We start from the raw sequence: 101,496 nt of genomic DNA, 5'->3' as shown, positions 1-101,496 counted from the left end.
TAATTTGTTCATAAGCGACATGAGGACTCCCCTAATAGAGGCTCAAGAAAGGATTCATGCACCCCGCCTAGCACTTTATCGCTGCCCTTTGTTACTATATGCGGATGACGCAGTCATCCTTTCTTTTTCTAGAGTAGGTCTTATGAGGGCCTTAAAAATTTTTGGATCATATTGTAACGCAAATTCCCTTACAATTAATTATGAGAAATCTAAAATTCTAATTTTCTCAAAGAGCCGGAAACTCCATAATTGGAGAATTGATGGGAGAGTCATCGAACAAGTCTATAGATTCCAATACTTGGGAGTTTGGTTACAGCATAACCTTAGATGGAAGGCCCATGTAGCCTATGTTACAAACAGAGCCAAAGCTATCTCCTTGGCGATCTTGCGATTTTTCTTCACCGATGGGGCCCTTCATATCCCATCGGCGTTGAAAGTCTTCAAGGCCAAGGTGATCCCGACAATTGCTTATGCCATCTCAATTTGGGGGACTTTTGTCAACTTATCCCACCTAGAGGTTATTCAAAATCAGTTTTTAAGAGGGATAATGAAACTGCCCAACTGTGTAAGTAATACAGCGCTACGCATGGAACTTAATATTGTATCCCTGGAAAACGCTCTGTGGAAGCACATACTTTGTCACTGGTTATCTCTGTGGCACAATCTCCCAAACTTGTACTTGATACAATGCATGTGGAGAGACGATTTCCAGAGCCCATGGGTAAAAAATTTACAACTGAAAATTACGGCAATGGGAATCTCCCCATCCAAATTACTAGAGCAGGATATAGTTCCAGCTAAAAGAACAGTAACCTGTAAACTAGAGGAGATGGACTTGCAGCAGAAAATGGTCTTGGGCAATGGTACCTGCTCACCTCTAAATCTTGGTTTATTACCCCTCTTAAGGCTCCCAAACTATTTGAGTTCCTTAACTTCTTCGGCTCATAGATATGCCTTTATAAAGGCAAGATTCAACACCTTCCCATCGAACGTGCTGAGAAATAGATTCTCCAATGGACAGATATCGCTCTTATGTGATTGTAATTGTGGGGCACCGGAATCGTTGCATCACATAATTTTTGATTGTGCATTTCACTCATCGGCCAGGAGCAGGTTTCTTGCTCAATATCTAAAGGGAATTGCCGATGATACGAATGAAGCCAAACTGAGATATCTATTAAATGATGATGACCCCCTAAGATCACTCATGGTTGCCAGATTCTTGATCAGCGTTCTATCCCTAAAGAAGAGAAACGGACTCCTGTGCGGCTCGGATAATCCCTCTAAACTATGATCCATGTTTTAGGATGTAATTAGGTGATATCACCATTGATGTCTTCTACTAATTTACGAGTAGAGGGCGATGTTTATGTTACAGATTTATTGTAATGTATGATGTTGGTCTGTTGTTTTTGTTTTGCTTTGGTTCTTGTCTGTTTTTTGTAAGTTTTAGCGGTTTTAAATTTGGAGCTTTAAGTACATTATGTTGGTATGGGAAACTGTCGTGTGATGGGCCAATGGCCGTAATAAAGTTCAATACAAAATACATAGTCATCATGCTTAGTAGCCTTAGTAGTCTTATTCTCCATCAATTTATCTAATCCTCTTTAAAAGTCATTGAAATTGGGGGCATTCAGTGCCTCTTGTAGAAAATGTCATAGTTTAATTGTGCTCAGATCTAAGCTTGTGACAAAACAGTGGGAATAAAATGTATTTAAGTGAGAGTCTGGATGGGAGGAAAAGTTGGCTGTGGGAAAGGGAGAGTACACCTCTCCACTTCTTGGAAATAATTCACCCAGCGTTCTGAACAACAGCTACAAGAGTTTTAATTAATGAGTGTTTTACTCATTTCATTTCATTCTCTTCTATTAAAATGCTTATTAAATTGAACACTTTTTAATTTAAAAGATTTAATTCATGATCACCTCTTCCTCTGTGTCTCATTAAGCAAACAGCAAAACGAAATAATGATGATGATGATGATGATGATGATTCATGAATCTTTTCCTCCTGTCCTCAGCGGTATTTCTGGAGTGCAAATATAAGTTTAATGGGACTGGAATAACATCTAAAGGCAGTGCAGAAACATCTTGTAATAATAATGTTATATATACCTGTTCTGCCAGTGTTCTGAGTACAAATATAGGTAAGATTTGCCTGTCTTTTTGTCTTTTCTGTTGGATTTGACCCAGGTTAAGATATAGGTGAACTTTAAGGGTTCTACTAGCATATAGAAGTCTATGCTGGAACAACTCACCTATGAAAAAAGTGAGGTGAGGAAGCTGTGACACTTCAGCTGTAGATGAATTAGAACTCCCATCAGCCTCAGCTAGCCACCCACCAGTCAGGGATGATGGGAGATGTAGTCCAGCAACATCGGAAGTAAGGAATGAATGGCTTGCATATGAAAGTGGGGAATCTAACATCACCTGATCACAAGCAGTGGCTGAATTTGGGTGTTGATCGCCAAGCTTGGAGAACTTGATTTGCATCAACCAGAAATCCCTATTGAGCCAAACCAATGAACTCCAGTTTAGTTTTGGTTATCAAACTAGGACAAGAAGCCTGCAAAATAAGCTGAATATCCCCCTTGCCGTAAATGACATTACAATTGAGAATCTTTTCACAGATGTATAAAAACTAGTCAAAAGCTGAGCAGCCAGAATGGGAGATGAAGATGCTTCACAAATTCATGGCTCCTTATCCCCCCTCAAGTAATTTTGAAAGAATTCTCAGTGATGAAATGATGAGGAAGCAACCAGCATGAAGGAAGTAATCCTGTAGTTCACCTCTTATAAAGGGTTTTAGTTACCCAGCTTGATTCAAAGTGGGTCCCTCCACCTGGATGGTCTTTGGTTCCTACTTCAACCATTGGTTCAGGTTGATTTGATCCCTTTGCTTGTTCCTGATTCACCCACCCCTTCTACCCAGGAGGGAGTGGGTGCCATTTTGTGGTTCATCTCAGTGCCAAAATGTCTTAGGGCAATCCTGGGTGGGATGCTGCTTACTTGACCATCTGTTCCAACATCACTGCTACATTCTTGGAGGGAGAGGGGCAAGGGGGTAGTAAGGTTGGTGTAATGCAAGTGTCTTGCCAAGTGTCTTGTGTTGGGCAACAGGAGCTTAGGGAAGCATGCCCCGAACCTGCAAACTGTTCGGACTGACTAGAAGAGAGAGTGCAGTGTCTGGCAGATGTATTGTCAGATGTATAGAAAAAGGCATGATTCTTCATGCAACAAATTTGACCTAAAATAAAATTCTGAATAAATTTCAAATTTAATGCATTTTGCAAATTAATTGTTAACATAAAAAGAGAGGCTGGTTCTATGGATTATGGAGGCAAGAGACTACTACTTGTGGTTGAGAGCTGAACTCTTAAGTGCCTGCAGAAAACCTTTCTTTTCCACCAGACCATTAAGAATACACTAGTTTATTGAAATCTATCTATTTACTTTTAATATTGTATCTTTTATGTATTACAACTGAAAAACATTTGCTATCTCTTTCCTTTTACGATATAGGAGTGGGGACAAATTTAAATAAATAAACAGAACCTAAATAAATAAACAGATTGCCAAATTGAATAATACTTTCCATATTGTTACTTTGAAAAGGTCCTGATTCCGACCACACAGAAAATTGGAAGCATTATAATGAACGTGCTTTAGGAGCGATAGACCGCATTCCCCCCAGATCCTGATAGTTCTTTAAAATTCTTTTTCACAGTTAAACCTGAAGTGCAAATTGAGAATACTTGTTTGTCATCCAGATATTGTTTCTCAGGTGATTACAACTTCACTGCAGCGGATGGTAAATTCTTTGAGATGAAGATGCAATGCTGCAACACTGACCTGTGTAACAATGAAACTCTCAGCCGTAAGTTTCTGCATCATTGTAGAATCATTAACATGTTAGGGCTTGGATCCTTAGTCAATCAACAGTACTCAGAGGGACCTTCTAGGCAGCTTTGTCTCTGCCTGAGAAGGGATGGGTTACCTTTCCAGCCAGGCCTCTCCTTCTTCCTGTCCCTTGAAGCAGCACCATGAAGGATCAGATATAAAATTGGATACCTAAGCTCCTGAACAGCTCATAAATAGCTTATGGTCCCTTCAAGTTCACTTTCAATTGGATGTTTCAAATATGGACCTTACAACCAACCTATCTTATCCAAGTGTCCTCCTGAATCACCCTTGAGCTAGTTCTTCTCTGTCCTTTAATTGACAAGTACTACTTAACACAGAAGGGACGGGGGTGGCGCTGTGTGTTAAACCACAGAGCCTAGGACTTGCCAATCAGGAGGTCGGTGGTTCGAATCCCCACAATGGGGTGAGCTCCTGTTGCTTGGTCCCTGCTCCTGCCAACCTAGCAATTTGAAAGCACATCAAAGTGCAAGTAGATAAATAGATACTGCTCTGGCGGGAAGGTAAACAGCTTTTCCGTCCGCTGCTCTGGTTCTCCAGAAGCAGCTTAGTCATGCTGCCCACATGACCCGGAAGCTGTATGCCGGCTCCCTCAACAAATAAAGCGAGATGGCCCTAGTGGTCAGGGGTCCCTTTACCTTTTTATCTAACCCATCAGTTATAATTGTGCAAATATAAGCCCCTACCTTACAGCATTCTCAGACATTTATTTATTGAATTTAGGAACCACCCTGTACCTGGGTGTCTCAGAGCGGTTCACAGAAACTCTCGGATAGCTCATTGCTGAAGAGCAGAAGAAAGACAGAATCTCTGTACAAAAATGGAGGACTAAGAGCTTATATTTTCAGAGAGGCTACAGCATAATCGATGACATGAATACATTCCGAGAGATTAAAAGGAAAATAAAGTTCACACTATCCCACCCCACTTTGGGTAAAGGTCATTCATCTCAGAGACCAATGGTGACTTTGTCCCATGCTCAGCTCTGAACCCAGATTGTTTCTAGATCATGTTTTCATCCAAGAACACTTGCAGCTGCCCCAGCAAAACTAAGTTCCTAGGCTAGATTCCATTTACATAACACAGAAATACAAAAACAGACAAAGACATTAACATGCTCACTTTACATTTGATCTTGAAAGTTCCTGATCGCAACATGCTGGCTGAAAATGGTCTGCAGTGCCCATCCTGCTTCTCCAAAGGAAAGAAAAAGTGTAAAAGTGAGAAGACCGTCAACTGCCTTGAGAATGAGACCCAGTGTGTTGATTTTAGAGGAGCTCTTCATAAAGGTAACATTGCTATTCCGTCAGTGGAAAAGGCCTAGTCATCGCCTGGGTCACACAGACTCTGTCCAGATCTCATTCTGTCCCTTCCTTCCTCTCTTTTTCCATTACACGTTGCTGGAAAAGTGTGTGGGGTCATATCTCTTAGTGGCTGCACTGCACTCTTCTTTAGTGTTTTGCCTGCCTGGACTTTGCCCTTTAACTTTCATAATGCCACTTGCTTGTCTAGAAGCAGGATTCAGATTCTGATGTTTATATTAAATACGCTTCTGGACAAATGGGGAAAGTGCATTCATTGTTCCACCCCAGTTGCTCTTGATCTTTCTACCACTGGGATGCAGTTCAGGACAAAATGTGTGCCTCTTTCTCAAAAAGCATATTTATTGGGTAAAGAAATGTAACTAAATTTCCTTAAATACTGTGACAATGAGCAGTATCTAGCTAGGTGCTCTGTATCCTCCTAAAAGCTGCTCCCGATCAACAGTGTTTTTGAGGAATAATGCTCTTTGGAAAGGGACCAAATTTACCACACCCTTCCTTCCTGAAAAGTAGAGGGGATCGGGAATTTCCCCCCCTCATCCTTATCCTGCACATTACAGCCTGGGCTTTGCTCGTTTCACTTTTGAGGGCGGAGTAAGAATTCGGACAGGAGTTCCTGATCGGCTTTTGGAAACCCCCTTTTCCGCCAGTTCATGTTAGATATGTTTAAACACATATATGGGAAAACAAAAGGAGGATTCTCTGGATGCTTAGGTCACAGTTTGGGACAATGAGGCAGCCTCAGTTGGCATCCAACCATCCTGAGAGACAATGGAATGCAACTCCAGCTTTTTATGTGGCTACATCACACTGTTGACTCATGCCAGGATCACACACTCAAGGCTCACAAACAAGTGAGGGAGTGTTGTTTTCCAATACTGTTGTGTGGCCACGGCATGTGCCTTTTAACAGGGCCAGGAGATGGCAGGGATAGAATTCCTTGTATTTTAATGCAAATCACCTGACCACAAGAATTTGATTTTGTTAACATATTAATTAGGGCAGTTTATAAAACCTCTAATTTCATAATATATTATAAATAGAACCTGTTTATTAATAAACTTCATGTCTTGAGACTCCTTTGGGTATGATGCCAATCTGAGTAATTTTTTTACCTTAACTCCTAATGTTGAAAATTTTGTACATTCATGTTATGATGGAATTATGTTATTTCTCAGATTTCTTAAATATAGACTTTTTAAAACTAACGTGTTAAAATTCTCATTCACCATCACAGGCACCATCTCCTATTCCCTGGGAAAAGGACTAAAGTCAACACTTCTTTTCTTTTTTCCAGATACCTTCTTTATCACCTTTTTCACTTTCAAAGGTTGTTCAACAACAAATCTTTGTACCATCCGCAAAAATGGAAGATTTCTTATTGCAACTGGGAGATTTATTCTTACAGTTACCGAAGAAAGCTGTTATAGTGCTTCATGAATCTCACACCAGCCTGAACAGGAAGGGTAAATGGGACAGTGTAGATCTCCTCCTTGTGTATTCCAAAATCTATGGCAATGAAGGAAAATTGGAGGCCTGGTGGTGAAATCCAGGACTTGGGATCTCTGTTTCTTTCTTCCTAGCTTTGGTAAATGAAAACAAAAGGGGGTCAGAATGTGGGGATTGTGGATTCCAAATACAAAGAACTCTGTAGTGTATGATTAAAAAAAATTCATTATGATCATTGTAATGCAAAATAAATGGTTAAGAAAAATAAAATGCTGTTTCTTGGAACTGTTTCTTTCAGATACAAATGCAATTATTATTTATTGATTTGGCCAAGGACATTACTAAATCTAAAATACATAAAACGAGATGAAAACAAAATAATATACATTGCACAGGGGAAAAAAATCATTATTCAATTCAGAGGTTTTGTTAGATAAGAGTTTTCTCCTGAAGAATTTAACTTTCGGGTAGGTGCTATTCACGGTGAGCTCTGGCATTTGTAAATCTAGAAAAACAGCACTGATCCCTACAACCCCCCCCCCCAATCATCCTGTCTTTTTATAATTACGGTAAGTTTTAGTTTTTCTTGCATTACCAAGTCTTCTTTCAGATGAATATTTCAGAATGGGGAAGCATATATAGCAGACAGGAAGCTTAAAAGTTACCAAACCCTTGTGGCAGTCATGGTGGAGCATCAGTATCAGGATTCAAGTTCAGTTTTGCAGTCCATGGTTTATCTTTCCTGGACTCAGCCATCTCATCTCTCTCCTGACACTGAGCTACAGGCCATGGGTATGACAACTGGTCTGTATGTCTCTCCTCGTTGCCTTCAGACAGGGTGCCATAAAAAGTGCCCTCCACCCCCGCAAAAAAAATCCACTGACTGAGCGTCATGCAAACAATAGGTATCGGTAGTATAAAGCTATTAGGGGTCTTTACTCCCCCACCACCAATAAAATGTCTAAGGGACATTTTAAAACCACTTTCTGAACCTCAAAGAGATGTGGCAGCCATCAGTGTGTGCACATCCCTTGTGGGTCACATCTTCTACTCTGATCTGCAACAACTGGTATTAAGAGGCTTAATGGCTCTCATGCTGGAGGGAAGATAGCTATCATGACTACATTTAAAAAGAAAAATACTGAAAAGCTACAAAACTGACAGTGCAAACTTGAATATTCCTATGGTTGTGAGCAGGTTCCAGGTTCACCTGATTTCTGGGAAGAGCATGTGTGTGACATACTAATTGTTGATTACTTTGTGCCTCATTAGAATTAGGTTCTTTCAATCTCAGTTTTATCATAAAGCCTGAGGGAGTAACACATTTATTTAAAGTACCTGTTTACTGAAAGTGTAGGTGTGGTTAGACTGGAAGAGGCATCTGGCTGCTTCCCACAGAGTTCCTTAAAAAGACTGTATCCAAAGAAAAAAAGAGCTTTATGTTACAATATAAAAAGTATAGGAATTCTGGGAAAGCATGCATTCTCCATTTCCATAATTTCCTGCTCCTCACTGGACCAGTCCTTCCCAGCTGGAATTCTTGGGCAACCTATCCTTGGCCCATAATTCCCTCAAGTCAGCTTCTTCTTCCATAGGTTACCTGCTTGGCTTTTGATCCCTCTGGCATTATGATGGCCTCCCTGGGGATATGCCTTTTTTCACAGTTGGTTTCGACTAGTGCCCAGGCTGAACAATACAGAGGTGTGGGAGCAGTGCAATGGTTGGGAAAGCCCCTTCTTTCTGGTATGAATGAAGCAGCAGAAGGAGGCGCTTGTGCGGCTTCTGGAAGGAGGACTCTGACATTGTCCTACAGTCCAACAGTATTCTTCCCAAAGCCTGGTAAACAGTAACTAGGCTTTGAGAAGGAGCCCTCATTCCCCAGGAGCTGCTTTCATGGCCCTTCTCTGCTGGCAGGGAGAAATCAGGACACCCTGGAATCAAGGCACAGCCAATGACAGCTTACTGAATTCTGTGGCCATCCTGCCCAAATCGGGACTGTTGAGGGGTATGCATTCAAATCAGCTTGAAAATCACTTTGCCTCCAAGGTGAATGTACTCTTCAGCTGTAGGGAGAATATTAGAACATTTACAACTCAAAATGGTCATAGTTGGAGGCCATAGGATTGGCGAAAAAGTCCATTGCCTTTTAAATATGACTTTTTGTATGTTGTTGTTTTAAAAAGGCTAAGATACGTGAACATACAAAAATTGTTAGGCCCAGCCTGTCTCTTCTACCACCTGTTCTAACTCTTTTATCATTTCACTTGGTTGAGAGATGTGTCCTCTTATATTGGGGTTAGACGATATAACCATGCATTCAAAAACTGTCAAACCTCTGCTTGCCTTCTGTTTTACATTAAAAACAAAACTCTGATGCTTTATATCAGGAAATACCATACTTCCCCATTCCAAACTATTGATTTGAAAGATACACATTTTAGAACCAACTTTTTATTTCACACAACCCTTTATATTTATCATAATAAGCATAATGACACACTATAATACAGCCCTCTTTTCTCTGTGTCCTGCATCCCATTTCCCTCCATCAACAGCAAAAAAGGAAGAGACACGGATCCTGAGGCCTGACTCTCACCACTAGGCTTCCAACTCCCTGTGCACCCCAATGCTGTGAATTCTTGAATTCACAAGGAGGAGATTTATGCTGAACGATAATTACCCATCAATGTGAGGTTGGTGTGAGATATGTAAAGCATTATAATATTTATTTCAATTGGAAAAGAGTTTGAGGCAGGGGAGATAAAGGGAAGTGCCAGGTAAACCAAAACTCCAAAATATACTTTGAAGAAGTTGCAATACAAAACCAGACAGACTTATCTGGGAGTAAGACCCATTGAAATCAGTGACACTTACATCAAGGAAGAGAGATATAGAATTGCATTGTAATCCCTTTGAAATAAATGGTTACAACTTCCACCAATAGGGCATAGGAGTTTGCTGAAATCCCTATGCCGCCTCCAATCCTTCCAGCCAAATATATGTATTGGTGAGGGATGGAGTGGAAACTTGAGAAGCACATTTGGCTATCAAGGAAGGAGTTGCATTGCTCAGAAGGCCTAACATAAATAATGAAGCAAAGAGAAGGATACCCCAAGATAGACAGCTTAGTGATGAATGTCCTCTGTGCCTTCTGTGCTGTGTATGGTTAAAAATACCGTATTTTTCGCTCTATAAGACGCACCAGACCACAAGACGCACCTAGTTTTTGGAGGAGTAAACAAGAAAAAAAGTATTCTGAATCTCAGAAGCCAGAACAGCAAGAGGGATCGCTGTGCAGTGAAAGCAGCAATGCCTCTTGCTGTTCTGGCTTCTGGGATAGCTGCACAGCCTGCATTCGCTCCATAAGACACACACACATTTCCCCTTACTTTTTAGGAGGGAAAAAGTGAGTCTTATAGAGCAAAAAATACGGTGCCTTGGTTGGCGGTATAGCGGGAAATGAGGATATTGCTCTGTGTCCAAGAGCAGTGGAAAGAGAAGAAGGAAATAGGCAAAAAGCTGTCCCTCACCCCTTTAAACACAAGGTGAACATGCTGGATCAGGACAATCACCCATCTAGTCCAGCATCCCAACTGATCCCTGTGGAAAGCCTGCAAGCTGGACAAGACTGCAACAATATTCTGTCCATCAAAAATCCCCAGCACCAATTATTCAGAAGCAGAACTTCTTTTGACAGGGGAAGTAGAACGTAGCCATTGTGGGAAAACATGCCCTCTCTGAATTAAACTAATCCTTTTTTTAAGTCATCTGAGTTGCTGGCCACACTGCAGTCTATTAGAGTTGCCATATTTTGGCATATCTCTCTTGCCATATCTCTCAGTTACTGGCACATTCAACTCTTGAGGTCTCACTTTGTCCCTTTTATGCTTTGGAAACCATAGCTGAGACAGCAGGATCGTTATACTGGTTAAAACCTCCATTGCATCCACATGTACCCATAGCCCATTTCATTCTTTCGAGCATGCTTGAATGGATCTAATATCCTGTGTTTTACTGAAGTAGCATCTCCACCCCCATCATTCAGTCCAGACACTGAGATCTAGCTCTAAGGGAATCCTCACTTCTCTGAGAAGTGAGGTTAGAGGGAGCTAGGCAGAGGGCCTTCTTGGTACTGGTGCCCACATTGTGCAATGACCTCCCCTCAGATGTCATGAAGATAAGTAACTATCAGACCTTTAGAAAACGTCTGAAGGCAGCCCTGTATAGGGAGGTTTCTAATGTTTGATGTTTTATTATGTTTCTGTATATGCTTGAAGGTGCTCAGAGTGGCTAGGGTGACCCAGTCAGATGGGTGGGGTAAAAATAATAAAAATATTATTACTAGTAGGATCTCATTTTGTAGCTGGCTTCTGGGCTTTGCCTTTGCCTATTTGGCTCTCAATTGCTTTCTTGAGTGTCTTCACTATTTAAATTGTAAATGATCTATATTGAAAAACAAATCTGAGAAATGTCTATCAACAACTAATAAAATCATAGACAATTCCAACAGTGAGTTTTGAATTTCAGTATTTCCTTCCTTATCTTTGTGGTGAACAAACAACACCCATTCCCGGACCTCACTGAACCATTTGTTCCCACGTGTTGCCTGCGACATGAGTTGATGGCCTATAAATTCCTCCAGGTAAGCCTCTACCTGCATCAATTCCCTTGTTGATCCACCTCTGCTCTGAGTCTCCTAATCTTTCTAGAATGATGGAGGCACTCCTGAGCGCATGTCTCCTCTTGGCCATGATTTCTCCAGGTAAGTTGGGAAACATTTAATGATCTTTAGTGGACAGTGAGGAGAATTTGCTGCTTGGGAGGGGAGGGAAGTTAGGGGTACAGATCAACACCATAGAAAGCAAGGACTGATGGGTTACCAAGAGAAAGTAGGGGAGAATTAAGTCAAGAGTATTTCTTGTGATGTCATACATATAAATGATGCCATACAGATATAGAATGAAATATCCCACTCTAACATGGAAGCTGCATTTCAACAATACACACAAAATAGTGGATCTCTCTCTCTGTGTGTGTGTGTTTATAGATATGTGTGTGTATGTCCACACAGACACACAGTTTGGCAATTAAAAAAGAGGCAGAAACAACGTACTATTACAAATATTGTATCTGATGGAAAATCTGTGAAAAACCCTGCAGATATAAGAAAATGTTTTCAGAAATATTTCAAACAGCTGTATAAAAAAGTAAGGAAGATAAAGATAAAATTGAGCAATTTCTTAAAGCAAATGAAATGCAAAAAATACCCAAGCATAAAAGGTTCCTACTTAATGCTATGATTACAAGACAGGAGGTTGAGATAGCAATAAATGAGATAGCTAGGTAAAGCCCCAGGACCATATGGTCTTTCTGCAAAATATTATAAAATTTGGAAAGATTGGTTAATTCAGCCATTAGTAGATGTGTGCAATAAAATTTTAAGAGGGGACAAAGCACCCAAAACCTGGAAAGATGCTTTTATAACCCTGATTCCAAAACCAGATCAAGATAGATCCGATGTAAAAAATTACAGACCGATCTCATTACTTAATGTGGGCAATAATTTTTTTGCAAATATATTGGCTAACAGATTGAAAAAGGTTCTAACAGGTTATATTCATAAGGACAAGGCAGGCTTCTTGCCAGGGAGACATATGAAAGATAATATTAGGAATATAATTGATGTATTAGAAAGGTTGGAAGTGAAAAGAAATTGTAAAGAAATGTTAATGTTTATAGATGCTGAAAAGGCCTTTGACAATGTTTCCTGGTTATTTATGGGGAAAAAAATCTGGAAAGAATAGAGGTTGGACAGGAATTTTTAAACGGTATTAATGCGATCTATTTTGAACAAAAAGCAAAAATTATAGTTAATAATGTGGTATCAGAAGAAATAAGAATTGAGAAAGGAACCAGGCAAGGGTGCCCACTTTCCCCTCTGCTATTTATTTCAGTTCTGGAGGTTCTGCTAAATATGTTAAGGAAAGAGGAGGAGATATAAGGCATTGTAGTAGGTGTCGGGATCTCCACTCAGCCAAGCAGATAAAGCTCATCTTCCTCTGAGTCCTTCGGAATCGCCCTCCCGACAAATAATTAATGACCTGAGCCTTTGATGAGGCTTCCAGGCACTTTCCATTCAGCAGAGAATCCAGCACAGGGAAGTGATGAGATTTATGGCTATACGCTATGCTTTATTTCTAAGCTACGCAGACAGCAAAAAAATCCTCTCTCTATGAGAGCAGAGAGCAACAGAACAAAGGAACAAAGGAAACAGGAAACCACTAACATCACATCCTGTCTCCCATGAGACTTCCAATAGCCTGGACTGTCTCTGGAATGTAAACAGAGCCCTGTGACTCCAAGCAGCTGCTCAGTAGCAAACAGAAACTAATGGTAGGATCCAAGCAATATAAATTAAAAGCCTTTGCTGATGACTTGGTGTTAACTTTACAGGACCCAGAAACCAGTGCAATAAAAAACACTGGAATTGATACAGGAGTTCGGGCAGGTAGCAGGATTCAAACTAAATAAGAGCAAAACCAAAGTTTTGGAGGGGAAATTATATAATGAGGAAATAAAAATTCTCTTAGAAAAGATAGGCCTTTCTTACTGATATTCTTCGTCAGTAATTAAAATGAATGTCCTACCCAGAATGTTATTCTTGTTCCAATCAATCCCAGTGATGAGAGGATTAAAACTATTTAAGGATTGGCAGAAGACACTAGCAAGATTTGTCTGGCAGGGCAAGAGGCCAAGAATAAAAATGAAGATTCCTGGTTGATAAAAAAGAAAGAGGGGGCTTTGCTCTCCCAGACATGAAGATATACTATGAAGCATCATGCTTAACATGGATAAGGGACTGGATAAAATTGGAAAACACAGATCTCCTGGATTTAGAAGGATATGACAACAGGTACGGGTGGCACTCGTACCTGTGGTATGATAAAGTGAGAGTCCACAGGGGTTTTTTGAATCATATAATCAGGGGACCTTTATATGAAGTATGGGAGAGAAATAAGAGTTTGCTAGAAAGGAAAACCCCTTGGTGGATATCTCCAACAGAAGTATTAAACATAAAAAAACCCAATATGGAAGGGAGGAGAGCCACATATGAAGAGTTTCTTAGAAAAATGGACCAGGGTCTAAAATTAAAGAAGTATGAAGAAATGGAGAATCTACTGACTGGGTGGCTGCAATATCATCAAGTTAATGAGATACTGAAGGAAGACAAAAAGAGGTTGGGATTTGAGGACAAGAAATCAAAATTCCATATAGATATTATAGATGGGAAAGACAAATTACTGTCAAAAACATATGACCTATTCCTGAATTGGTACACTAAGGATGAGGAGGTAAAGGAAGCCATGATCAAATGGGCCATAGATTTTGGTTACAATATTGAATTGGAAGCGTGGCAGGAATTATGGAGTGAGAATTTAAAATTTACGGCGTGCACGACACTACAAGAGAATTTATGGGAAATGATTTTTAGGTGGCATCTTACGCCGGTAAAACTGGCAAAGATGTACAGAATGAAAAATAAGAAATGTTGGAAATGTGGAAAGGTAGATGGAGATCTCTACCACATGTGGTGAAAATGTGGAAAGGTGAAGGGCTTTTGGGATTTAATTTACAATGACCTTAAAAAAATCTTTAAGTATACCTTTAAAAAAAACCCTGAAGCCTTTCTTTTGGGATTAGTGGGAAAGGAGGTTAAAAAGAAGGATAAGAATTTATTTTTGTATGCCACGACGGCAGCAAGGAGTGTGTGTGTGTGTGTGTGTGTGTGTGTGTGTGTGTGTGTTTATAGATATGTGTGTGTATGTCCACACAGACACACACACACACACACACGGGTAGGTTTTGGAAACGGGGAGGGAGGGATGATTGCAAAGGCAAGAGTTTGCCAGATGAAGATGTTGGGCATGATTTCAAAGTGCAGGGAAAGTGCCAAGAAGGTGAACAATCTTTTCTTTAGTGGGGGAGGGGGAGAAAATATGACAGAATAGTAATTCCATTGGAATGGAGAGTAAAAGTTGCTTAGGAAAGGAAGGGGAAGAAAATAAAGCATGGCCATCGCAGGAAGAAATTAAATACATGTTACAAAGAAAGACACCATCCCCTTGGAACAAATCACATAAACCCAATGGTAAGGATCCAGATTCCCTACTACTACTTGTTGGTTGTGGAAATCTGGGGAGCTGAATTTCAGAGAGCGAGTGTGCTGTTGTGATTTGATTGTCAGACAAGGATCCAGGAGACCAGGGTTTGAATCCCCACGCAGTCACGAAGCTCACCGGGAGATCCTAGACCAGGCACTATCCCTCGGCTTAACCTATCTAACAGGAGCTATTCTGGTTGGTCACCCATTATGGCGGACAGGAGCTCTTTCGATTGAAAGAGCACCGGTGCACTGAAGGCTCGCGAGACTGCCAGAGCATCGCGGTACCCCCCAAAAAACCTCAGATTGAGCATTCTGAGGACCTGACGTTCCTGCAGGTGCCTGGAACGACTCCCCTGCTCCCCAGTAGACTCTTTAAAAGAGCCCCGAGAGCGAGCGGGGTTGGAGATGGAGGCATTTGGGAATAGACTCGCTTTCTTCACTGCACGAAGCTCTGAGTCCGGCGATTGTGAGTGACCAATTCCTCCAAAAATTAATTGGAAAATTGTGAGTAGAAAGGACATAAATTTGGATATTTAATTTGAAAGGAACGGGATTTAAAAATGGAGGTCGATCCCTTCCCTCTGAATAAAAGAGAAAACAGCTATTGTAACCGAAGCCGCGATTTAAAGCACGTCTTTTTAAAAGACTTTCAAGTTGAACTTTTTGATCCCCCTTCTAGTAGGGGGAAGGGGGAGGAGAATTCCTTTACTTAATTAATCCCTACAGAAAAATAGACTGAAAAAGAGTTATCTTTTTTTTCCGGAAGCGCACCACCCGGTGGGGAAGTCTAGGCTCCATTGTGATGTAACAAAGCAACAGGATACTTTCAACTTTCGCTTTCCTCTTTGGGGAAAACAAAGTAACTGCAGCTGCCTGAGCTGTAGAAATATCATTAACAGTATCTTTACCCTCAGAAACAAATTTTAACTGAGACAGTACTATTTGGGGAGCACCATTTGAGAGTAAAAGGGAGGTAAAAAGAAATTTGGGAAAGGAGACATTGCTGACTTTCACACTGAGGCTTGTGGAGGGAATCTGGCTGCCTCCTTATCTCCCCCTTGTGACTGTGACTGACCTTGGACAAAAAATAAAAAGCTATGGATGGGGGAGAGAAAGGAGAAAAGGCAGAGAACAAAGATAAGGAGGGGCTCCAAGTCACCAACTTTTGAAGAGTCTGTGATGGATCCTAAGAAGATGAAAACTGCTCATGTCTGGCTGGGTGGATTGCATCCAACAAAGGGTGCGATCACGGCCATATTTCTAACCGTGAATGTAGATGTCATTTCTCAAAAAACGGGCAACTCAATGGGGTAGCACTGTCTCCTCCTCTTTCCCTGCAGCAATGGCATATGAGGAATGTTTTGACAATTCTTTGGGTGAAGATGCATGGGATCCACTTTGCGCTATTGAGGATGGCCTTTGTTTTGCCCATTTACTCAGAAACGGGTTACGTGAGTACAAAACTTTTCTGTCTTATTAAAACTGAGTCTGTGGGCCTACCATCCCTAGAGTATCTAGGGATGACTTGCATATGTACATTCACGAGAAATGTACGTGTGAATCTTGATCTCATCCTATGTTGAGAAGCAGAAACCATTTTTTTTTAAAAAAAGTGGAGAGATATTTCATGTATTCAGTTGAGTCATTAAGTGCTGAACCATCAAAGAACTAGAAAAGATACAAGGTGTATATGTGAGTTTATATGTGAACCAAGTGTGTGATTCTGCCTAAAACACTCTGTTGACATATAATGGGCTTGCTGTCTAAGGTGCATCCAGAAGATTTCTCTTGCTGAGGTCCAAGAGATGCTGCCTGGGCACATTCATTGAAGAAAGGGCTCAAACTTCCCACCATTTCTCTTAATCAAATGATCTCACCTCTCCTGTCAAGCCTCTTCTTTGCAAAGAGAATATTTAAAGGACCTATTGGAGGGACCAGAGAAACTTGACCAGAAGAAGCCAAGGCTTCTACGCTCCCATGAGAAGGGAATGAGCCTTCTAAAAACTGAGCTGCTTTTTACAGCTTGTTCCCCTCCCAACGCCTTTCCATCACTGGGGCTGCAAGATGGGATCTTCTAAGAAAGAACCTTAGGATGAACTGTTACATGCCTGAAATGTGTCCCAATATAGGACTGTGATTGATTAATCTCTCTCCGCACTCCCCAAATGTCAAAGTGAGGCTTTAAAAAGTGCCTGGTCTTGTACCACAGTGACAGGCCATAACAATAAACAAGAATGTAAAATTGCTGGGGCATCATCAGTTAAGTGAATTAACTGACCTGCCATAGTTTGGAAATTTGGGCAAAGAGGCAGTAGCCACAGGTTCTGTGCCAAAGGGATGCTGAGTTTGGGAGCTCTGCAGAAGTGTTCCCCAAACTCCCCCCCCCCTCAAAAAAAAGACCACTTGCCTGTTGTAGTAATTATAATGTGATGTGCTAAATGCTATGTGGTTTTTAATTCTAACTTTTCTTATATTCCTTTATTTCTTCTTTTGTATTTTACTATTTCCTATGAACTTGACCTGTGAAGTCAACACTCACCACCGCCTTATTAGCCTTATCTTTTTCAGGGTTGCCAGTTCTTCTTACTGTCGTATTCATTCATTTCTTAGATTTCTATAACACCCTTCATCAGAGGATCACAGGGTGCTTTACAATATAAAAACACAAAAATGTAAAACATAGTAACATCTTCTGTCTCTCAAAAATATAGTTTGAGGCAGCTTCTTGAATTTGGCCTCTCAAACAACTCTGCCTTCTCCCATTTATGTGCAAATTTTACTGGAAATATCCTAGAATATTTACATGGTTTTGTTGATTCTTAAAGAAACAACTTGAAGAAATAGCCTGCTAAATTCAGTTGTTGAAATCCCCCCCTTATATCACCCATTTAGCCCCCCAAAATCAGTAAGCAGCATACTGTCCCCAAACTTTGCCCCCAAAGACCACTTGCCTGTTGTAGTAATTATAATGTGAGGTGCAAAAAGCTCTTGGGTTTTTAATTCTTCCTTTATTAATTCCTTTATTTATTTTACTGTATTTTATTACTTCATATGAACTTGCTCTGTGAAGTGAACATTCATGACCCCCATACTAGCCTTATCTTTTTCCAGGGTTGCCAGTTCTTCTTACCATCTCCTTCATTCATTTCTTTAATTTCTACACCACCCTTGCCTCTTAAAAATATAGTACAAGGCAGATTCTTGAGTTGTGCCACTGAATCAACTCAGTGAATATCAGGTATAGATGGATGAACTAACTTTGAGTGCTTACCAGTTTTTGTGTGTAGAAAAACAAGTCTGTCTTCTCCAATTTATGTCCAAATTTCAACAGAAACATCCTCAACTATTTACATGGTTTTGTTAATTCTCAAAGAAACTAAATTCAGTGCTTCCATTCTTTTTCTTAAATCACCCATTAAGCCCCAAAATATGTTAGAAAGCATTATATAGATCTCAATAAGAATCATCTTGATTTTTGTGTGTGGAGATGTAGTTATTTCTTTCCAATTCTCTCTCACAGGTGGCTCTAAAAAAGACAAATTTGTAGTGGGGTGTACTCCAAATTGTACCAAAGAGAATTACAGTTTCACTACAGTAGACGGTTACTTACAGACTATCCGTGAGTGCTGTGCCGATTTTCTCTGCAATGATGAAATACATGATACTGGTAAGTAGCTGCATGCTTTTAGAATTATATATCTGTATATATTCCTAAACATGAATAGCATTGAGGTTTCAAATTTCTTCCTTGGTTGGTTATATAGAAATGACACTGTTCTAGTCCTTGATTCATTTCCCTAGTTTACATGGGAGAGTGTTAGAATCAGCATCACAACCTGTGTTTCAAAGAGAAAGCATGTGTACTGCCCAAAAGCATTTATTGGCATCATTTACTGACGATACTTGGGTGTGTGGATCACTCTGGATGCATTTTGGGTACTAGAGAGGGGGAAGGAGAGAATAATACATTTCCTCCATGCTCCTTGCTATTCCACTTAGCTCTGGGAGTTGTCCTGCTGGGAAGAACTGGGGAGGAAGTGAGTGGAGCCCTCAGTTGCTGCTGATGGCCCCCCCAGCCAGAGAACTACAAAAGCAGCACTGCTGAGAAAAAGGGTGTTGGGATTGTGATGATGGTTTCCTCAGTCAAAGTTTTAAAATGGCCTCCTGCATGGGTTGGATTGTCTGAGTGTACTGCTTGGTGAAAGGAAGGAGTATTAGGGAAGTGGAGTGTACACATGTTTGTACACAAACAAAAGAAAATATGATTATGAAAACCTTTGGTCCATGCATACATCCATCTTCTCCAGTTTCTGTTTAACAATGTCTTTTCAGTCTGGGTGTATCAGAATCATTCATTTCTTTTTCTTACAAAAAGTCCAAGAAAGTTTCCCTAATTGTTCATATTATTAATAAACGTTAACCTTTTTCTTTTATTTTTCTTTTATCTGTATTAATTACCACTACCATTACTCTGTATTGAATAATACTAAATTCCATAAAATGTCCATATTAAAGTCTCTCAGTTGTGATCACACATTGGGTCAGTATTCAATTTTTGTTTCTCATTATAATTTGTCGGTTCATTTTCCAGCTCTGTATATTGTGTTCCATTTCTTTTTGTGTTTATGATAGCATCCCAAATTTCTCTTCTTGGACCTTCCATTTTCATTTTTTTCTTCAGCCTTTTCCCATAAAAAGTACCATAACTTTATTGGCTCCGGATTGTATGCAGAATACTTTTTCTCTGCTAGAACTAAAGAAAAGCCAGGACTGAAGTCCCAAAGCTTTGTCCCTTCTTGACTCCATCAGTGTCAAAAGCAGATTATTCTCCCAATCACCATTTGTCATTTTATCTTCTACTTCTCCAAATTCTTGTATGGAAGTCATTTCCATTTCCGCATGACGATCTGCTTCCTTCAATTGAATTATTTCCTGATCCAGTCCTGCCAACTTTTCATCAATTTGGTATGAAGCCTCTGCACATTCCCCATTTCCATTTCCCATATTAGAGTCCTCTGGCTCATTCTTTTCATCATCCTCTGACTCGTTTTCTTCTTCATCAAATATTGTTCTGATCATTTTTAATTGTTCAGCCATCAACGGTTGAACAATACCAACAGTCACTGGATGATCCAAATGTGCCTTTGGCATAAGAGATACTTTTAATGTTCTAAAACTTATTAGCCACTTAATCCATTTTAATGTTTCCTCACAGAATTGGAGTTCCATAACCACAGAATTGAACTTCCATAAGTGTGACTGTGTTATCTTAAAGCAGATTCCTTTCTGCAGATTCCTTTCTCATAGCTAATTATGGCAGTGTCACTTTCATTTTCTCCAGTTCTTTAGTGGCAGAGACCAAAGAAAGACACAAACAAAAAGTATTATGGATTATGGATTTTTTACATACCGGAGTTCCTATCATATGTTTTAATCTTTCTTGTCCACCATAAATCAAGCTTTCTGCTCTACTTTAGACACTTTAAGAATTAGTTTCCTTTCTGTTTTCTCAACAACAGAAAGTGGTACCCACAGATTTTCAATTGTAGATTCACCCCAGCAAATGGAGGGGTGTCTCTCATTACAATGTCATTGTCCAAGAGATGCTTTTAAAAGAGAGGGTGTGATTCTTATAAGGCAATTTTGTGGCATTTGGGCATGATGACCAGCTCATTCTAAACCCTGTCCAAATTGCAAGGCCTAGGCTGTAGAAAAATGACATTGATCCCAACATCTTGGAGCTAACTCCCAGATCATCCTTATGTCCAGAGTGATTTAATAGCCAGTCTATTTGTTTGACTATTATCAATCACCATGTAATTATCTTCTGTCAGGCAGAGCTAGCAGAGAAATAACCACCGTGCCTCTCTCCAGGAAGTCCTACACTGTTACCTGGTGTTTATGTGTTTGTTTGTGTGTGTGCGTGTGCGTGTGTGTACACATGCAGAGACCTGGGGCCTCTTTTAAGTATTAAGTGTATATAAATGTATTACATACAAAATAATAATAGTAATAAATAAAATGCACAAAAACACATTTACACACAAACATACACATATATATTCTTCAATAGGTGACAGTACAGTTTAGAACAACGTAACAAAGAAACAACATAATGTACGTACATAACATTATATACATAAATATATTTAATAGTAATAAGAAATACATGTCACAATGCATAATGGAAGATAAGCAATGCAGAAAAAGCAGCAGTGGCAAATTAGCTACAATGGCAACCCAGCACTATACTTTACAAGTCATCCACTACAATGTACAACTCTTTTTTGCCCATTTCAGTTGCGACTTTAAAATATAACACATATTTTAAAACAGTACCAGTATGAATATTAAGAGAAGAAATGAGAGAAAAACTATCAGCAGCATATTTCTCTCTCTTGAAAGCTAGCTCTTAATCCCTTCTCCTGCCAAGGACAGATAGCACCCAAAGCAGAAAACACCAAGCAGAAAGAAACTGCTGTTAAAGTTGCCCTTTCAGGGTCAACCTACCAGGGCTGGCTAATCACAGGACGGTCTTCCACCTGAAACCTATCTGTTCTCTCTCTTCCCATCCCAAAACACACCATAAGACAGGCGAAGTCCAGCACCCCAGTTGCTCGCACCTCTGTCTAGTTTTTCAAGGTAGTAACCAAATCTGCTTGTTTAATGCCAGAAGCAGAGTACAGTGGAGAATACTGCAACCACCTGTGAGAATTATAGAACTGTAATGTATGATTTTTTATGGAGATATATGGGTTGGATCTAGGTGTTAACTGTAGTCATTGCTTTTGATAGACACAGAGCGTGTTCGCAATCAGCGAAAGTGTGAGGCCTGTCGTGCATCTGGTTCAGAAGGTTGTCCGGACTTGGAAACTATCAGTTGTTATGGGAATGAGACTCAATGCATTTGATTCGTCCTTGTTCATAGTAAGTAGCATTGCCAGCCAAGGAGTGGGAGAGGAGAAACACAGCCTGCCAAGGTGCATGGGTTGCTGTCATTCTGTTTGTGGCTTTATGCCAGAAAATAGTTTGCATGTGTGTTGCGGGGGCAGGTTTATTTTTCTTGAAAATATTACAGTGTTAAACTCACTTTTGCTTCATATTTATATAGAGGAGTCTGTATATTTCAGTGGTGTAGTAAAGTTAGTGTTTGTTTAGAAGCTGTTCTTTGGTCAAGCAATGAGAGTGAGGCCTTGTGGGAAACCAGCAAGCCACAAGGATCATGGGAAATAAGTTTTGTCCCTTTAACCCCAGACCAGCAGGCTCCCAAGGTGTGAAAGGTTTATTATGGGAAAGGAAACCCCTGATTTAATGGAAGGTTTGACACCTGGGTCCGAAGTTATGTGCATTCCCTCAGTGATGTTATCTGGCCTTGATTGCCTGGGAATGTGCATCTGCATAGGCTCCACGGAAAGGGAGGAAACCCCTTCGATTTAGGCTCTGGGTCCTTAATTGGTCCAGCTGCCAGAAGTTAGATTGATTAGCCCGCAAGCCGGTCATTGGAGAATTTAAAAATATTCAAGAGTTATGATTGGTTTTGGGGGTTCCGACGCCACGGGCAAATTGGGGATAAAAGATCTTGGGAATGGTGGGGAAAGCGTGCTCTGCAATCCGCAAATCGCCTGGCTGCTGATGTTCCACCTAAGTAGCCGTCCTTTCGTCCTTTGTGATGGAGAATTGCGAAAACGTCTGACTGCAGACCATTGAAAGGACTCTAACTATTCTATCTGTCATTTAGTCGTGAGTATGTAAGTTAGTTAGACTTCACAATGTTCTTGTTTTCTTGCCTGTAAGTTTCAAAAGAAGTGCCTGCTTTTTAGCATGTTTCCTTATGTTCTTTTAAAATAAATTTTAAAGAAAGAATCTATTTTGGTTTGTGTGCCTTTCTGGGGGAAAAGCTAATTCCTAGCCTTATGCTTGGTTGTGCTCTACTGTAGAATTTCTGTCTGCAAGTCTGTGGATACAACTTGTGGAGTGGGGGTAACCAGCAATAACGGGACACAGCCTTCTCCCTGGGTTGTGGCTCTGGGTTCCCCGGGACAAAGGGAGTGGTGGCAGCCTTACCGGTGTTATTTTGTCCTGTTTCTGTAAAATGTAAACGGGTCTGCCAACCCTGTCCTAGAGGACCTGGTCTGGCCGGAGAGCAAAGACAGGTGTGGGAGGGGCGAGCGGTTGGAGGCAAGTTTACCACAGGTGGGGGGGGGGGTGAGAAAGAGAGAAATAATCTGTTTGTTAATTTACATGCGAGACTGTTTTTTAAAAGAGGGTTTTTGTTAGCCTTTTTTGAAAAGTAAAAGCAGCCATGGAGCTCTGATCTGGAATGCAATTTCAGTGTGGATTGGGCCCCTCTCCCATAATAACTAAAAGAGAATTTAGTTAATTGTTTTCTATATTTTAAACATATGTGTGATATTCAGCTATACAACTTTTAGAAGACATCTGACAGCAGCTGGGGCAACCCATTCAGGAGGGCAGGGTAATAAGAATAAGAATAAGAATAAGAATTCATCTCATGTGATTCTGACATGCTTTCTATACTTGTGCAATACCATTAACAATAACAACAAAGTTCCTATTCTGTCTCTTCTGCACAAACCCACATCCATTACTATCCATTACTCCTGTGACCATACCCCTTTCTCTTTACCAGATAACAGTTTGGTTCCTGATGTATCTTATAAAGGCTGTGCGACCCCGTCTTTTTGTGAGTTGGCGAGGACATCACCGTATAATGGATACTTTTTGGGCACTATAACCCAGGCAAGATGCTGTGACACTCTGCCTTCCCCACAGCCGCTTAACTTTGAAGGGTAATTAGGAGAGAAGAATACCTTCTTCCTTTTGGAGTCCACCACTTAATGAAGGTGAAGGTTGCTTGTCTATGTTGGGGTTGCAGAGTGACTGGGATTCACAGGACCCTTGATTTTGAGTCCTCTATTTTGGAAATGTGATGCAGGGGTTAGAGAAGCTAAAGTAGAAATATGGGTCTTGGGGGCTTTGCCTCATGATATATGGGTTAAATTTTCCTTTGTTCACAATCAAAATAAATTGTTGTTGCTGTAACATCTGTCTTGTGTTTCAGTATTTATCTAATTAAGGATATTTGGTCATGGTGTTGGGGAAGGGCAATGTTCTTAGAAGGATCAAATTGGTAATTGTTATTTTATAGATTGATCAGTATATGTAAGAATAGAAACATATAACAGAGACACTGTCAAAACAAACAAACAAACAAATTTCTTTCCAGTAGCACCTTAAAGACCAACTAAGTTAGTTCTTGGTATGAGCTTTCGTGTGCATGCACACTTCTTCAGATACACTTGAAACAGAAGTTGCCAGATCCCTCTATATAGTGAGAAGGTGGGGAGGGGTATTACTCAGAAGGGTGGTGGGAATGGGTGATTGGCAGATAGCTGTGATGAGCCTGTTGACGACTCTTAACGACTGCAATAGGTCTTACAGGAAAAAGCAAGGGGTGAGGTGAGAAGGTGAAAAATAGCTTTGTCATTTATAATGAGATAAGAATCCAATGTCTTTGTTCAGACCAGGTCTCTCCATGGTTTTAAGTTTGGTAATGAGTTGCAATTCAGCAGCTTCTCTTTCCAGTCTATTTCTGAAATTCCTTTGTAGTAAAACAGCTACTTTGAGATCTTGTATAGAATGTCCTGGGAGATTGAAGTGTTCTCCTACTGGTTTCTCTGTCTTGTGATTCTTGATGTCCGATTTATGTCCGTTTATTCTTTGGCGTAAGGTTTGGCCTGTTTGTCCAATATAGAGAGCTGAAGGACACTGTTGGCATTTGATGGCATATACAATGTTAGACGATGAGCAATTAAATAGTCCCGAGATGGTATGTGTGATGTTGTTGGGGCCAGTAATGGTGTTGTCCGGGTGTATGTGGCAGCAAAGTTGGCATCTGGGTTTATTGCAGGCTCTGGTGCCAGTGTCCGTGTTACGTCTGGTTGTAGTATTATTGTGGGTTAAGATTGGGTGGCTGTCTGTAGGCAATGAAAGGTCTTCCTCCCAGAGCTTGAGAAAGAGAACTATCATTGTCCAGGAGAGGTTGTAGATCTCTGATGATGCGTTGTACTGTTTTAACTTGGGAGCTGTATGTGATGACTAGAGGTGTTCTGTTATTTTCTTTTTTGGGTCTGTCTTGCAGCAAGTTCTCTCTGGGTATCTGTCTGGCTCTGTTGATCTGTTGTCTAACTTCATCTGCTGGGTATTTTAGTTCTAAAAAGGTTTGCTGTAGATCTCTTAGGTGAGAGTCTCTGTCTGTAGAATTGGAACAGATACGGCTGTAACGTAGTGCCTGGCTATATACAATGGACTGTTTGGTATGTTTGGGATGGTAGCTAGAGGCATGTAGATATGTTTGTCGGTCAGTTGGTTTACGGTATAAGGTGGTGTCTATGCGTCCATCCTGTATTTTTATAGTAGTGTCCAAAAAATGTATTTCTTGCATAGATTGATTCATTGTTAGGTTGATTGTGGGGTGAAAATCATTGAATTTCTGGTGGAAGGTGTCTAGGGTCTGTTGACCATGTGTCCAGATGATAAAAATATCGTCAATGTATCGCAGGCACAAGAGAGGTTTGAGTGGGTAGGAGTTTAGGAAACGTTGTTCTAAATCTGCCATGAAGATGTTGGCATACTGTGGGGCCATGCGGGTGCCCATTGCTGTGCCGCTGATCTGAAGGAACAGGTCATCACCGAATTTGAAGTTGTTGTGGGTAAGGACAAATTGGCAGAGTTTGGTGGCAAAGTCCGCTGTGGTTTTATCTGAAATGGTGTTCCTTATAGCTTGTAAACCATCGTTGTGTGGGATGTTGGTATACAGAGATTCCACATCCATAGTAGCTAGTATAGTATTGTTGGGAAGATTATTTAAAGATTATATTTTCCTCAGAAAATCTGTGGTGTCACGTACATAGCTGGGAGCACTGATGGCATATGGTTTCAGAACAGAGTCCATATAACCGGAGACACCTACTGTAATAGTGCCAATACCTGAAATGATGGGGCGTCCTGGATTTCCTGGTTTGTGTATTTTAGGTAGAAGATAGAAAGTTCCTGGTCGAGGTTCTGTTGGTGTGTTGGTGAGGATCTGTTCTTGGATGTGTGGGGGTAGCTCCTTAACAATCTTGTTCAGTTCTTTTTTGTATTCTTGTGTGGGGTCTGAGTTCAATTTTATGTAAAAGGCGGTATTGGAAAGTTGTCTGTGAGCCTCCTGAATGTAGTCAGTTTTGTTCATGATGACGACAGCTCCACCTTTGTCTGCTTCTTTAATTATAATGTTTGGGTTGTTTCTGAGGTTTTCTATGGCTCTCCTTTCAGCATGGTTTAGATTTTGTTGTAAGCGATGGTGTTTTCTGGTCACATCTGTTTGGATTCTGTATCAGAGACACTGTATCAGTTATTGCTTTTGTAACTTTTAAAACCAGTTTCTGCAAGTAAAGCTTTAAAACTTACTTTTGTGGGATGTGAATTTATTTCTACACAACGGTCAGATCAGAAAGAAAATTTCCACTAGCTCCTCATTTCTTCAGCTGACACTCCTCTAGCCCAGGGGATCGTTTGATGAGAGGGAGAAGCAACTTGGTCACTTCAGCCCATTGGGTACCCTCTTCTCATGCTCAAGCACTGTAAAGCAATCATTACCCCACCCCATCTGTTGTAGCTAATCAAGGTACACTCAATGTACTTCTTTTGTAGCTGACAACCACATCTCTCTGTTATGTGAGGGGTGGAAACTGTGCACTCCCTTCAAAAATCTCCCAGTTGGGAAATTGGATCTAGCCCTCTAGTTTTCAGCACCCTCATAGCAATTTTTACAACTTGGGCATTTGATAGGTTTAGTCTTAATCTGAGCACTGATTGCAGTCTCTGCCAGCCCCCTCCCCCAAATGGGGTATCCAGAGGAGAAGCTTCTGTTTGTATGCCCATGTGGGGGCAACGGGCCACAATACTCCCCACGTGCAATCCAGTGGGGGTATTACCCCATTATGTATGTCAGGACCTCCTCAGCCCAGACACTGAGATCCAGCACCAAGGTCCTTCTGGGATTTCCCACACTGCGAGAATTAAAGTGCAGGGAACCAGGCAAGGGGCCTTCTCAGTAGTGGCGCCCACCCTGTGGAAAGCCCTCCTATCAGATGTAAAGGAGATGAGTAATTCTATATATTTTAGGAGACATCTGAAGGCAGCCCTGATTAGTGAAGCTTTTTAAAGTTTAAGGTTTACTTTGTTTTTATATGTGCTAGAAGCTGCTCATAGTGGTGGGGCAACCCAGGCAGATGGACAGGGTACAAAGAACAAGAACAAGAACAAGAACAAGAACAAGAACAAGAACAAGAACAAGAACAAGAACAAGAACAAGAACAAGAATAATTCCTCATTTCCAGTTTACCCCAAACTGTGAGTTCTTCTGGCAGGAGGGTTGGAAGGGGTGGGGTCTACCCAATTCCTATGTCAAACCACTTACATCTGTAATCAATAATGTTGTGGTCTGATTTCACCCAAATATCTGTTGTCGTGCCTCCTCTTCTTGGTATTGGTGATGCCTGAAAGGAAAGTGGGGACGCATTGCCACCCAAGTAAATACTGATAGGGTTGCATGGCTGGCATGTTTCCCTCACTTACTTTGGATTTAATTCTCCCCAAAAGCCAAGAGAGAGAGAACCCATAGACTGTTTCAGATAAGCAGAGTGGAGGATGAGGCTCATTCTGAAGGATGATGCTGGGTGATGAGGCCCAGGTTGACGTGGCCTCAGGTAAGCATTGACAAAAATAGATCAGATGACACAGTTAAGGTACAACCCATTCTACTCTTGCTGGTAATGTGATGCAAAATGGGAACATCTGAACAAAGTTCCTGCAAGGGATTTCAACATAGGTATATAAAACCTTTTTAAACCATACCAATGATTACAATATAAACAGCACAGCTGCAGCTCTTCATTAAAACCAGAAAGTTCCCCAAAACCTGTTGGGACAAGAAAGTATCCACCTGCTATGAAACAGGCTGTACACTGTCATGGTGCCTTCTGACCCAGGTACACACTGCTGGGGTCATGCCAAGTTTTGTCACCTGAGCAGTATCTCCTGAGTTCTGCAATTCAGGATCCAACTCAAGTCCCCAATCACAGCAATGGATAGCACCAAACCTGGTGGTTGAACCCAACCTCACACCCCATCCCAGGTCTAGATTAGTGATTGCAGATTCCTGGTGAGTGCACTAGAAATAAGATGGGTGCTAAAAATATACTCCTCACATGTCAAAAGGCAGCATAAAGAGGTGCCAGATGCACTTCCATGGGGAAGGAATCCCCAAATTTAGGGCCCTCTAAAGTCCTGATATCGTCACAACAACTGATGACAATCCCAGGTACATCTTCCTTCCCCAGCAGAATATTTTTAAATAATATCAAGCCCTGGCAGATATTTAGAATCTCCGCGGAATGGTAGAAGCAGAATTGCCAATACAGTGGACGCTTGGGTTGTGAATGTGATCCATGCGGGAGGCACGTTCGCAGCGATTCAGTGCTTTTGCGCATGTGCAAAGCACAATTTAGTGGTTCTGCGCATGCGTGAGCACTGAAGCCCAAAAGTAACCCATTCCGGTACTTCCTGGTTTGGTGCGGTGCAGTGCGCAACCCAAAAACACACAACCTGAAGCATCTGTACAGCAAAGAAGAAGAAGAGATAACTGCTTTGCCAGTGTTTAATGCCTTCATCCTAGGCTGCAAACTTTTGCCATGTACAGATCCTCCTGGTAAGTATTGGGAAGGATTGCATTCACTCTGGATTTGGAGGCAAACATCTGATATGCCCTTCCCAGCCCAGTGTTTAGAAGGATCAGAGAACGGTAAGCTTGCCTAAAGCCAATATCACATATAGTCAAAGCATATTGGGTGCAGTGGTGGGTAGGATAGCCAAAACTTTCCCCTCTGGATGCCCACTCCCTTGAAGTGGTAACTTCAAGACCTGGTTACTGCAGCATGCAGTGGGGCTGCCCTTTCATCAGACTTGGAAGCTGCAGCTAGTTAATGCGCTCTACGTGGGGCTACCTTTGAAGGTGAGTCGGAAACTACAACTAATCCAGAATGCGGCAGCTAGACTGGTGACTGGGGGCGGCCTCCGAGACCATATAACACCAGTCTTGAAAGGCCTACATTGGCTCCCAGTACATTTCCGACCACAATTCAAAGTGTTGGTGCTGACCTTTAAAGCCCTAAACGGCCTTGGTCCAGTATACCTGAAGGAGCGTCTCCACCCCCATTGTTCTGCCCGGACGCTGAGGTCCAGCGCCGAGGGCCTTCTGGCGGTTCCCTCATTGCGAGAAGCAAAGCTACAGGGAACCAGGCAGAGGGCCTTCTCGGTAGTGGCGCCCGCCCTGTGGAACGCCCTTCCAGCAGATGTCAAAGCGATAAACAACTACCTGACATTCAGAAGACATCTTAAGGCAGCCCTGTTCAGGGAAGTTTTTAACGTGTGATATTTTACTGTATTTTTGGTTTCTATGGAAGCCGCCCAGAGTGGCTGGGGAGGCCCAGCCAGATGGGCGGGGTATAAATAATAAATTATTATTATTATTATTACTAGTTAACTCTCAACACCCCCACCAAAGGGCTCTGACACAATCTCTGAGGACACGTCCAAGGCCTTGCAAGGCCCATCTGAGCCCCTGCGAAGCCTCGGAAGTGATGTTTGAGGCCCTAACAGGCCTCCAAATGAGGTTTCGGGTATAAACCTGAGGTTGCATCGGAGGTCTCGTGAGGCCCCAGAAGCAGCTCTGCGGTGGCACCAATGTCATGTGACATGATGTCACAATGTCATGACATCACGTTATGTTGCAGGTGCCATGGGACATCCATAATCTGGGGCCCACCTTGACATCCTGGGCCAGAGTGCTCATAAGCAGCAGGCTGCTGGCATCGTGTGGCACTGTGGATGAGCCAGTTGCACTGGTTGCCAAGTTGCTGCCAGACCACATTCAGGGTACTTGTGCTTATTTTTACAGATTCCTGAGCAATGTGAGCCCAAAGTACATTGAGGACAGCACAATCCCTTATGCTCCACCTTAAGCAGTGAGATCCTCTGGTGGAACAATTCTCCCTACACCCCTGAGGATTAGCCTCCAAGTCAGATCAAGCCTTTCGTGTGACAGGCCCTGCCAGGTGGAACGCCCTGCCAGTAGATTTTGACAGGAATCTATAGCAGCGAATGGCCTTGGTGGAGGCCTTGTGCCATCTCCATGGAGCCATGGGAACCCACGCTCCAATGCCTCAGCCCTGCCACTGTGGAAGTGGGCTCCAACAGAGGCCCAGTTGATGCTAGGGCACCTGAGAGCAGTGGCAGGCCTAGCAGCACGCACATGATGTGGTGTGATGTCATGATGCACATGCATGCCACTGGGCACCCACAATCTGGGAGTAAAACTTAGCCATTGTGACTAGTATGCCTAGACAAAGCCACCTCACCTGGTAGCCATCACTACATCTTGCGGGAATGAAACTCATAGCTTAACTACACACTTTTTGAAAAAGGACTTCCTTTGTCCTGAATTATTCTTTATTTAGCTTCATTGGGTGTCCCTGAGTTATATATTATGAGAGAGGGAGAAAAACATCTATCACTGCAATAGTGTGAATTCTGATTCTTATTTGTAGATATATTTTCTACCTTTGAATAAAACTTCCAATACCATGATGCTACTATACAAGTCTGTGGTGTGACACTATCAGGAATATTGTGTACAGCCGTCTCACCTCATAAAGGATATTGTGGAGTGTAAAAGTGAGAAGACCGTCAACTGCCTTGAGAATGAGACCCAATGTGTTGATTTTAGAGGAGCTTTTTTCAGAGGTAACATTGCTATTCAGTCAGGGGGAAAGGCCTAGACATGGGCTGGGTCACGCAGACTCTGTCCTGATCTCCTTCTCTCCCTTCCTTCCTCTCTTTTTCCATTGCACATTGTTGGAAAAGTGATAGGGATCATATCTCTTACTGGCTGCACTCTGCACTCTTCCTTAGTGTTTTGCCTGCCTGGACTTTGCCCTTTAACTTTCATAATGCACTTGCTTGTCTAGAAGCAGGATTCAGATCAGGATGTTTATATTAAATACTCTTCTGAACCAAAGAGGAAAATGCATTCATTGCTCCACCCCAGTTGCATCTGGATCTTTCCACCACTGGGATGCAGTGCAGGACAAAATGTGTGCCTCTTTCTCAAAAAGCATATTTCTTACGTAAAAGAAATGTAATTAAATTTCCTTAAATTTTGTGACAATGAGCAGTATCTGGCTAACTCAGACCATTAGTGCAAGGATTTATAGTTGTGCAACAGAATTTCCACTCTCTTCTGCCTGTAGGTGCTCTGTATCCTCCTAAAAGCTGCTCCAAAGATTTAGCTGTCATAATTTAACTAAATTCGTAAAAAGATACCGTATTTTTCGCCCTATAGGACGCACTTTTTCCCCTCCAAAAGTGAAGGGGAAATGTGTGTGCGTCCTATGGGGCGAATGCAGGCTTTCACTGAAGCCTGGAGAGCGAGAGGGGTTGGTGTGCACTGCCGGGCTCCCACGGCTTGCGGAGAGCTGCCTGCACCCTGAAGCCCGGGCGCGCTGAGCAGTCGCGCCCGGGCTTCGGGTAGCTCTCCGCAAGCCGTGGGAGGGCTCCCACGACTTGCGGAGAGCAGCCTGTTCTGAGGGCTGGGGTCGGGGGAAGCTCAGGCTGGGGGAGAAATAAAAATTGTTTTCTTTATTCCCCCCCCAAAAAAAACTAGGTGCGCACTATGGGCCGGTGTGCCCTATGGGGCGAAAAATACGGTAAATTGCTTTATATGCATTATAATACTGTGGTACCAGACGGCGATGTGGAGTCCTATCTTTCTGCATTGGGATTTCACGACACATTGAACCGAATCATTTAACTGTATCACTGTATTCATGTGCCTGGATCCAGCCTTACATGCACCCCCCACCCCTTTCAACAGCGTTTTTGAGGAACAATACTCTTTGGAGAGGGATCAATTTTACCACACCCTTCCTTCCTGAAAAGAAGAGGGAATTGGAAATGAATAGGGGAGGGGTATATGGGCTGATTTGCCCCAGGAAGGAAGAGGCAGAGTCCAGGCCATTTGAGCTGCCTCTGCCCTACATCCCCCCCCCCCATCCTTCTCCTGCCCTTTACAGCCTGGGCTTTGCTAGTTTCACTTTTGAGAGCTGATTAAGAATTCGGATAAGAGTTCCTGATTGGCTTTTGGGACCCCCTTTTCTCCCACTTCATGTTCGATGTGGTTAGATGTGTTTAACATGAAAATAGATATGGCAAAATAAAAGGAGGATTCTCTGGATGGCTAGGTCACAGTTTTTGACAGTGCGGGAGCCTCAGTTGGCATCCAACCATCCTGAGAGACAATGGAGTGTAACTCCAGCTTCTTATGCGGCTGGATCACCTTGTTGACTTGTGTGGCCACAGCATGTGCCTTTTTAACAGGCCCAGGAGATACTGGGATTGAATTCCTGTCATTTTAATGCAAATCACCAGACCACAAGAATTTGATTTTGTTAACATGGTTAATAAGGGCAGTTTTCAGAACCTCTAATTTCATTATATTTTATAAATATAACCTGTTTATTAATAAACTTCATGTCTTGAGACTCCTTTGGGTGCCAATTTTGATTATATCTGAGTAATTTTTTTACCTGAATTCCTAATGCTGAAAATTTTGTACATTCATGTTCTGATGAAATTATATTTTTCAGATTTCTTAAATATACCCTTTTTAAAACTAACGTGTTAAAATTCTCATTCACCATCACAGGCACCATCTCCTATTCCCTGGGAAGAGGACTAAAGTCAACACTTCTTTTTGTTTTCCAGATACCTTCTTTGTCACCTTTTTCACTTTCAAAGGTTGTGCAACAACAAAATTTTGTGCCATCCGGAAAAATGGAGGAGTTACTATTGGAGCTGGGAGATTTGTTATTTCAGTTTATGAAGAAAGCCGGAGCCCCGTTCGCATCTAGAGGTAAACATATCTAGCGATGGCACGTCTGCGCACGCGCACATCACTTTTTGCCGCTTCTGTGCATGCGTGCGATGTCATTTTGAGCGTCTGCGCATGCACAAGCAGCTAAACCGGGAAGTAACGTGCTCCGTTACTTCCGGGTTGCCGAGGAGCACAACTCGAACGCGCTCAATTCGAAGCATATTTAACCCAAGGTATTACTGTACACAGTTATCTGGGTGTAGAACCCATTGAAATCAGTGACACTTTCATCTAGGAAGACAGGTATAGAATTGTATTGTAATCCCTTTGAAATAAATGGTTACTACTTCCACCAACAGTGCATAGGAGTGTGCTGAAATACCTAAATTGCCTCCAATCTTTCCAGCCAAATTTATTCATTGGTGAGCGATGGGTTGGAAACATGAGAAGCATATTTCGCTTTCAAGGAAGGAACCAAACTTCCTTTGAAAGTGGAGGTAGAACATAGACATTGTGGGTTATTTTGCCCTGCCTGAATTTGTCAAATCCTCTTTTCAAGTCGTCTAAGCTGCTGGCCATCACTGCCTCCTGTGGAAGTGAGTGCCATGATTGAACTATGAACTGCATAAAATATTATACAGCACATAGCTTCTGAACTGCACTAAGCATAGTTTTCCACCTCCTTTCAACTATCTTAGGTAAAATATTTATGAAATTATGGAGTAATTCATTAAATAGAATACTTTTCTGTCTTCTTTAACTTTATTAAACACATGCAAAATGAATGTCATGGTCCAGTTTACAGGCGGTTGATGTCCCGGCTGGGGACGTCGGGACCAGGGGCAAGATGGCTGGGTGGGCGCAGAAATGAGAGTGCGGAAGCTAGGAGTCTGGCAGCCAAGAGTCCAAGGGTCAGAGAACCAGGAGTCATGAAGCCAAGGGTCCAGGGGTCCGGAAGCCAGTAGTCAAGAAGCCAAATGCAGCAAGGCAGGAAGTGTGTTGCTGTGGCAAAGGGGCAAAGGGAAATTCTGACCTAATATCCCTTCCTGGCTCTTGCCACCAGGTGCTGTGAGTTACCAATTGGCCTCACCTGTGCGGCGGCACCTTGCCTCTTCAGAAAAAACTTAGGAAAGCCCGAGTCCTGAGAAGCCCTACCGGTCACAGGCCCTGGCTCCTGAACACACTCCTGCCAATAAATAAGATCAATTAGATTATCTTCTCCAGGACAATCCTTCCAGCCAAATATATTTATTGGGACGGTTGGGAGGGGACACTTGAGAAGCACCTTTGGCTATCAAGGAAGGAGTTGCATTGCTAAGTAGGTCTAACATGAAGTAAAGAAAAGCACCCCAAGATAGACAGCTTAGTGCAGAATGTCCTCTGTGACTTCTGTACTGTGTGGCTAAAAAATGCCTTGAGTGGTGGTATGAGCAGGAAATTGCTCTGCATCCAAAGCAATGGAAAAAGAAGAAGACAGGCAAAAAGAGAGCACAGCCAGAGCAGTTTCTAGTGTGTCAACTGGGGACAGAGGCATGAGGCTACAATGGCAGTGAGCTACTGCCCTTCTCTCATGATAGTCCTGTACCCTTGCACATCTGATCAGCTGCTCCAAGAAGGATGCTGTAGTATTTCACAGTTCTTCTCATCTTTTGAAAATGCAAGATGGGATTTGAAGCAGGTATAAACAACTAGCTGGGTTCAATTCAAGACAATGTGGCTAAGGACAGTCATCACTAAACAGATCAGATGAGTCAAAGTATCATTCCCTGTCCCAACAATCAGACACAATTAGAATAAGGAGGGACAAAGTTCCATAAATTGATTTAATTAGCTCTCAGTGATCATCTTGGAGCCATTGTATTCTATTCAGTGTGTACCGGTGCGTCCCTGGCACCTTTCAACAGTCTTGAGCTATGTCTAGCTTTGCCAGTTGAGCAGTCACCTGAGCAGTACCTTGAGGCTCTCATTGCACTTTGATTAGTGGCCTGAAAGATCAGAAAAAGTATTTCGCTCCTTCCAACTCAGTAAAGACTTCACATCAAGCAAGAGGAAAGACAGAGGCACTGACTCACAAAAGACCTTTATCCATGAAGGACCCAGCAACTTCCCATAGACCTTGGATGTGATACTATTAACAGTTTGTGCACATGTCTGTAGCAAATGAGGGCTAGAGGTAGGCACTGAAGAATATGGTTGGCCGTCTTAGCCATTGCTGTTAGTTGTTCTGCTTTAATGATGGGCATAGTCAGATGACCTCAACTGACTTGGTAGCCTTCTTTGAACAAGTTGCTTATTTGGAGCTGTCCGTAGTCCTGCAGTATCCCTACCAGGGGGAGTTGACACCTTCCCTGCTGCCCTGCACCAATTCATGAGACAGCTGCCTCATCTGCTGACAGATAATCTTCTGTACTCTCACTATCCAAAACCTTTCAGGATTCTTTAAGAAGTTTCTGCTTTAGAATTACTATGTAGATACAACCTCATAAAATTGAATTGTATGCTTTTAAAATAATAAAAACTTAAAAATTAAGATTACTAAAGAAAAATTGAAGCCTGGCTGCATAAAACAACAAAGTCTCAGAGAAGCGCTGTATTAGATTCAATGTACTGCATCAGATTCAACTTTAGCCACTTTACTAATAATTACTGAAAAACTCTGACCACATGCGCACAGTATTCAAATAATCAGTTAGGTTTCCATGCTTTCTGGGAAGCCTACCCTGCAGGGAGGAAGGCTAAGTTAATCCTCTGGAGGAACTGAAAACCAAATTTTGGCAAATTCAGAAAATGTGGGCAGGACAGGATTTTGTCTAACTCTTGTATGGAAGCAGCCCTCCCCAAGACTGCCAGCTGTATACTATAGCCTCCAACTGTGACTTCCTGAGAAAAGACAGTGAGAAAAGGACTCACTACATGTTAGGTGAACTTTGGGTATCAGGTGAAGGTGATGGTAAAGGGAAAGTGCTAAGAAGGTGAATAAGCTTTTCTTTACTGGGAGAGGTAGAGAAAATATGTGTTAAAAATAGGATAGAATAATAATTCCATTGGAATGGAGAGAAAAAGTTGCTTAGGAAAGGGAAGGGAAGAAGACAATGTATGGCCATAGCAGGAAGAAATTAAATACATTTTACAAAGAAAGACACCTTCAAGTCTACTCCTTGGAACAGAGCACATCAACCCACTGGTAAGGATCCAGATCCACAACTACTACAGTGGTACCTCGGGATGCGAACAGGATCTGTTCTGGAGCCCCATTCGCATCCTGAAGTGAATGCAACACGTGTCCGCGCGTCTCTGCATACATACATAGGTCGTATTTTTCCACTTTCGTGTATGCGCGTATCGTCATTTTGACCCCCTGCGCCTGTGTGTGCGGCGAAACCCGGAAGTAACGCACACCGTTACTTCTAGGTCGCCACAGAGTGCAACCCGAAATACTTAACTTGAAGCACATTTATCCCAAGGTATGACTGTACTCATTGATTGTAGAAATGTGGGGCGCTGAATGTGATTTGAGTGCCAGACAAGGATCCAGAAGGCTAGGGTTTGAATCTTCACTCAGCCACAAAGCTCACTGGGGGATCCTAGACCAGGCACTTTCCCTCAGCTTAACCTACTTCACAGGAAACTTCTGAGGGTAAAATGGGGAGGGGAAAACCATGTACACTACCTTGAGCTTCTTAGAGGAAGTGGCTGCAGATAAATAAATGAATTCGAAAAATAAGAACTTGACAGCAAGTGAAATTGATAAATTGGTTCATCCCTAGTCTAGGATCCTGTCCTAACACTTGCCAACTCAATGACTATGGGAAGTACACAATCAGGACCACACCACAGCAACACCCTGGCTTACTGTGGGTTCCAGCAACTGTTATTTGAAATATGCTACTTTTGATATTGGAGGTAATACATAGTCATCATGCTTAGTAGCCTTAGTAGTCTTATTCTCCATCAATTTATTGAATCCTCTTTAAAAGTCATTGAAATTGGTGGCATTCAGTGCCTCTTGTAGAAAATTCCATAGTTCAATTGTGCTCAGATCTAAGCTTGTGACCAAATAGTGGGAATAAAATGTATTTAAGTGAGAGTCTGGATGGGAGGAAAAGTTGGCTGTGGGGAAGGGAGAGTACACCTCTCCACTTCTTGGAAATAATTCACCCAGCGTTCTGAACAACAGCTCCAAGAGTTTTAATTAATGAGTGTTTTACTCATTTCATTTCATTCTCTTCTATTAAAATGCTTATTAAATTGAACACTTTTTAATTTAAAAGTTTAATTCACAAACACCTCCTCCTCTGTACCTCATTAAGCAAACAGCAAAACAAAACAATGATGATGATGATGATGATAATTCATGAATCTTTTCCTCCTGTCCTCAGCCGGACGTCTGGAGTGCAAACATAAGTTTAACGGGACTGGAATAACATCTAAAGACAATGCAGATAGACCTTGTAATAATAATGTTATGTATACCTGTTCTGCCAGTGTTCTGCGTACAAATATAGGTAAGATTTGCCTGTCTTTTTGTCTTTTCTGTGGGATTTGACCCAGGTTAAGATATAGGTGAACTTTAAGGGTTCTACTAGCATATAGAAGTCTATGCTGGAACAACTCACCTATGAAAAAAGTGAGGTGAGGAAGCTGTGACACTTCAGCTGTAGATGAATTAGAACTCCCATCAGCCTTAGCTAGCCTGGCCACCAGTCAGGGATGATGGGAGATGCAGTCCAGCAACATCGGAAGTAAGGAATGAATGGCTTGCATATGAAAATGGGGAATCTAACATCACAAGCAGTGGCTGAATTTGGGTGTTGATCGCCAAGCTTGGAGAACTTGATTTGCATCAACCAGAAATCCCTATTGAGCCAAACCAATGAACTCCAGTTTGGTTTTGGTTATCAAACTAGGACAAGAAGCCTGCAAAATAAGCTGAATATCCCCCTTGCCGTAAATGACATTACAATTGAGAATCTTTTCACAGATGTATAAAAACTAGTCAAAAGCTGAGCAACCAGAATGGGAGATGAAGATGCTTCACAAACTCATGGCTCCTTATCCCCCCTCAAGTAATTTTGAAAGAATTCTCAGTGATGAAATGATGAGGAAGCAACCAGCATGAAGGAAGTATTCCTGTAGTTCACCTCTTATAAAGGGTTTTAGTTACCCAGCTTGATTCAGAGTGTGTCCCTCCACCTTGATGGTCTTTGGTTCCTACTTCAACCATTGGTTCAGGTTGATTTGATCCCTTTGCTTGTTCCTGGTTAACCCACTCCTTTTACCCAGGAGGGAGTGGGTGCCATTTTGTGGTTCATCTCAGTGCCAAAATGTCTTGGGGCAATCCTGGGTGGGATGCTGCTTACTTGACCATCTGTTCCAATATCACTGCTACATTCTTGTAGGGAGAGGGGCAAGGGGGTAGTAAGGTTGGTGTAATACAAGTGTCTTGCCAAGTGTCTTGTGTTGGGCAACAGGAGCTCAGGGAAGCATGCCCCGAACCTGAAAACTGTTCGGACTGGCTAGAAGAGAGAGTGCAGTGTATGGCAGATGTATTGTCAGATGTATAGAAAAAGGCATGATTCTTCATGCAACAAATCTGACCTAAAATGAAATTCTGAATAAATTTCAAATTTAATGCATTTTGCAAATTAATTGTAAACATAAAAAGAGAGGCGGGTTCTATGGATTATGGAGGCAAGAGACTTCTACTTGTGGTTGAGAGCTGAACTCTTAAGTGCCTGCAGAAAACCTTTCTTTTCCACCAGACCATTAAGAATACACTAGTTTATTGAAATCTATTTACTTTTAATATTGTATCTTTTATGTATTACAACTGAAAAACATTTGATATCTCTTTCCTTTTATGATATAGCAGTGTGCACAAATTTAAATAAATAAACAGAACCTTACTTTAGATTGCCAAATTGAATAATACTTTCCATATTGTTATTTTGAAAAGGTTCTCATTCCGACAACACAGAAAATTGGAAGCATTATAATGAATGTGCTTTAGGAGCAATGGACCGCATTTCCCCCCAGATCCTGATAGTTCTTTCAAATTCTTTTTCACAGTTAAACCTGAAGTGCAAATTGAGAATACTTGTTTGTCATCCAGATATTGTTTCTCAGGCGATTACAGCTTCACTGCAGCAGATGGTAAATTCTTTGAGATGAAGATGCAATGCTGCAACACTGACCTGTGTAACAATGAAACTCTCAGCCGTAAGTTTCTGCATCATTGTAGAATCATTAACATGTTAGGGCTTGGATCCTTAGTCAATCAACAGTACTCAGAGGGACCTTCTAGGCAGCTTTGTCTCTGCCTGAGAAGGGATGGGTTACCTTTCCAGCCAGGCCTCTCCTTCTTCCTGTCCCTTGAAGCAGCACCATGAAGGATCAGATATAAAATTGGATACCTAAGCTCCTGAACAGCTCATAAATAGCTTATGGTCCCTTCAAGTTCACTTTCATTTGGATGTTTCAAATATGGACCTTACAACCAACCTATCTTATCCAAGTGTCCTCCTGAATCACCCTTGAGCTAGTTCTTCTCTGTCCTTTAATTGACAAGTACTACTTAACACAGAAGGGACGAGGGTGGCGCTGTGGGTTAAACCACAGAGCCTAGGACTTGCCAATCAGGAGGTCGGTGGTTCGAATCCCCGCAATGGGGTGAGCTCCTGTTGCTTGGTCCCTGCTCCTGCCAACCTAGCAATTCGAAAGCACATCAAAGTGCAAGTAGATAAATAGATACTGCTCTGGCGGGAAGGTAAATGGCTTTTCCGTCCGCTGCTCTGGTTCTCCAGAAGCAGCTTAGTCATGCTGCCCACATGACCCGGAAGCTGTATGCCGGCTCCCTCAACAAATAAAGCGAGATGGCCCTAGTGGTCAGGGGTTCCTTTACCTTTTTATCTAACCCATCAGTTATAATTGTGCAAATATAAGCCCCTACCTTACAGCATTCTCAGACATTTATTTATTGAATTTATTGAATTTAGGAACCACCCTGTACCTGGGTGTTTCAGGGCGGTTCACAGAAACTCTCGGATAGCTCATTGCTGAAGAGCAGAAGAAAGACAGAATCTCTGTACAAAAATGGAGGACTAAGAGGTTATATTTTCAGAGAGGCTACAGCATAATCGATGACATGAATACATTCCGAGAGATTAAAAGGAAAATAAAGTTCACACTATCCCACCCCACTTTGGGTAAAGGTCATTCATCTCAGAGACCAATGGTGACTTTGTCCCATGCTCAGCTCTGAACCCAGATTGTTTCTAGATCATGTTTTCATCCAAGAACACTTGCAGCTGCCCCAGCAAAACTAAGTTCCTAGGCTAGATTCCATTTACATAACACAGAAAAGAAAAACAGACAAAGACATTAACACGCTCACTTTACATTTGATCTTGAAAGTTCCTGATCGCAACATGCTGGCTGAAAATGGTCTGCAGTGCCCATCCTGCTTCTCCAAAGGAAAGAAAAAGTGTAAAAGTGAGACGACCGTCAACTGCCTTGAGAATGAGACCCAGTGTGTTGATTTTAGAGGAGCTCTTCATAAAGGTAACATTGCTATTCCGTCAGTGGAAAAGGCCTAGTCATCGCCTGGGTCACACAGACTCTGTCCAGATCTCATTCTGTCCCTTCCTTCCTCTCTTTTTCCATTGCACGTTGCTGGAAAAGTGTGTGGGGTCATATCTCTTAGTGGCTGCACTGCACTCTTCCTTAGTGTTTTGCCTGCCTGGACTTTGCCCTTTAACTTTCATAATGCCACTTGCTTGTCTAGAAGCAGGATTCAGATTCTGATGTTTATATTAAATACGCTTCTGGACAAAAGGGGAAAGTGCATTCATTGTTCCACCCCAGTTGCTCTTGATCTTTCTACCACTGGGATGCAGTTCAGGACAAAATGTGTGCCTCTTTCTCAAAAAGCATATTTATTGGGTAAAGAAATGTAACTAAATTTCCTTAAATACTGTGACAATGAGCAGTATCTAGCTAGGTGCTCTGTATCCTCCTAAAAGCTACTCCCGATCAACAGTGTTTTTGAGGAATAATGCTCTTTGGAAAGGGACCAAATTTACCACACCCTTCCTTCCTGAAAAGTAGAGGGGATCGGGAATTCCCCCCCCCCTCATCCTTATCCTGCACATTACAGCCTGGGCTTTGCTCGTTTCACTTTTGAGGGCGGAGTAAGAATTCGGACAGGAGTTCCTGATCGGCTTTTGGAAACCCCCTTTTCCGCCAGTTCATGTTAGATGTGTTTAACATGAAAACAGATATGGGAAAACAAAAGGAGGATTCTCTGGATGCTTAGGTCACAGTTTGGGACAATGAGGCAGCCTCAGTTGGCATCCAACCATCCTGAGAGACAATGGAATGCAACTCCAGCTTTTTATGTGGCTACATCACACTGTTGACTCATGCCAGGATCACACACTCAAGGCTCACAAACAAGTGAGGGAGTGTTGTTTTCCAATACTGTTGTGTGGCCACGGCATGTGCCTTTTAACAGGGCCAGGAGATGGCAGGGATAGAATTCCTTGTATTTTAATGCAAATCACCTGACCACAAGAATTTGATATTGTTAATTAGGGCAGTTTATAAAACCTCTAATTTCACAATATATTATAAATAGAACCTGTTTATTAATAAACTTCATGTCTTGAGACTCCTTTGGGTATGATGCCAATCTGAGTAATTTTTTTACCTTAACTCCTAATGTTGAAAATTTTGTACATTCATGTTATGATGGAATTATGTTATTTCTCAGATTTCTTAAATATACACTTTTTAAAACTAACATATTAAAATTCTCATTCACCATCACAGTCACCATCTCCTATTCCCTGGGAAAAGGTCTAAAGTCAATATTTGTTTTCTTTTTTCCAGATACCTTCTTTATCACCTTTTTCACTTTCAAAGGTTGTTCAACAACAAATCTTTGTACCATCCGCAAAAATGGAAGATTTCTTATTGCAACTGGGAGATTTATTCTTACAGTTACCGAAGAAAGCTGTTATAGTGCTTCATGAATCTCACACCAGCCTGAACAGGAAGGGTAAATGGGACAGTGTAGACCTCCTCCTTGTGTATTCCAAAATCTATGGCAATGAAGGAAAATTGGAGGCCTGGTGGTGAAATCCAGGACTTGGGATCTCTCTTTCTTTCTTGCCTGCTTTGGTAAAGGAAAACAAGAGCAGAGAAAAGGGGGTCAGAATGTGGGGATTGTGGATCCCAAATACAAAGAACTCTGTAGTGTATGATTAAAAAAAATTCATTATGATCATTGTAATGCAAAATAAATGGTTAAGAAAAATAAAATGCTGTTTCTTGGAACTGTTTCTTTCAGATACAAATGCACTTATTATTTATTGATTTGGCCAAGGACATTACTAAATATAAAATACATAAAACGGGATGAAAACAAAATAATATACATTGCACAGGGAAAAAATCATATTAAATTCAGAGGTTTTGTTAGATAAGAGTTTTCTCCTGAAGAATTTAACTTTCGGGTAGGTGCTATTCATGGTGAGCTCTGGCATTTGTAAATCTCGAAAAACAACACTGATCCCTACAAGCCACCACCACCCCATCGTCCTGTCTTTTTATAATTACGGTAAGTTTTCATTTTTCTTGCATTACCAAGTCTTCTTTCAGATGAATATTTCAGAATGGGGAAGCATATATAGCAGACAGAAAGCTTAAAAGTTACCGAACTCTTGTGGCAGTCATGGTGGAGCGTCACTATCAGGATTCAAGTTCAGTTTTGCAGTCCATTGTTTATCTTTCCTGGACTCAGCCATCTCATCTCTCTCCTGACACTGAGCTACAGGCCATGGTTATGACAACTGGTCTGTATGTCTCTCCTCATTGCCTTCAGACAGGGTGCCATAAAAAGTGCCCTCCACCCCCGCAAAAAAATTCCACTGACTGAGCGTCATGCAAACAATAGGTATCAGTAGTATAAAGCTATTAGGGGTCTTTACTGCCCCACCCCCAATAAAATGTCTGAGGGAGCTGGTCCCTTCCAAACTTGATGGGCATGGCAACTGGTCTGTCTGTCTCTCCTAGTTGCCTTCAGACAGGGTGCCATAGACACTCCCTCCCCCTTAAATCCACTGACTGAGCAGCCTTGCAAGATACTTTGGTCATGCATACAACAGGCATCAGTAGTATTAGAATACTACCTCCTGTCAATTGGTTATGCCCCACCCCTCTAGAGTTTGATTGAAGATGTCATATGACACTCTACCTAAAAGGTCCCATTCCAGAAGTCCCACCTCCAAGGGCCACCATGAAATAACTTGGGGGGGGGGTCCACATAACCCTTCTATCTGTGTTGATGGCTCACCACTGCTGCCTTCAGGTAGGCAGGGACCACCCCCTCTTCTAAGGAGGCATTAATCACCTTCCTGACCCAGTCAGCTTTCCCCTTCCTGCTAATTTTCCTCAGACCAGAGGGGCAAGGGGCAATGTCCTTGATTCTTACCTACTGAAACTCATCCAACACAACAGGGTAGACCGTGCGCTGGACATCCCTTGAGATTCACCTGCTGTAACAGAGGAGTCAAGTTTCCAGTGGGTGCAAGCAATTTCATCCTCAAAATGCAAACAAGTCACTGCATTGACAAGTCACAAGCACCCTCCCTGACTCCCAATGACAGACCCTCCCCATTTTCACCTTGGAGCTTTCCTTTTCTCACCCAGCCTCTCACCCTGGGAGATGTCCACTTCTCCACCTCTCCACCTGGTAACTGGCAGCCGGTTGAGTCCCCCCCCCCCACTTGACAGCATATTAAGCCTTTTATTTTATTTTTTAAACTCAGACCAATGCTTTCATATCATGTGTTTGAGATATGTATCGTAGTAATGCCAAATTCCCAGAATAACAGAATGTCACCACTCTTGCTAACAATTCTTCCCTTATGGTCCAGGAAACCACTGGGTGATTCAAGAAAGCAAAAGCTTTTGCCTGATATCTCCAGCAGAACATAAAACCCAGGATTCCTAAAAGGCTCTGAGGTACTGGTTTGGATCAAGGCTGTATCCAAATATCTACAAAAAGTACAGAATACAAATTTATTTAAGATAAATAAGACAACAGTGCAGTAAGAATCCAGTTACCAAATAGGAATAAAAAAAGTTAGAAGAAGGTCACTTAAGAATTTGGGAACATTTGAGGACATATGTACACAGAAAACAACAAATCTGACATAGTCTAACCTAGTATATTTTAACACCACTTTCTGAACCCCAAAGAGATGTGGAAGCCATCAGTGAGTACACATCCCTTGTGGGTCACATCTTCTACTCTGATCTGCAACAACTGGTATTAAGAGGCTTAATGGCTCTCATGCTGGAGGGAAGATAGCTATCATGACTACATTAAAAAAGAAAAATACTGAAAAGCTACAAAACTGACAGTGCAAACTTGAATGGTCCTATGGTTGAGAGCAGGTTCCAGGTTCACCTGATTTCTGGGAAGAGCATGTGTGTGACATGCTAATTGTTGATTACTTTGTGCCTCATTAGAATTAGGTTGTTTCCATCTCAGTTTTATCATAAAGCCTGAGGGAGTAACACATTTATTTAAAGTACCTGTTTACTGAAAGTGTAGGTATGGTTAGACTGGAAGAGGCATCTTGCTGCTTCACACAGAGTTCCTTAAAAAGACTGTATCCAATATGAAAAAAGAGCTTTGTGTTACAATATAAAAAGTATAGGATTTCTGGGAAAGCATGCATTCTCCATTTCCATAAATTCCTGCTCCTCACTGGACCAGTCCTTCCCAGCTGGAATTCTTGGGCAACCTATCATTGGCCTATAATTCCCTCAAGTCAGCTTCTTCTTCCATAGGTTACCTGCTTGGCTTTTGATCCCTCTGGCATTATGATGGCCTCCCTGGGGATATGCCTTTTTTCACAATTGGTTTCGACTAGTGCCCAGGCAGAACAATACAGAGGTGTGGGAGCAGTGCAATGGTTGGGAAAGCCCCTTCTTTCCGGTATGAATGAAGCAGCAGAAGGAGGCACTTGTACGGCTTCTGGAAGGAGGACTCTGACATTGTCCTACAGTCCAACAGTATTCTTCCCAAAGCCTGGTAAACAGTAACTAGGCTTTGAGAAGGAGCCCTCATTCCCCAGGAGCTGCTTTCATGGCCCTTCTCTGCTGGCAGGGAGAAATCAGGACACCCTGGAATCAAGGCACAGCCAATGACAGCTTACTGAATTCTGTGGCCATCCTGCCCAAATCGGGACTGTTGAGGGGTATGCATTCAAATCAGCTTGAAAATCACTTTGCCTCCAAGGTGAATGTACTCTTCAGCTGTAGGGAGAATATTAGAACATTTACAACTCAAAATGGTCATAGTTGGAGGCCATAGGATTGGCGAAAAAGTCCATTGCCTTTTAAATATGACTTTTTGTATGTTGTTGTTTTAAAAAGGCTAAGATACGTGAACATACAAAAATTGTTAGGCCCAGCCTGTCTCTTCTACCACCTGTTCTAACTCTTTTATCATTTCACTTGGTTGAGAGATGTGTCCTCTTATATTGGGGTTAGACGATATAACCATGCATTCAAAAACTGTCAAACCTCTGCTTGCCTTCTGTTTTACATTAAAAACAAAACTCTGATGCTTTCTATCAGGATATACCATACTTCCCCATTCCAAACTATTGATTTGAAAGATGCACATTTTAGAACCAACTTTTTATTTAACACAATCCTTCATATTTATCATAATAAGCATAATGACACACTATAATACAGCCCTCTTTCTCTGTGTCCTGCATCCCATTTCCCTCCATCAACAGCAAAAAAGGAAGAGACGTGGATCCTGAGGCCTGACTCTCACCACTAGGCTTCCAACTCCCTGTGCACCCCGCTGCTGTGAATTCTTGAATTCACAAGAAGGAGATTTATGCTGAATCATAATTACCCATCAATGTGAGGTTGGTGTGAGATATGTGAAGCATTATAATACTTATTTCAATTGGAAAAGAGTTTGAGGCAGGGAAGATAAAGGGGAATCTGCCAGGTAAACCAAAACTCCAAAATATACTTTGAGGAAGTTGCAATACAAAACCAGACAGACTTATCTGAGAGTAAGACCCATTGAAATCAGTGACACTTACATCAAGGAAGACAGATATAGAATTGCATTGTAATCCCTTTGAAATAAATGGTTACTACTTCCATAAACAGTGCATAGGAGTGTGCTGAAATCCCTATGCCACCTCCAATCCTTCCAGCCAAGTATATGTATTGGTGAGGGATGGAGTGGAAACTTGAGAAGCACATTTGGCTATCAAGGAAGTTGTTCCATTGCTCAGTAGGCCTAATATAAACAATGAAGCAAAGAGAAGACACCCCAAGATAGACAGCTTAGTGATGAATGTCCTCTGTGCCTTCTGTGCTGTGTATGGTTAAAAATACCTTGGTTGGTGGTATAGCGGGAAATGAGGATCTTGTTCTGTGTCCAAGAGCAGTGGAAAGAGAAGAAGGAAATAGGCAAAAAGCTGTCTTTTAAACACAAGGTGAACATGCTGGATCAGGGCAATCACCCATCTAGTTCAGCATCCCAACTGATCCCTGTGGAAAGCCTGCAAGCTGGACAAGACTGCAACAATATTCTGTTCATCAGCAATTCCCAGCACCCATTATTTAGAAGCAGAACTTCTTTTGACAGTGGAAGTAGAACGTAGCCATTGTGGGAAAACATGCCCTCTCTGAATTCATCTAATCCTCTTTTTAAGTCATCTGAGTTGCTGGCCACACTGCAGTCTATTAGAGTTGCCATATCTTGGCATATCTCTCTTGCCATATCTCTGAGTCACTGGCACATTCAACTCTTGAGGTCTCACTTTGTCCCTTTTATGCTTTGGAAACCATGGCTGAGACAGCAGGATCGTTATACTGGTTAAAACCTCCATTGCAGCCACATGTACCCATAGCCCATTTCATTCTTTCGAGCATGCTTGAATGGATCTAGTATCCAGTGTTTTACTGAAGTAGCCTCTCCACCCCCATCATTCAGTCCAGACACTGAGATCTAGCTCTAAGGGAATCCTTACTTCTCTGAGAAGTGAGGTTAGAGGGAGCTAGGAGAGGGCCTTCTTGGTACTGGTGCCCACATTGTGGAATGACCTCCCCTCAGATGTCATGAAGATAAGTAACTATCAGACCTTTAGAAAACGTCTGAAGGCAGCCCTGTATAGGGAGGTTTCTAATGTTTGATGTTTTATTATGTTTCTGTATATGCTTGAAGGTGCTCAGAGTGGCTAGGGTGACCCAGTCAGATGGGTGGGGTAAAAATAATAAAAATATTATTACTATTAGGATCTCATTTTGTAGCTGGCTTCTGGGCTTTTGCCCTTGCATATTTGGCTCTCAATTGCTTTCTTGAGTGTCTTCACTATTTAAATTGTAAATGATCTATATTGAAAAACAAATCTGAGAAATGTCTATCAACAACTAATGAGATCATAGACAATTCCAACAGTGAGCTTTGAATTTCAGTATGTCCTTCCTTATCTTTGTGGTGAACAAACAACACCCATTCCCGGACCTCACTGAACCATTTGTTCCCACGTGTTGCCTGCGACATGAGTTGATGGCCTATAAATTCCTCCAGGTAAGCCTCTACCTGCATCAATTCCCTTGTTGATCCACCTCTGCTCTGAGTCTCCTAATCTTTCTAGAATGATGGAGGCACTCCTGAGCGCATGTCTCCTCTTGGCCATGATTTCTCCAGGTAAGTTGGGAAACATTTAATGATCTTTAGTGGACAGTGAGGAGAATTTGCTGCTTGGGAGGGGAGGGAAGTTAGGGGTACAGATCAACACCATAGAAAGCAAGGACTGATGGGTTACCAAGAGAAAGTAGGGGAGAATTGTCAAGAGTATTTCTTGTGATGTCATACATATAAATGATGCCATACAGATATAGAATGAAATATCCCACTCTAACATGGAAGCTGCATTTCAACAATACACACAAAATAGTGGATCTCTCTCACTCTCTCTCTCTCTCTCTCTCTCTCTCTCTCTCTCTCTCTCTCTCTGTGTGTGTGTGTGTGTGTGTTTATAGATATGTGTGTGTATGTCCACACAGACACACAGTTTGGCAATTAAAAAAGAGGCAGAAACAACGTACTATTACAAATATTGTATCTGATGGAAAATCTGTGAAAAACCCTGCAGATATAAGAAAATGTTTTCAGAAATATTTTAAACAGCTGTATAAAAAAGTAAGGAAGATAAATATAAAATTGAGCAATTTCTTAAAGCAAATGAAATGCAAAAAAATTCCCAAGGATAAAAGGTTCCTACTTAATGCTATGATTACAAGCCAGGAGGTTGATGTAATGATTATAGGGGTTGCTCGTGCGTAAGTTGCCGCCACACCTGGCTAGTGTGCCTGGTTAAGCCTTTTCTGTCTGGACAGCCCTTCACTTCGTGGCTGTTTCAGTCGCTAGCAGAATCCGTAGTGGGCGTTTCTTAAACCTTTTCCAGCATAAAAGCTGTTTGACGCCAAGTCTCCTTCTACTCTCTCTGCGCGGAAGTCTTCTGCACAGGGAGGGCGTGGGTAGCGGAGGACCCGTGCTCTCCCCGCTGGTCTCTGGCGAGGCGTCCTGGAGCCCCCTCGCCGATTCCCCCATCTGCCCCCCTTTATCCCTGGTGTTATGCTGATTTCCTTCCCCAGCTGATGAGCTGCCTCTCTCCCTGCTGGGCCCTTCTCCAGCATCGCTTGGGAGCCATGCCTCCGCCTCTGGCTCCGATGTCAGTTCCCTGACAGTTGAGATAGCAATAAATGAGATACAGCTAGGTAAAGCCCCAGGACCAGATGGTCTTTCTGCAAAATATTATAAAATTTTGAAAGATTGGCTAATTCAGCCATTAGCAGATGTGTGCAATAAAATTTTAAGAGGGGACAAAGCGCCCGAAACCTGGAAAGATGCTTTTATAACCCTGATTCCAAAACCATATCAAGATAGAGCCGATGTAAAAAATAACAGACCGATCTCATTACTTAATGTGGACAATAAAACTTTTGCAAATATATTGGCCAACAGATTGAAAAAGGTTCTAACAGGTTATATTCATAAGGGCCAGGCAGGTTTCTTGCCAGGGAGACATATGAAAGATAATATTAGGAATATAATTGATGTATTAGAAAGGTTGGAAGTGAAAAGAAATTGTAAAGCAATGTTAATGTTTATAGATGCTGAAAAGGCCTTTGACAATGTTTCCTGGTTATTTATGGGGGGGAAATCTGGAAAGAATAGAGGTCGGACGGGAATTTTTAAACGGTATTAATGCGATCTATTTTGAACAAAAAGCAAAAATTATAGTTAATAATGTGGTATCAGAAGAAATAAGAATTGAGAAAGGAACCAGGCAAGGGTGCCCACTTTCCCCTCTGCTATTTATTTCAGTTCTGGAGGTTCTGCTAAATATGTTAAGGAAATAGGAGGAGATATAAGGCATTGTAGTAGGTGTCGGGATCTCCGCTCAGCCAAGCTGATAAAGCTCATCTTCCTCCGAGTCCTTCGGAATCGCCCTCCTGACAAATAATTAATGACCTGAGCCCTTGATGAGGCTTCCAGGCACTTTTCATTCAGCAGAGAATCCAGCACAGGGAAGTGATGAGATTTATGGCTATATGCTATGCTTTATTTCTAAGATACACAGACTGCAAAAAAAATCCTCTCTCTATGAGAGCAGACAGCAACAGAACAAAGGAACAAAGGAAACAGGAAACCACTAACGTCACATCCTGTCTCCCGTGAGACTTCCAATAGCCTGGACTGTCTCTGGAATGTAAACAGAGTCCTGTGACTCCAAGCAGCTGCTCAGTAGCAAACAGAAACTAACGGTAGGATCCAAGCAATATAAATTAAAAGCCTTTGCTGATGACTTGGTGTTAACTTTACAGGACCCAGAAACCAGTGCAATTAAAGCACTGAAATTGATACAGGAGTTCGGGCAGGTAGCAGGATTCAAACTAAATAAAAGCAAAACCAAAGGGTTTTTTTGGGGGGGGATTAGATAATGAGGAAATAAAAATTCTCTTAGAAAAGATAGGCCTTTCTTACTGATATTCTTCATCAGTAATTAAAATGAATGTCCTACCCAGAATGTTATTCTTGTTCCAATCAATCCCAGTGATAAGAGGATTAAAACAATTTAAGGATTGGCAGAAGACATAAAAAAACCCAATATGGAAGGAAGGAGCCACATATGAAGAGTTTCTTAGAAAAACGGACCAAGGTCTAAAATTAAAGAAGTATGGAGAACTGGAGAATTTACTGACTGGGTGGCTGCAATATCATCAAGTTAATGAGATACTGAAGGAAGACAAAAAGAGGTTGGGATTTGAGGACAATAAATCAAAATTCCATATAGATATTATAGATGGGAAAGACAAATTGCTGTCAAAAACATATGACCTATTACTGAATTAGTACACTAAGGATGAGGAGGTAAAGGATGCCATGATCAAATGGGCCATAGATTTTGGTTACAATATTGAATTGGAAGCGTGGCAGGAATTATGGAGTGAGAATTTAAAATTTACGGCATGCACGGCACTACAAGAGAATTTTGGAAAATGATTTTTAAGTGGCATCTTACGCCGGTAAAACTGGCAAAGATGTACAGAATGAAAAATAAGAAATGTTGGAAATGTGGAAAGGTAGATGGAGATCTCTACCACATGTGGTGGAAATGTGGAAAGGTGAAGGGCTTTTGGGATTTAATTTACAATGAGCTTAAAAAAATCTTTAAGTATACCTTTAAAAAAACCCCTGAAGCCTTTCTTTTGGGATTAGTGGCAAAGGAGGTTAAAAAGAAGGATAAGAATTTATTTTTGTATGCCATGACGGCAGCAAGGATTATGTCGGCCCAGAATTGGAAGACAAATGTAATACCAACTATTTCGGACTGGCAGGTTAAATTGATAAATTATGCGGAACTGGCTAGATTATCAGGGAGAATACGAGATCAGAAAGATCAGAAGTTTTCTGAAAATTGGAGTAAATATTTGGTGTTTATAAGAGATAATTTTAAATCTTTAAAGACACTGGCAGGGTTTGATTAACTTCAACAGCATATGGTTAATTAGATAAACGAATAAAATACGAGATGTAATGAAACTATGAGATACTTACTGAAGGGGGGGAGGAAGTCTGAAGCTCGGCAGAGCTAAAGGTTGTATATGAGATCTATTTGTACAACAAATGTACATAATTGAATTCTGGTTGAAAATCAATAAAAAAATAATATAAAAAAAAGAAGAAAAGAAAAGATAGGCCTTGCTTTTGTGAAAAAAGTTAAGTATCTGTGTGTGAATTTATCAGTGAAAATTTTGATTTTATATAAAGATAATTATGAAAAATTATGGAATGAAATTAAGAGAGATCTTGAGATATGGTCAAATTTAAAACTTTCATTGATGGGCTGAATTTCGGTGGTTAAGATGAATGTATTGCCAAAGATGCTGTTTTTATTCCAAGCTTTACCAATCATTGATAATGTTAATTGTTTTAAAGAATGGCAGAAGGCACTGTCTAAATTTATCTGGCAGGGGGGGAAACCAAATGTATAATCTGTTGTTGGAGTGGCGTACAAAGGATGAACAAGTTAAATCAGTAATGATTGACTGGGCAAGAGATGTAGGACATAATATAATGTTGGAGGATTGGGAGAGGTTATGGAAGAAAGGGGTTAAGTTTACTGCATGTATGATGTTAAAAGAAAATATTATTAAAATCATGTATAGGTGGTACTTAACCCTAGTAAAACTAGCAAAGATTTATCATAACAGTGATAATCTCTGCTGGAAGTGTAAAGAAAAAGAAGGTATCTTTTTCTATATGTGGTGGACCTGCCTCAAGGTGAAAGACTTCTGGGAGAAGATTTTATAATGAATTGGAAAAAAACGTTGAGATATACATTTATTAAGAAACCAGAGGCCTTTCTTCTTGGGATAACAGGTCTGGAATTGCCCAAGAAAGGTGTTAAATTATTTTTATATGCCACGAGGGCTGCTCGAATTTTACTAGCTAAGAACTGGAAAATACAAGAATCACCAACTGTGGAAGATTGGCAGATGAAGATGATGGATTTCTTGGAGCTAGCTGACCTTACTGGAAGAATCCACGACCAAGAAGAAGAGGAATACCAAGAAGATTGGAAGAAATTTAAAGACTATTTGAATAAATATTGTAACATAAAAAATTAGAAATCACTTGAAGGTACCAAATAGGCCTAGGATTAAATTAGGATTTCTTAAATAAATGGGGTTCAGAAAGTAAGAAAAATGAATAAGTTAGATTAAAAATTGGAAATATTTTGGTTTAAGAATGATATTGGGAAGCTGTTACATATAGATACATGGAAATTCAGAAGGGAGGGAATGGAGGAAGTCAACCAATATGTAAATAAGTATGGACCTTTAAAGGATTAAGTTTGCTCTTATTGTTTATTTCTTTTATGGTGGTGGATAAGATGTCTATTGTATTGTTTTCTTTTTTTGATGCATTTTCTATTTCTTTTTTCTTTCTTTCTTTCTTTTTGTGCTATTTGTTCTGTTATGTGGCATAATTGCGGAAAACTTAATAAATTTTTTTAATAAAAAAATAAATAACCTACCTCACAGGAATCTTCTGGGGATAAAATTGGGAGGGGAGAACCATGTACACAGCCTTGAGCTTCCTGGAGAAAATGGCTGCAGATAAATAAATAAATTTTAAAAATTAGAAATTGAGAGCAAGAGAAATTGATAGATCTATTCATCTCTAGTCTAGGAACCTGTCCTCACACTGGCCAACCCACACTCTTGGAAATAAGTAAGACAGGTTAACCTCCCAACCTCTTGGAAATTATTAAAACAGTGTTCTGGATGATAGCTTCAAGAGTTTCAATATTACTCAGTGTTTTGTTTATTTTATTTCATTCAATTAAAATGCTGATTATATCAAACCCCTTATAATTTAAAAGTTTTAATTCACTCACAGATCCTCCTCTGTGTCTCCTTAAGCAAGACCAAATAATAATAATGTTAATAATAATAATAATCCATGAATTATTATTTTGCTCCTCTCATCAGCATTACCTCTGAAATGCATATATAGATTGAACAGGACGGGACTGACACATAATGGCTATGTTGAAACAACTTGTGAGTCTTTTCAAGATTCCTGTGTTGCCAGTGCTCTGCGAACAAATATAGGTATGATTTGCTTGACTTTTTGTCTTTTGCTGTTGGATTAGATCCAGGTTAAGATAGTTGAACTTTAAGGGCTCTACTGGCATATAGAAGTTTATGGTGGGGCAACTCACCTTTGAAGAAATTGAGGTGAGAAAGCTGTGGTACTTCAGCTGTAGATGAATTAGAACTCCCATCAGCCTCAGCTAGCCTGGCCACCAGTCAAGGATGATGGGAGATGTAGTCCAACAACATCTGGAGGATCACAGTTTCCCAATCCTGAAGTAAGCAATGGCTGACATAGGAAAATGGAGAATCTAACATTCCCTGATCACAACCAGTGGCTGAATTTGGGTACTGATCTCCAAGCTTGGAGAACTTGATTTGCATTAACCAGTAATCCCTGCTGATCCAAATCAATGAACTCCAGTTTAGTTTTGGTTATCAAACTAGAACAATAAACCTGGAATATAACCTGAATATCCCCTTTGCGATAAAGGACATTATAATTAAGATTGCTTTCACAGATTTATTTTAAAATAATCCAAAGCTGAGCAATCAGGATGGGAGATGAAGGTACTTCACACTTTCATGGCTCCCAATCCATCCTCAAGTAATTTTGAAATAATTATCAGTGATGAAATGATGAGGAAGGAACCACTATAAAGGAAGTATTCCTGTAGGTTACCTCTTAAAAAGGATTTCCATTACCCAGCTTGATTCAGAGTGGGCCCCATTTTGTAGTTCGCCTCAAGTACCAAAATGCCTTGGGGCAATCCTGGGTGGGATGGTGGTGCTCACTTGACCATATGTCCCAACATCACTGCTACATTTTTGGAGGGAGAGGAGCAAGGGGGCAGTGAGGTTGGTACAGTGCAACTTTCTTGTCAAGTGTATTGCGTTGGGCACACAGGAGTTCAGGGAAGCATTTGCCCCAACCTCCAAACTGTTATGATCGACCAGCAGAGAGAGTGCAGTGTTTGTCAGATGTCTTGTCAGATGCATAGAAGAAGGCATGAGCCTTTGTGCTACAAGTTTGACCTGAAATGCAGTTCTGCATACATTCCAAATTTAATGCAATTTACAAATTAATTGTAAACATTCAAGTTTAAAAAATGAAAAATCCAATTCCAGAGCTGATATTTAAAAGTATTAATTTACCCCTGCAGTCAATTTATATTTTGTCACTGCAGAACCATAAAAACAGAGGCTGGTCATTTGGATGAAGGAGGCAGGAGACCTCTGCTTGTGGAAAGGGGCAGAATTCTTAAATGCCTGCAGAAAACTTTTCTGTTCCACCAGGGCTATGCAGATCATTAAGAACAAATCTTTCCACATTGGTTAATTGGTATTTATTTATTTTAGAAGACATCTGAAGGCAGCCCCATTCATGGAAGTTTTTAATCTTTGAAGTTTTATTCTGTTTTTCATGTTCTTTTTTAATTAAATATTTATTAGCATTTTCAAAAAACAAACAAGAACAAAAAATAAACAGAACAAAAGAAAAATACAAAAATACATAACAAAATTAAACAACAAAAGAAAAATAGAAAAAACACATAAAGTTACTAATACTTATTGTTCTTAACCTTATTTCTCAGACTTCCTCACACCTCCCCTTCTTGTATTCCAATTTAAATTGTCAGTTCAGCAAGTCCTTAACTTATTTCTTTACCTTAACTTATACATTTATTCTAACATACCATTTTTTACTTTGCTTCTTTTTTCCATTTCCTCCATTTATTTTTAACAATCTTATTTTCAATTAGTTTAAAAAAGAAGAAACCAATTTTACCTTATTAAAAACACACATCAATACTTATACCTCATTAGCTATTCTTAAACCTTTTTCCTAAAGTCGACCAAAATTTCCCTTCCACGATTTACCCAATTTCCTTACCACTAATTAAAAATAAAAAAAGAAAGCAAATTATCCTTATGTGCCCTTTGGATTCCCAACCTCCACCCACCCTTTTCCCGGTTCCAGTCCCCAACCAATGTCCATCAGTCTTTATGTTATTTATTTAGCCTGGAGACCTCACATCTGAGGCCCTTTTATCTCTCTCAGTTCCTTTCTGCCGGTCTCTTTGATGGTCCTTAATGTTAAACCCCAAGTCTCGGAGGGGCTCCGGACCAGCAGAATCCTTGTTGCTTCCAGCCAGTCTTCCATACTTAAAAGCAAAGCCTATGGGGGGCTCCAACTCTTGTTTCAAATTTCTTACAGATCCAGATGTCCCCAAGGCTCCAGCTTTCACCTTCCGCAGATTTGTAATCCTCAGGTCTTCAGATCTCCTCCAAGGGAGATCTCTCCATTTTTCCAGGCTCCCATTCAGACCAGGCTTTCCACATCCAATTTTTATTGTCCTTTTTTATCATCATGTCAGGCCTCATATTGTAACTCTCCTTTAACTCCTGCACATCTCCTGCTTCTCCTTCATTTTCTTCAAAAACAGCACCTTGCTCCATCATTTCTGCACTTTCAGTTTCATTTATTTGTTCAGTTAAATAGGCTTCCTGTTTCAAGTCCTTATCAGGCTCAAAACTGTTGTTTACTGACCAGTGTAGTAGTGATACCTTTGTAGACATAACATTGTATTCATCTTTCAAGTTTCCCAAGAGAGCGAGTGTTCTATCCAGTTCTGCTTGGAATTTACGTACTCCAGTCATTTTTGTAATGTAGTATCCCTATTACCCCTCTAGGGGGATTTTAGTTCCTTAATGTTCCTTTCAGCTCAAAACCAAAAGTCCAGTTATTTTGTATCAGCCCTCGTTGTTTTCAACAAAGTTGTACCAAGTGAACCAGCAAAAACAGCAGAAACAATGTTCTCTTTTTCCAGCTGGCAACTAGCTGACTAGCAGCTCTCTTGACAGCTGTCAAAATCTTCCATGCAACAGACTTTCTCTTGGGGCGTTCCCGGGTCTCGGGGGGGGGGGTGAAATTCCAGTCCCCAAATTCTTTTTATCCTCCAGTAAATCCTTGTAGTGTCAAAACCGTGAAATCAAGATCTTTTCACTAGAAAACAGGTTCTCTCGACCTTGGTTGCCCAGTCCTTTGCTTTAAATTGTTTACAAAGAGGGGGGGGTGACTTCCTTTTTAGCCCCTTCCCGCTCGTTCCAGATCCAAAATTAAAATTTTTTAACGTTCCAATCTCCGTATTACTCACGGGTTTATATTTTAGAGTCCAGTCGGTCTTGAAAGAAGTTGGCGCTCTCTGTCAATGGCTTGCGGCTTCACTCCGTAGGCGAGGGAGTACTCTCAGCACCACGCCTCACCCTGCCTCCGTTCCGAAGCCTTTAAAAAGGCTCCGTTGCGGATTGGGGGGGCGCAAATGGTGCCCGCCGAGTCTCTGTGTTCACAGGCATCCGCGCCTGTGATTTTAAGGGTCCCCGCTTCGCCGCAGCGGCCAGACCCAGACGCTACGGAGCCGATTCCCTCCGGAGCTCGGAGGGAATCCGCCATTAAACAATGGCGCCAACCCGGAAGTCTATTCTGTTTTTCATGTTCTGTTGGAAGCCACCCAGAGTGGATGGGGTGGGGTAGAAAATTATTATTATTATTATTATTTATAATAATAATAATAATAATAATAATAATAATAATAATAATAGTAATAGTAATAGTAATAATAATAATACAATAATTTATATTTAATACGGTTTTTATTTTATCTTTTATGAAGTATTACTGGAAAATATTTTGATATTTTCCCTTTTATGATATAGTCATGATATAAACAGCACCTAACTTTAGAAAGGGACGCGGGTGGCGCTGTGGGTAAAAGCCTCAGCGCCTAGGGCTTGCTGATCGAAAGGTCGGCGGTTCGAATCCCCGCAGCGGGGTGCGCTCCCGTTGCTCGGTCCCAGCGCCTGCCAACCTAGCAGTTCGAAAGCACCCCCAGGTGCAAGTAGATAAATAGGGACCGCTTACTAGCGGGAAGGTAAACAGCGTTTCCATGTGCGGCTCTGGCTCGCCAGAGCAGCGATGTCACGCTGGCCACGTGACCCGGAAGTGTCTCTGGACAGCGCTGGCCCCCGGCCTCTTGAGTGAGATGGGCGCACAACCCCAGAGTCTGTCAAGACTGGCCCGTATGGGCAGGGGTACCTTTACCTTTTACCTTAACTTTAGAAAGCCAAACTGAATAATACTTTCCATATTGTTAGTTGGAAAAGGTCCTGATTCAGGCAACAAAGAAAATTGGAACCATTACAATTAATGAGCCTTAGGAGCAACGGATCTGCATATTTCTTCCAGATTTCTTTCACATTCTTTTTCATAGGGAAATCCCAAGTGCAACTTTCAAATAGATGCTCGTCATCCCGCTATTGCTTCTCAGGTGATTACAGCTTCACTGCAGGGAATGGTAAATTCTTTCAGACAAAGAAGCACTGCTGCAACACTGAACTGTGCAACAATGCAACTCTCAGCCGTAAGTTTCTGCATCATTTTAGAATCCTTAGCATGTCAGGGTTGTGCACTGGATTTGGACAAGGCTAGTATTCTTAGTCAATTAGCAGTGCTCAGAGGCACAGTGCCTTACTCAAATGGGTTGAGACAGCCCCAGATGGCTACAGGTTGGGTTGAGCAGTACAAGACTATTAGGGCCTCTCAAGGGGTGGAGATGGAGAGGAAAGCATGAGGAACAGCTGTGAAAAAGAGGGACCTACTGGGCAGCTACATCACTCTGCCTGAGAAGGGATGGGTTGTCTTTCCAACTAGGCCTCTCCTTCTTCCTGCCGCTCAAAACAGCACCATGTAGGATCAGATCCTCCTCCTGATAGGTGGGAGGATCTGATCCTGCACAGTGCCAGTGCCCCTTGTCCCAGTCATGTTTTTGCTGGATGTTAAGATATTGTTACACACTGTCCATATATCCAAGTGATTTGAGATTCCAGAGGTACCTGGTGTGCTTTAACCCAGGGTATGTGTTTCCTGTGGGACAATAATGCACAACAGACACTGTGATGTCTTTATTATTTATGGGTTATATATAAATATATACAACATGAGGCTTAAAATGAAGACATCCACCAGAAGATGGTGGCACAGCAGCATTCTCACCTTGGCAGCTTTCTTTTCTTGAGAACGGTCACATTCCACTTGTTCTAGATTTGCTAACCTAATTCTGGTCATATTACTACACATGGAGAAGCCCCCATTCCTTTGATGTGTTGCTGTGTTAATCTGTTATTTTAATGACCCACTTTTCCCAAATGGTTACCTCAGAAGTAGATTGGTTCAGAGATAAGTCATGTTAATTTCCTAGGATTAAGAGGTGTCTAAAGAGACACAATTTAAGAATTTTGCCCAGATTATTTAAGCCAGTGGATGAGTAAAAACAACAACAACAACAACAACAACAAAACTGGTCGAAGAATACAAAGTTCAAGACCTTTATAACACCCCCTATGCATGATTAGCCTGTGAACGATCTATTTCAACCAATATAATTGGATATCTAAGGTCATGAACAGCTCATAATTAATTTATGGTCCCTTCAAGTTAACTTTCAATTGAATATTCCAAAAATGAACCTTACAATCCACCCATCTTGTTCAGGTGTCCTCCTAAATCACCCTTGAGCTGGTTCTGGTCAGTTTTTTAATTGGGAAAATAAGCACTATCTAAGCTGGGAGTTATGAGAGTGCACAAGATAAGTCCCTACCTTACAGCATTCTCTGAAATTTATTTATTTTATTTATTGAATTTATATACCACCCTATACCTGGGGGTCTCAGGATGGTTCACAGAAACTCATGGATAAATCATTGTTAAAGAGCAGGAGAGAGAGAGAATCTCCATACAAAACCAGGGGACTAAGAGCCTATATTTTCAGAGAGGTTACACCATAATAGATGGCATGAAAACCTTCAGGGAGATTGAGAAGGAAAAGAAAGTTCACAGTGCCCCACCTCAAATTTGGTAAAGGTCATTCATCTCAGACACCAGTGGTGACTTTGTCCTATGGTCAGCCCTGAATGCAGATTGTGCCTTGATCATATTTATTCAAGAGTACTTGCAGCTCCCCCACCTAAACTGTAAGGCCCTAGGGTTCTTTTCAAAAATATAACATACAGATACAAAGACAAAGTGATTAACATGCTCACTATACTTTGGATTTTGGCAGTTCCTGATCGCAACATGCTGACTGAAAATGGTCTGCAGTGCCCATCCTGCTTCTCCAAAGGAGAGGAAAAGTGTGAAAGTGAGAAGACCATCAACTGTCTTGAGAATGAGACCCAGTGTGTTGATTTTCAAGGAGTTCTTAATATAGGTAACATTGCTACTCAGACGGGGGGGGGGGGAGGCCGACTCATTGGCTGGGTCATGCAGATTCCCTCCTGCTCTCCCTTACATCCTCTTCCTTTCCCTTTCATGTTGCTGGAAAAGTGAGAGGAATCATATCTCTCAATTGCCCCACTCTGCATCCTTGCTCAGTGTTTTGTTAGAATAACTCAGACCATAACTGCAAGGATATATAGTTGTGCATCAGAATTTCCGCTCTCTTCTGACTGCACCTTGTTTTCCACACCGCTAGCATTCTTTTGAGGCTGCATCACGCTGTGGACTCATGCCAGGTTCACACACTCAAGAGTCACACACCAGAAGAGAGGGAGTGTTGTTTTCAAATCTTGCTGTGTGGCCACAGCATGTGGCTTTAAACATGTCCAGGAGATGGCAGGGATAGAATTCCTCCCATTTTATTGCAACTCACTTCCCCACAAGAATTTGATTGGCTTAATCTAGTTAATTAGGCCTATTCTCTGATGCACTAATTTTATTATATTTTTTAAATATAACCTGTTTATTAATAATCTTTGTGTCTTGAGACTCCTTTGGGTATGATGGCAATGTTGATTTACATCCGAGATATTTTTTTACCTGAACTTCTGATGTTGAAAATTTTGTATATTCATATTCTGATGAAATTATGAAATTTTTCAGATTTCTTAAATACATACAGTTTAAAACTAACTTATTAAAATTATCATTTAGCATCACAAGCACAATCTCCAATTCCTGGATAAAGGACTAATGTCAACATTTCTCTCTCCCCCCCTCCCCCAAGCTCTCTTTCTGCAGCACCATGATTTCACTTTCCAAGGTTGTGGAACAACAGATTTTTGTGCCATCCAGAGAAATGAAAGAAGAATAATCAGAATTGGGAGCTTTGTCCTTCTTGTTAAGCAAATAAACTGTTATAATGCTTTACGAATCTCACACCAGCTTGAACATGAAGGGTGAATAGGACAGTGTAGACCTTCTCCTTGTTTATTCCAAAATCCATAGCAATGAGAGGGAAGTGGAGTCCTAGTGGTGAAATCCAGGACTCAGGATCTCTGGTTCTTACTTTTTTCATTTTGGTGGTGGAAAAGGAAAGCAAGTGGCACAGAAAAAGGGGTTAAAATTGCCAGTTTGCATTTCTTGATGTAGAAAATATTGATCTGGTGACATCTTTCCTATTCTGATAAATTGAAGAGGGCTCTGGAGGCTTCTTTGTGTGAAATAAACAAGCAGAAGGTTCCTTCAGAGAAGCTTAGTACAGCTGGGTTAAACTGGTTTTGTTATCTTTTTTTATTATTATTATTTTATAAAATTTTTATTGGTTTTCCAACATGAATTAAACACATTACAACTCACAATACATAGACAAACAAAACATATAAACACGTATAATTTCATAACCTCTTTTTCTTAAGCCTTATTTCACCGACTTCCCCATGCCTCCCTTTTCTGCATCCCTGTTTTAAAATTTTCCAGCAACCCCTGATTTCGATTAACTTATAATTCACTTTCTTTAATCCTTCTTCTCTTACCCAATCATTTACCACTGCAATTCTGTTTTACATTACCCATGACATTTTAGCACTCATTAATTTTACAACAGTTCTTAAGATAAGCTTTGCATTTCTTCCAATCTTCTTCCACCGTCTCTTTTCCTTGGTCACGGATTCTGCCAGTCATCTCAGCCAGTCCCATGTAGTCTATCACCTTCATCTGCCACTCTTCCAGCGTGGGTAGTTCTTGTGTCTTCCAATACTTTGCTAAAAGAACTCTTGCTGCTGTTGTAGCATACATAAAGAACGTCCTATCTTTCCTTGACACAAATTGGCCCACCATGCGCAGGAGAAAAGCCTCTGGTTTCTTATGAAAGGTACACTTAAGAACCTTCTTAATTTCATTATAGATCATTTCCCAGAAGACCTTAATCCTTGGGCACGTCCACCAAAGATGGTAGAAAGTACCTTCCGTTTCATTGCATTTCCAGCATTTATTATTGGGCAAATGATAGATTTTTGCAAGCTTGACTGGGGTCATGTACCACCTATAAATCATTTTCATAATATTCTCTCTTAAGGCATTACATGCCGTAAATTTTATACCGGTGGTCCATAACTGTTCCAGTCAGCAAACATAATGTCATGACCAATGTCTTGTGCCCATTTAATCATAGCTGATTTAACCGTTTCATCTTGTGTATTCCATTTCAGCAGTAAGTTGTACATTCTTGACAAATTCTTAGTATTGGGTTCTAACAATTCTGTTTCTAATTTTGATCTCTCCACCTGAAAGCCAATTTTCCTGTCTTGTTTGAATACTTCATTTATCTGGTAATAATGAAGCCAATCTCTTACTTTAGACTTCAATTTCTCATAACTCTGTAGTTTCACTTTCCCCCCCTCTTGTTCTATAATTTCCCAGTATTTTGGCCATTTAGATTCCATATTAAGTTTTTTCACTTCCTTAGCTTCCATTGGTGACAGCCACCTAGGGGTTTTGTTTTCCAACAAATCTTTATACCGAATCCAAACACTATATAGTGCTTTCCTAACAATATGGTTTTTGAAACCTTTGTGGGTTTTTACCTTGTCATACCATATATATGCATGCCAACCAAACCTGTTGTTAAACCCTTCCAGATCCAAAATGTCTGTGTTCTCAAGAAGTAGCCAGTTTTTCAGCCAGCAAAAAGCCACTGATTCATAATACAGCTTTAAGTCTGGCAGGGCAAACCCCCCTCTTTCTTTTGCATCAGTTAATATCTTAAATTTTATTCTGGGCTTTTTGCCCTGCCAGACAAATCTAGATATATCTTTCTGCCACCTCTAGAAACAGTCCATTTTATCCACAATCTGCAACGTTTGAAACAAAAACAACATTCTCGGCAAAACATTCATCTTAATAACAGCAATTCGGCCTAACAAGGAAAGTCTCAAATTTGACCATATTTCTAAATCTTTCTTAACTTCTGTCCAACATTTCTCATAATTGTCTTTAAATAAGTTCACATTCTCAGATGTCAAATTAATCCCCAGGTATTTCACTTTCTTTGCTACCATTAATCCGGTTTCACTATGAAACCTCTCTCTTTCAGCAACTGATAGATTTTTCTCCAGTACTTTCGTTTTCTGTTTATTCAGCTTAAAATCTGCTACTTGACCAAATACTTGTATTAGCTCTAAAACTCTTTTCGTACTAGTGTCTGGCTCTTGTAAAGTTAATACTAGGTCATCTGCAAACGCTCTCAATTTGTATTGTTTAGCTCCGACCTGAATCCCTTTAATCAGCTGGTCCCCTCTGATCATGTTTAATAGAACCTCCAAGACAGATATAAAAGCTTAGTACAGCTGGGTTAAACTGGTTTTGTTATCTCTTCTTCAAGGTCATACTGACTATAGTATGAGGCCAGAAGGAGTCTGGGTTTCACTTTCTCTTTCTATCTATCTTCCTTATATAGCGTTCCGTATATAGTGTTAAGGTTTAGACTTATTATAAGTTCTTGTAAGTTTAAGTTAAGTCTGCTGCAAATGGATTTCTTATGGACCATGCCAATCCTGAATGTATTGGATTTGTGACAATTATGCTCATTTGCCTTCAGTAGCCGCAAAGCTCTGCTGGATGAAATGTTAATTGCCTGTGGTCTATTTTTTGGAAATCCCGAAATGTGTTTAAGTTTTTACTCTGCTAACTATACGTTGGGATCTGCTCTGGATTAATACTGGATAGAATTTCCATGACAGGAATGTGGGGATTGTGGATTCTAACTACGAAGAACCTGGTAGTGTATCATTTTAAAATGGTTGCATTCTATTATGTTCATTACAATAGAAAATAAATGGTTATGGGAAATAAAATGCTGGTTCTCAGATCTGTTTCTTTCACACACAAATGCAATTATTATTTGTTTGTTTAGCAGAAGCGATTACGAAATACATCAAACAGGATGAAAACAAAACAAAACACATTGAACAGTAAAAATCATTATTAAAATCAGATGTTTTGTTAGATGCGAAGTTTCTCCTCTGAAGAATTTAACTTAGGGCATTTTTTTCAGCCAGAGTTCACTGGAGCTCAGCTCCATCATCTCTCAGGTGGGTTCCATTGCCATTCTAAGTGAACAATGGAGAAGCTCTGGCACTGGTAAATCTAGAAAAATAGCACTGATCCCAAAAAACGTTTCTCCTTATAATTGTCACTGTAAGGGCAGAATAGACCACTTTTTCAGAGGTATAAGGGGACTTGTCCCTTAATAAAAAGTTAATCATATACCAATCCATCTCTCAATTGGGAGATTTAAATATTTGAACAAAGCTTCTCTTAGGTCCTCATAGATGGGACAAACCAGTAAGTAGTTGGGTAAATATGCAGGCATCTTACCTCCACATAAGGAAACGTTTTCTACGTAGGGGATCCGGTGATGGCATCCTTCAACTATGACAGAGTTCATACACTGGAGTCACAGAGCTGTAAAACTTCAATCCCATTTGGTATTTGTGATGTTGGTTAAGTAGTGAGGGTCAGGGGGCTGAAAGGGACGTTTGGCATACCAAGGTGCAGGATGGTCCCATCCATGCGGAAATGTGTGGTGACCATCATAGGCCACTGGATCCATGAGAGCAGAAGATCCGGCCTCCAAGGAATTCCTTGCCCACTGCCGCTGCCACAGTGCCAGACAGCTGCACTGAATTCCTCAGAGACCAGATTTGCCCCTCCCACATTAATCAGGTCACCTCTTAAGTGACCTCTAAGGCAATAGGAGGTGGTGCTAGTCTTCTTCCATCCTTGTTTCCTGTGGAGATCTTTATTCCTCACCCCTCGCATTGTTCCTGATTTTGATTTTCACTCAATGCTTCTTCCCTGGAATGGGGAGGCAGCCTTGCCAAGGAGCACATTTCACCAGACAGACAGAAGTATGATAAGCACACAAATCATGCTTTAACATATGAGATTTCATATGACAAGGTGCCACCTCAATAGCTAACTCACACAGAATGTCCCAAGAAATATCATAATCATCAATAATGCATAGCATTTCTTTATCCCATGATGGAGGCTCTCTATTGTTAAAAGTCAGCATCTCCTTGAAACTTCCATCCCCTTTTAAAATTTAGCCAATACCTAAGGGAAAGGATATGCACTCTGGCCTTCACTGAACAAACACCAATTTACATAGGAGGCAACTCCTGGTGGCAAGGGTCCTTCACTCCCCCCCCCCCCATAAAATGTCTGAGGGAGCTGGTCCCTCCCTAAGTTGATGGGCATTGCCATTAACATGGTATGCATGCACTGCATTCTGTGACTGATTATGCAGGGCCGGGCTTACCTTCAGCACCCCATATTTTATTCAAGGGGGCACTACTGCCAACTTCCAAAAGGAGAAGCTTTGAGCAGCTCAAATATAGTGCAAACATATTTATTCCATGGTATTTACAGATTCGGTTTTTTAGGATATCCCCATATTTGTGCACCATAATAGATTTATGGGATGAGTTTGAGTTCATAAGTTTTGAGGGCTGGGGAAATCTGTCTACCCCCTTTACTCCAACAGAACCTTGACAAAGAGTTCACTGTAAATACAATGCATGGTATTTACAAAGTGCTAATTCCAATTGAAAAGCATAAACCTAGATAATTAAAGGATTTCACCTGATCAGTGAGGTGCTCCTCAAGTTGCCACTTGTGTTTTTAAGCCTATTGGCAGAAATCAAAACATTAAGTTTTAGTTTTTTGCATTACGAAGCCTTCCTTCAGATGCATACTTCAGAAGGTGGAAGCATATAAAGCAGACAGGAAGCCTGAAAGTTACAGGACCCTTGCGGCAATCATGGTGAAACTTCAGTATCAGGATTCAGGTTCAGTTTTCCAGTCACTCATCATCGTCATCATCATCAAACCTTTATTGGCATCACTTACAAACATTCAGAATAAATAGGCCTGTGCGATCTCATCGCCATTTCAACAGTACAGTCATTTGCCAAAGGGAAGAAGAGGCGAGCAATCTATTTCACCTCTGTGGGTCTCCAGCAAGGGCAGGGTCCTGTAGCGTACTTTGGTGGCAAAAAATCAAATAGAGGAACTTACCTACTGTATTGGTGCACTCCTGGCCTCTTCCCTGTAATAAGAAGCGTATGACCTCTGTCTCTGGTTTCCATATTGGGATACATTGTTGGTCTAAGAAATGTTGGTGGAGATCATCATACATTTTACATTTAAGGACCATGTGAGCTAGTATTTCCACCAGGTGAGCATCACATGGGCAGATCCTATCTCCTTCTGCCATACCTGCAAACCTACACCAAAGGAGGTTAGAAGGATTAGAATTGAACCTAGCCAGCAAAAAAGCCCTTCTTTCTTGCAGGTGAATCAAAAATTGTAGATAATTGAAGTTAATTTCCTGCGCCCAAGAGGGTCGAAAATAAAGAGGGAAACATGTTTTTTTTCCGCAGCAGAAATTAATTCCTGGCAATCTATGTCCCACAGCCTAGTTTTTAACATGGCCTTGGCGATTGGAAAAGCCACAGCACCCAGGAGATCCTCTGAAAGCCCAAGTTGCTGTATCTTTGTGCAAAACAGTTGTAGCCCTGTGGAAGGGAAGGAGTCTGACAGAACTTTGCTGAGTAAAGTATCTTTGTCTGCTGAAAAACAAATGTTTAGCCAGCATAAAAGAAAACTCGTCCAGGCAACTGTCTCTAGCTTATATTGGCCTTCCTCTAGACATAGGGCTGCATAAGGTACACAGCATGGGACAGCGAAAATCTTAAATAGAAAGGCTGCCTGCACTTGTTCCACTGACTGGGTAAACCCTGACATCCAGATTGAAATTCCTAAGAGCAGTTGAGCTCTAACTTTGGCATTAAAAACCTTAAGGGCAGAAGGGATGTGTTGGTTACCTCTTGTTGCAAAGAAGCGTATTATGACCTGCATAGACATCTTTCTGGCATTTACCGCCCCTGCGTAGTGCAAAGACCACCAGAGCCTGTGATGGAAAGTGATCCCCAAATAGTTGAATTCGAATATCTGCTGGATGTTTTCCCCACCAAAGTAGTCGATACAGGCATTTAGCAAATGATTTAAGCCAATTCTTGTCCATGAGAGCAGAATCAGATCATCTGTATATAGGAGAATGGGGACTTTTGCTGCATTGTGTTTTGGGTGGTTAGCATCCACCAGTTTCAGTAATGGGGCAAGGTCATTTAAGAAGAGCTTAAAAGGAGAGGGAGCAAGAACACTGCCCTTTTTCACACCTTGATTTATAATAACAGGGTCTGCACCTCGTCCCCTGTGGTTATTCTTATACGACAGGTATTATTTGAGTAAAGCTTTTTAATCAGGTAAAGTAACCTAGGATTTAGGCCCAATGACTCCAGTTGGACCATAACAGCCCCCTATTGTCTGAATCAAAAGCAGCCTTAAGATTTAGATAGGCCACATATAGGCCTTCTTTATGGTGCTGTGAGTACTTGGCGGTTAAATAGGACAACACTATACAGTTACATAAAGTGGATTTCCCTGGGCTAAACCCTGCCTGCTCTGGGCCTATGATGTTGTTCACGTCAAGCCACATGGTTAATTTGGAAAATTCTCTGTGTCCTGCATCCCACATTAGTACTTTACTAGGGCCATGAAGTTTGTGGTTCTGGTGGTGAATAAGAATCTTAATGACTTAATTTTATAAAGTGTATATATATATATATATTTAAAAAAAATAGTCTCCTATGCTATAACTGATTTCAAGAGTGTCCAGATCAAGGGAACTATTAATACTGCTTGATTCTGACTAGGTCATTCCACACCTGGAATGCTGTGCCCAGTTTTGGACCCTGCAATCTAAGAAGGATATTTACAAGCTGAAATGTGTGCAGAGAAGGGCTACTAAAAAGATAAAGGGTCTGGAAACCAAGCCTTATGTGGAATGGATGAGGGAGTTGGGTATACTTAGCCTGGAAAGGCGTCAACTGAGAGGACTCCTTTACAAAGCCTTAGCCATTGGACTATGACAATTAATCTCAGGATTCTGTCCTGCCCTCAGTGCTAGTCAACATTTACATGAAACTGTTGGGAGAGGAAATGCCATACCAACTCAGTGAAGGTTGGTTTCTTGGGTTGAGTTTAAAATCCAAGTGAGGACAAAATAGATTGCAAATATAATTACATTCTGCAGGAAACTTTGTGTGTGATTGTGTAAGTGAGAGAAGATTCTTAAACAGTGGCTGTATTTGTAGGATTAAAGAGTGTGAGGCAGGGGAGATAGAGGGAAGCGCCAGAGAAACCAAAACTCCTAACAATACTTTGAAGAAGTCACAAGAAAAACTCTACACAGTTATCTGGGCATAGAATCCATTGAAATCAGTGGCACTTACATCTAGGTAGACAGGTATAAAAATAAATGGTTACTACGTCCACCAACAGTGCATAGGAGTGTGCTGAAATCCGTAAACCGCCTCCAACCCTTCCAGCCAAATTTATTCATTGATGAGGGATGGGGTAGGAACATGAGAAGCATCTTTCGCTATCAAGGAAGTAACCAAACTTCCTTTGAAAGTGCTGGTAGAACATAGACATTGTGGGTTATTTTGCCCTGCCAGAGTCTGTCTAATCTTCTTTTTAAGTTATCTAAGCTGGTGGCCATCACTACCTCCTATGGAAGTGAGTTCCATGACTGAACTATGAACTGCATAAAATATTATACAGCTTCTGAACTGCACTAAGCATGGTTTTACCCCTCCTTTCAACTATCTCAGGAAAATATTTATGAAATTATGGAGTAATTAAATAGAATACTTTTCTGTCTTCTTTAACTTTATTAAACTCAAGCAAAATAAATCTTCTCCAGGACAATCCTTCCAGCCAAATATATTTATTGGTGAGGGATGGGGTGGAAACTTGAGAAGCACCTTTGGCTATCAAGGAAGGAGTTGCATTGCTCAGTAGGCCTAATATAAACAATGAAGAGAAGAGAAGAGAAGAGAAGAGAAGAGAAGAGAAGAGAAGAGAAGAGAAGAGAAGAGAAGAGAAGAACACCCCAAGATAGACAGCTTAGTGATGAATGTCCTCTGTGACTTTTGTACTGTGTGGCTAAAAAATGTCTTGAGTTGTGGTATGAGCAGGAAATGAGGGTATTGCTCTGCATTCAAAGCAATGGAAAGAGAAGAAGAAGAGAGAACAGGCAGAGCCGCTTCTAACTTGTTAACTGGGGAAAGAGGCATGAGGCCACAATGGGAGTGAGCTACTGCCCTACTCACATGATAGTCCTTTACCCTTGAACATCTGATCAGCTGCTCCAAGAAGACTGCTGTAGTATTTCAGGGTTCTTCTTATCTTTTGAAAATGGAGGATGGGATTTGAAGCAGGTATAAACAACTAGCTGGGTTCAGTTCAAGACAATGTGGCTAAGGACAGTCATCACCAAACAGATCAGCTGAGTCAAAGTATCACTCCCTGTCCCAACAATCTGACACAATTAGAATAAGGAGGGACGAAGTTCCATAAAATGATTTAATTAGCTCTCAGTGATGATCTTGGAGTCATTAGATTCTATTCAGTGCCTACCAGTGTGTCCTTGGCACCTTTCAACAGTCTTGAGTTATGTCTAGCTTTGCCAGCTGAGAAGTCACCTGAGCAGTACCTTGAGGCTCTCACTGCACTTTGATTAGTGGCCTGAAAGAACAAAAAAAGTATATCGCTCCTTCCAATTTAGTAAGACCCAACATCAAGTAATAGGAAAGACAGAGGAACGGGCTCAGAATATACCTTTATCCATCAAGGACCAAGCAACTTCCCATCGACCTAGGATGTGATAGTATTAGCAGTTTGTGCACATGTCTGTAGCAGATGAGGGCTACAGTCAGGCACTGAAGAATATGGTTGGCCGTCTTAGCCATTGTGGAAAGAGATTTAGAAATATAATCACAAGCTCTTCAAAAACTCAGTGCTTACAGCAGAACCACCAAAGCACTAAAGTAGTTGTTCTGTTTTCATGATGGGCATAGTCAGATGGCCTCAACTGACTTTGCAGCCTTTTTGGAACAAGTTGCTCATTTGGCGCTGTCCATGTTCCTGCAGTATCCCTAGCAAGGGGAGTTGACACCTTCCCTGCTGCCCTGCACCAATTCATGCAACAGCTGCCTCATTTGCTGCCTCACTGTCCAAAACCTTTTAGGATTCTTTAAGGAGTTTCTGCTTTAGAATTGCTATGTAGATACAACCTTATAAAACTGAATTGTATGCTTTTAAAATAATAAAAACTTAAAATTTAATATTACTAAAAAATAAAATAAAAAATTGAAGAGCTGTAGTAGCCTGGCTGCATAAAACAACAAGGTCTCAGAGGAGCACTGTATTAAATTCAATGTACCCTATCAGATTCAGCTAGAGCCACTTTATTAATTATTACTGAAACACTCTGACCACATGTGCACAGTATTCAAATCATCAGTTAGGCTCCAATATTTTCTGGGCAAGCAGGGAGGAAGGCTAAGTTGATCCTCTGGAGGAACTGGAAACCAAATTTATGCAAATTCAGAAAATGTGGGCAGGTGAGGACTTGGTCTAACTCTTGTATGGAACCAGCCCTCCCCAAGACAATGTGTTGTCTACTATAACCTCAAAATGGGGCTTCCTGAGAAAGGATGGCTAGAAAAGGACACACTTCTTGTTAGGTGAGATTCGGGTATCAGGTGAAGGTGATGGTAAAGGTAAATTACTCCTGGATGGTTCTCTCCAGTTGAATTTGACTTTGGGGTGTGGTACTCATCTCCACTTTCAGGCCAAGGGAGTCGGTGTTTGCCTGCAGACAGCTTTATGGGCCACGTGGCCATCATGACTAAATCACTTCTGGTGCATAGAGGACCGTGACGAGTGCCTGAGCGCACAGAAACGCTGTTTACCTTCCCGCAGCAGTGGTACCTATTTATCTACTCACACTTGTATGCTTTCAAACTTCTAGGTTTGGAGGATCTGGGACAGAGCAACAGAAGCTCGCCCGTAGTGTGGATTTGAACCACAGACTTTGTGATCAGCACACCATTGATGCTCAGTGGTTTAGGTCACAGCACCACCTGCATCCCTTTGGGTATCAACCCAACACGCACCCCTAGGTCCCACTGCTCCATGTTTATCCAACATTTTCATGGCAGGTCAGCATCCCCTGCAAGGAATTAAGGATTGACAAATGCCTGAAGTGTGCCCTTAACTCAAGAATGCCACAGAATGCCTAATCTTTTTTCTCCCCAGCCTCGTCACCTGCCTAGATGCAGCTGAAGGCAGCGGGACCACTTTCTGTCTACTTTCTGTAGCTCACATTCTCATCAGCTTTGTTCTTACTTCTTTCCTCTGGAGCAACAATAAAAAGCCACTGACAAACAGAATATCCTTCACTCAGTCTTACTTGCCTGCACCTGAAGGGATTGATTCAATGCCCCCATTCTTTTTCTGTGTGGATGCACTAACAGCTTTTGGGAGTAATTTGGAGCTGAAACTACAATGTCTCTTCCTCAAGCGGCCTTTGCACAAGGCCTGGTGCCTGCCACTGGTTCAGAGAAGACATCTGAAGGCAGCCCTGCATAGGGAGGTTTTTAATGTTTGATATTTGATTATGTTTCTGTATATGCTTGAACCTACCCAGAGTAGCCAGGGTGACCTAGTCAGATGGGTGGGGTAAAATTTTAAAAAATTATTATTATTATTATTATTATTATTAAGAGGAAGAAATCTGAGAAGTGTCTATCAACAACTAATGAGACCTTAGAGAAATAATACAGACAATTCCAACAGCAAGCTTTGAATTTCAGTATGTCCCTCTTTATCTTTCTGGTGAACGAACAACTCCCATTCCCAGACCTCCCAGAACTATTTGTTCCCAAGTGTTCCCTCTGCCTTTAAATCCCTCCACGGAAGCCTCTATCTGCATCAATTCCCTTGTTGATCCATCTCTGCTCTGAGTCTCCTAATCTTTCTAGAATGCTGAAGGCACTCCTGAATGCATGCCTCCTCTTGTCCCTGCTTTCTCCAGGTAAGATGGGGAACATTCAATAATCTTTAGAGGACACTGAAGAGAACTTGCTTCTTGGGAGGGAAGGGGAGTTAGGAGTGTAGATCAACATCATAGAGAGCAAGGACTGCTGGGTTACCAAGAGGAAATAGAGGAGAGTCAAGTCATGAGTTTATTTATTGTGATGTCATAGATATGCATACATAAATATACGAAGATTAATTATAGATATAGATATTCATAGATATACATATATATGGGTGGGTGTAAAATATATGCACACGCACACAAACACACAGAGACTGGTAGGTGTGGAAATGGGGAAGGAGGGAGGATTCCAAAGGCAAGAGATTGCCAGATGAAAATGTTGGGCATGATTTCAAAGTGCAGTGAAAGTGCTAAGAAGGTGAACAATCTTTTCTTTAGAGGGGAGGGGGAGAAAATATGTCTTAGAAAACAGGATAGAATAATAATTGCTTTGCAATGGAGGGTAAAAGTTCCTCTGGAAAGGAAAGGGAAGAAGTCAAAGTATGGCCATAGCATGAAGAAATTAAATACATTTTACAAAGAAAGACGCCTTCAATTCTACGCCATGGAACAAATCACATAAACCCTCTGGTGATGTTCCATATTCCCTTCTAATACTTGTTGGTTGTGGAAATCTCGGTTGCTGAATTTAAGAGATTTGACTGTTGTGATTTGACTGTCAGACAAGGATCCAGGAGACCAGGGTTCCAATTCCCACTCAGCCATGAAGCTCACTGGACCAGGCATTATCCCTCTGCTTAACCTACCTCACAGGAATCTTGTAAGAATGAAATGGGGAGGGGGAAACCATGTGTACAACCTTGAGCTTCTTGGAGGAAGTGGCTGCAGATAAATAATTAAATTAGAAAAATTGGAAATTAAGGACTTCCGGGTTAGCGCCATCGGCTAATGGTGGATTCCCTCCGAGCTCCGGAGGGAATCGGCTCCGCAGGATTGGGTCTTGACCGCTGCGGCGATGCGGGGACCCTCAAAAATCACAGGTGGTGAAGCCTGTGAACCTGGTACTCGGCGGGCACCATTTGCGCCCCCCCGACCTGTGAAGGAGCCTTTTTAAAGGCTTCAGAACGGGGGACTGGGTGAGCCGCGCGGTGCTGAGAGTCGACTGCTTCTCCTGCGGAGTGAAGCTGCATTGCCATGGTCGGAGAGCGCTGACTTCTTCTTGTGAGCAATTGGACTTTAAAGCAACAACCCGTGAGTAGTATGGAAATTGGAAATAAAAAATTTTCTTTTGAATTAGGCACGATCGGGGAAGGCGCAAACAGGAAGTCCGTCTCCCCGTCTTGTAAATAATCTAAAGCAAGGACCTGCTAGCTAAGGTCGAGAGAACCCTTTCTTTTTTACTTGGTAAAAGACATTAATTTCACGATTTGGCAATATAAGACATCTTACTGGAGGATAAAGAGCTAATTTTGGGAGCTGAAGTGCCACCCCCCCCGGACCCGGGAGTGCTCCGCGAGAGAGCCTGCTGATGAGGTATTTAAGAGTTTGACAGCTGTCAAATTAGCTGTCAAGACGGGAAAAGAGAACTTTGTTTTTGTTGCTTCTGCTGGCTATATTTGTTACAATTTGGTTACAATTTGTTGAAAACAAGGAAGAACTGTTACAAACTAACTTGATTTTTGGATTTGAACCGGAAAGAATACTAAGTTACCAAAATCCCTCTAGAGGGGGATTTGGGACATTACAAGAATGGCTGAAGGAGGAAAAATTCAAGCTAAATTGGACAGAGTTTTTGTTCTCTTGGGAAAGCTACAAGGCCAAATTGATGTTTTGGCTACAAATGTTGCAACTCTGAACTTAACAGTAAATAACATCACTGAATTTGATAAGGATTTGACTCAGGAAGCCCATGCAGCTGGACAAAAAGATAAACTTGAGAGTTTTGAGAGTGTGGAGAAGGAGATATATGTTGTTCCTGAGGAAAAGGAAGGAGGAGCTGTAATTTTGCAGATGACAAAGGAGAGCCAGAGGCCTGACATGATGGCTACAAAGGAAAATAAGAAATTGATGTTGAAAATCTGGTCTGAATTGGAGATTGAAGAATGGAGAGATCTCCTTATGTGGAGATCTGAAGACCCAAGGATTACAAATTTGCTTAAGGTGGAAGTTGGAGCTTTGGGGACATTTGGACTTGAAAGGAGTAAGAAAAATGATTCGGGCTCCACTTTTAAGTATGGAGGTCTGGCTGGAAGAAACATGGATCCCGTTGGGCCAGAGCTTCTCCGAGATCTGGTGTTTAATATTAAGGACTATCAAAAAAACCGGCAGAGAGGAATTGAGAGAGAATTAAGAGCCTCGGACGTGAGATCTCCAGGCTGATAGTAGACTAAGACTGATGGACATTTGTTGGGGATTGAAACCGGGAAAGGGGGGTGGAGTTTGGGAATCCAAAGGGTGCATAATTACAATCTGTTTTGTTTTTACTTTACTTTGTTATTTGTATGAAAATTGGGAAATTCGTGAAAGGGAATTTGGGTCGACATTAGAAAAATGATTGAAGAATGAGTATTGATGTATAAGTATTGATGTTTAAGTTTGGATAAGGCAAAATTGGTTTTTTAAAATGAACTAAATAGAAAAAGGTTAAAATTAGGGATAAGAACTTGCTGAATTAACATTTTGAATTGGAATATAAGAAGGGGAGGTGTGGGGAAGTCAGGGAAATATGTTATAGAAAAATAAGGATTGTGAACGTTATGTGTTATTTAAACCTTTTTGTTTTTTTTCTTTTTTGATTCTTTTTTAATGTATTAAAGTTGAAAATTTCAATAAATATCTTTAAAAAAGTAATAATTGGAAATTAAGAGCAAATGAAATTGATAGATTGGTTCATCCATAGTCCTGGATCTTGTCCTCATACTGGCCAACACAATGACTATGGGAAACACTAAACCAGGACCTCAGCACAGCACACTCTGGCTTACTGTGGCTTACTGTGGATTCCAGCAACTGATAGAGGAAATATGCTACTTTTGATATTGGATATAGTACATAGTCATCATGCTTAGTAGCCCCTGAGGGTCATATTCTCCATCAATGTGTTGAACCTTCCTTTAAAGCCATTCAGATTGGTGGCCTTCACTACCTCTTGTAGAAAATTCCATGGTTTAATTGTGCCCAGATCTATGCTTGTGACCAAACAGTGGGAAGAAATTGTATTTAAGTAAAGTCTGAATAGGAGGAAAAGTGGGTCATGGGAAAGGGAGGGTTCACCTCCCCACTTCTTGGAAATAATTCAACTAGTGTTCTGGCCAATGGCTTCAAGAGTTTTAATTAATGAGTGTTTTACTCGTTTCATTTCAATTTATTCTATTAAAATGCTTCTTAAATTGAACCCATTTTAATTTAAAAGTTTTAAATCACTATCACCTCCTCCTCTGTGTCTCATTAAGCAAGTGGCATAACCAAATAATAATAATGTTGATTATAATAATGATCCATCTTTTGGTCCTAATCTCACCATACCTCTGAAGTGCAGATTTAACTTCAACAAGGCTGGATTGACCTATAATGGCTATGCTAAAACAACTTGTGAGTCTTTTCAAGATTCCTGTGAGGCCAGTGTTCTGCATACAAATATAAGTAAGATTTGCCTACCTTTTTGTCTTTTGCTGTTGGATTTGACCCAGGTTAAGATAGTTGAACTTTAAGGGTTCTACTAGCATACAGAAGTCTATGATGTAGCAACTCTCCTATGAAAAAAGTGAGGTGAGGAGGCTGTGGTACTTCAGTTGTAGAAGAATTAGAACTCCCATCAGCCTCAGCTAGCTGGGCCACCAGTCAGGGATGATGGGAGATGCAGTCCAACAACATCTGGAGGATCACAGCTTTCCAGTCCTGAAGTAAGGAATGGCTGACATATGGAAATGGGGACTCTAACATCCCCTGATCGCAAACAGTGGCTGAATTTGGGTGCTGATCTCCAAGCTTGGAAAACTTTAATGAGAAATCCCTGCTAACCCTTCTAAAAGTTTTGACGTTTTTAGGAAACATTATAAATCTTTCCCATTCTTTATTAAAATTCCAGTCTTCCTAATTGCTGATTCTTCCAGTCATTTTTGCCAATTCAGCATAATCCAAACCAATGAACTCCAGCTTAGCATGTCCAACTCCCAAGCGACTGTGATCTACTCCCAGTATAAAAAAAACTGGCAGTGATCTACCCATTATCATTGGAGGGAGGAGGAGCGTCCGTGGGGTGGGAGGATTGCCCAAATTGTTGAGCATTTTTTTTAGGATGGAAGTGCCCAGAGTTTGAGGGGAGGATTGCACAGAATTTTTTAGCTTTCCCCCCTTAACTTTTTGTACACGATAAGGATCCCGTGATCTATCAGGATCAGCCGGGGATCTACCGGAAGATCACGATCTACTGGTTGGACATCCCTGATCTAGGACAATAAGCCTGGAATATAAACTGATTATCCTCTTTGCAAAAAAAATGACATTAAAATTAAGAGTCATTTCACAGAGCTATAAAAAATAATCAAAAGCTCAGCAATCAGGATGGGGAATGAAGGTTCTTCACACTTTCAATGATGTCTGCCCGGCGCAAGGGGCACTCTGCTTCAGGGCACCCTGCCCACCTGACAGACATCTGCAGCATGTTGGAGCCCTGGGGAGTTCCCCGCAGGGCTCCCCACGCTGCGGATAGCAGCCTGCTGTCCGGCGCGAGGGGCGCCCTGAAGCAGAGTGCCCCGCCCGCTGGACAGACATCGGCCAGCCCCACAAGCTCTGACATTTATTTATTGAATTTATTGAATTTAGGAACCACCCTGTACCTGGGTGTCTTTGGGCGGTTCACAGAAACTCTAGGATAGCTCATTGTTAAGAGCAGAAGAAAGACAGAATCTCTGTACAAAAATGGGGGACTAAGAGCCTATATTTTCAGAGAGGCTACAGCATAATCGATGGCATGAATACATTCCGAGAGATTAAAAGGAAAATAAAGTTCACACTCTCCCACCCCAGTTTGGGTAAAGGTCATTCATCTCAGAGACCAATGGTGACTTTGTCCCATGCTCAGCCCTGAACCCAGATTGTTTCTAGATCATGTTTTCATCCAAGAACACTTGCAGCTGCCCCAGCAAAACTGTAAGTTCCTAGGCTAGATTCCATTTACATAACACAGAGATATAAAAAGCAACAAAGACATGAACATGTTCACTTTACATTTGATATTGAAAGTTCCTGATCGCAACGTGCTGGCTGAAAATGGTCTGCAGTGCCCATTCTGCTTCTCCAAAGCTTGGTATTTTGAGTACAATATTCAATTTGAGGAATGGGAAAAATTGTGGAAAGAGAATATAAAATTTACGGCATGTACGTTATTGAAAGAGAATGTGATGAAAATGCTTTATAGATGGTACATGACACCTGTAAAACTAGCAAAGATGTACAAGGTTGATAACAAATGTTGGAAATGCAAAGATAAAGAAGGGACGTTCTTTCATCAGTGGTGGGAATGTAAGAAAGTGAAAAGCTTCTGGGAAATGATATATAATGAAATGAAAAAAAATGTTAAGATATACCTTTGTGAAAAAACCCGAAGCTTTTCTTTTAGGTATTGTAGGAAAGGACGTAAGAAGAAAGGACTGTAAACTTTTCCAATATGCTGTAACGGCAGCCAGAATCTTATTGGCCCAGAAGTGGAAACAAGAGGAAATACCGACGATAGAAGAATGGAGATCAAAATTGATAGACTATGCGGAACTGGATAAATTAACTGGGAAAATTAGATTTAAAAAAAAAAGTATTGTTTATTAGAAATAATGGGAGTAGGGAGGAACAATGGCAATACGAAAGAAGGAAATGTGTACTAAAGTTATAAATATGGATGATTTTCAGAGACGCTGAAGGAAGTCCAAAACAGTCATAATTTGTTGTGTTCGGGATAAAATGTATAACTGGATGAAAACTAATAAAATTTATCAAAAAAATATAATGCGATCTATTTTGAACAAAAAGCAAAAATTATAGTTAATAATGTGGTATCAGAAGAAATAAGAATTGAGAAAGGAACCAGGCAAGGGTGCCCACTTTCCCCTCTGCTATTTATTTCAGTTCTGGAGGTTCTGCTAAATATGTTAAGGAAATAGGAGGAGATATAAGGCATTGTAGTAGGTGTCGGGATCTCCGCTCAGCCAAGCTGATAAAGCTCATCTTCCTCCGAGTCCTTCGGAATCGCCCTCCCGACAAATAATTAATGACCTGAGCCTTTGATGAGGCTTCCAGGCACTTTCCATTCAGCAGAGAATCCAGCACAGGGAAGTGATGAGATTTATGGCTATATGCTATGCTTTATTTCTAAGCTACACAGACAGCAAAAAAAAATCCTCTCCCTATGAGAGCAGACAGCAACAGAACAAAGGAACAAAGGAAACAGGAAACCACTAACGTCACATCCTGTCTCCCGTGAGACTTCCAATAGCCTGGACTGTCTCTGGAATGTAAACAGAGTCCTGTGACTCCAAGCAGCTGCTCAGTAGCAAACAGAAACTAATGGTAGGATCCAAGCAATATAAATTAAAAGCCTTTGCTGATGACTTGGTGTTAACTTTACAGGACCCAGAAACCAGTGCAATAAAAGCACTCGAATTGATACAGGAGTTCGGGCAGGTAGCAGGATTCAAACTAAATAAGAGCAAAACCAAAGTTTTGGAGGGGAAATTATATAATGAGGAAATAAAAATTCTCTTAGAAAAGATAGGCCTTTCTTACTCATATTCTTCGTCAGTAATTAAAATGAATGTCCTACCCAGAATGTTATTCTTGTTCCAATCAATCCCAGTGATGAGAGGATTAAAACTATTTAAGGATTGGCAGAAGACACTAGCAAGATTTATCTGGCAGGGCAAGAGGCCAAGAATAAAAATGAAGATTCCTGGTTGATAAAAAAGAAAGAGGGGGCTTCACTCTCCCAGACATGAAGATATACTATGAAGCATCATGCTTAACATGGATAAGGGACTGGATAAAATTGGAAAACACAGATCTCCTGGATTTAGAAGGATATGACAACAGGTACGGGTGGCACTCGTACCTGTGGTATGATAAAGTGAGAGTCCACAGGGGTTTTTTGAATCATATAATCACGGGACCTTTATATGAAGTATGGGAGAGAAATAAGAGTTTGCTAGAAAGGAAAACCCCTTGGTGGATATCTCCAACAGAAGTATTAAACATAAAAAAAACCCAATATGGAAGGGAGGAGAGCCACATATGAAGAGTTTCTTAGAAAAATGGACCAGGGTCTAAAATTAAAGAAGTATGAAGAAATGGAGAATTTACTGACTGGGTGGCTGCAATATCATCAAGTTAATGAGATACTGAAGGAAGACAAAAAGAGGTTGGGATTTGAGGACAAGAAATCAAAATTCCATATAGATATTATAGATGGGAAAGACAAATTACTGTCAAAAACATATGACCTATTCCTGAATTGGTACACTAAGGATGAGGAGGTAAAGGAAGCCATGATCAAATGGGCCATAGATTTTGGTTACAATATTGAATTGGAAGCGTGGCAGGAATTATGGAGTGAGAATTTAAAATTTACGGCATGCACGGCACTACAAGAGAATTTATGGAAAATGATTTTTAGGTGGCATCTTACGCCGGTAAAACTGGCAAAGATGTACAGAATGAAAAATAAGAAATGTTGGAAATGTGGAAAGGTAGATGGAGATCTCTACCACATGTGGTGGAAATGTGGAAAGGTGAAGGGCTTTTGGGATTTAATTTACAATGAGCTTAAAAAAATCATTAAGTATACCTTTAAAAAAACACCTGAAGCCTTTCTTTTGGGATTAGTGGGAAAGGAGGTTAAAAAGAAGGATAAGAATTTATTTTTGTATGCCACGACGGCAGCAAGGAGTGTGTGTGTGTGTGTGTGTGTGTGTGTGTGTGTGTGTGTGTTTATAGATATGTGTGTGTATGTCCACACAGACACACACACACACACACGGGTAGGTTTTGGAAACGGGGAGGGAGGGATGATTGCAAAGGCAAGAGTTTGCCAGATGAAGATGTTGGGCATGATTTCAAAGTGCAGGGAAAGTGCCAAGAAGGTGAACAATCTTTTCTTTAGTGGGGGAGGGGGAGAAAATATGACAGAATAGTAATTCCATTGGAATGGAGAGTAAAAGTTGCTTAGGAAAGGAAGGGGAAGAAAATAAAGTATGGCCATCGCAGGAAGAAATTAAATACATGTTACAAAGAAAGACACCATCCCCTTGGAACAAATCACATAAACCCAATGGTAAGGATCCAGATTCCCTACTACTACTTGTTGGTTGTGGAAATCTGGGGAGCTGAATTTCAGAGAGCCAGTGTGCAGTCGTGAATGTCATACAAGGATCCAGGAGACCAGGGTTTGAATCCCCACTCAGTCACGAAGCTCACCGGGAGATCCTAGACCAGGCACTATCCCTCGGCTTAACCTATCTAACAGGAGCTATTCTGGTTGGTCACCCATTATGGCAGACAGGAGCTCTTTCGATTGAAAGAGCACCGGTGCACTGAAGGCTCACGAGACTGCCAGAGCATCGCGGTACCCCCAAAAAAACCTCAGATTGAGCATTCTGAGGACCTGGTGTTCCTGCAGGTGCCTGGAACGACTCCCCTGCTCCCCAGTAGACTCTTTAAAAGAGCCCCGAGAGCGAGCGGGGTTGGAGATGGAGGCATTTGGGAATAGACTCGCTTTCTTCACTGCATGAAGCTCTGAGTCCGGCGATTGTGAGTGATCAATTCCTCCAAAAATTAATTGGAAAATTATGAGTAGAAAGGACATAAATTTGGATATTTAATTTGAAAGGAACGGGATTTAAAAATGGAGGTCGATCCCTTCCCTCTGAATAAAATAGAAAACAGCTACTGTAACCAAAGCCGCGATTTAAAGCACGTCTTTTTAAAAGACTTTCAAGTTGAACTTTTTGATCCCCCTTCTAGTAGGGGGAAGGGGGAGGAGAATTCCTTTACTTAATTAATCCCTACAGAAAAATAGACTGAAAAAGAGTTATCTTTTTTTTCCGGAAGCGCACCACCCGGTGGGGAAGTCTAGGCTCCATTGTGATGTAACAAAGCAACAGGATACTTTCAACTTTCGCTTTCCTCTTTGGGGAAAACAAAGTAACTGCAGCTGCCTGAGCTGTAGAAATATCATTAACAGTATCTTTACCCTCAGAAACAAATTTTAACTGAGACAGTACTATTTGGGGAGCACCATTTGAGAGTAAAAGGGAGGTAAAAAGAAATTTGGGAAAGGAGACATTGCTGACTTTTACACTGAGGCTTGTGGAGGGAATCTGGCTGCCTCCTTATCTCCCCCTTGTGACTGTGACTGACCTTGGACAAAAAATAAAAAGCTATGGATGGGGGAGAGAAAGGAGAAAAGGCAGAGAACAAAGATAAGGAGGGGCTCCAAGTCACCAACTTTTGAAGAGTCTGTGATGGATCCTAAGAAGATGAAAACTGCTCATGTCTGGCTGGGTGGATTGCATCCAACAAAGGGTGCGATCATGGCCATATTTCTAACCGTGAATGTAGATGTCATTTCTCAAAAAACGGGCAACTCAATGGGGTAGCACTGTCTCCTCCTCTTTCCCTGCAGCAATGGCATATGAGGAATGTTTTGACAATTCTTTGGGTGAAGATGCATGGGATCCACTTTGCGCTATTGAGGATGGCCTTTGTTTTGCCCATTTACTCAGAAACGGGTTACGTGAGTACAAAACTTTTCTGTCTTATTAAAACTGAGTCTGTGGGCCTACCATCCCTAGAGTATCTAGGGATGACTTGCATATGTACGTTCACAAGAAATGTACGTGTGAATCTTGATCTCATCCTATGTTGAGAAACAGAAACCATTTTTTTTTAAAAAGTGGAGAGATATTTCATGTATTCAGTTGAGTCATTAAGTGCTGAACCATCAAAGAACTAGAAAAGATACAAGGTGTATATGTGAGTTTATATGTGAACCAAGTGTGTGATTCTGCCTAAAACACTCTGTTGACATATAATGGGCTTGCTGTCTAAGGTGCATCCAGAAGATTTCTCTTGCTGAGGTCCAAGAGATGCTGCCTGGGCACATTCATTGAAGAAAGGGCTCAAACTTCCCACCATTTCTCTTAATCAAATGATCTCACCTCTCCTGCCAAGCCTCTTCTTTGCAAAGAGAATATTTAAAGGACCTATTAGAGGGACCAGAGAAACTTGACCAGAAGAAGCCAAGGCTTCTACGCTCCCATGAGAAGGGAATGAGCCTTCTAAAAACTGAGCTGCTTTTTGCAGCTTGTTCCCCTCCCAACGCCTTTCCATCACTGGGGCTGCAAGATGGGATCTTCTAAGAAAGAACCTTAGGATGAACTGTTACATGCCTGAAATGTGTCCCAATATAGGACTGTGATTGATTAATCTCTCTCCGCACTCCCCAAATGTCAAAGTGAGGCTTTAAAAAGTGCCTGGTCTTGTACCACAGTGACAGGCCATAACAATAAACAAGAATGTAAAATTGCTGGGGCATCATCAGTTAAGTGAATTAACTGACCTGCCATAGTTTGGAAATTTGGGCAAAGAGGCAGTAGCCACAGGTTCTGTGCCAAAGGGATGCTGAGTTTGGGAGCTCTGCAGAAGTGTTCCCCAAACTCCACCCCCCTCAAAAAAAAGACCACTTGCCTGTTGTAGTAATTATAATGTGATGTGCTAAATGCTGTGTGGTTTTTAATTCTAACTTTACTTATATTCCTTTATTTCTTCTTTTGTATTTTACTATTTCCTATGAACTTGACCTGTGAAGTCAACACTCACCACCGCCTTATTACCTTATCTTTTTCAGGGTTGCCAGTTCTTCTTACTGTCGTATTCATTCATTTCTTAGATTTCTATAACACCCTTCATCAGAGGATCACAGGGTGCTTTACAATATAAAAACACAAAACTATAAAACATAGTGTCAGAGGCTCAGGAGCAGAAGCACAGGGGAGAGAGCAAATAGAGAGCGGAGGAGAGGAATCCGAGGGGAGCGTAGGGGAATATGACAGTGACCCGAGAGATTCCATGAGCTTCTCCAGCGAATCAGAAGATTCCCAGAAGGGGGCGCCTATGGTAAGGGCGAGGGGGGTCCCAGGGGGGACGCACCAGAAGCAAGGGGCCAGCGGGGACTCCCAAGGGAGCAGCAGAGGATCAGGACCAGCTCCCCCACCAGAGCGCAGTGGGGGGGAAGAGTCACATGAGTCAGGACCAGCCTCTCCTCCAGCGGGGAGAGAAGATGAGTCAGGGATAACCACGCCCCCATCGGAAAGTGGGGAAATAGAGGGAAGGTCAGGTACAGCTATCCTCCCCGAAGGAGGGAGCAGTGACACAAGTGTAACGGTCAGAAGGAAAGTGGGAGGCTGCGCGCGCGCGGCAAGTTCAAATGTGCAGGAGCGCGGGACAGCAGAAGACCCGGATTGGGAGCCAGGTCCTAAAGCCCGGAGGAGGGAGGGGGAAGAGTCAGGGGACTCAGCGTCAGAGGAGTCTAGGAAGGGTGAGACCCTGACTAGCAGGCGGACCCAGAGAAGGAAGGAACAGAGGAAGAGGTGGAGTAAGGCTAGAATCTTAAACTGGTGTCAGGGGGGAGGAGATTCAGATGGAGCTTCGGCGGTCTAAGGTTACAGACGTAGCGTTGCACGTTGCGCGTGTGGAAGTGAAACTGAACTTCAATAAAGACTTTTATACTAAAGAACGAAGCAGCGTTGGTCTTGTGTGAGCTGGGACCTCGGGCAGCGCTGACACATAGTAACATCTTCTGTCTCTCAAAAATATAGTTTGAGGCAGCTTCTTGAATTTGGCCTCTCAAACAACTCCGCCTTCTCCCATTTATGTGCAAATTTTACTGGAAATATCCTAGAATATTTACATGGTTTTGTTGATTCTTAAAGAAACAACTTGAAGAAATAGCCTGCTAAATTCAGTTGTTGAAATCCCCCCTTATATCACCCATTTAGCCCCCCAAAATCAGTAAGCAGCATACTGTCCCCAAACTTTGCCCCCAAAGACCACTTGCCTGTTGTAGTAATTATAATGTGAGGTGCAAAATGCTCTTGGGTTTTTAATTCTTCCTTTATTACTTCCTTTATTTATTTTACTGTATTTTATTACTTTATATGAACTTGCTCTGTGAAGTGAACATTCATGACCCCCATACTAGCCGTATCTTTTTCCAGGGTTGCCAGTTCTTCTTACCATCTCCTTCATTCATTTCTGTAATTTCTACACCACCCTTGCCTCTTAAAAATATAGTACAAGGCAGATTCTTGAGTTGTGCCACTGAATCAACTCAGTGAATATCAGGTATAGATGGATGAACTCACTTTGAGTGCTTACCAGTTTTTGTGTGTAGAAAAACAAGTCTGTCTTCTCCAATTTATGTCCAAATTTCAACAGAAACATCCTCAACTATTTACATGGTTTTGTTAATTCTCAAAGAAACTAAATTCAGTGCTTCCATTCTTTTTCTTAAATCACCCATTAAGCCCCAAAATATGTTAGAAAGCATTATATAGATCTCAATAAGAATCATCTTGATTTTTGTGTGTGGAGATGTAGTTATTTCTTTCCAATTCTCTCTCACAGGTGGCTCTAAAAAAGACAAATTTGTAGTGGGGTGTACTCCAAATTGTACCAAAGAGAATTACAGTTTCACTACAGTAGACGGTTACTTACAGACTATCCGTGAGTGCTGTGCCGATTTTCTCTGCAATGATGAAATACATGATACTGGTAAGTAGCTGCATGCTTTTAGAATTATATATCTGTATATATTCCTAAACATGAATAGCATTGAAGTTTCAAATTTCTTCCTTGGTTGGTTATATAGAAATGACACTGTTCTAGTCCTTGATTCATTTCCCTAGTTTACATGGGAGAGTGTTAGAATCAGCATCACAACCTGTGTTTCAAAGAGAAAGCATGTGTACTGCCCAAAAGCATTTATTGGCATCATTTACTGACGATACTTGGGTGTGTGGATCACTCTGGATGCATTTTGGGTACTAGAGAGGGGGAAGGAGGGAATAATACATTTCCTCCATGCTCCTTGCTATTCCACTTAGCTCTGGGAGTTGTCCTGCTGGGAAGAACTGGGGAGGAAGTGAGTGGAGCCCTCAGGTGCTGCTGATGGCCCCCCAGCCAGAGAACTACAAAAGCAGCACTGCTGAGAAAAAGGGTGTTGGGATTGTGATGATGGTTTCCTCAGTCAAAGTTTTAAAATGGCCTCCTGCATGGGTTGGATTGTCTGAGTTTACTGCTTGGTGAAAGGAAGGAGTATTAGGGAAGTGGAGTGTACACATGTTTGTACACAAACAAAAGAAAATATGATTATGAAAACCTTTGGTCCATGCATACATACATCTTCTCCAGTTTCTGTTTAACAATGTCTTTTCAGTCTGGGTGTATCAGAATCATTCATTTCTTTTTCTTACAAAAAGTCCAAGAAAGTTTCCCTAATTGTTCATATTATTAATAAACGTTAACCTTTTTCTTTTATTTTTCTTTTATCTGTATTAATTACCACTACCATTACTCTGTATTGAATAATACTAAATTCCATAAAATGTCCATATTAAAGTCTCTCAGTTGTGATCACACATTGGGTCAGTATTCAATTTTTGTTTCTCATTATAATTTGTTGGTTCATTTTCCAGCTCTGTATATTGTGTTCCATTTCTTTTTGTGTTTATGATAGCATCCCAAATTTCTCTTCTTGGACCTTCCATTTTCATTTTTTTTCTTCAGCCTTTCCCCATAAAAAGTACCATAACTTTATTGGCTCCGGATTGTATGCAGAATACTTTTTCTCTGCTAGAACTAAAGAAAAGCCAGGACTGAAGTCCCAAAGCTTTGTCCCTTCTTGACTCCATCAGTCTCAAAAGCAGATTATTCTCCCAATCACCATTTGTCATTTTATCTTCTACTTCTCCAAATTCTTGTATGGAAGTCATTTCCATTTCCGCATGACGATCTGCTTCCTTCAATTGAATTATTTCCTGATCCAGTCCTGCCAACTTTTCATCAATTTGGTCTGAAGCCTCTGCACATTCCCCATTTCCATTTCCCACATTAGAGTCCTCTGGCTCATTCTTTTCATCATCCTCTGACTCATTTTCTTCTTCATCAAATATTGTTCTGATCATTTTTAATTGTTCAGCCATCAATGGTTGAACAATACCAACAGTCACTGGATGATCTAAATGTGCCTTTGGCATAAGAGATACTTTTAATGTTCTAAAACTTATTAGCCACTTAATCCATTTTAATGTTTCCTCACAAAATTGGACTTCCATAACCACAGAATTGAATTTCCATAAGTATGACTGTGTTATCTTAAAGCAGATTCCTTTCTGCAGATTCCTTTCTCATAGCTAATTATGGCAGTGTCACTTTCATTTTCTCCAGTTCTTTAGTGGCAGAGACCAAAGAAAGACACAAACAAAAAGTATTATGGATTATGGATTTTTTACATACCGGAGTTCCTATCATATGTTTTAATCTTTCTTGTCCACCATAAATCAAGCTTTCTGCTCTACTTTAGACACTTTAAGAATTAGTTCCCTTTCTGTTTTCTCAACAACAGAAAGTGGTACCCACAGATTTTCAGTTGTAGATTCACCCCAGCAAATGGAGGGGTGTCTCTCATTACAATGTCATTGTCCAAGAGATGCTTTTAAAAGAGAGGGTGTGATTCTTATAAGGCAATTTTGTGGCATTTGGGCATGATGACCAGCTCATTCTAAACCCTGTCCAAATTGCAAGGCCTAGGCTGTAGAAAAATGACATTGATCCCAACATCTTGGAGCTAACTCCCAGATCATCCTTATGTCCAGAGTGATTTAATAGCCAGTCTATTTGTTTGACTATTATCAATCACCATGTAATTATCTTCTGTCAGGCAGAGCTAGCAGAGAAATAACCACCGTGCCTCTCTCCAGGAAGTCCTACACTGTTACCTGGTGTTTATGTGTTTGTTTGTGTGTGTGCGTGTGCGTGTGTGTACACATGCAGAGACCTGGGGCCTCTTTTAAGTATTAAGTGTATATAAATGTATTACATACAAAATAATAATAGTAATAAATAAAATGCACAAAAACACATTTACACACAAACATACACATATATATTCTTCAATAGGTGACAGTACAGTTTAGAACAACGTAACAAAGAAACAACATAATGTACGTACATAACATTATATACATAAATATATTTAACAGTAATAAGAAATACATGCCACAATGCATAATGGAGATAAGCAATGCAGAAAAAGCAGCAGTGGCAAATTAGCTACATTGGCAACCCAGCACTATACTTTACAAGTCATCCACTACAATGTACAACTCCTTTTTGCCCATTTCAGTTGCGACTTTAAAATATAACACATATTTTAAAACAGTACCAGTATGAATATTAAGAGAAGAAATGAGAGAAAAACTATCAGCAGCATATTTCTCTCTTGAAAGCTAGCTCTTAATCCCTTCTCCTGCCAAGGTTGTCCGGACTTGGAAACTATCAGTTGTTATGGGAATGAGACTCAATGCATTTGATTCGTCCTTGTTCATAGTAAGTAGCATTGCCAGCCAAGGAGTGGGAGAGGAGAAACACAGCCTGCCAAGGTGCATGGGTTGCTGTCATTCTGTTTGTGGCTTTATGCCAGAAAATAGTTTGCATGTGTGTTGCGGGGGCAGGTTTTATTTTTCTTGAAAATATTACAGTGTTAAACTCACTTTTGCTTCATATTTATATAGATGAGCTTGTATATTTCGGTGGTGTAGTAAAGTTAGTGTTTGTTTAGAAGCTGTTCTTTGGTCAAGCAATGAGAGTGAGGCCTTGTGGGAAACCAGCAAGCCACAAGGATCATGGGAAATAAGTTTTGTCCCTTTAACCCCAGACCAGCAGGCTCCCAGGGTGTGAAAGGTTTATTATGGGAAAGGAAACCCTTGATTTAATGGAAGGTTTGACACCTGGGTCCGAAGTTATGTGCATTCCCTCAGTGATGTTATCTGGCCTTGATTGCCTGGGAATGTGCATCTGCATAGGCTCCACGGAAAGGGAGGAAACCCCTTTGATTTAGGCTCTGGGTCCTTAATTGGTCCAGCTGCCAGAAGTTAGATTGATTAGCCCGCAAGCCGGTCATTGGAGAATTTAAAAATATTCAAGAGTTATGATTGGTTTGGGGGGTTCCGACGCCACGGGCAAATTGGGGATAAAAGATCTTGGGAATGGTGGGGAAAGTGCGCTCTGCAATCCGCAAATCTCCCGGCTGCTGATGTTCCACCTAAGTAGCCGTCCTTTCGTCCTTTGTGATGGAGAATTGCGAAAACGTCTGACTGCAGACCATTGAAAGGACTCTAACTATTCTATCTGTCATTTAGTCGTGAGTATGTAAGTTAGTTAGACTTCACAATGTTCTTGTTTTCTTGCCTGTAAGTTTCAAAAGAAGTGCCTGCTTTTTAGCATGTTTCCTTATGTTCTTTTAAAATAAATTTTAAAGAAAGAATCTATTTTGGTTTGTGTGCCTTTCTGGGGGAAAAGCTAATTCCTAGCCTTACGCTTGGTTGTGCTCTACCGTAGAATTTCTGTCTGCAAGTCTGTGGATACAACTTGTGGAGTGGGGGTAACCAGCAATAACGGGACACAGCCTTCTCCCTGGGTTGTGGCTCTGGGTTCCCCGGGACAAAGGGAGTGGTGGCAGCCTTACCGGTGTTATTTTGTCCTGTTTCTGTAAAATGTAAACGGGTCTGCCAACCCTGTCCTAGAGGACCTGGTCTGGCTGGAGAGCAAAGACAGGTGTGGGAGGGGCGAGCGGTTGGAGGCAAGTTTACCACAGGTGGGGGGGGGTGAGAAAGAGAGAAATAATCTGTTTGTTAATTTACATGCGAGACTGTTTTTTAAAAGAGGGTTTTTGTTAGCCTTTTTTGAAAAGTAAAAGCAGCCATGGAGCTCTGATCTGGAATGCAATTTCAGTGTGGATTGGGCCCTTCTCCCATAATAACTAAAAGAGAATTTAGTTAATTGTTTTCTACATTTTAAACATATGTGTGATATTCAGCTATACAACTTTTAGAAGACATCTGACAGCAGCTGGGGCAACCCATTCAGGAGGGCAGGGTAATAAGAATAAGAATAAGAATAAGAATTCATCTCATGATGTGATTCTGACATGCTTTCTATACTTGTGCAATACCATTAACAATAACAACAAAGTTCCTATTCTGTCTCTTCTGCACAAACCCACATCCATTACTATCCATTACTCCTGTGACCATACCCCTTTCTCTTTACCAGATAACAGTTTGGTTCCTGATGTATCTTATAAAGGCTGTGCGACCCCGTCTTTTTGTGAGTTGGCGAGGACATCACCGTATAATGGATACCTTTTGGGCACTATAACCCAGGCAAGATGCTGTGACACTCTGCCTTCCCCACAGCCGCTTAACTTTGAAGGGTAATTAGGAGAGGAGAATACCTTCTTCCTTTTGGAGTCCACCACTTAATGGAGGTGAAGGTTGCTTGTCTATGGTGGGATTGCAGAGTGACTGGGATTCACAGGACCCTTGATTTTGAGTCCTCTATTTTGGAAATGTGATGCAGGGGTTAGAGAAGCTAAAGTAGAAATATGGGTCTTGGGGGCTTTGCCTCATGATATATGGGTTAAATTTTCCTTTGTTCACAATCAAAATAAATTGTTGTTGCTGTAACATCTGTCTTGTGTTTCAGTATTTATCTAATTAAGGATATTTGGTCATGGTGTTGGGGAAGGGCAATGTTCTTAGAAGGATCAAATTGGTAATTGTTATTTTATAGATTGATCAGTATATGTAAGAATAGAAACATATAACAGAGACACTGTATCAGTTATTGCTTTTGTAACTTTTAAAACCAGTTTCTGCAAGTAAAGCTTTAAAACTTACTTTTGTGTGATGTGAATTTATTTCTACACAACGGTCAGATCAGAAAGAAACTTTCCACTAGCTCCTCATTTCTTCAGCTGACACTCCTCTAGCCCAGGGGATCGTTTGATGAGAGGGAGAAGCAACTTGGTCACTTCAGCCCATTGGGTACCCTCTTCTCATGCTCAAGCACTGTAAAGCAATCACTACCCCACCCCATCTGTTGTAGCTAATCAAGGTACACTCAATGTACTTCTTTTGTAGCTGACAACCACATCTCTCTGTTATGTGAGGGGTGGAAACTGTGCACTCCCTTCAAAAATCTCCCAGTTGGGAAATTGGATCTAGCCCTCTAGTTTTCAGCACCCTCATAGCAATTTTTACAACTTGGGCATTTGATAGGTTTAGTCTTAATCTGAGCACTGATTGCAGTCTCTGCCTGCCCCCTCCCCCAAATGGGGTATCCAGAGGAGAAGCTTCTGTTTGTATGCCCATGTGGGGGCAACGGGCCACAATACTCCCCACGTGCAATCCAGTGGGGGTATTACCCCATTATGTATATCAGGACCTCCTCAGCCCAGACACTGAGATCCAGCACCAAGGTCCTTCTGGGATTTCCCACACTGCGAGAATTAAAGTGCAGGGAACCAGGCAAGGGGCCTTCTCAGTAGTGGCGCCCACCCTGTGGAAAGCCCTCCTATCAGATGTAAAGGAGATGAGTAATTCTATATATTTTAGGAGACATCTGAAGGCAGCCCTGATTAGAGAAGCTTTTTAAAGTTTAAGGTTTACTTTGTTTTTATATGTGCTGGAAGCTGCTCATAGTGGTGGGGCAACCCAGGCAGATGGACAGGGTACAAAGAACCAGAACCAGAACAAGAACCAGAACAAGAACCAGAACCAGAACCAGAACCAGAACAAGAACCAGAACAAGAACCAGAACAAGAACAATTCCTCATTTCCAGTTTACCCCAAACTGTGAGTTCTTCTGGCAGGAGGGTTGGAAGGGGTGGGGTCTACCCAATTCCTATGTCAAACCACTTACATCTGTAATCAATAATGTTGTGGTCTGATTTCACCCAAATATCTGTTGTCGTGCCTCCTCTTCTTGGTATTGGTGATGCCTGAAAGGAAAGTGGGGACGCATTGCCACCCAAGTAAATACTGATAGGGTTGCATGGCTGGCATGTTTCCCCCACTTACTTTGGATTTAATTCTCCCCAAAAGCCAAGAGAGAGAGAACCCATAGACTGTTCCAGATAAGCAGAGTGGAGGATGAGGCTCATTCTGAAGGATGATGCTGGGTGATGAGGCCCAGGTTGACGTGGCCTCAGGTAAGCATTGACAAAAATAGATCAGATGACACAGTTAAGGTACAACCCATTCTACTCTTGCTGGTAATGTGATGCAAAATGGGAACATCTGAACAAAGTTCCTGCAAGGGATTTCAACATAGGTATATAAAACCTTTTTAAACCATACCGATGATTACAATATAAACAGCACAGCTGCAGCTCTTCATTAAAACCAGAAAGTTCCCCAAAACCTGTTGGGACAAGAAAGTATCCACCTGCTATGAAACAGGCTGTGCACTGTCATGGTGCCTTCTGACCCAGGTACACACTGCTGGGGTCATGCGAAGTTTTGTCACCTGAGCAGTATCTCCTGAGTTCTGCAATTCAGGATCCAACTCAAGTCCCCAATCACAGCAATGGATAGCACCAAACCTGGTGGTTGAACCCAACCTCACACCCCATCCCAGGTCTAGATTAGTGATTGCAGATTCCTGGTGAGTGCACTAGAAATAAGATGGGTGCTAAAAATATACTCCTCACATGTCAAAAGGCAGCATAAAGAGGTGCCAGATGCACTTCCATGGGGAAGGAATCCCCAAATTTAGGGCCCTCTAAAGTCCTGATATCGTCACAAAAACTGATGACAATCCCAGGTACATCTTCCTTCCCCAGCAGAATATTTTTAAATAATATCAAGCCCTGGCAGATATTTAGAATCTCCGCGGAATGGTAGAAGCAGAATTGCCAATACAGTGGACGATTGGGTTGTGAATGTGATCCATGCGGGAGGCACGTTTGCAGCGATTCGGTGCTTTTGCGCATGTGCAAAGCACAATTTAGTGGTTCTGCGCATGCATGAGCACTGAAGCCCAAAAGTAACCCATTCCGGTACTTCCTGGTTTGGTGCGGTGCAGTGCGCAACCCAAAAACACACAACCTGAAGCGTCTGTACAGCAAAGAAGAAGAAGAGATAACTGCTTTGCCAGTGTTTAATGCCTTCATCCTAGGCTGCAAACTTTTGCCATGTACAGATCCTCCTGGTAAGTATTGGGAAGGATTGCATTCACTCTGGATTTGGGTGCAAACGTCTGATATGCCCTTCCCAGCCCAGTGTTTAGAAGGATCAGAGAACGGTAAGCTTGCCTAAAGCCAATATCATGTATAGTCAAAGCACATTGGGTGCAGTGGTGGGTAGGATAGCCAAAACTTTCCCCTCTGGATGCCCACTCCCTTGAAGTGGTAACTTCAAGACCTGGTTACTGCAGCATGCAGTGGGGCTGCCCTTTCATCAGACTTGGAAGCTGCAGCTAGTTAATGCGCTCTACGTGGGGCTACCTTTGAAGGTGAGTCAGAAACTACAACTAATCCAGAATGCGGCAGCTAGACTGGTGACTGAGGGCGGCCGCCGAGACCATATAACACCAGTCTTGAAAGACCTACATTGGCTCCCAGTACGTTTCCGACCACAATTCAAAGTGTTGGTGCTGACCTTTAAAGCCCTAAACGGCCTTGGTCCAGTATACCTGAAGGAGCGTCTCCACCCCCATTGTTCTGCCCGGACGCTGAGGTCCAGCGCCGAGGGCCTTCTGGTGGTTCCCTCATTGCGAGAAGCAAAGCTACAGGGAACCAGGCAGAGGGCCTTCTCGGTAGTGGCGCCCGCCCTGTGGAACGCCCTTCCAGCAGATGTCAAAGTGCTGAGCAGTCGCGCCCGGGCTTCGGGTAGCTCTCCGCAAGCCGTGGGAGGGCTCCCACGGTTTGCGGAGAGCAGCCTGTTCTGAGGGCTGGGGTCGGGGGAAGCTCAGGCTGGGGGAGAAATAAAAATTGTTTTCTTTATTCCCCCCCCCAAAAAAAAACTAGGTGCGCACTATGGGCCGGTGTGCCCTATGGGGCGAAAAATACGGTAAATTGCTTTATATGCATTATAACACTGTGCTACCAGACGGCGATGTGGAGTCCTATCTTTCTGCATTTGGATTTCACGACACATTGAACTGAATCATTTAACTGTATCACTGTATTCATGTGCCTGGATCCAGCCTTACATGCACCCCCCACCCCTTTCAACAGCGTTTTTGAGGAATAATACTCTTTGGAGAGGGATCAATTTTACCACACCCTTCCTTCCTGAAAAGAAGAGGGGATTGGAAATGAATAGGGGAGGGGTATATGGGCTGATTTGCCCCAGGAAGGAAGAGGCAGAGTCCAGGCCATTTGAGCTGCCTCTGCCCTACATCCCCTCCCCCCATCCTTTGCCTGCCCTTTGCAGCCTGGGCTTTGCTAGTTTCACTTTTGAGAGCTGATTAAGAATTCGGATAGGAGTTCCTGATTGGCTTTTGGGACCCCCTTTTCTCCCACTTCATGTTAGATGTGTTTAACATGAAAATAGATATGGCAAAATAAAAGGAGGATTCTCTGGATGGCTAGGTCACAGTTTTTGACAGTGCGGGACCCTCAGTTGGCATCCAACCATCCTGAGAGACAATGGAGTGCAACTCCAGCTTCTTATGCGGCTGGATCACCTTGTTGACTTGTGTGGCCACAGCATGTGCCTTTTTAACAGGCCCAGGAGATACTGGGATTGAATTCCTGTCATTTTAATGCAAATCACCAGACCACAAGAATTTGATTTTGTTAACATGGTTAATTAGGGCAGTTTTCAGAACCTCTAATTTCATTATATTTTATAAATATAACCTGTTTATTAATAAACTTCATGTCTTGAGACTCCTTTGGGTGCCAATTTTGATTATATCTGAGTAATTTTTTTACCTGAATTCCTAATGCTGAAAATTTTGTACATTCATGTTCTGATGAAATTATATTTTTCAGATTTCTTAAATATACCCTTTTTAAAACTAACGTGTTAAAATTTTCATTCACCATCAGAGGCACCATCTCCTATTCCCTGGGAAGAGGACTAAAGTCAACACTTCTTTTTGTTTTCCAGATACCTTCTTTGTCACCTTTTTCACTTTCAAAGGTTGTGCAACAACAAAATTTTGTGCCAGCCGGAAAAATGGAGGAGTTACTATTGGAGCTGGGAGATTTGTTATTTCAGTTTATGAAGAAAGCCGGAGCCCCGTTCGCATCTAGAGGTAAACATATCTAGCGATGGCACGTCTGCGCACGCGCACATCACTTTTTGCCGCTTCTGTGCATGCGTGCGATGTCATTTTGAGCGTCTGCGCATGCACAAGCAGCTAAACCGGGAAGTAACGTGCTCCGTTACTTCCGGGTTGCCGAGGAGCACAACTCAAACGTGCTCAATTCGAAGCATATTTAACCCAAGGTATTACTGTACACAGTTATCTGGGTGTAGAACCCATTGAAATCAGTGACACTTTCATCTAGGAAGACAGGTATAGAATTGTATTGTAATCCCTTTGAAATAAATGGTTACTACTTCCACCAACAGTGCATAGGAGTGTGCTGAAATACCTAAATTGCCTCCAATCTTTCCAGCCAAATTTATTCATTGGTGAGTGATGGGTTGGAAACATGAGAAGCATATTTCGCTTTCAAGGAAGTAACCAAACTTCCTTTGAAAGTGAAGGTAGAACATAGACATTGTGGGTTATTTTGCCCTGCCTGAATTTGTCAAATCCTCTTTTCAAGTCGTCTAAGCTGCTGGCCATCACTGCCTCCTGTGGAAGTGAGTTCCATGATTGAACTATGAACTGCATAAAATATTATACAGCACATAGCTTCTGAACTGCACTAAGCATAGTTTTCCACCTCCTTTCAACTATCTTAGGTAAAATATTTATGAAATTATGGAGTAATTCATTAAATAGAATACTTTTCTGTCTTCTTTAACTTTATTAAACACATGCAAAATGAATGTCATGGTCCAGTTTACAGGCGGTTGATGTCCCGGCTGGGGACGTCGGGACCAGGGGCAAGATGGCTGGGTGGGCGCAGAAATGAGAGTGCGGAAGCTAGGAGTCTGGCAGCCAAGAGTCCAAGGGTCAGAGAACCAGGAGTCATGAAGCCAAGGGTCCAGGGGTCCGGAAGCCAGTAGTCAAGAAGCCAAATGCAGCAAGGCAGGAAGTGTGTTGCTGTGGCAAAGGGGCAAAGGGAAATTCTGACCTAATATCCCTTCCTGGCTCTTGCCACCAGGTGCTGTGAGTTACCAATTGGCCTCACCTGTGTGGCTGCACCTTGCCTCTTCAGAAAAAACTTAGGAAAGCCCAAGTCCTGAGAAGCCCTACCGGTCACAAGCCCTGGCTCCTGAACACACTCCTGCCAATAAATAAGATCAATTAGATTATCTTCTCCAGGACAATCCTGCCAGCCAAATATATTTATTGGGATGGATGGGGGGACGACACTTGAGAAACACCTTTGGCTATCAAGGAAGGAGTTGCATTGCTAAGTAGGTCTAACATGAAATAAAGAAAAGCACCCCAAGATAGACAGCTTAGTGCAGAATGTCCTCTGTGACTCCGGTACTGTGTGGCTAAAAAATGCCTTGAGTGGTGGTATGAGCAGGAAATTGCTCTGCATCCAAAGCAATGGAAAAAGAAGAAGACAGGCAAAAAGAGAGCACAGCCAGAGCAGTTTCTAGCGTGTCAACTGGGGAGAGAGGCATGAGGCTACAATGGGAGTGAGCTACTGCCCTTCTGTCATGATAGTCCTGTACCCTTGCACATCTGATCAGCTGCTCCAAGAAGGATGCTGTAGTATTTCACAGTTCTTCTCATCTTTTGAAAATGGAGGATGGGATTTGAAGCAGATATAAACAACTAGCTGGGTTCAATTCAAGACAATGTGGCTAAGGACAGTCATCACTAAACAGATCAGATGAGTCAAAGTATCATTCTCTGTCCCAACAATCTGACACAATTAGAATAAGGAGGGACAAAGTTCCATAAATTGATTTAATTAGCTCTCAGTGATGATCTTGGAGCCATTGTATTCTATTCAGTGTGTACCAGTGTGTCCCTGGCACCTTTCAACAGTCTTGAGCTATGTCTAGCTTTGCCAGCTGAGCAGTCACCTGAGCAATGTTAGGATACAAGCACTTCTGGAGTATGCTACATGTACAACCACTGCCTGTTTGACTGGTTGTGCAAGAAGCAGACGACAGTTAGCCTAAGTTCCTGTGAAGCAGAACTCAATGCTCTGTCATTTTCACTCATGGATTGTGAGTGGTTGATGCAACTGTTTAAGGACATCGGAGTTTCTGTGAAATGTCCTATACAAGTGTATCAAGACAATAGATCTTGTTCGGCTTTGCTGAACTCAGAGAGTTGCAAGCAAAGAACCAAGTACTTGCAGATTAAGCTACATCGTGCAAGAGAGTGTATTCAGAAAGGACTCATTCAGGTGTCCTACATGCCAGGAAATGAAATTCCTGCTGATCTGTTGTCTAAGGTTGTTAACAGAGAACAACTTAAGGTTTACGTACAAAGGTTGCAATTGGGTTGAACCACAGGTACTACAGGTTACACGGAAAGGGGGAGGATGTTAGGATATTTCCGTTCCACCTTAAAAGGGAGCAGGCTTTGTGAGTCACAGAGTCTGCGTATTTCCTGTTCACAGGATGTTTATGTTTTCTATTGCTTTCGTTTCTCTCTGTTTGCCTGAACACGCAAGCAGGCAGTCATGTTTTCCTTTGTTCTGATCAACGCTGAATAAACTTGGAAAAATGCTCTCCTGCTGTGCATCTTTCGCTGTGTGAATTCTGCTGATAGAGCGTGCATCAGCCCAGGAATGTGGCAACCTATTTCTGGAGCTCGTGTCGCTAATTGCTGATACTGCATGTCTATGGGAGATTGATGGACGTCCGGAGACGACGTGGAGTCATGATGGACTTTATCTCCCTGGCAGTATCCCAACAAGCAGTACCTTGAGGCTCCCATTGCACTTTGATCAGTGACTTTGGGATGCTGCACTCATCTCCACTTTCAGGCCGAGGAAGTCGGTGTTTCCCTGCAGAAAGCTTTATAGGCCATGTGGCCAGCATGACTAAATTGCTTCTGGTGCATAGAGGACAGTGACGAGTGCCTGAGCGCACAGAAACACTGTTTACCTTACCTCAGCAGGGGTATCTATTTATCTACTTGCACTGGTATGTGTTTGAACTGCTCATTTGGAGTATCTGGGACAGAGCAACAGGAGCTCACCCCGTAGTGCGGAATCGAACCACAGATCTTCTGATCAGTAAGCCATTGAGGTTCAGTCATTTAGGCCACAGCACCACCTGCATCCTTTTGGGTACCAACCCAACATGTACACCTAGGTCCCACTGCTCCATGTTTTCCCAACATTTTCATTGCAGGTCAGCATCCCCTGCAAGGAATTAAGGATAGGCAGATGCCTGAAGTGTGCCCTTAACCCCATAAAAGCCATTGAATGCCTAATGTATTTGTCCCCAACCTCATCACATGCCAATATGCAAATGAAGCCGTTGGGACCACTTTCTTTTTTCTGTAGCTCTCCATCTCATCAGCTTTGTTCTTATGTATTTCCTCTAGAGCAAAAATAAAAAAAACCTCCCACAAACAGAATTTCCCTCACTTCCAGATACATATCCTTACTTTCTACCTCAGTCTTATTTTTCTGCACCTGAAGGGATTGATTCACCACCCCCCACTCTTTTTCTGTGTGGATGCACTAACAGCTTTTATGGGTAATTTGGAGCTGAACCAACAATATCTCTTCCTCAAGCAGCCATTGTGCATGGCCTGGTGCCTCCCACACAACTAGTTCAGAGAATGGCCATGTTTGTGTAGCTCCCTAATAGAGGAAGCTCCATGGCCACCAGCCACTTACACAACTATGAGGATGGTTCATAGTTTCTGATTCATATCTGGCATTCTCTCAGTCATTGGCACATTCAACTCCTGAAGTCTCAGTTCATCCCTTTTACGCTTTGGAAACCACGGCAGAGACAGCAGGATCAGTTTTACTGCTTAAAGCCCCCATTGAATCCATGTGCACCCACAGCCCTTTCCATATGGATCTATTATCCAGGTTTTCCTGAAGGAGTATCTCCGCCCCTGTCATTCAGTCAAGACACTGAGATCTAGCTTTCAGGGCCTTCTGGTGGAGCTCTAAGGGAAGCAGGCAGAGGGCCTTCTTGGTAATGGTGCCCACAATTTACAATGACCTCCCATCAAATGCCAAGTGGATAAGTAACTATAAAACCTTCAGAAGACATCTGAAGGCAGCCCTGCATAATGAGGTTTTTAATGTGTGATTTTTGATTATGTTTCTGTATTGCTTGAAGCCACCCAGAGTAGCTGGGGTGACCTAGTCAGATGGGTGGGGTAAAAAAAGTTAAAAGTAAATATTATTATTATTATTATTATTATTATTAATAATAATAATAATAATAATAATAAAGAGGAAGAAATCTGAGAAGTGTCCATCAACAACTACTGAGACCACAGAGAAATAATTAAGACAATTCCAACAGTGAGCTTTGAATTTCAGTATGTCACTCTTTATCTTTGTGGTGAAGAAACAACTCCCATTCCCAGACCTCCCTGAACTATTTGTTCCCAAGTGTTCCCTGTGACACGAGTCCATGGCCTATAAATCCCTCTGGGTAAGCCTCTACCTGCATCAATTCCCTTGTTGATCCATCTCTGCTCCGAGTCTCCTAATCTTTCTAGCATGATGAAGGCACCCCTGAGTGCATGCCTCCTCTTGGCCCTGCTTTATCCAGGTAAGGTGCAGAACATTTAATAATATTTAGAGGACACTGAAGAGAACCTGCTGCTTGGGAGGGAAGGGGAGATAGGAGTGTAGATCAACACCATAGAGAGCAAGGACTGCTGGGTTACCAAGAAAAAGTAGGGGAGAGTCAAGTTAAGAGATTATTTATTGTGATGTCATAGATATACATATACATAGATATACATAGATTAATTATAGATATGCATATATATATATATATATGGGTGGGTGTGAAATATGTGTGTATGTGTGTGTGTGAGAGAGAGATCGTTCAACATTCCAACATTGGACATGTAAGTGTGCGCATATGCACACAAACACAAACAGGCTGGTAGGTGTGGAAATGAGGAGGGAGGGATGATTGCAAAGGCAATAGATTGCCAGATGAAAAATGTTGGGCATGATTTCAAAGTGCAGTGAAAGTGCTAAGAAGGTGAACAATCTTTTCTTTAGAGGGGAGGGGGAGAAAATATGTCTTAGAAACCAGGATAGAATAATAATTGCTTTGCAATGGAGGGTAAAAGTTCCTCTGGAATGGAAAGGAAAGAAGACAAAGTATGGCCATAGCCATACGATTTAAATACATTTTAAAAAGAAAGAAGCCTTCAATTCTACACCTTGGAACAGATCACATAAACCCTCTGGCGATGTTCCGGATTCCCTTCTAATACTCATTGGTTGTGGAAATCTGGGGAGCTGAATTTAAGAGAGAAAGTGTGCTATTGTGATTTGATTGACAGACAAGGATCCAGGAGACCAGGGTTTGAATCCCCACCCAGCCAAGAAGCTAACTGGACCAGGCACTATCCCTCGGCTTAACCTACCTCACAGGAATCTTGTGAGGGTGAAATGGGGGAGGGAAGAAGCATGTATACAACCTTGAGCTTCTTGGAGGAAGTGGCTGCAGATATATAATTAAATTAGAAAAATTAGAAATTAAGAGCAAGCGAAATTGATAGATTAGTTCATCCGTAGTTCTGGATCCTGTCCTCACACTGGCCAACGCAATGACTATGGGAAGCACACAATTAAGCAAGCAGCAAAACCAAATAATAATAATCTTAATGATAATAATAATCCATGAAGTAATATTTTGTTCCTGTCCTCAGCATTACCTCTGAACTGCAGCTATCGTTTGAACAGGGCTGCACTGACAGATAATGGCTATATTAAAACAGCTTGTGAGTCCTTTCAAGATTCCTGTGTTGCCAGTGCTGTGCGAACAAATATAGGTATGATTTGCTTGACTTTTTGTCTTTTGCTGTTGGATTAGATCCAAGTTAAGATAGTTGAACTTTAAGGTCTCTAGTGGCAAAGAGAGGTTGATGGTGGGGTAACTCACCTATGAAAAAAGTGATATGAGGAAGCTGTAGTACTTCAGCTTTAGATGAATTAGAACTCCCATCAGCCTCAGCTAGCCTGGCCACCAGTCAGGGATGATGGGAGATGTAGTCCAACAACATCTGGAGGATTACAGCTTTCCAATCCTGAAGTAAGGAATGCCATTTTGTAGTTCGCCTCGAGTACCAAAATGCCTTGGGGCAATCCTGGGTGGGATGGTGGTGCTCACTTGACCATATGTCCCAACATCACTGCTACATTTTTGGAGGGAGAGGGGCAAGGGGGCAGTGAGGTTGGTGCAGTGCAAGTTTCTTGTCAAGTGTCTTGTGCTGGGCATGCAGGAGTTCAGGGAAACATTTTCCCCAACCTGTAAACTGCTATGATCGACTAGCAGAGAGAGTGCAGTGTATGTCAGATGTATTGTCAGATGCATAGAAGAAGGCTTGACCCTTTGTGCTACAAATTTGACCTGACATGCAGTTCTGCACACATTCCAAATTTAATGCATTTTACAAATTAATTGTAAGCATTCCAGTTTTAAAAAATGATGTAAGAAAAATCCAATTCCAGTGCTGATGTTTAAAAGTATTAATTTACCCCTGCAGTCAATTTATATTTTGTCACTGCAGAACCATAAAAACAGAGGCTGGTCATTTGGATTGAGGAGGCAAGAGACCCCTGCTTGTGGCAAAGAACAGAACTCTTAAATGGCTGCAGAAAACTTTTCTGTTCCACCAGGGCTATGCAGATCATTAAGAACACATCTTTCCACATGGGTTAATTAATATCTATTAATTTTAGAAGACATCTGAAGGCAGCCCCGTTTATGGAAGTTTTTAATGTTTGAAGTTTTATTCTGTTTTTTATGTTCTGTTGGAAGCCACCCAGAGTGGCTGGGGAAACCCAGCCAGATGGGTGGGGTAGAAATTAACAACAACAACAACAACAATTTACATTTAATATAGTTTTTATTGTATCTTTTATGAATTATTACTGAAAAATATTTTGATATTTTTCCTTTTATGATATAGCCATGCACACACATTGAAATAAATAAACAGCACATAACTTTAGAAAGCCAAATTGAATAATACTTTCTATCTTGTTAGTTGGAAAAGGTCCTGATTCAGGCAACACAGAAAATTGGAACCATTACAATTAATGTGCATTAGGAGCAACGGACCTGCATATTTCTTCCAGATCTAGATATTTCTTTCACATTCTTTTCCATAGGGAAATCCCGAGTGCAACTTTCAAATAGATGCTCGTCATCCAGCGATTGTTTCTCAGGTGAATACAGCTTCACTGCAGGGAATGGTAAATTCTTTCAGACGAAGCAGCAATGCTGCAACACTGAACTGTGCAACAATGCAACTCTCAGCAGTAAGTTTCTGCAGCATTTTAGAATCCTTAGCATGTTAGGGCTTTGCACTGGACTTGGCCAAGGCTTGGATCCTTAGTCAATCAGCAGTACTCAGAGGACCTGTGCCTTATTCAAATGGGGTGAGCCAACCCCAGATGGCTACAGGTTGGGTTGAGCAGTACAGGACTATTAGGGCCTCTCACGGGGTGGAGACGGAAAGGAAAGCAACTGTGAAAAAGAGGGACCTACTAAGCAGCTACATCTCTCTGACTGAGAAGGGATGGGTTGCCTTTCCAACCAGGCCTCTCCTTCTTCCTGCCCCTTGAAACAGCACAATGGAGGTGCCAGTGCCCCTTGTCCCAGCCATGTTTTTGCTGGATGTTAAGATATTGTTACACACCGTCCCTATATCCAAGTGATTTGAGATTCCAGAGGTACCAGCTGTGCTTTAACCAAGGGTATGTGTTTCTTGTGGGACCATAATGCACAACAGACACTGTGATGTCTTT

At 41.5% G+C, this 101,496-nt stretch overlaps 2 protein-coding genes and 1 pseudogene across 2 annotated transcripts; all 3 read left to right on the top strand.

The window, feature by feature from the left end:
• Window positions 1–1,967: 1,967 nt before the first annotated feature.
• Window positions 1,968–6,712, top strand: LOC128419174 (phospholipase A2 inhibitor and Ly6/PLAUR domain-containing protein-like; annotated as a pseudogene).
• A 4,689-nt stretch (window positions 6,713–11,401) lies between these two features.
• On the top strand, window positions 11,402–41,882 carry LOC128418374 (phospholipase A2 inhibitor and Ly6/PLAUR domain-containing protein-like). Its single transcript, XM_053397984.1, has 4 exons — window positions 11,402–11,453; window positions 38,920–39,069; window positions 40,264–40,410; window positions 41,740–41,882. Exons 1-4 carry the CDS (start codon window positions 11,402–11,404, stop codon window positions 41,880–41,882), a joined length of 492 nt encoding a protein of 163 aa, XP_053253959.1.
• Window positions 41,883–46,313: 4,431 nt separating this feature from the next.
• Window positions 46,314–60,307, top strand: LOC128419173 (phospholipase A2 inhibitor and Ly6/PLAUR domain-containing protein-like). Its single transcript, XM_053399587.1, has 5 exons — window positions 46,314–46,548; window positions 47,489–47,608; window positions 57,342–57,491; window positions 59,190–59,336; window positions 60,132–60,307. Exons 1-5 carry the CDS (start codon window positions 46,314–46,316, stop codon window positions 60,305–60,307), a joined length of 828 nt encoding a protein of 275 aa, XP_053255562.1.
• Window positions 60,308–101,496: the final 41,189 nt, after the last annotated feature.

The sequence above is a fragment of the Podarcis raffonei genome, chromosome 8 (assembly GCF_027172205.1).
Source record: "Podarcis raffonei isolate rPodRaf1 chromosome 8, rPodRaf1.pri, whole genome shotgun sequence".
Lineage (NCBI taxonomy): Eukaryota > Metazoa > Chordata > Lepidosauria > Squamata > Lacertidae > Podarcis > Podarcis raffonei.
This window is presented reverse-complemented; position numbering and strand designations above follow the sequence as displayed.

Excerpts from the sequence above, each read along its gene's own strand:
- LOC128419173 (XM_053399587.1), top strand. The coding sequence starts at position 46,314 with ATGAGGATCTTGTTCTGTGTCCAAGAGCAGTGGAAAGAGAAGAAGGAA. Across the intron at positions 57,492-59,189 it reads CAACAATGCAACTCTCAGCC|TTCCTGATCGCAACATGCTG; the intron begins GTAAGTTTCTGC and ends GGATTTTGGCAG. Across the intron at positions 59,337-60,131 it reads TCAAGGAGTTCTTAATATAG|CTCTCTTTCTGCAGCACCAT; the intron begins GTAACATTGCTA and ends CCCTCCCCCAAG.
- LOC128418374 (XM_053397984.1), top strand. The coding sequence starts at position 11,402 with ATGATGGAGGCACTCCTGAGCGCATGTCTCCTCTTGGCCATGATTTCT. Across the intron at positions 11,454-38,919 it reads CTTGGCCATGATTTCTCCAG|TTAAACCTGAAGTGCAAATT; the intron begins GTAAGTTGGGAA and ends TCTTTTTCACAG. Across the intron at positions 39,070-40,263 it reads TAACAATGAAACTCTCAGCC|TTCCTGATCGCAACATGCTG; the intron begins GTAAGTTTCTGC and ends TGATCTTGAAAG.